The sequence below is a fragment of the Oncorhynchus mykiss genome, chromosome 18 (genome assembly GCF_057628025.1).
Source record: "Oncorhynchus mykiss isolate SJ-2025 chromosome 18, ASM5762802v1, whole genome shotgun sequence".
NCBI lineage: Eukaryota > Metazoa > Chordata > Actinopteri > Salmoniformes > Salmonidae > Oncorhynchus > Oncorhynchus mykiss.
In genome coordinates, this window is record NC_143039.1 from 76,537,359 (window position 1) to 76,681,537 (window position 144,179).

The window sequence follows — 144,179 nt, forward strand, 5'->3', positions numbered from 1 at the left end:
TCAGGTTGTGTTGTTTCCGTGTTGTGTTGCTGTCATGTTGTGTTGCTGTCATGTTGTGTTGATGTCAGGTTGTGTTGCTGTCAGGTTGTGTTGCTGTCATGTTGTGTTGCTGTCATGTTGTGTTGATGTCAGGTTGTGTTGCTGTCAGGTTGTGTTGCTGTCATGTTGTGTTGCTGTCAGGTTGTGTTGCTTCCATGTTGTGTTGCTGTCATGTTGTGTTGCTTCCATGTTGTGTTGCTGTCATGTTGTGTTGCTGTCAGGTTGTGTTGCTTTCATGTTGTGCTTCTACCATGTTGTGTTGCTTCCATGTTGTTGTCATGTTGTGTTGCTACCATGTTGTGTTGCTTCCATGTTGTTGTCATGTTGTGTTGCTACCATGTTGTGTTGCTGTCATGTTGTGTTGCTACCATGTTGTTGTCATGTTGTGTTGCTACCATGTTGTGTTGCAACCATGTTGTGTTGCTGTCATGTTGTGTTGCTGTCAGGTTGTGTTGCTTCCATGTTGTTGTCATGTTGTGCTTCTACCATGTTGTGTTGCTTCCATGTTGTTGTCATGTAGTGTTGCTACCATGTTGTTGTCATGTTGTGTTGCTACCATGTTGTCATGTTGTGTTGCTGTCATGTTGTGTTGCTTCCATGTTGTTGTCGCTACCATGTTGTTGTCATGTTGCTACCATGTTGTGTTGCTTCCATGTTGTGTTGCTACCATGTTGTTGTCATGTTGTTTTGCTACCATGTTGTTGTCATGTTGTGTTGCTACCATGTTGTTGTCATGTTGTGTTGCTTCCATGTTGTTGTCATGTTGTGTTGCTACCATGTTGTTGTTGGGTTGTGTTGCTACCATGTTGTGTTGCTACCATGTTGTTGTCATGTTGTGTTGCTACCATGTTGTGTTGCTACCATGTGTTGCTACCATATTGTTAGCATGTTGTGTTGCTGCCATGCTATGTTGTCGTGCTTCTACACCTGCATTGCTTGCTGTTTGGGGTTTTAGGCTGGGTTTCTGTACAGCACTTTGAGATATCAGCTGATGTACGAAGGGCTTTATAAATAAATTTGATTTGATTTGATGTCTTAGGTCTCTCTCTTTGTAGCGTTGACTCTATTGTTGTGATGTGTGTTTTGTCCTATATTTATATTGTATTTTCTATGTTTAATCCCAGACCCCCCGTCCCATCAGGAGGCCTTTTGCCTTTTGGTAGGCCGTCATTGTAAATAAGAATTTGTTCTTAACTGATTTGCCTAGTTAAATAAAGGTTAAATAAAAATGTAATAAAATCCTCAGCTGTGTGAGTAGGTATCATATTGAAAGCCTTCTATATTACCATGTTGCAGAACACATTACTATGTTAGGATAGAGGTGAAGTTGTGTGTGTACTGCCCTATATTATAAACAGAGATGTCTGGCACTGAAACAGTTAACCACTGCAGAAGGGGAGGTGCTCAGCTCCTCCCACTGTTGGTCATTTGCATATCTGACTGGTAAGCTTCCATTCCCTTCTCTTTGTTACCGGGGGCCAGCACTGGCGGGAAAAAAAGAGCCAGGCAGAGTGTTCAGTAGCTCATTACAGTAACTCCCTCACACACACACACACACACACACCTTATGGGGAGGACACACAGTTCGCTAAGCTCTCTTTTTGGCAGAGACAGACAGATTAGACAGATGAGTAACAACACAGCAAGCAAGCAGTAGGGACCAAATGGAGGGGGAGGTAGGGACCAAAGGGAGGGGGGGTAGGGACCAAAGGGAGGGGGGGTAGGGACCAAAGGGAGGGGGGGTAGGGACCAAAGGGAGGGGGGGGTAGGGACCAAAGGGAGGGGGGGGTAGGGACCAAAGGGAGGGGGGGGTAGGGACCAAAGGGAGGGGGGGTAGGGACCAAAAGGAGGGGGGGTAGGGACCAAAAGGAGGGGGGGTAGGGACCAAAGGGAGGGGGGGGTAGGGACCAAAGGGAGGGGGGGGTAGGGACCAAAGGGGGGGGGTAGGGACCAAAGGGAGGGGGTAGGGTACAGATTTGTTAGTAACTCAAAAGAACACAGTTGAAACACTAGAGCCACGTGGAATGCTGTCCGAGGTAAGAGATCCCCTTGTCGACATTTCTCCACTCTGTTTTACCGTAGTCTGTTTCCTTCATCGGTTGAGCAGTGAGTGAGAGGAGCTTGTACGGAGGAAGACGGGGTGTGCAGGGAGGACAGAGGGAAAGGAGGAGAGGGGAGAGACAAAAGAGCAAGAGACAGACACACAGGTGGTTTGGTAGGTATGAATACATAGACAGACCAAGAGCAGATCGAACGAAAAGGCACACCGTTCTGTTCTTTCATTGTGCCGACCTCTCTCTCTCTGTGTGTGTGTGTGTGTGTGCGTGTGTGTGTGTGTGTGTGTGTGTGTGCGTGTGTGTGTGCGCGCATCCTTGGAAACGGTTCAGTGGAAAAAAACAGGAAGTCAAAGAGCAGAGAGGGAGAAGAGAGAGGGGGGAGGGGCAGGAAATGTCTTTATTCTATTGGATGTTTATTGTTAAATGTTTATTGTTATTATCTACTTTACTTGCCTTGGACATGTTAACATATGTTTCCCATGATAATAAAGCCCTTAAAATGGAAATTTAATTGAAAGAGAGAAAGAGAGCGAGGGGGGGGGGGGGGGGGGGGCAGAGAGAGAGAGAGAGAGGGGGGGGGGGGGGCAGAGAGAGAGAGAGAGGGGGGGGGCAGAGAGAGAGAGGTGGGGGGGGGGGGGGCAGAGAGAGAGAGAGAGGGGGGGGGGCAGAGAGAGAGAGGTGGGGGGGGGGGGGGGGCAGAGAGAGAGAGAGAGGGGGGGGGCAGAGAGAGAGAGGTGGGGGGGGGGGGGGGGGGCAGAGAGAGAGAGGTGGGGGGGGGGGGGGGGCAGAGAGAGAGAGAGAAATACCATTGTTCCATCACAGCAGCTAGATGTGTGACCTGTTGCCACAAGAAAAGGGCAACCAGTGAAGAACAAACACCATTGTAAGTACAACCCATATTTATTTGTTTTTATTTTCCCTTTTGTACTTTAACTATTTGCACATAATATGACATTTGTAATGTCTCTAATTCTTTTGTGACTTCTGTGAGTGTAATGTTTACTGTTCATTTTTATTGTTTATTTCACTTTTGTATATTATCTACCTCACTTGCTTTGGCAATGTTAACATGTGTTTCTCATGCCAATAAAGCCCCACAGTGTGCCATCACCCACAGTGTGCCATCACCCACAGTGTGCCATCACCCATGCCAATAAAGCCCTTAAAATGGAAATTGAAAATTAATCGAGAGAGATCATCAAATCAAATGTATTTATAAAGCCCTTCGTACATCAGCTGATATCTCAAAGTGCTGTACAGAAACCCTCAGCCTAAAACCCCAAACAGCAAGCAATGCAGGTGTAGAAGCACGAGAGAGAAAGGGGGGAGGGGCAGAGAGAGAAAGGGGGGGCAGGGAGGGAAAGGGGGGGCAGAGAGAGAAAGGGGGGGCATAGAGAGAAAGGGGGGGCATAGAGAGAAAGGGGGGGGGCAGAGAGAGAAGGGGGGGGCAGAGAGAGAAAGGGGGGGCATAGAGAGAAAGGGGGGTGGCAGAAAGAGAAAGGGGGGTGGCAGAAAGAGAAAGGGGGGTGGCAGAAAGAGAAAGGGGGGTGGCAGAAAGAGAAAGGGGGGTGGCAGAAAGAGAAAGGGGGGTGGCAGAAAGAGAAAGGGGGGTGGCAGAAAGAGAAAGGGGGGTGGCAGAAAGAGAAAGGGGGGTGGCAGAAAGAGAAAGGGGGGTGGCAGAGAGAGAAAGGGGGGTGGCAGAGAGAGAAAGGGGGGTGGCAGAGAGAGAAAGGGGGGTGGCAGAGAGAGAAAGGGGGGTGGCAGAGAGAGAAAGGGGGGTGGCAGAGAGAGAAAGGGGGGTGGCAGAGAGAGAGAGTACTAGAGAACAACCTAAATGCCAGAACTGGACAAGAACCTGACACCCTCAGCACACAGGGGGACAAACACCTGCCTGGAGGTGACAGCATTCCCTCCCCCATATGCCCCCCCTAGGCACAACTATGACAACATAACCAACGAAAACAGGTCACAACTCCTGCAGCTCTGTCGCACGCTGGGTATGCACATAGTTAACGGTAGGCTTCGAGGGGACTCCTACGGTAGGTACACCTATAGCTCATCTCTTGGCAGTAGTACTGTAGACTACTTTATCACTGACCTCAACCCAGAGTCTCTCAGAGCGTTCACAGTCAGCCCACTGACATCCCTATCAGATTACAGCAAAATCGTAGTCTACCTGAACAGAGCAATACTCAATCATGAGGCATCAAAGCCAAAGGAACTGAGTAACATTAAGAAATGCTATAGATGGAAGGAATGTAGTGTGGAAACCTACCAAAAAACAATTAGGCAACAACAAATTCAATCCCTTTTAGACAATTTCCTGGGTAAAACTTTCCACTGTAATAGTGAAGGTGTAAACTTGGCAGTAGAAAATCTTAACAGTATATTTGACCTCTCAGCTTCACTATCAAATCTAAAAATCTCAAATAGAAAACCGAAGAAAATGAACAACAATGACAAATGGTTTGATGAAGAATGCAAAAATCTAAGAAAGAAATTGAGAAACCTGTCCAACCAAAAACATAGAGACCCAGAAAACCTGAGTCTACGCCTTCACTATGGTGAATCACTAAAACAATACAGAAATACACTACGGAAAAAGAAGGAACAGCACGTCAGAAATCAGCTCAATGCAATTGAAGAATCCATAGACTCTAACCACTTCTGGGAAAATTGGAAAACACTAAACAACAACACGAAGAATTATCTATCCAAAATAGAGATGTATGGGTAACCACTTCTACAATTTCTTTGGCTATATAACAAAGAATAACGAGCAAAACCATATACATGATCAAATACAGATCTTAGAATCAACTATTAAAGACTACCAGAACCCACTGGATTCTCCAATTACATTGAATGAGTTACAGGACAAAATAAAAACCCTCCAACCCAAAAAGGCCTGTGGTGTTGATGGTATCCTCAATGAAATGATCAAATATACAGACAACAAATTACAATTGGCTATACTTAAACATCTACCCCCAATATTTGGCACCAAGGACTGATCACACCCAATCCACGAAAGTGCAGACAAATTTGATAGACCAATAACTACCGTGGGATATGCGTCAACAGTAACCTTGGGAAAATCCTCTGCATTATTATTAACAGCAGACTTGTACATTTCCTCAGTGAAAACAATGTACTGAGCAAATGTCAAATTGGCTTTTTACCAAATTATCATACGTCAGACCACGTATTCACCCTGCACACTCTAAATGGCAAACGAACGCCAAGTCTTCCCATGATTTGTTGATATTAAATAAGCGTTTGACTCAATTTGGCATGAGGGTCTGCCATACAAACTGATGGAAAGTGGTGTTTGGGGTAAAACATACAACATTATAAAATCCATGTACACAAACAACAAGTGTGTTGTTAAAATTGGCAAAAAACACATTTTTTCACACAGGGTCATGGGGTGAGACAGGGATGCAGCTTAAGCCCCACCCTCTTCAACATATATATCAACGAATTGGCGCGGGCACTAGAAAAGTCTGCAGCACCCGGCCTCCCCCTGCTAGAATCCGAAGTCAAATGTCTACTGTTTGCTGATGATCTGGTGCTTCTGTCACCAACCAAGGAGGGCCTACAGCAGCACCTAGATCTTATGCACAGATTCTGTCAGACCTGGGCTCTGACAGTAAATCTCAGTAAGACCAAAATAAGGGTGTTCCACAACGGATCCAGTTGCCAGGACCACAAATACAAATTCCATCTAGACACTGTTGCACTAGAGAACACAAAAAAACTACACATACCTCGGCCTAAACATCAGCGCCACAGGTAACTTCCACAAAGCTGTGAACGATCTGAGAGACAAGGCAAGAAGGGCATTCTATGCCATCAAAAGGAACAAAGTTTGACATACCAGTTAGCATCCGGCAAAAAATACTTGAATCAGTTACCCAGAATGCATTTCCCTTTATCGTTGTGAGGTCTGGGGTCCGCTCACCAACCATGGGACAAACACCAAATTGAGACTCTGCACGCAGAATCCTGCAAAAACATCCTCTGTGTACAACGTAGAACACCAAATAATGCCTGCAGAGCAGAATTAGGCCGATACCCACTAATTATCAAAATACAGAAAAGAGCCGTTAAATTCTATAACCACCTAAAAGGAAGTGATTCACAAACCTTCCATAAAAAAGCCATCACCTACAGAGAGATGAACCTGGAGAAGCGTCCCCTAAGCAAGCTGGTCCTGGGGCTCTGTTCATAAACACAAACAGACCCCACAGAGCACCAGGACAGCAGCACAATTAGACCCAACCTAATTATGAGGAAAAAAAAAGTTAATTACTTGACACATTAGAAAGAATAAAAAAAATAACTGAGCAAACTAGAATGCTATTTGCCCCTGAACAGAGAGTACACAGCGGCAGAATACCTGACCACTGTGACTGACCCAAACTTAAGGAAAGCTTCAACTATGTACAGACTCAGTGAGCATAGCCTTGCTATTGAGAAAGGCCGCTGAAGACAGACATGGCTCTCAAGAGAAGACAAGCTATGTGCTCACTGCCCACAAAATGAGGTGGAAACTGAGCTGCCCTTCCTAACAACCTGTCCAACGTATGACCATATTAGAGACACATATTTCCCTCAGATTACACAGACCCACAACGAATTAGAAAACAAACCCAATGTTGATAAACTCCCATATCTACTGGGTGAAAGAGAGAGGGGGGGAGGGGGCACAGAGAGATGGGGAGGGGGCAGAGAGAGAAAGGGGGCAGAGAGAGAGAGGGGCAGAGAGAGAGAGAGAGGAGAGAGAGAGAGAGAGAGAGAGAGAGAGAGAGAGAGAGAGAGAGAGAGAGAGAGAGAGAGAGAGAGAGAGAGAGAGAGAGAGAGAGAGAGAGAGAGAGAGAGAGAGAGAGAGAGAGAGAGAGGGCAGAGAGAGAGGGGGCAGAGAGAGAGGGAGGGGGCAGCGAGAGGAGGAAGGGCAGACCACATCTTAAACAACATCTCCCTAAAGGCTTTTCACATATCAGCTCTTTCTTTCTATCGTGTCCCTCCTCCTCGCTCTCCCTCCCTCCCTCACTTTCCTTCAAGTCTGTGACTGCAGGACACAGACACCGAGAGACACAGAACACTAGCCAACAGCTAATGTAAACTCATTTAACCCTGATCCCCTTGTACAGTCACATAGCATCAATGAACCAGCATGTATAAAATAGCTCTAACACCCATAAAAGGCAAACATCCTATTTTCACAAACACACAAAGCAAAGAACAAAGGCTTTCTCCTCAAACAGACATTGATGTGAACTCACACTGTGTGTGTGTGTGTGTGTCTGTGTGTCTGTGTGTGTGTGTGTGTCTGTGTGTCTGTGTGTGTGTTCTCCTGGCTACATGAGATAAATCAGGTGCCTACTATGTGTTACTTCCAAAATAATGAACAGGTGTAGATTACACACACACACACGTCTCTGGCCAGTGCTATGATAATGTAATCAGGAACATGCAAAATAAGAGACGTGTTCAATGATTAATCACACACAAACACCATGCTTTCTGTAGAAGTATAACATTGACCTTGTGGTGTGATGAGTGTGTCTCCTAACCAGCAACAGCCTGGCCTCGACTCCTCCAGCTGATTCTGCTCCAACCTACACTAATACTGGCCTGGACTCCTCCAGCTGATTCTGATACAACCTACACTAATACTGGCCTGGACTCCTCCAGCTGATTCTGATACAACCTACACTAATACTAGCCTGGACTCCTCCAGCTGATTCTGATTCAACCTACACTAATACTGGCCTGGACTCCTCCAGCTGATTCTGATACAACCTACACTAATACTGGCCTGGACTCCTCCAGCTGATTCTGCTCCAACCTACACTAATACTGGCCTGGACTCCTCCAGCTGATTCTGATACAACCTACACTAATACTGGCCTGGACTCCTCCAGCTGATTCTGCTCCAACCTACACTAATACTGGCCTGGACTCCTCCAGCTGATTCTGATACAACCTACACTAATACTAGCCTGGACTCCTCCAGCTGATTCTGATACAACCTACACTAATACTAGCTTGGACTCCTCCAGCTGATTCTGATACAACCTACACTAATACTAGCCTGGACTCCTCCAGCTGATTCTGATACAACCTACACTAATACTAGCCTGGACTCCTCCAGCTGATTCTGATACAACCTACACTAATACTGGCCTGGACTCCTCCAGCTGATTCTGATACAACCTACACTAATACTAGCCTGGACTCCTCCAGCTGATTCTGATACAACCTACACTAATACTAGCCTGGACTCATGTAGCTGATTCTGCTCCAACCTACACTAATACTGGCCTGGACTCCTCCAGCGGATTCTGCTCCAACCTACACTAATACTGGCCTGGACTCATCCAGCTGATTCTGATACAACCTACACTAATACTGGCCTGGACTCCTCCAGCTGATTCTGATACAACCTACACTAATACTGGCCTGGACTCCTCCAGCTGATTCTGATACAACCTACACTAATACTAGCCTGGACTCCTCCAGCTGATTCTGATACAACCTACACTAATACTGGCCTGGACTCCTCCAGCTGATTCTGATACAACCTACACTAATACTGGCCTGGACTCCTCCAGCTGATTCTGATACAACCTACACTAATACTAGCCTGGACTCCTCCAGCTGATTCTGCTCCAACCTACACTAATACTGGCCTGGACTCCTCCAGCGGATTCTGCTCCAACCTACACTAATACTGGCCTGGACTCATCCAGCTGATTCTGATACAACCTACACTAATACTGGCCTGGACTCCTCCAGCTGATTCTGATACAACCTACACTAATACTAGCCTGGACTCATCTAGCTGATTCTGATACAACCTACACTAATACTAGCCTGGACTCCTCCAGCTGATTCTGATACAACCTACACTAATACTAGCCTGGACTCCTCCAGCTGATTCTGATACAACCTACACTAATAATGGCCTGGACTCCTCCAGCGGATTCTGATATAACCTACACTAATACTGGCCTGGACTCCTCCAGCTGATTTTGATATAACCTACACTAATACTAGCCTGGACTCCTCCAGCTGATTCTGATATAACCTACACTAATACTAGCCTGGACTCCTCCAGCTGATTCTGATATAACCTACACTAATACTAGCCTGGACTCCTCCAGCTGATTCTGCTCCAACCTACACTAATACTAGCCTGGACTCATGTAGCTGATTCTGATACAACCTACACTAATACTAGCCTGGACTCCTCCAGCTGATTCTGATACAACCTACACTAATACTAGCCTGGACTCATGTAGCTGATTCTGCTCCAACCTACACTAATACTGGCCTGGACTCCTCCAGCGGATTCTGCTCCAACCTACACTAATACTGGCTTGGACTCCTCCAGCTGATTCTGATACAACCTACACTAATAATGGCCTGGACTCCTCCAGCTGATTCTGATACAACCTACACTAATACTGGCCTGGACTCCTCCAGCTGATTCTGATATAACCTACACTAATACTAGCCTGGACTCCTCCAGCTGATTCTGATACAACCTACACTAATACTGGCCTGGACTCCTCCAGCTGATTCTGATACAACCTACACTAATACTGGCTTGGACTCCTCCAGCTGATTCTGATACAACCTACACTAATAATGGCCTGGACTCCTCCAGCTGATTCTGATACACCCTACACTAATACTGGCCTGGACTCCTCCAGCTGATTCTGATATAACCTACACTAATACTAGCCTGGACTCCTCCAGCTGATTCTGATACAACCTACACTAATACTAGCCTGGACTCCTCCAGCTGATTCTGATACAACCTACACTAATAATGGCCTGGACTCCTCCAGCTGATTCTGATACACCCTACACTAATACTGGCCTGGACTCCTCCAGCTGATTCTGATACAACCTACACTAATAATGGCCTGGACTCCTCCAGCGGATTCTGATATAACCTACACTAATACTGGCCTGGACTCCTCCAGCTGATTCTGATACAACCTACACTAATACTGGCTTGGACTCCTTCAGCTGATTCAACCTACACTAATACTGGCCTGGACTCCTCCAGCTGATTCTGATATAACCTACACTAATACTAGCCTGGACTCCTCCAGCTGATTCTGATATAACCTACACTAATACTGGCTTGGACTGGTTGAACGGCCAGACGGAAGCCACTCCTCAGTAAAAAGGCATATGACAGCCTACTTGGAGTTTGCCAAAAGGCACCTAAAGACTCAGACCATAAGAAGCAAGATTCTCTGGTCTGATGAAACCCAAGATCGACTCTGGAGGAAATCTGGCACCATCCCTACGGTGAAGCGTGGTGGTGGCAGCATCATGCTGTGGGGATGTTTTTCAGCGGCAGGGACTGGAAGACTTGTCGGGATCGAGGCAAAGACGAACGGAGCAAAGTATAGATCGATCCTCGACGAAAACCTGCTCTAGAGTGTTCAGGACCGCAGACTGGGGCAAAAGTTCACCTTCCAAGGGGTCTGAATACTTTCCAAATGCACTGTATGTATTTTCATTTGTTTTGTCTACACTGTTTGGATTTAAGAGACCGAAGAAAAAAAAATAATGCTTTAGGCAGCCCGCCCAAAGATTACAATGCAATAAAAATCCCTGGGCTTAATCCTGGTCTCTTTACCCGTATACTAACTAGCTGTATAACATAGGATTAACTGCAGATACCAGACCAGTCTAATCTCTAGTAATCCTGTTGCACTAAACACAGCTCCTTCTGGTCCCCTGGCTAGACGAAACACACACACACAGCTAATCACACCGAATAGGGCCATGTTCAAGCACACACACACACACACACTCTTTAAAATGCAGCATTGCTAAATTATACCTATACCTTTAGAAATAGCCATCGCCGAAGATTTAAATAATGGAGATCTGTCTATTTTTACAATACGCAATCATTTCAGGACTCAGTGAGCACTAGGCCAAACACACACAAGAAGAGATCAAGTTCTGACCCCAGATAGGATCCTGTAGAATAGTCTGGATCAGTGAAACAGTTAAACAGAGCGCTAACAGCAGCTAACAGCTAACCATCTGTCTAGAGCTAACAGCTAACCATCTGTCTAGAGCTAACAGCTAACCATCTATCCAGAGCTAACAGCTAACCATCTATCCAGAGCTAACAGCTAACCATCTATACAGAGCTAACAGCTAACCATCTATACAGAGCTAACAGCTAACCATCTATACAGAGCTAACAGCTAACCATCTATCCAGAGCTAACAGCTAACCATCTATCCAGAGCTAACAGCTAACCATCTATCCAGAGCTAACAGCTAACCATCTATCCAGAGCTAACAGCTAACCATCTATCCAGAGCTAACAATCTATCCAGAGCTAACCGCTAACCATCTATCCAGAGCTAACCGCTAACCATCTATCCAGAGCTAACAGCTAACAATCTATCCAGAGCTAACCGCTAACCATCTATCCAGAGCTAACCATCTGTCACAGTACTGTATTATTAGCATACATAACAGTTACCTATCTGCCAAAGCAATATATTATTCTTAAATTTTACCAGGCAGGTCAATAAAGATCAAATTCATACTTACAATGACGGCCTGGCAAGAGGTGTCCTCTTTGGGGTTTAAAAGGGGTTTAAAAAAACAACACAGACAGAGGACACTTGGCCACAGATACGCCAGCAGACTGTGGGAACAAAGCACATCAAGAGAAACATCGCTACACTATATAGTTATCTCTATGGCAACAAGAAACAACGTGGCACAAACAATGTCAAGGGCAGACAACCCCCTTCGGGGGTCCTTTAACAGAATGTGACTTGAAGATCAGGTGTTTTACGAAGAGGATGAGGTTTTGGTACCTCTGTTACGGACAGACCTCTCCCCCTATCTTTATAACCATTGAATCTATGTTTTGACTAGAGGTCGACCCGGCACGGCCGGTTAAGTAGGTCCGATTTCAAGTTTCCATAACAAATCGGTAATCTGCATTTTTGGACGCCGATTATGGCAGATTACATCGCACTCCACGACGAGACTGCGTGGCAGGCTGACCACCTGTTACTCCACGAGGAGACTGCGTGGCAGGCTGACCACCTGTTACTCCACGAGGAGACTGCGTGGCAGGCTGACCACCTGTTACTCCACGAGGAGACTGCGTGGCAGGCTGACCACCTGTTACTCCACGAGGAGACTGCGTGGCAGGCTGACCACCTGTTACTCCACGAGGAGACTGCGTGGCAGGCTGACCACCTGTTACTCCACGAGGAGACTGCGTGGCAGGCTGACCACCTGTTACTCCACGAGGAGACTGCGTGGCAGGCTGACCACCTGTTACTCCACGAGGAGACTGCGTGGCAGGCTGACCACCTGTTACTCCACGAGGAGACTGCGTGGCAGGCTGACCACCTGTTACTCCACGAGGAGACTGCGTGGCAGGCTGACCACCTGTTACTCCACGAGGAGACTGCGTGGCAGGCTGACCACCTGTTACTCCACGAGGAGACTGAGTGGCAGGCTGACCACCTGTTACTCCACGAAGAGACTGCGTGGCAGGCTGACCACCTGTTACTCCACGAGGAGACTGCGTGGCAGGCTGACCACCTGTTACTCCACGAGGAGACTGCGTGGCAGGCTGACCACCTGTTACTCCACGAGGAGACTGCGTGGCAGGCTGACCACCTGTTACGCGAGTGCAGCAAGGAGCCAAGCTAAGTTGCTAGCTAGCGTTAAACGCATCTTATAAAAACAAATCAATCTTAGCATAATCACTAGTTAACTACACATGGTTGATGATATTACTAGGTTAACTAGCATGTCCTGCGTTGCATATAATCAATGCTGTGCCTGTTAATTTATCATCGAAAAACAACCTACTTCGCCAAACGGGGGATAATTTAGATTTAACAAAAACGCACATCTCCGGTAGAGGCTGAGGGTTGGTATCTCAGGTAGAGGCTGAGGGTTGGTATCTCAGGTAGAGGCTGAGGGTTGGTATCTCAGGTTAGAGAGGAGGGTTTTTTGTAAATGAGTATCAACCAGTGGATTTTGCGTCGAGTATGAAGAGCTATGGTCCAGACCTGGCTTCAAATACTATTTGAAATCATATCTAAAATACTTTAGCTGGGCTCGATTGAGCTTAACACAATGGAAACAACAGAATAGCCATAAAACCCCCAACCCCGTCCATCTGGCACTCCAGGGAGGCTAAAGCAAACACTTAAACATTTTTGGAAATATTTCAAATACTATTAAAACCCAGGTCTGGCAAACAGCTAACCTGTTAATATCGTTCACATTACTTTATTAGGGGGGAGAGATGGATGTAAAGGAGGAAGGTGAATTAGGGGGAGAGATGTATGTAAAGGAGGAAGGTGAATTAGGGGGGAGAGATGGATGTAAAGGAGGAAGGTGAATTAGGGGGAGAGATGTATGTAAAGGAGGAAGGTGAATTAGGGGGGAGAGATGGATGTAAAGGAGGAAGGTGAATTAGGGGGGAGAGATGGATGTAAAGGAGGAAGGTGAATTAGGGGGAGAGATGTATGTAAAGGAGGAAGGTGAATTAGGGGGGAGAGATGGATGTAAAGGAGGAAGGTGAATTAGGGGGATAGATGGATGTAAAGGAGGAAGGTGAATTAGGGGGGAGAGATGGATGTAAAGGAGGAAGGTGAATTAGGGGGAGAGAGATGGATGTAAAGGAGGAAGGTGAATTAGGGGGGAGAGATGGATGTAAAGGAGGAAGGTGAATTAGGGGTAGAGATGGATGTAAAGGAGGAAGGTGAATTAGGGGTAGAGATGGATGTAAAGGAGGAAGGTGAATTAGGGGGGAGAGATGGATGTAAAGGAGGAAGGTGAATTAGGGGGGAGAGATGGATGTAAAGGAGGAAGGTGAATTAGGGGGGAGAGATGGATGTAAAGGAGGAAGGTGAATTAGGGGGAGAGAGATGGATGTAAAGGAGGAAGGTGAATTAGGGGGGAGAGATGGATGTAAAGGAGGAAGGTGAATTAGGGGTAGAGATGGATGTAAAGGAGGAAGGTGAATTAGGGGGGAGAGATGGATGTAAAGGAGGAAGGTGAATTAGGGGGGAGAGATGGATGTAAAGGAGGAAGGTGAATTAGGGGGGAGAGATGGATGTAAAGGAGGAAGGTGAATTAGGGGGAGAGATGGATGTAAAGGAGGAAGGTGAATTAGGGGGGAGAGATGGATGTAAAGGAGGAAGGTGAATTAGGGGGGAGAGATGGATGTAAAGGAGGAAGGTGAATTAGGGGGAGAGATGGATGTAAAGGAGGAAGGTGAATTAGGGGGGAGAGATGGATGTAAAGGAGGAAGGTGAATTAGGGGTAGAGATGGATGTAAAGCAGGAAGGTGAATTAGGGGGAGAGAGATGGCTGTAAAGGAGGAAGGTGAATTAGGGGGGAGAGATGGATGTAAAGGAGGAAGGTGAATTAGGGGGAGAGAGATGGATGTAAAGGAGGAAGGTGAATTAGGGGGGAGAGATGGATGTAAAGGAGGAAGGTGAATTAGGGGGGAGAGATGGATGTAAAGGAGGAAGGTGAATTAGGGGTAGAGATGGATGTAAAGGAGGAAGGTGAATTAGGGGGGAGAGATGGATGTAAAGGAGGAAGGTGAATTAGGGGGGAGAGATGGATGTAAAGGAGGAAGGTGAATTAGGGGGGAGAGATGGATGTAAAGGAGGAAGGTGAATTAGGGGGGAGAGATGGATGTAAAGGAGGAAGGTGAATTAGGGGTAGAGATGGATGTAAAGGAGGAAGGTGAATTAGGGGGAGAGATGGATGTAAAGGAGGAAGGTGAATTAGGGGGAGAGATGGATGTAAAGGAGGAAGGTGAATTAGGGGTAGAGATGGATGTAAAGGAGGAAGGTGAATTAGGGGTAGAGATGGATGTAAAGGAGGAAGGTGAATTAGGGGAAGCTACGTAGAGTGTTGCAGAATATAAACATGTAGGGGACAGCACACCCACACTGATATGTTTTGGGGTACGCACAATGTGGGTCTTAGTTTGCTGTGTTTGTATAGAAAACAAGCCCAGTCATAACCACTGTGTGTGTGTGTGTGTGTGTGTACACGTGGGACAGTTGTGGTTATGGTCTCCTTTTCAAACATCTGTGTTATTCTTTAAGCACATCTTTGGTACAGCTAGACGAGAACAGTCAGTCACCTGTATATATGTGTGTGTGTGTGTGTGTGTGTGTGTGAGTGAGAAACAGTGAGAGAGTGAGTGAGAGAGTGAGTGAGAAACAGTGAGAGAGTGAGTGAGAGACAGAGAGAGAGAGTGTGGAGAGAGTGAGAGACAGTGAGACAGAGAGAGAGGGTGAGAGAGCGAGACAGAGAGACAGTGAGAGAGAGTGAGAGACAGTGAGAGAGAGACAGAGAGAGAGAGACAGTGAGCGAGAGACAGTGAGAGAGAGACAGTGAGAGAGAGAGAGTGAGAGAGTGAGTGTGGAGATCACAGAAGGCACTGCACCGCTAAAGTGCTAATTAGCCTTTTGAACGACCAGGGTGACCTAGTGCTAACTTTCCTGCTTCATCTCTCCCTCGGGGTGTGTGTGTGTGTGTGTGTGTGTGTGTGTGTGTGTAGTTTATGTCACTGAACTGTAAAAGCGTTGTTGTGTTGATGTGTGGCATAATTCAGGATGGTGCAAAGAGTGCCAATAAGAACACCCACACACTGCAGTTACACACACACTGCAGTAAGCTTACACGCCCACCCAAACACTGCAGTTACACACACACACTGCAGTTACACACACACACTGCAGTAAGCTAACACGCCCACCCACACACTGCAGTTACACACACACACTGCAGTTACACACACACACTGCAGTTACACACACACACACACACTGCAGTAAACTAACACGCCCACCCACACACTGCAGTTACACACACACACTGCAGTTACACACACACTGCAGTAAGCTAACACGCCCACCCAAACACTGCAGTTACACACACACACTGCAGTTACACACACACACACTGCAGTAAGCTAACACGCCCACCCACACACTGCAGTCACACACACACACTGCAGTTACACACACACACACTGCAGTAAGCTAACACGCCCACCCACACACTGCAGTCACACACACACACTGCAGTAAGCTAACACGCCCACCCACACACTGCAGTTACACACACACACACACTGCAGTTACACACACACACTGCAGTTACACACACACACACACACACACACACACACACACACACACTGCAGTAAGCTAACACGCCCACCCACACACTGCAGTTACACACACACTGCAGTTACACACACACACTGCAGTTACACACACACACACACTGAAGTAAGCTAACACGCCCACCCACACACTGCAGTTACACACATACACACACTGCAGTTACACACACACACTGCAGTAAGCTAACACGCCCACCCACACACTGCAGTTACACACACACACTGCAGTTACACACACACACTGCAGTTACACACACACACACTTGCTAGCTAACACACACACACACCTGCTAGCTAACACACACACACACCTGCTAGCTAACACACACACACACCTGCTAGCTAACACACACACACACCTGCTAGCTAACACACACACACACACACACACACCACACCCCTGCTAGCTAACATACACACACAGACCCCTGCTAGCTAACACACACACACCCCTGCTAGCTAACACACACACATACACACACCCCTGCTAGCTAACACACACACACCTGCTAGCTAACACACACACACACACACACACACCTGCTAGCTAACACACACACACACACCCCCCTGCTAGCTAACACACACACACCCCTGCTAGCTAACACACAGACACACACCTGCTAGCTAACACACAGACACACCCCTGCTAGCTAACACACACACACACACACCCCTGCTAGCTAACACACACACACACCCCTGCTAGCTAACACACACACACACACACCCCTGCTAGCTAACACACACACACACACACCCCTGCTAGCTAACACAAACACACACACACACCCCTGCTAGCTAACACACACACACACACCCCTGCTAGCTAACACACACACACACCCCTGCTAGCTAACACACACACACACCCCTGCTAGCTAACACACACACACACCCCTGCTAGCTAACACACACACACACCCCTGCTAGCTAACACACACACACACCCCTGCTAGCTAACACACACACACACCCCTGCTAGCTAACACACACACACCCCTGCTAGCTAACACACACACACCCCTGCTAGCTAACACACACACACACCTGCTAGCTAACACACACACCTGCTAGCTAACACACACACCTGCTAGCTAACACACACACCTGCTAGCTAACACACACACACACACACACCTGCTAGCTAACACACACACACACACACCTGCTAGCTAACAGACACACACACACCTGCTAGCTAACAGACACACACACACGCACACACACACACCTGCTAGCTAACAGACACACACACACGCACACACACACACCTGCTAGCTAACAGACACACACACACACACCTGCTAGCTAACAGACACACACACACCTGCTAGCTAACAGACACACACACACACCTGCTAGCTAACAGACACACACACACACCTGCTAGCTAACAGACACACACACACACCTGCTAGCTAACAGACACACACACACGCACCTGCTAGCTAACAGACACACACACACACACACCTGCTAGCTAACAGACACACACACACACACACACACCTGCTAGCTAACAGACACACACACACACACACACACACACCTGCTAGCTAACAGACACACACACACACACACACACACACCTGCTAGCTAACAGACACACACACACACACACCTGCTAGCTAACAGACACACACACACACCTGCTAGCTAACAGACACACACACACACCTGCTAGCTAACAGACACACACACACACCTGCTAGCTAACAGACACACACACACCTGCTAGCTAACAGACACACACACACACACACCTGCTAGCTAACAGACACACACACACCTGGGCACCACCAGTACAGAGCTTGCTCAGGAATGGCAGCAGGCAGGTGTGAGTGCATCTGCACGCACAGTGAGGCGAAGACTTTTGGAGGATGGCCTGGTGTCAAGAAGGGCAGCAAAGAAACCACTTCTCTCTAGGAAAAACATCAGGGACAGACTGATATTCTGCAAAAGGTACAGGGATCGGACTGCTGAGGACTGGGGTAAAGTCATTTTCTCTGATGAACCCCCTTGAGCGCTACCATCAGTCCTGTGTCATGCCAACAGTAAAGCATCCTGAGACCATTCATGATATTTTGGGTCCATGGCCAGGAAACTCCCCAGACCTTAATCCCATTGAGAGCCAATGAAAACCAATCAATCCTCAAGAGGTGGGTGGACAAACAAAAACCCACAAATTCTGACAAACTCCAAGCATTATGCAAGAATCGTCTGCCACTTATGAAATGCTTGTAATTATACTTCAGTATTCCATAGTAACATCTGACAAAAATATCTAAAGACACTGAAGCAGCAAACTTTGTGGAAATTAATATTTGTGTCATTCTCAAAACTTTTGGCCACGACTGTAGTTAGCTAGCAGAGACAACACACAGCTGATAGATTACTGAGTAGTTAGCTAACAGAGACACAGACAACACACAGCTGATGGAGAGAAAGAGGGAGATGTAGAGAGAGAGAGAGAGAGAGATGTAGAGAGAGAGAGAGAGAGAGATGTAGAGAGAGAGAGAGAGATGTAGAGAGAGAGAGATGTAGAGAGAGAGAGATGTAGAGAGAGAGAGATGTAGAAAGAGAGAGATGTAGAGAGAGAGAGATGTAGAGAGGGAGAGATGTAGAGAGAGAGATGTAGAGAGAGAGAGAGAGATGTAGAGAGAGAGAGAGATGTAGAGAGAGAGAGAGATGTAGAGAGAGAGAGATGTAGAGAGAGAGAGAGATGTAGAGAGAGAGAGAGATGTAGAGAGAGAGAGAGATGTAGAGAGAGAGATGTAGAGAGAGAGAGAGAGATGTAGAGAGGGAGAGAGATGTAGAGAGGGAGAGAGATGTAGAGAGAGAGAGAGAGATGTAGAGAGAGAGAGAGATGTAGAGAGAGAGAGAGAGATGTAGAGAGAGAGAGAGATGTAGAGAGAGAGATGTAGAGAGAGAGATGTAGAGAGAGAGATGTAGGGAGAGAGATGTAGGAAGAGAGAGAGAGAGATGTAGAGAGAGAGAGAGAGATGTAGAGAGAGAGAGAGAGATGTAGAGAGAGAGAGAGATGTAGAGAGAGAGAGAGATGTAGAGAGAGAGAGAGATGTAGAGAGAGAGAGATGTAGAGAGAGAGAGAGATGTAGAGAGAGAGAGAGATGTAGAGAGAGAGAGAGATGTAGAGAGAGAGAGAGATGTAGGGAGAGAGATGTAGGGAGAGAGATGTAGGGAGAGAGATGTAGGGAGAGAGATGTAGGGAGAGAGATGTAGGGAGAGAGATGTAGGGAGAGAGATGTAGGGAGAGAGATGTAGGGAGAGAGATGTAGGGAGAGAGATGTAGGGAGAGAGATGTAGGGAGAGAGATGTAGGGAGAGAGATGTAGGGAGAGAGATGTAGGGAGAGAGATGTAGGGAGAGAGATGTAGGGAGAGAGATGTAGGGAGAGAGATGTAGGGAGAGAGATGTAGGGAGAGAGATGTAGGGAGAGAGATGTAGGGAGAGAGATGTAGGGAGAGAGATGTAGGGAGAGAGATGTAGGGAGAGAGATGTAGAGAGAGAGAGATGTAGAGAGAGAGATGTAGAGAGAGAGATGTAGAGAGAGAGAGAGAGAGAGAGAGAGAGATGTAGAGAGAGAGATGTAGAGAGAGAGATGTAGAGAGGGAGAGAGGGAGAGAGAGAGATGTAGAGAGAGAGATGTAGAGAGAGAGAGATGTAGAGAGAGAGATGTAGAGAGAGAGAGAGAGAGAGAGAGAGATGTAGAGAGAGAGATGTAGAGAGAGGGAGAGAGAGAGAGAGAGAGGGAGAGAGAGAGATGTAGAGAGAGAGATGTAGAGAGGGAGAGAGGGAGAGAGAGAGATGTAGAGAGAGAGATGTAGGGAGAGAGAGAGATGTAGAGAGAGAGATGTAGGGAGAGAGAGAGAGAGAGAGAGAGATGTAGAGAGAGAGATGTAGAGAGAGAGAGAGAGAGAGATGTAGAGAGAGAGAGAGATGTAGAGAGAGAGAGAGGGAGAGAGAGAGATGTAGAGAGAGAGATGTAGGGAGAGAGAGATGTAGAGAGAGAGATGAGAGAGAGAGAGAGAGAGAGAGAGAAGGGGCCAGTGACCTTTGCTATCAGTGTAGATCTGACCCAGATACACACAATCCCTACCAGTTATTATGTCTAGATGTATATTTAGCATTGGGATGAGGTCAGTGACTGAGGTTATGGATAAACTACTGAATACTGGAGAGTATGGAGAAAACTACAGGGATGGTTGAAAAGAGAGAGAGGGATAGTGGAGAGTGTAAGAAGAGGGGGTGATGGAATATTTTTTTTTTTTAAACATGAGGAGATATAAATAAACAAAGAGAAAGAGAAAAATGGAAACATTGGGAGAATGACAGGAAACGTCAGGGGAGAGGGAAAGAGACCGAGAGAGAGAGAGAGAGAGGGAAAGAGACCGAGAGAGAGAGAGAGAGAGAGGGAAAGAGACCGAGAGAGAGAGAGAGAGAGGGAAAGAGACCGAGAGAGAGAGAGAGAGAGGGAAAGAGACCGAGAGAGAGAGAGAGAGGGAAAGAGACCGAGAGAGAGAGAGAGAGAGGGAAAGAGACCGAGAGAGAGAGAGAGAGGGAAAGTGCACCTTGTGCTGGGGACAATAAAAGGCCACTAAAATGTGCAGTTTTGTCACAACACAATGCCACAGATGGGAGCAATTGGCAATTGGCGTGGTGACTGCAGGAATGTCCACAAGAGCCGTTACCAGGTTATTGAATGTTCAGTTCTCTACCATAAGCCGCTTCCAACATCGTTTTAGAGGATTTTACAGTTCATCCAACCGGCCCCACGTGTTCGGAGTCGTGTAGGCGAGCGGTTGGCTGAGGTCAACGTTGTGAACAGAGTGTCCCATGGTGATGGTGGGGTTATGGTATGGGAAACGGACACAATTGCATTTTATCGATGCCAAATTGAACACACAGAGATAGTGACGAGATCCCGAGGACCATTATCGTGCCCATTCATCCACTGCCATCACCTCATGTTTCACAGCACGATAAAGCACGGCCCCACGTCGCAAGGATCTGTGGCCAATTTCTGGGAGTTGAAAATGTCCCCCGTTCTTTCATGGCCTGTATACTCACCAGACATGGCACCCATTGATCATGTTTAGGATGCTCTGGGATCGACAGCGTGTTCCAGTTTCCGCCAATATCCAGCACCTTTTCATAGCCATTGAAGAGCGGGACGACATTACACAGGCCACAATCAACAGCCTGATCAACTCTATGTGAAGAACATGTGTCGCTCGAGGCAAATGATGGTCACACCAGAAACTGACTGGTTTTCTGATCCGCGTCCTTACTTCTGCACGTCTGTATTCCCAGGGATATGAAATCCATAGATTAGGACCCAATGAACTTCATTTCAATCTGACTGATTTCCATTTTTGATCTGTAACTCAGTAAAAATGGTTGCCATTGTTGCGTTGATAGTTTTGGTTCTGCATAGTAACACAGTGGCTAGAATCAGTGAAAACACAGTACTTTAAACTCCTAAGATGTCCCACTGAAGGTACAAATCCCACTGAAGGTACAAATCCCACTGAAGGTACAAATCCCACTGAAGGTACAAATCCCACTTCGCTCATAAAAACTATTAAATGATGTCATGTTTGTCTGGTCATTCAAACACAACTGAAGTCATATTAAAAAAAAAAATGTATCTTTAATTATAATAATTACAATGCAGACACATGTACATCTCGTTACAAACACAGCAGTTGCCATAGAGTGTGTTTACTGGACAGGTTACCTGACGAGGACAGAGACGGTTGGGGGTCTTATTGAACCCTGCTGTAGAACATCAACTGTCATTCCATTTGAGAGTTCTGTCACAATTCAACTTCACTTCAGAATCCAAGGAACCAAAACCGACCAAATCCATGAGCTTGGAGTCAAACAACGATGAAGTCATAGACAGGAGTGATGATGTCATAGCGGTGATGTCGTCAAGAGACCGACTTCTCCCCGGTCTCTGTGTTGTCCTCAGATAATCCATTATTTTTTATTTACTTTTTAAGTGTCTTTGACTGTTCCGTTTTATCTTTCTGATTTAACAGGAGTCAATCCGACAAGCTGAGGCCAAAAAGACTGACTTCTGTCCCATCAGCAATACTGATCATAGGGTCTTATAGTGAAGCATACCTCCTCTCCTATAGAACTGGGGCTTCTTTCTCAGTAGAACTGGTACCTGGGGACTCTGGTTCTCCACAGGCCTCAGCTGAGCCAGGGGCTAGAGTAGTGGAGTTACCCAAGGTAGGGCCATCTGTAGTAGAGGTGGGAGGTGGAGTAGTCCCCTGGGGCTGGTGGCTGGCTGGTTCAGGTTCGGGCTCGCACTTCCTCCTTTTCCTCACATGATAGTGGTGTTTTTTAGACTTGAGATGGGCTGGAGACAACAACAGAGAAAGACAGACAGGTTTCAATTCCATGAACATAAAAGTCACTCTAAAGACATTGAGTGCGGACTCACGAGGAATGCCTGTATGTCTCAGAAACACAGACAAGTCGTAGTTGTTCCTATTGTATACAGTCATGCCAACCCACAACGTTGGTAGAACGTTGCCGTAACGCTTGCCCACCTGTCCACTCCAGATCTCCAATGATCACCTTGTCACACAGCTCACAGGTGTGACGGCTTCGCTTGTTCCTCTTCCCCGCCCCCTCCACTCTCATTGGCTCAACGGTAGGTCGCTCCCCCTGGGGGCGGAGTTAAAGAAGAGGAAGTGAGCAAAATCAAATCAAACTTTATTTTAAGCTCTTTCAGCCATCTCAACAAACATTACAGAACATTTGACAGAAGAAGCAAAACAAATCAGGACTAAAGACTGAAAGACTGTATCCACCTTAGTAAGACTATCCAGTATGAGAAGGGCTGGGCTTAGGACAGTCTCCTCCCACTGTGACACGTCAGTCACATCCAGACCATACACCGCAGGGACGTTGTCCCCTGGTCCTGAAGACAGAGACAAAGAGACAGACTCAGAGGGTCTCATGGTGCTGCTGGACTGGACAGACACATGAAGCCTGTTGAGACGTTGTCCCCTGGTCCTGACGAGAGAGACATCGGTTGTGATCGGATTCTATACCCTTCTACATGAAGTGCACACTACCCCTGAATGATTCAAAAGCATCACCTGGCCCCCGACGACAGAGAGGGAGAGACATGTCTTGCCTGCTACTATGCTAAAGGGAGTTTCTGCCTTATTTCTCCTTCTAAATCATTGATGAGACTGAACTGCTACAGAAAGAGGGGGAGGCAATGTGGTTTCATTGAGTGTCAATCACATGAGCTCAGTTTCCATCTCTAAATGTACTAGCACAATACAGTCTGCATGCCACTGCAGCTCTGACCGGATGCCATTGTGGCTCTACTTTATTGCAGTTCAGTGGTGGTGTGAGTGAGTGCAGCAGCCACACCCTAGAGCTGTGTCAATCTGCTGACTCACACTGGCTCCATAATAGAACTCTCTCTCTCTCCCTCCATCTCTATCTGTCGAGCAGTGAAAGCCATAACCCATTACTGAATACTCTCCAGCTCCTTACAAAATTGAATGGATAGAAGATACACAGAGATACCTAGCGCGTAGCAGAGACCGATGCCTAGCGCGTAGCAGAGACCGATGCCTAGCGCGTAGCAGAGACCGATGCCTAGCGCGTAGCAGAGACCGATGCCTAGCGCGTAGCAGAGACCGATGCCTAGCGCGTAGCAGAGACCGATGCCTAGCGTAGCAGAGACCGATGCCTAGCGCGTAGCAGAGACCGATGCCTAGCGCGTAGCAGAGACCGATGCCTAGCGCGTAGCAGAGACAGATGCCTAGCGCGTAGCAGAGACAGATGCCTAGCGCGTAGCAGAGACAGATGCCTAGCGCGTAGCAGAGACAGATGCCTAGCGCGTAGCAGAGACAGATGCGTAGCAGAGACAGATGCCTAGCGCGTAGCAGAGACAGATGCCTAGCGCGTAGCAGAGACAGATGCCTAGCGCGTAGCAGAGACAGATGCGTAGCAGAGACAGATGCCTAGCGCGAGTAGAGACAGATGCCTAGCGCGAGTAGAGACAGATGCCTAGCGCGTAGCAGAGACAGATGCCTAGCGCGTAGCAGAGACAGATGCGTAGCAGAGACAGATGCCTAGCGCGAGTAGAGACAGATGCCTAGCGCGAGTAGAGACAGATGCCTAGCGCGAGCAGAGACCGATGCCTAGCGCGTAGCAGAGACAGATGCCTAGCGCGTAGCAGAGACAGATGCCTAGCGCGTAGCAGAGACAGATGCCTAGCGCGTAGCAGAGACAGATGCCTAGCGCGTAGCAGAGACAGATGCCTAGCGCGTAGCAGAGACAGATGCTAGCAGAGACAGATGCCTAGCGCGTAGCAGAGACAGATGCCTAGCGCGTAGCAGAGACAGAGGCGTAGCAGAGACAGATGCCTAGCGCGAGTAGAGACAGATGCCTAGCGCGAGTAGAGACAGATGCCTAGTGCCTAGCAGAGACAGATGCCTAGCGCTAGCAGAGACAGATGCCTAGCGCTAGCAGAGACAGATGCCTAGCGCGAGCAGAGACAGATGCCTAGCGCGTAGCAGAGACAGATGCCTAGCGCGTAGCAGAGACAGATGCCTAGCGCGAGCAGAGACAGATGCCTAGCGCCTAGCAGAGACAGATGCCTAGCGCGTAGCAGAGACAGATGCCTAGCGCGTAGCAGAGACAGATGCCTAGCGCGTAGCAGAGACAGATGCCTAGCGCGAGCAGAGACAGATGCCTAGCGCGTAGCAGAGACAGATGCCTAGCGCGTAGCAGAGACAGATGCCTAGCGCGAGCAGAGACAGATACCTAGCAGAGACAGATGCCTAGCGCGTAGCAGAGACAGATGCCTAGCGCGTAGCAGAGACAGATGCCTAGCGCGTAGCAGAGACAGATGCCTAGCGCGTAGCAGAGACAGATGCCTAGCGCGTAGCAGAGACAGATGCCTAGCGCGTAGCAGAGACAGATGCCTAGCGCGTAGCAGAGACAGATGCCTAGCGCGTAGCAGAGACAGATGCCTAGCGCGTAGCAGAGACAGATGCCTAGCGCGTAGCAGAGACAGATGCCTAGCGCGTAGCAGAGACAGATGCCTAGCGCGTAGCAGAGACAGATGCCTAGCGCGTAGCAGAGACCGATACCTAGCGCGTAGCAGAGACCGATACCTAGCGCTAGCAGAGACAGATACCTAGCGCGTAGCAGAGACCGATACCTAGCGCTAGCAGAGACAGATGCCTAGCGCGTAGCAGAGACCGATGCCTAGCGCGTAGCAGAGACCGATGCCTAGCGCGTAGCAGAGACCGATGCCTAGCGCGTAGCAGAGACCGATGCCTAGCGCGTAGCAGAGACCGATGCCTAGCGCGTAGCAGAGACCGATGCCTAGCGCGTAGCAGAGACCGATGCCTAGCGCGTAGCAGAGACCGATGCCTAGCGCGTAGCAGAGACCGATGCCTAGCGCGTAGCAGAGACCGATGCCTAGCGCGTAGCAGAGACCGATGCCTAGCGCGTAGCAGAGACCGATGCCTAGCGCGTAGCAGAGACCGATGCCTAGCGCGTAGCAGAGACCGATGCCTAGCGCGTAGCAGAGACCGATGCCTAGCGCGTAGCAGAGACCGATGCCTAGCGCGTAGCAGAGACCGATGCCTAGCGCGTAGCAGAGACCGATGCCTAGCGCGTAGCAGAGACAGATGCCTAGCGCGTAGCAGAGACAGATGCCTAGCGCGTAGCAGAGACAGATGCCTAGCGCGTAGCAGAGACAGATGCCAAGCGCGTAGCAGAGACAGATGCCTAGCGCGTAGCAGAGACAGATGCCTAGCGCGTAGCAGAGACAGATGCCTAGCGCGTAGCAGAGACAGATGCCTGGCGCGTAGCAGAGACAGATGCCTAGCGCGTAGCAGAGACAGATGCCTAGCGCGTAGCAGAGACAGATGCCTGGCGCGTAGCAGAGACAGATGCCTGGCTCGTAGCAGAGACAGATGCCTGTGGGGGGGGGGGGTGATCACCTTAACCTTAATTATGGTTTAATCGCCCACACACACCTACGGTTTCTGGTGGAAAAGACAGTCAAACTACCTTTACATGATATATATTGTCATTGTTTTCTGTCAGACTGGGAGAGTCCCTCTATATCATAAAAAAAAAAATCTAATCAATCCATTTTAAGTCCTCATATAAAGGATGTTTTTAATAGAGGTCATCAACATTTACCTAACTGCATTCCTTTACAACGAAAGCAATCGTCCATTCAACAAGCAGTGTTTGTGGAACAACAATGGTGGACATACCTTTTCATAACCAATACCTCCTTTCTTTAGTGACCTACTGCCCGCCCCCCCCCCCCCCCCCACCCCCGCGTCGTTCTGACCAGTCACTGTTCAAATTCAAAACATCAACTGCCACTGTGCAACTATTGAACACGTCACGTTATGTGATACCATAACAACTTGTGTTATGGGAGAAGCAAACGGTTACCTTATCACGACCAAAACGTCTCTCTCTTCTCGATTGAACTACTCTACGAGGCGTCTCCTATGCCCACACCTGTCTCTAAACAATGTGTTCGCTGACAGGGTGACGCTGTAGCTCACTTCCCTGCTTGCCAACTGTTAAAAAAAATCAGACTCAGGTTTGCCTTTAGAGACGGTTTGTGTTGGGTTTAAAGTTGCTGTTTATGTTGCTCTCGCAACAGAACAGACAGCAGGTGGGAGGAGCAGAGCACCTGGGATATGTACAGCACACCCTATGTAGTTGTATTGTACTCTCTCTCTCTCTCTCTCTGGTTGCCAGATGACTGTTTTACAATCTTCCTGAAATCTTACTCTGCCTGACTGCTGTGAAAGGGGGATGAGGGAGGGAGGGACAAAGAGAGGGGTACCTTACCCTGTGGCACACACACTATCACCCTCCACGTCTGTCTCAGAGGGGTATCAGTTCCACTCCAACACAAGGGACGTATCAAAGACTGAACCACATCTGACAGCTGCTGTGTGTGTGTGTGTGTGTGTGTGTGTGTCCTTGTTTGGTGACTTAAGTGGTTTGTTTGCGTGTGCGTGTGTGGAGAAACAGTAGCACACCTGTTACAACAAATGGCCCAGAGTCATCTGTCTCTCACGTGTGTGTGGTGTGTGTGAGTAAGAGAAAGAAGAGGAGGGAGGACGAGAGGGGGCTGAAGTTAGGAGGGAGGAAGAGAGGGGGCTGAAGGTAGAAGAGGAGGGAGGAAGAGAGGGGGCTGAAGGTAGAAGAGGAGGGAGGAAGAGAGGGGGCTGAAGGTAGAAGAGGGGGGAGGAAGAGAGGGGGCTGAAGGTAGAAGAGGAAGGAGGAAGAGAGGGGGCTGAAGGTAGAAGAGGAGGGAGGAAGAGGGGGCTGAAGGTAGAAGAGGAAGGAGGAAGAGAGGGGGCTGAAGGTAGGAGGGAGGAAGAGGGGGCTGAAGGTAGAAGAGGAGGGAGGAAGAGAGGAGGGAGGAAGAGAGGGGGCTGAAGGAAGGAGGGAGGAAGAGAGGAGGGAGGACGAGAGGAGGGAGGAAGAGGGGGCTGAAGGTAGAAGAGGAGGGAGGACGAGAGGGGGCTGAAGGTAGAAGAGGAGGGAGGACGAGAGGGGGCTGAAGGTAGAAGAGGAGGGAGGACGAGAGGGGGCTGAAGGTAGAAGAGGAGGGAGGAAGAGAGGGCTGAAGGTAGAAGAGGAGGGAGGAAGAGAGAGGGCTGAAGGTAGAAGAGGAGGGAGGAAGAGAGGGGGCTGAAGGTAGAAGAGGAGGGAGGAAGAGAGAGGGCTGAAGGTAGAAGGTGAGGGAGGAAGAGAGGGGGCTGAAGGTAGAAGAGGAGGGAGGAAGAGAGGGGGCTGAAGGTAGAAGAGGAGGGAGGAAGAGAGGGGGCTGAAGGTAGAAGAGGGAAATATATAAAAGAGGGAAGAGGAAGATGAGTGACAAGGACATCAGGAAGAAGATAAGGAACGAGGAAAGAAACAAGAGAGAGTGATATTTAAAGGCAGGAGAAAGAGGGTGAGAACTAAGCTTGTCCCTGGTTAAACCCTAACTGAGACCTGGTCTGACCTGGGTTAACCTGGGGTCTGTGTAGCCAGGCACTAAAATAGAACTTGGTTGTATTTGTGGCGCTTGACGCGCTGCCAGTCCCGCCTCTCCAATCTCATTGGTTTTTAGGAGCACATACCCACGTGGTGATTGGAAGATGAACTGAGGTCCACACTCCAGTCCAGTTGGTGGTGGTAATGCACCTTAAAGTTGGTTGCCAACCACCATATAAAGTCCAAAGAAGAAGAAGAAGCCTGAAGGAGGAGAGATTACTAGAAACAAACTAACCCTTTTATGTGTGGATTATTGTCAGAGTAGAGGACCTTGTGCATTTCAGGTAAAATAACAACCCAACGTTTATATCCCAGGACAGATTAGTTAGCAACAGCTAGCTAGCTAAATTGCCATAAATGTTAAATGCTTTTCGACCTGTCCCAAATTAATATAGTTGGTTCAGAGTTTTTTTTATATATTTCAACCTGCGTGTCCTGATTTCTTCTGGAGTGGGTGGACGAAATTCAACATGTGCGTGATGGCGCATGCAAACACTCTGGTAAACATCATGGTTGGCCAACACTGGCCTTGAGTGAACCCACTAACCCTAATGGAGCTGTTCATCGACCATCCTCACCAAATCGACTCTATAGACGTCATCGATCACTTCATGAATAAAGTACCCATCTATCTATTAGGGATATAACGATTCACCGGTTCCCAGATGTTTAAAGATACGAGTGCGTCGGTCAGTGGGACCCCAAAACCGATCCAAAACGTAGCACGCGCATAAGCCCGAAAATAGATTTACAACATTTACAAATTGCCGGTTCACAATTTTTTCTTTGGGCGGGGGGGGGCTGAAATTATTTTCTTTCCATCTTCCCCCAAAAAGTAAAAAATATCTCTCATTGTCTTTTGTATCAGTAGCTTGTTCAAACTGCGCACCGTGCACAGCTTCACACGCTGACCAATGAGAGGCCTATTCCTGATCTGGCACATATTCACATCACCTTCAGCATTCAAACGTTAGTCAAATGGCTCGCACAATTTTAGGCTGTGTTACACTTAACTAAAACACAAACGTAATAAAATATTGTTCAAATTTGTTTACATCCCTGCTAGTGAGCATTTTATCCTTTGTCAAGATAATCCATCCACCTGACAGGTGTGGCATATCAAGAAGCTGATTAAACAGCATGATCACTACACAGGTGCACCTTGTGCTGGGGACATTAAAAGGCCACTTTAAAATGTACCGTTTAGTCACAACAACACAATGCCACAGATGTCTCAAGTTGAGGGAGCGTGCAATTGGCGCGCTGACTGCAGGAATGTGCAGCAGAGCTGTTGCCATAGAATTGAATGTTCATTTCTCTACTACAAGCCTCCTCCAATGTCGTTTTAGAGAATTTGGCAGTACAGCCAACCGGTCTCACAGCAGTAGACCACATGTAACCACACCATCCCAGGACCTCCACAACCACAGACCACGTGTAACCACGCCAGCCCAGGACCTCCACAACCACAGACCACGTGTAACCACACCAGCCCAGGACCTCCACATCAGGCTTCTTCCCCTGCGGGAAGTCTGAGACCAACCATCGGGACAGCTGATGAAACTGTAGTTTTGCACAAACAAAGAATTTCTGTACAAACGGTCAGAAACCATCTCAGGGAAGCTCATCTGCGTGCTCGTCGTCCACACCAGGGTCTTGACCTGGCTGCAGTTTGGTGTCGTAACCGAATTCAGTGAGCAAATGTTCACCTTCGACGGTCACTGGCACGCCGGAAGTGTGCTCTTCACAGACGAATGCCGGTTTCAACTACAGATGCCAGACAGCGTATATGGCGTTGTGTGGGGGCGAGCAGTCTGCCGATGTCAACGTTGTGAACAGAGTGCCCCATTGGCGGCGGTGGTGTTATGGTATTGGGGCAGGCATAAGCTACAGACAACAAACACAATTGTAATTTAATCAAGGTCCATTTGAATGCACAGAGATACCGTGACGAGATCCTGAGGCCCATTGTCGTGCCATTCATCCGCCGCCATCACCTCATGTTTCAGCGTGATAATGCACGTCTCCAATGTCGCAAGGATCTGGACACAATTCCTGGAAGCTGAACATGTTCTTCCATGGCCTGCATCCTCACCAGACATGTCAACCCATTGATCATGTTTGGGATGCTCTGGATTGACTCGTATGACAGCATGTTCCAGTTCCCGCCGATATCCAGAAACTTCCGACAGCCATTGGAGAGGACCGTTGAGCTACAGTTCCCGCCAATATCCAGCAACGTCGTGACAACAATACACAGGCCACAATCAAGTGTGATCAACTCTATGTGAAGGAGATGTGTAATGCTGCGTGAGGCTAAATGGTGGTCAGACCGCAGAACTGGTTCTGATCCACTCCTAAGGTATCTGAGACCAACAGGTGCATATCTGTATTCCCAGTCAAACGAAATCCATAGATTCGGGCCTATAATTCATTCATTTCAATTGACAGATTTTCTTGTATGAACTTTTAAACTCAATAAAAAAAATAAAAAGTTGAATTTGTTGCATGTTGCGTTTATATTTTTGTTCAGTGTAGTTGAGTAAAGTTGTAAACTTGTAGTGTTTTAAGAGCTGTTTGTTTCCATTCATCAAATTCGCACGTAGGAGGTGACGTTACCAGGGAAACATATAGACACAGGGGTGAAAGTAATCTAATGATTCCATCTAATGACTCCATCTAATGACTCCATCTAATGACTCCATCTAATGACTCCATCTAATGACTCCATCTAATGACTCCATCTAATGACTCCATCTAATGACTCCATCTAATGACTCCATCTAATGACTCCAACTAATGACTCCATCTAATGACTCCATCTAATGACTCCATCTAATGACTCCATCTAATGATTCCATCTAATGATTCCAACTAATGATTCCATCTAATGATTCCATCTAAATGACTCCAACTAATGACTCCAACTAATGACTCCATCTAATGACTCCATCTAATGACTCCATCTAATGACTCCATCTAATGACTCCATCTAATGACTCCATCTAATGACTCCAGATAAAGTTGTCACCAGTGACGCTAAAAGAACTCGGTGAAGGGGATTGGACATTGAGAAAGGAAGCTAACTCTACATAAGCCTATCAGAAACCAGCCTAGCACTCTAGTAAACATAATGACTTCCTTTGGGGGATCAGTAGTAACTTCGTGTTCATCCACCATCATCATCATCATTAAAAATGACTGACGTCTTGTTGACGGATGAATCCGGATAGTCAGGGAGCTTAGAAAAATGAGATTTAATTAAGAGAGGTTGCTGACTGGATCAAAGCAGCCTAACACACCGGGCAGGCCAGCACATCCACAGTATCTCCTGACCTCAGTGGAGGTGTCGTAGCGTTGACTATCGTTAAAATGTGAAGATCGTATATTATCAAATCAATTCTGTATAATATATCATTATAATATTAATAATACCATAATTTATGTATAATTATTCAACGAATCACAGAAGAGTAATTACCCCGGAAGTCGGTGGGCATCACGGAAACATGTTTATGGTGTCAATTTCCCAAATATAACTCTTCAGATATTTTCACATCTTATCGATTACGGTCTTCTATTAATGTGATATTACCTCAGTCATATTCTGAATGTCGCAAACCCTTGGATATCTGTACGAACCCCTAGCATAGATCATGAATCAGCGATATACAAATTGTATACACACAATAGCAAAATACACACAATAGCTCATAGAATTGGTTACGGAGAGAGGGACAGAGAGAGGGACGGAGAGAGGGACGGACTGAGGGACAGACTGAGGGACAGACTGAGGGACAGACTGAGGGACAGACTGAGGGACAGACTGAGGGACAGACTGAGGGACAGACTGAGGGACAGACTGAGGGACAGACTGAGGGACAGACTGAGGGACAGACTGAGGGACAGACTGAGGGACAGACTGAGGGACGGAGAGAGGGACGGAGAGAGGGACAGACTGAGGGACGGAGAGAGGGACAGACTGAGGGACGGAGAGAGGGACAGACTGAGGGACGGAGAGATAGAAAAGTCCCTAGTTGATGAAACCGATATTACGGCTTGGTAGACAAAGGAAAGGGGCGGGGACAGGAAAAGAGCGGGAAACTCAGAGAGGATTCACTAGAATACAGTTGATAACGACACTCGCAAAATGCTAATACTTTTAACATGAACAGCCGCCGATTCGAAAATAAAATTTCAATTTTCATATTTACGAGTGTAAGTGCCTTTGTTGTCCCGTCTCCGCGATCCGTCTCCGGTCCGTCTCCTGGATAGATTGTTGACAGAAAGTCTCTGGTTTGTCCGCCAGAGATTAAAGTCTTTCGTAGTTTTGTAGCTTGTTATAATGGACACGTCAGCGTTACCATTTGGTCATTCAACCGGCTGCGTTTACCAGACTAAAGTCCTTAGAAAGCTGCAGCCTGAATCATTCTTCTTACGTTTGTAGATTTCTTAGTCAATGTGGGAATGATCTCCACGTTTTCTGGTCTTGTCCTTTGGTCAACTTGTAGTTTATAACCACTTCACACACACACGCGTCAACCAGCATATTTTGGTCTCTAGAGTGATAGCCATTCCAATGTGGGGACCTCGTCCCGCCCGTTATCTTGACTCTAGTTTGTAGATTTCTTAACCATTCGAGATATCCGGCTTACCGTGGTGGTCTCTTTGGCATAAAATGTAAATTGTCACGAGTGGTTTTATACTCTGTGGAAGAAGGGCGTTTCCATGACGCCTGATGTAATGTCTGGGCTCACGGGGGTGTGGCCACTGAACTGTTAAAACTTTATATCTAAACAAGTATCTCATTTAGAAGGCCAACATCACATCACATTACATCTTCTCAGAAATAGTTTCATATTCAATCATATATTTTATACAACCATCAGATGCAAACCACACAATTGAGAAGTGGAACCAAAGACACAGTAACGTTCCTGTCCTTCATAAGACCAAGACAAACTCGACATGACTTTCCTTAAACCTCTCTGGGACGGTAGCGTCCCACCTGGCCAAAAGCCAAAGAAAATGCAGAGCTCCAAAATCAAATAAATGACTATAAAAACCAACCATGTAAGATACCAAATTAAAGCTACACTTGTTGTGAATCCAGCCAACATGTCAGATTTCAAAAAAGGCTATCTGAGGATAGCACCATAGTAAACAAAGAGAGAGGAGCATATTTCAACCCTGCAGGCACGACACAAAACGCAGAAATAAAGATATAATTCATGCCATATCTTTGACAATCTTCTTCTGTTGGCACTCCAATATGTCCCATAAACATCACAAATTGTCATTTTGTTCGATTAGTTCCATCGATATATATCCAAAATGTCCATTTATTTGGCATGTTTGATCCAGAAAAACACAGGTTCCAACTTGCGCAACGTCGCTACAAAATATCTCACAAGTTACCTGTAAACTTTGCCAAAACATTTCAAACTACTTTTGTAATACAACTTTAGGTATTTTTTTATGTAAATAATCGATAAAATTGAAGATGATCTGTGTTCAATACAGGAGGAAAACAAACTGTAGCTAGCTTTCTGGTCACGCGCCTCTATCTAACAGTACACTTCAAGTTACCCTCATTCTGGATGGCCGTACTTCTTCATTACACAAAGGAATAACCTCAACTAATTTCTAAAGACTGGTGACATCCAATGGAAGCGGTAGGAACTGCAAGAAGGTCCCTTAGAAATCTGGATTCCCAATGAAAGCTCATTGAAGAGAGAGTGACTTCAAAAATCTGAATGGTTTGTCCTCGGGGTTTCACCTGCTAAATAAGTTCTGTTATACTCAGAGACATGATTCAAACAGTTTTAGAAACTTCAGAGTGTTTTCTATTCAAATCTACTACTAATAAGCATATCTTATCTTCCGGGGATGAGTAGCAGGCAGTTGAATTTGGGCATGCTTTTCATCCAAAATTCCGAATGCTGCCCACTATCCTAGAGAAGTTTTAAGTGTCCACGGACCATTCCCACATTCTCAAAAATATAAATATTGTTTAATTCTCCAATTTTGGGGATTAGGAAATATGGCAATAAGAATGTCTTTGTTCCCCATAGGTGTCCTCCCTCAATACCCCATGGCAGTAAAGAGAGAGTTTCTACCAGGAATTTATGACCGTTGTAAAACCTGGGGTGGGAGAGAGAGTGAGACGGGGGGGGGGGGCACGATATACACCCAAAAAGGGCCACGTCATGACAGAGGATTTAATTCTTTAAGAAAACAGCCCTAATGTTGGAAACAAACATCATTATGTTGTCATCGAGTCACATTTACGTATTTTCCAAGCTACAGCACACAATATTTTACATACAATAGGTTTTTAAAGCGGTCTAAGGCACTGCGACTGAGTGCTAGATGCGGCACTACAGACCCTGGTTCGATTCCAGGCTGATTCACAACCGGCTGTGATTGGAAGTCCCACAGCGGCGGAGCACAATTGGCCCAGCTTCGTCCGCGTTAGGGTTCGGGGCCGGGGCAGGCTTCGTCCGCGTTCGGGGCCGGGGCAGGCTTCGTCCGCGTTCGGGGCCGGGGCAGGCTTCGTCCGCGTTCGGGGCCGGGGCAGGCTTCGTCCGCGTTCGGGGCCGGGGCAGGCTTCGTCCGCGTTCGGGGCCGGGGCAGGCTTCGTCCGCGTTCGGGGCCGGGGCAGGCTTCGTCCGCGTTCGGGGCCGGGGCAGGCTTCGTCCGCGTTCGGGGCCGGGGCAGGCTTCGTCCGCGTTCGGGGCCGGGGCAGGCTTCGTCCGCGTTCGGGGCCGGGGCAGGCTTCGTCCGCGTTCGGGGCCGGGGCAGGCTTCGTCCGCGTTCGGGGCCGGGGCAGGCTTCGTCCGCGTTCGGGGCCGGGGCAGGCTTCGTCCGCGTTCGGGGCCGGGGCAGGCTTCGTCCGCGTTCGGGGCCGGGGCAGGCTTCGTCCGCGTTCGGGGCCGGGGCAGGCTTCGTCCGCGTTCGGGGCCGGGGCAGGCTTCGTCCGCGTTCGGGGCCGGGGCAGGCTTCGTCCGCGTTCGGGGCCGGGGCAGGCTTCGTCCGCGTTCGGGGCCGGGGTAGGCTTCGTCCGCGTTCGGGGCCGGGGTAGGCTTCGTCCGCGTTCGGGGCCGGGGTAGGCTTCGTCCGCGTTCGGGGCCGGGGTAGGCTTCGTCCGCGTTCGGGGCCGGGGTAGGCTTCGTCCGCGTTCGGGGCCGGGGTAGGCTTCGTCCGCGTTCGGGGCCGGGGTAGGCTTCGTCCGCGTTCGGGGCCGGGGTAGGCTTCGTCCGCGTTCGGGGCCGGGGTAGGCTTCGTCCGCGTTCGGGGCCGGGGTAGGCTTCGTCCGCGTTAGGGGCCGGGGTAGGCTTCGTCCGCGTTAGGGGCCGGGGTAGGCTTCGTCCGCGTTAGGGGCCGGGGTAGGCTTCGTCCGCGTTAGGGGCCGGGGTAGGCTTCGTCCGCGTTAGGGGCCGGGGTAGGCTTCGTCCGCGTTAGGGGCCGGGGTAGGCTTCGTCCGCGTTAGGGTTTTTGGCCGGGGTAGGCTTCGTCCGCGTTAGGGTTTTTGGCCGGGGTAGGCTTCGTCCGCGTTAGGGTTTTTGGCCGGGGTAGGCTTCGTCCGCGTTAGGGTTTTTGGCCGGGGTAGGCTTCGTCCGCGTTAGGGTTTGGCCGGGGTAGGCTTCGTCCGCGTTAGGGTTTGGCCGGGGTAGGCTTCGTCCGCATTAGGGTTTGGCCGGGGTAGGCTTCGTCCGCGTTAGGCTTCGTCCGGGGTAGGGTTTGGCCGGGTTAGGGTTTGGCCGGGTTAGGGTTTGGCCGGGTTAGGGTTTGGCCGGGGTAGGCCGTCATTGTAAAATAAGAATTTCTTCTTAGCTGACTTGTCTAGTTAAAATAAAAGGTTAAATATAATAGTAACGAAAGGACAAAGAGAGTCTGCATTCTGTTTGCCATGGACCAAAAAAATATTGCGATACTGGAATAGTTACAGCCTTAGTAGATAACCAAGCTAGTCTAACACTCTGGGAAGTATCATGATTGGCCAACATCGTCTGGCCCTCAGCGGAGGCCTTCATTACCGATGTTGATTGACCATCGTCACGGAGACGAAAGCTTGGAACTAAGCACCAAGGCAAAGATAAGCAGATAAGCCAGACAAGCAGACACCCAGGCAATGTGGACACACACACACACACCGTCTCTCACACAAATAGTCGCTCTCACGCAGACAGTCTCTTTCACTCTCACACACAGCCTCACATAGTCACACAGTCTCTCTCACAGACACACACTCTCACGCAACGAACACACAGTCTATCCATCTGGCGCAGGCCACTGAGGTCAGACAGAGAGGTGAGGAGGTTTAAGCCACTTCTGTCCTAACAGGATTAGGACTGGAGGAAGACGAGGGTGGAGGAAGAGACAAGCGGTGGAGACAGGTGGGGGATCAAGGATCAAGGCTAAGGGGTTAGTGCAGGTCAGAAGTGCTTCAGGCTGTCTGGCAGCCCAATCCCCCACTCAAACCCTAGACCCTACCCCCTTAGGTCCAATCCCTGAGGCATTTCACGTACATCGAATGAATGGATGCCCAACCCTACCCAAATAGGAGCCTAGACACTTCAAGTAACCCCTACAACCACGTCTGGAAAGGTTACAGGTCAAATCTCTCCTCTCCTCTCCTCTCCTCAATAGGGGGTGTGCTGTTGGGAGTGTTTCATTGGCTGTGTGTGATTGTGTGTCGGCTGTCAGAGCAGTTTACCGATCGATGTAGCTGTACACAGCCCATCTGTAAATAGCCGATCCAACCTACCTCATCCTATATTTGTTTTTTTTCTGCTCTTTTGCAAACCAGTATTTCAACTTGCACATCCTCATCTGCACGTGTATCACTCCAGTGTTAATCTGCTAAATAGTCATTACTTTGCTACTATGGCCTATTTATTGCCTTACTTTATTTGAATCCACTGTATATAAACTTTTCTATTGTGTTATCGACTTTGTTTATCCCACGTGTAACTCTGAGTTGTTGTTTTTGTCTCACTGCTTTGCTTTATCTTGGCCAGGTCGCAGTTGTAAATGAGAACTTGTTCTCAACTGGCCTCCCTGGTTAAATAAAAAGGTGAAATAAAACGGAGAGAGGGACAGACTGAGGGACGGAGAGAGGGGCGGAGAGAGGGGCGGAGAGAGGGGCGGAGAGAGGGGCGGAGAGAGGGGCGGAGAGAGGGACTCACTCTTGAGGAAGCGATTACGGACCCATTTGTTCTGTTTCCTGGCGTACCGTCTCGTAGCCATCTTCAGATTCTCTACACCTGAGAGAGAAAGAGATTCAGCCCATTAAATCTCATACACACACACACACACACACACACACACACACAGGCTTCCGTTAGCTGGTAATAGCCGGTATTTGCCCCAAACCCCCAAAATGAAAAGCTGATAAATAATACTAAATTCCATTACAAAAAGAAAAGCTTTTCAGCCTGTTGACTGAGGTAAATACCAGTGAGAGCCGAGGACACGGCGCCAACAGCTGTTGACTGAGGTAAATACCAGTGTCTGTAGTGAGAGCCGAGGACACGGCACCAACAGCTGTTGACTGAGGTAAATACCAGTGAGAGCCGAGGACACGGCGCCAACAGCTGTTGACTGAGGTAAATACCAGTGTCTGTAGTGAGAGCCGAGGACACGGCACCAACAGCTGTTGACTGAGGTAAATACCAGTGAGAGCCGAGGACACGGCGCCAACAGCTGTTGGCTGAGGTAAATACCAGTGTCTGTAGTGAGAGCCGAGGACACGGCACCAACAGCTGTTGACTGAGGTAAATACCAGTGAGAGCCGAGGACACGGCGCCAACAGCTGTTGACTGAGGTAAATACCAGTGTCTGTAGTGAGAGCCGAGGACACGGCACCAACAGCTGTTGACTGAGGTAAATACCAGTGAGAGCCGAGGACACGGCGCCAACAGCTGTTGACTGAGGTAAATACCAGTGAGAGCCGAGGACACGGCGCCAACAGCTGTTGACTGAGGTAAATACCAGTGTCTGTAGTGAGAGCCGAGGACACGGCGCCAACAGCTGTTGACTGAGGTAAATACCAGTGAGAGCCGAGGACACGGCGCCAACAGCTGTTGACTGAGGTAAATACCAGTGAGAGCCGAGGACACGGCGCCAACAGCTGTTGACTGAGGTAAATACCAGTGAGAGCCGAGGACACGGTGCCAACAGCTGTTGACTGAGGTAAATACCAGTGAGAGCCGAGGACACGGCGCCAACAGCTGTTGACTGAGGTAAATACCAGTGAGAGCCGAGGAGACGGCGCCAACAGCTGTTGGCTGAGGTAAATACCAGTGTCTGTAGTGAGAGCCGAGGACACGGCGCCAACAGCTGTTGACTGAGGTAAATACCAGTGAGAGCCGAGGACACGGCGCCCACAGCTGTTGACTGAGGTAAATACCAGTGTCCGTAGTGAGAGCCGAGGACACGGCGCCAACAGCTGTTGACTGAGGTAAATACCAGTGAGAGCCGAGGACACGGCGCCAACAGCTGTTGACTGAGGTAAATACCAGTGAGAGCCGAGGACACGGCGCCAACAGCTGTTGACTGAGGTAAATACCAGTGAGAGCCGAGGACACGGCGCCAACAGCTGTTGACTGAGGTAAATACCAGTGAGAGCCGAGGACACGGCGCCAACAGCTGTTGGCTGAGGTAAATACCAGTGAGAGCCGAGGACACGGCGCCAACAGCTGTTGACTGAGGTAAATACCAGTGAGAGCCGAGGACACGGCGCCAACAGCTGTTGACTGAGGTAAATACCAGTGAGAGCCGAGGACACGGCGCCAACAGCTGTTGACTGAGGTAAATACCAGTGAGAGCCGAGGACACGGCGCCAACAGCTGTTTGTAGCCGCTGGAGTGAAACGTGGTTGAATACGACCAGTCATTGCCCAACAATTCTGAATCAAATCACATGTAAAAAAAATAATAATAAAAAATAAATTAAAATATGCCCACTATTAAAAAGAGCAGCTATTGTTATTTCCCCAACTGCTAATTGAAGCGCACTTCCCATTCCCCCTTCAAGTGTATAGGCAACTCGGCAGGCCTCATCACATCCCATACAACGTTGACTAGGCAGGCCTCATCACGTCCCACACAACGTTAACTAGGCAGGCCTCATCAGGCCTCATCACGTCCCACACAACGTTGACTAGGCAGGCCTCATCAGGCCTCATCACGTCCCACACAACGTTGACTAGGCAGGCATCATCAGGCCTCATCACGTCCCACACAACGTTAACTAGGCAGGCCTCATCACGTCCCACACAACGTTAACTAGGCAGGCCTCATCACGTCCCACACAACGTTAACTAGGCAGGCCTCATCAGGCCTCATCACGTCCCACACAACATTGACTAGGCAGGCATCATCAGGCCTCATCACGTCCCACACAACGTTAACTAGGCAGGCCTCAGCACGTCCCACACAACGTTAACTAGGCAGGCCCTCATCACGTCCCACACAACGTTAACTAGGCAGGCCTCATCAGGCCTCATCACGTCCCACACAACGTTGACTAGGCAGGCATCGTCAGGCCTCATCACGTCCCACACAACGTTGACTAGGCAGGCCTCATCACGTCCCACACAACGTTAACTAGGCAGGCCTCATCAGGCCTCATCACGTCCCACACAACGTTGACTAGGCAGGCCTCATCAGGCCTCATCACGTCCCACACAACGTTAACTAGGCAGGCCTCAGAATGTCCCACACAACATTGCAATGTGCTGGAGGTAGTAGACATTTTGAAAACACATAATTGCTTGAAACCTGAACTTTTTACTACATGTTATGAAGCATGTTTTTCTACACTATTCAGAATGTGATGAGGAGATTGAATATTCATAATTTATGCAAATAATATAACTCAGAGTAGGCCGATCAGATTTCTTCCTCTATCTTTCTTTGAATAATGTTGGCCTTTTATAAATCACATTTCATGCAATTCTACAACACTTTATACGACTAAAGACATTAGCTAAAGACATATTTATTTAAATATGACACAAATGACAGGCTAGCCTACTCGGCTGACATTAGCAGATCAATAAAACGATGTCCGATCCCATATGTGAGCCCTACGAGAACACAAATACAACATGACCTCCGTCTGACCTGGAGGAAGTGTCCCCGACCCAATGATGAGACAGTGAGGATGCAGACTCAGCAGGGAGTCTTTCTCATCGTCTTCTCTTTACAGTAAATTTGCTTTCGAAAACAGTTTCTCCGTGCTTGTATTTTTAAATATTGCGATATGTCTGGATGGATCGTTCTGCTTTTCACTGACAGTTGCAACTCTACAAATCGTCTCCTTGGTATTTGCAGCGAGCGCTGCCCAAATTGCCGGTCCTTCTGACTGAAGGCTATGCGATTTAAAACAAACCACAGTTTAGAGCTAAATGATCCTCTAAAATGATCCTCTGTGGTCAACTCAATGATTTTATTTATTTCTGAATAAACATGAGTAAGCTAATGAGGCTATATAATTTTGGAAATTTAATTCAATTTACTTTGGAAAAAGCTTTCCATAACCTTATGGACACGCAGCCTATGTCATCTAATATCTACAAATTGCTCAACAGAATTCGGTAAGAACGATGTTGCATCCTAGGTGAATGTTCTGTTAAAATTAATTATTAAAAAAACTAAAAAGTGATTTCTGTCATAGTGAGAAACGTGGCTGGACGCCCTAATCAGATTAGGGAATAAATGTTCATGGGTCTGGTCAATTTATGGTACATTTAAATTCTTCCGGTCAAATGAATGGCACCACATCTTCCTAACCTAAATCCTGGTACGCAAACACACACCTTGGTTCCGGAGTGTCTCTCAAACACACACACACACCTTGGTTCCGGAGTGTCTCTCAAACACACACACACACCTTGGTTCCGGAGTGTCTCTCAAACACACACACACACACCTTGGTTCCGGAGTGTCTCTCAAACACACACACACACACCTTGGTTCCGGAGTGTCTCTCAAACACACACACACCTTGGTTCCGGAGTGTCTCTCAAACACACACACACACACTGGTTCTGGAGTGTCTCTCAAACACACACACACACCTTGGTACCGGAGTGTCTCTCAAACACACACACACCTTGGTTCCGGAGTGTCTCTCAAACACACACACACCTGGGTTCCGGAGTGTCTCTCAAACACACACACACACCTTGGTTCCGGAGTGTCTCTCAAACACACACACACACACCTTGGTTCCGGAGTGTCTCTCAAACACACACACACACACCTTGGTTCCGGAGTGTCTCTCAAACACACACACACACCTTGGTTCCGGAGTGTCTCTCAAACACACACACACACCTTGGTTCCGGAGTGTCTCTCAAACACACACACACCTTGGTTACGGAGTGTCTCTCAAACACACAAACACCTTGGTTACAGAGTGTCTCTCAAACACACACCTTGGTTCCAGAGTGTCTCTCAAACACACACCTTGGTTCCGGAGTGTCTCTCAAACACACACCTTGGTTCCGGAGTGTCTCTCAAACACACACACACACACCTTGGTTCCGGAGTGTCTCTCAAACACACACACACACCTTGGTTCCGGAGTGTCTCTCGGACCTCCTGTGTCGTCTCATCAGGACATGTCAGGTACTCATGGAACTCCTTAAAACCTATAGACTGGAATATACCATGCTGGTAGTCCTGACTGAGACAGAGAGAGAGGAGGAGAGAGAGAGAGAGAGGAGGAGAGAGGAGAGAGAGAAGGAGAAAGGAGGAGAGAGAGAGAGAAGGAGGAGATAAGGAGACACTGAGCAAGGGGGTGACAGAGAGAGAGGGAGGAAGTGGTGAACAGTAGTAACATATGATTATAGCAGTATCATTACATATATAATTGTCATCAAGTCCTCCAAAAATAACAAGTGTCACACAGTCTTGAGCTAGACTAGACAACCAGGGGCAATGTCTTCATCTCTCTAATCCATCACACGCTCTCTGAAACCTCCCTCCTTCCCTATCACTCTACATATCACTCCACAGTAGGGGTCAGGCCGGGAGACACAGAGAGACAGGAGACAGACGGACACAGAGTCTCATGATGCTGCTGGACAGAGACGTGAAGCCTGCTGAGACGTTGTCCCCTGGTCCTGACGAGAGAGACATTGGTTGTGATCGGATTCTATACCCTTCTACATGAAGTGTACACTTGTACACTACCCCTGAATTATTCAAAAGCATCACCTGGCCCCCGACGACAGAGAGGGAGAGACATGTCTTGCCTGTGTGACCTGCTACTATGCTAAAGGGAGTTTCTGCCTTATTTCTCCTTCTAAATCATTGATGAGAGTGAACAAGAGCATGCTACAGAAAGAGGGGGAGGCAATGTGGTTTCATTGAGTGTCAATCATATGAGCTCAGTTTCCATCTCTAAATGTACTAGCACAATACAGTCTGCATTCCACTGCAGCTCTGACCGGATGCCATTGTGGCTCTACGTTATTGCAGTTCAGTGGTGGTGTGAGTGAGTGCAGCAGCCACACCCTAGAGCTGTGTCAATCTGCTGACTCACACTGGCTCCATAACAGAACTCTCTCCCTAACCCCCCCCCCCTCTCTCTCCCTAACTGCCCTCCCCCTCGAGAGAGATGATGTGCATCAGTAGAGGGCAAGAGAGAGAAGAATGGAAGGGATATGGAGATAGAAAAGAGAGGACACTTGAGGGGAAGTAAAGAAGAGAGAAGAGAGCGGGGGGGGGGGGGGGGGGGGGGTCTTTGTACGAGGATTGACCTTGCAGATTGGTGACCGCAGTCAAAGGTGGGGGGGTTGCTGAAGGAGGGAGTCAGTGGGTAGAGCAGCATCCTAAGGAAAAATGCCATCAATTCCCTGTGACCTAAGAGTCTCACACAATCAATGGTCAAATCAATAAGTGGCTGAAACAGCCTTACGCAGCGTTATCTGACCCCGTGGCAACAGGACCCAGCATTATCTGACCCCATGGCAACACGACCCAGCGTCATCTGACCCCGTGGCAACACGACCCAGCGTCATCTGACCCCGTGGCAACACGACCCAGCGTCATCTGACCCCGTGGCAACACGACCCAGCATTATCTGACCCCATGGCAACACGACCCAGCATTATCTGACCCCATGGCAACACGACCCAGCGTAATCTGACCCCGTGGCAACACGACAAAAGCGTCATCTGACCCCGTGGCAACAAGACCCAGCTTTATCTGACCCCGTGGCAACACGACCACACCCACCTCTGGTCCTGAATCTTCTGCTGGTTGAATCTCAGGTGGAAATCTCTGAGCTCGTCTATCAGGCCTGTCAACAGCATCTGATCCACACGCCGGTCCAAGCGCGCATCTATGGCTAAAGACAGACAGGGGGAGTCGTTGTTTGAAGGGTAGCGCATCCAAATTAGACACTTAAAACATATTGGTTTCCTAACCCTGTAAGCAACCCAAGCTATGATTTTGGCCACTGTCTACAAATGCTTATTAACTTATTAGCGTTTGTGTCCAAAAACCCAATGCAAGTGAATATCCCCCCCATCTTAGCATATTTTGCACTTTGGTGTCCTGATCATCTGAAAGTAACTTTACTGAGCTAAGAAAACAATATGAGACACTTTGGGGAAAGGGGGGGGGGGTTCCTTACCCTCCATGTCAGCATGTAACCAGAAGATACAGGGGTCTGGGTACCTCAGTGGCCCCCCCAGCACATCTCCCCCCTCCTGCCCTCTCTGCTCCTCCAACCAATGGCTGTGAGGCACGCCTGTTTCCGCATGCACCTGTAGGCTCCTAGAGGTGTCAATCAAAACAGGACACAGTGAGAGTACCGCCCTCTTTCACAGATGAACATAAGAGGACATAGAAATACAAAACAAAATGGAGGGGGGAAAAAACAACAGATTTCTTGACATTAGATGTGATGGGTCGGGGCTGTTGTCTACTCTGTCAGATGATGAGAGGGGTTGGGGCAAATGTGATGGGTTGGGGCTGGTGTCTACTCTGCCAGATGATGTGACGGGTTGGGGCTGGTGTCTACCCTGTGTCATTAGATGATGTGATAGGTCGGGGCTGGTGTCTACCCTGTGCCATTAAATGACATGATGGGTCAGGCAGGTGTCTATTCCGCTTCATTAGATGATGTGATAGGTCGGGGCTGGTGTCTACCCTGTGCCATTAAATGACATGATGGGTCAGGCAGGTGTCTATTCCGCTTCATTAGATGATGTGATGGGTCGAGGCAGATGTCTACTCTGACTCATCAGATGATGTGATGGGTTGGGGCAGGCGTGACGGGTTGGGGCTGATGTCTAGTCTGAGTCATCAGATGATGTGATGGGTTGGGGCAGGCGTGACGGGTTGGGGCTGATGTCTAGTCTGAGTCATCAGATGATGTGATGGGTTGGGGCAGGTGCCTACTGACTCATCAGATGATGTGATGGGTTGGGGCAGGTACCTACTCTGACTCATCAGATGATGTGATGGGTTGGGACAGGTGTGACGGGTTGGGGCTGATGTCTACTCTGAGTCATCAGATGATGTGATGGGTTGGGGCAGGTGTGACGGGTTGGGGCTGATGTCTACTCTGAGTCATCAGATGATGTGATGGGTTGGGGCAGGCATGACGGGTTGGGGCTGATGTCTAGTCTGAGTCATCAGATGATGTGATGGGTTGGGGCAGGTGCCTACTCTGTGCCCAGTAAACTCAGCAACCTCTCAGCTCATTGACAGGATGGTGTTTTATGACACACATACTTACAGAGAGGGGGTACAGTATGTCAGAACAGCCTGTCTAGAACCTGTGAGATTGAGGGTTGGGTCACAGGGTGCTCCTCCTCTGCTGTGTGTGTGTGTGTGTGTGTGTGTGTGTGTGTGTGTGTGTGTGTGTGTGTGTGTGTGACACTGTTCCTCTACTGACAGGAAATGACAGGAGGAAACAGTTTGTGTCGGGTGAAGTTTGTCTCTTCACAGCACACAGTGCACCCAGGCATGAATAAGTGATGTGGAACAGAGTGTCAATAATATACAACCAGTTCCAGCCTACCTGGCTAACACGCAGTACCAGCCCACCCGGCTAACACGCAGTACCAGCCCACCCGGCTAACACGCAGTACCAGCCCACCCGGCTAACACGCAGTACCAGCCCACCCGGCTAACACGCAGTACCAGCCTAACACGCAGTACCAGCCCACCCGGCTAACACGCAGTACCAGCCTACCCGGCTAACACGCAGTACCAGCCCACCCGGCTAACACGCAGTCCCAGCCTACCACGCAGTACCAGCCCACCCGGCTACCACGCAGTACCAGCCTACCCGGCTACCACGCAGTCCCAGCCTACCACGCAGTACCAGCCCACCCGGCTACCACGCAGTACCAGCCCACCCGGCTAACACGCAGTACCAGCCTAACACGCAGTACCAGCCCACCCGGCTACCACGCAGTACCAGCCTACCCGGCTACCACGCAGTACCAGCCCACCCGGCTACCACGCAGAACCAGCCCACCCGGCTAACACGCAGTACCAGCCCACCCGGCTAACACGCAGTACCAGCCCACCTGGCTAACACGTAGTACCAGCCCACCCGGCTAACACGTAGTACCAGCCTACCTGGCGATCTTGCGTGTGTCGTGAGGATGTAGCATGGAGGCCATTTCAGGATCGACCTCGGTCAGTCTCCTGTGGAGCTCAGCCCCGCCCAGTTTCTCGAGCTCCACCTTCCTATCAAGAGACCCCCCTTTCTTCCCCTCTCCTTCATTCTCATGCTGAGAGAGAGAACGAGGAGAGCGGAGCAAGAGAGAGAGAGAGAGAGAGAGAGAGAGAGAGAGAGAGAGAGAGAGAGAGCGAGAGAGAACGAGGAGAGAGAGAGAGAACGAGGAGAGCGGAGCAAAAGAGAGAGAGAAAAAGAGAGCGGGGGACAGAAGTAGAGAGAAGTGAAGAGAGCGAATTAGAATAAAGTGAGTTGACATTAAATTGCATCATCAGGTGCTCTTCACATTATCTTCCCACATTATCTTCCCACATTATCTTCCCACATTATCTTCCCACATTATCTTCCCATATTTTGAAGGGAGAAAGAGCGAAATGGTGGGGGAGAAGTCACGGGGAGGTTACTTCTTACCCCTGTATACCCAGTTAGGGGTGTGGGGGGGGGTGTGGCTCTTACCCCTTCATCCATCAGTACTCTCCACAGCAAAGACTGATGTAGGGGTGAGGAGTGTGGCTCTTACCCCTTCATCCATCAGTACTCTCCACAGCAGTGATTCTATGTAGTAGTTAGTTCCTCCTACTATGACAGGCAGCTTCTCTCTGCTGTACACGTCTTCTATGTGAGCTGGTTAAGGAAACACTGATTTACCCTAATAAATAACACACACACTTTAAATAAGAATATAATGTCTCTAAACACTTCATTAATGTGGGATACTACCACTTCATGTGGATACTACCACGATAAATAAATAAAATAACTTTCTCACTCATCATTAAAACGCACAAATAGCATACCCCCCCAAGACATGCTAACCTCTCACCATTACAATAACAGGGGAGGTTAGCATTTTATATCATACCACCAAGACATGCTAACTTCTCACCATTACAATAACAGGGGAGGTTAGCATTTTATAACATACCACCAAGACATGCTAACTTCTCACCATTACAATAACAGGGGAGGTTAGCATTTTATATCATACCACCAAGACATGCTAACTTCTCACCATTACAATAACAGGGGAGGTTAGCATTTTATATCATACCCAACAAGACATGCTAACTTCTCACCATTACAATAACAGGGGAGGTTAGCATTTTATATCATAACCCCAAGACATGCTAAACTCTCACCATTACAATAAAAGTGGAGGTTAGCATTTTATATCATACCCAACAAGACATGCTAACCTCTCACCATTACAATAACAGGGGAGGTTAGCATTTTATATCATACCCAACAAGACATGCTAACTTCTCACCATTACAATAACAGGGGAGGTTAGCATTTTATATCATAACCCCAAGACATGCTAAACTCTCACCATTACAATAAAAGTGGAGGTTAGCATTTTATATCATACCCAACAAGACATGCTAACCTCTCACCATTACAATAACAGGGGAGGTTAGCATTTTTTTTTTGTGGGGGGTGGGGGTTGATTTATAGGTGCCAGGCACAACGGTTTGAATGTGTCAAGAACTGCAACGCTGCTGTTTTTTTAATACCCAACAGTTTCCTGTGTGTATAAAGAACGGTCCACCACCCAAAGAACATCCAGCCAACGTGCCACACCTGTGGGAAGCATTGGAGTCAACATGGTTAAATTTGGGACATGTTACGAATAAAATTTTATTATGAAGGCAAACGTGTGTTTGGGGGGGGTATATGAACTACATATATTGATTTAAAAGTATACAAGGCAAGTGATCAGAGAGCTGATGATAGGCTCATAGGAAGTCCCTCCCCTCTCTCTCTCCCTCTCTCTCTCTAGGGATAATTAGATATCTTGTCTGAGCAGTTAAGGCCCATCAGCTATCACCACTCCCCTCCCCCTCGCACACACACAGACAGTCACCACTCTGAAATCCGTAAGGAGTGAGAGAGAGATGGTGAGAAGAGGAAATAAAGGAGGGAGAATATGAGCCTGTGGGAGAGAAAGAGAGACAGATGGATGGAAAGTAGGAGGGCTGAAGAGAAAGGAGGGGAGGAAAAGGGGGGTGAGAGAGAAAGGAACAGAGATCGGGGGAGGGAGGGAGCGAGGGACAATCAGGAAATGATGCTAGAGAGATGCAAAGAGAGAGAGAGAGAGATGCAGAGAGAGAGAGAGATGCAGAGAGAGAGAGAGACGCAGAGAGAAAGAGAGAGAGACGCAGAGAGAAAGAGAGAGAGACGCAGAGAGAAAGAGAGAGAGACGCAGAGAGAAAGAACGAGACACAGAGACGCAGAGAGAGAGAAAACGAGACGCAGAGAGAGAGAGAGAGAGACGCAGAGAGAGAGAGAGAGAAAGAGAGACGCAGAGAGAGAAAGAGCGACGCAGAGAGAGAGAAAGAGCGACGCAGAGAGAGAAAGAGCGACGCAGAGAGAGAGAGAAAGAGACGCAGAGAGCGAGAGAGAGAGAGAGAGAGATGCAGAGAGACAGAGATGCAGAGAGAGAGATGCAGAGAGAGCGATGCAGAGAGAGAGACAGAGAAAGATGCTATGTGAGCAGCATGTTTAACGGAGAGAATGGACCGGTCATGATACTATGTTATTCTCCTCTCTCTCTCCTTTACTCTCCATTCCTCTACACCTCTTCTCACTTCCTCACTCTTCCATTCCATTCTAAACATCCAACTTTCTCTTTACATCTATTTTAACTACCTCTCTCTCCTTCTCACCTTCTTTCACTCCCTCTATTAGATCTGTCCGTCTCTCCCTCCCCCCTCCGTCCCTCCCTCCGTCCCTCCCGCCCCCCCGTCCGTCTCTCCCTCCCCCCCGTCCGTCTCTCCCTCCGCCCTCCCTCCGTCTCTCCCTCCCTCCTCCTGTCCGTAACTCCCTCCCTCCCCCGTCTCTCACTCCCCCGTCCGTCTCTCCCTCCCCATCTCTCTTTCCCCCCCATCTCTCTTTCCCCCCACCATCTCTTTCTCTCCCCCCTCCCCACTCTGTCTCTCCCTCCCTCAGTCTCCCCCCCCCACTCCGTCTCTCCCTCCCCCACTCCGTCTACCCCTCCCTCCCTCCATCTCTCCCACCCACCCCCCATCGCTCCCCCCCCCCCCGTCTCTCTTTCTCTCTCCCTCCCCACTCAGTCTCTCCCTCCCTACTCCGTCTTCCCCTCCCTCCCCTCCGAGCCTCGCGTCTCTCTTCCCCTCACGTCGCTCTCCCCCCCCGCGTCTTTCTCCCCCGCGTCTCTCTTTCTCCCTCCCTCCCCCGTCTCTCCCTCCCTCCCTCCATCTCTCCCACCCACCCCCCATCGCTCCCCCCCCCCCCGTCTTTCTCTCTCCCTCCCCACTCAGTCTCCCTCCCTACTCCGTCTTCCCCTCCCTCCCAGTCCGTCTCTCCCCCCCCTCTCTCTTTCTCTCCCTCCCCACTCCGTCTCTCCCTCCCTCCCCCGTCCGTCTCTCCCTCACTACTCCGTCTTCCCCTCCCTCACCCCTCAGTCTCTCCCTCCCTCCCTCCCTCTCCGTCTCTCCCTCCTCCGTCTCTTTCTCCCGTCCGTCCATCTCTCTTCCCCCCCCCTCCGTCTCTCTTTCTCCCCAACCGTCTCTCTTCCTACCTCCCTTCCTACCTCCCCACTCCGTCTCTCCCCCCCGTCTGTCCCCCCAGCCCTCCCAGTCTCTCCCTCCCTCCCCGTCTCTCCCTCCCTCCCTCCCCGTCTCTCCCTCCCTCACTCTCCGTCTCTCCCTCCCTCTACGTCTCTCCCTCCCTCTCCGTCTCTCTTTCTCCCCCCCCGTCTCTCTTTCTCCCCCCCCCGTCTCTCTTTCTCCCCAACCGTCTCTCTTCCTCCCCAACCGTCTCTCTTCCTACCTCCCCACTCAGTCTCTCTCTACCCCCCCCCTCGCGTCTCTCTCTACCCCCCCTCGCGTCTCTCTCTACCCCCCCTCGCGTCTCTCTCTCCCCCCCCTCGCATCTCTCCCCCCCCCCCCCGCATCTCTCCCCCCCGGTCTCTCTTTCCCCCCCCCCACCCCCTCGGGTCTCTGTTCTCTGTCGTGGATGATGTTCTCTGTCGTGGATGATGTTGCTGTCTGGTTGAGCACCGGTACACACTACCAAGTGTGATATTTTTTCAGATGTTGCCCTCCTGGAGTTACACAGTAATAGTTTGATAGTTTAATTTGACACGTCGTAAAATTATTAAATGAACTATTAATGAACTATTAATGAATTTGCACGTCACTACTATCAGTAGCACTGTACAAAGCTGTACAACAACAAAAAAGTCTGCAAACACCGGCCACGAACGATGTGTTTACAATACCGTGTTGGTAATAAAAGCATTATTTGTTCGACCACAACTTCTGGGGTAGCTAGCTTTAGCTTGGTACCTAGCTAGCTTTAGCTTGGTCTCTAGCTAGCTTTAGCTTGGTGCCTAGCTAGCTTTAGCTTGGTGCCTAGCTAGCTTTAGCTTGGTGCCTAGCTAGCTTTAGTTTGGTGCCTAGCTAGCTTTAGCTTGGTGCCTAGCTAGCTTTAGCTTGGTGCCTAGCTAGCTTTAGCTTGGTACCTAGCTAGCACCAATACAACCAGCCTGAAAACAACGACCAGTAGAAACTGCAGTCATTTTCATTATTCTTCGCAATGGTTTAGGAATCCTTGTGAGTAAGTATTAGTTAGGTAGGTAGGTAGCCACTTGTTGTTTGCCTACTGAAATATAATTTTATTTCATGAAAATAAATAGCTAGCCAGCTACTTAACCCTGTTGCCCAAAGCTAACGTTATAAGCAGCCAGCTAGCTTCATCTGGCTCGTGAGGCTCGACCAGACCGGGTTATGTGTTGTGAAGCTAGCCACAATAAGGATTAGGCACAATAGTGGAATTTGCGGTTTGCCTTCAAAATAAAAGTACCTCTTCGAAAGTGATGCAGAAGGTTACAATTGGTGGAATCGTGACATATTTAGACTAGATAATGTTAAACGAGGTTGGAATGTGGAGCAATGAAATGGGGTATCAGTCTAGTCAGTGACACCCACAGAACACAACTATGAAAAGTTGTCGCGTTGTAGCTCTTATCGCGGGACTGTGACTGTGTGAAATCACCTCCCCAGTCAGCCTATTGTGTGTATTGATATTCATATTTCACTGTACAGCTTTACCTAAGGATTGGGGGATCAATGAAATGGGATATCAGTCTACTCAATACCTAAGATATTTTTCCCCCAAAGTCCTCAGAGTTATCGGACTCCAAAAAATCCACGCCTACCCCTGCTAAACCCGGACGACGCCGGGCCAATTGTGCAGCTCCCAATCACGGCCAGATGTGATACAGCCTGGATTCGAACCAGGGACGGTGGTGACGCCTCTTGCGCTGAGATGTTGAGTCCGTGTGTGTTTTAACTATTCAACTGTACTAGAATGAACTAAAAAAGCCACTAAAATGTGAAATATTGGTTACCGGTATTGGTATCAGTTAGCTAGCTGTTGCTAACTAATTTGTCCTGGGATATAAACATTGAGTTGTTATTTTACCGGAAATGCACAAGCATTACCACCACCAACTGGACAAGAGCGTGGACCTCAGTTCATCTTCCAATCACCACGTGGGTATGTGCTCCTATAAACCAATGAGATTGGAGAGGCGGGACTGGCAGCGCGTCAAGCGCCACGAATACAACCAAGTTCTATTTTAGCGCCTGGCTACGCAGACGCTCGTTGACGTGCGCGAGCGTGGTGGTCCACATGTCTCACCCATACAGGAAGTACATTCATAAAGGATATGAGAGCCAGGGCCTTGTTCCTGAAGTCTCACCCATACAGGAAGTACATTCATAAAGGATATGAGAGCCAGGGCCTTGTTCCTGAGTCTCACCCATACAGGAAGTACATTCATAAAGGATATGAGAGCCAGGGCCTTGTTCCTGAAGTCTCACCCATACAGGAAGTACATTCATAAAGGATATGAGAGCCAGGGCCTTGTTCCTGAAGTCTCACCCATACAGGAAGTACATTCATAAAGGATATGAGAGCCAGGGCCTTGTTCCTGAAGTCTCACCCATACAGGAAGTACATTCATAAAGGATATGAGAGCCAGGGCCTTGTTCCTGAGTCTCACCCATACAGGAAGTACATTCATAAAGGATATGAGAGCCAGGGCCTTGTTCCTGAGTCTCACCCATACAGGAAGTACATTCATAAAGGATATGAGAGCCAGGGCCTTGTTCCTGAGTCTCACCCATACAGGAAGTACATTCATAAAGGATATGAGAGCCAGGGCCTTGTTCCTGAGTCTCACCCATACAGGAAGTACATTCATAAAGGATATGAGAGCCAGGGCCTTGTTCCTGAAGTCTACCACAGTGTAGCTGCTGACCAAGGGATCCACGAAGCTGATCATGTGATGACTGCACTGGGCACGCTCCTCAGCCGTCACCTTATTGGTTATGATGTCCAGCCCACGATACACCTGAGGAAGAGAGAGAGAGAGAACCAATCAGATGTCGAGATCGACAAGGCAGAGAAGTTGTCCATGAAATGTGCTTCAGAGACCAATCGAACTGCAATTAACGCAAAACAATGTAGAGTGAGAAACAGTAGCCAATAACAGAACAGCCACTGAGCTAAACAGACCCACGGACACTGCCACAGTTGGATAACAGAACAGCCACTAAGCTAAACAGACCCACGGACACTGCCACAGTTGGATAACAGAACAGCCACTAAGCTAAACAGACCCACGGACACTGCCACAGTTGGATAACAGAACAGCCACTAAGCTAAACAGACCCACGGACACTGCCACAGTTGGATAACAGAACAGCCACTGAGCTAAGCAGACCCACAGACACTGCCACAGTTGGATAACAGAACAGCCACTGAGCTAAGCAGACCCACAGACACTGCCACAGTTGGATAACAGAACAGCCACTAAGCTAAACAGACCCACAGACACTGCCACAGTTGGATAACAGAACAGCCACTGAGCTAAGCAGACCCACAGACACTGCCACAGTTGGATAACAGAACAGCCACTAAGCTAAACAGACCCACGGACACTGCCACAGTTGGATAACAGAACAGCCACTGAGCTAAGCAGACCCACAGACACTGCCACAGTTGGATAACAGAACAGCCACTAAGCTAAATAGACCCACAGACACTGCCACAGTTGGATAACAGAACAGCCACGGAGCTAAGCAGACCCACGGACACTGTCAGCGTTGGATATTAGAATGTGACAACTGAGTGTCAACGTCTCGGAGGAGTCTCTCTAACCTGAATGCTAAGATGCTCCTAAATGGTCTCATGTACTGTAGTCTCTCTCTTCAGGCTCCCACCACATTCATGTACTGTAGTCTCTCTCTTCAGGCTCCCTACACATTCATGTGCTGTAGTCTCTCTCTTCAGGCTCCCTACACACTCATGTACTGTAGTCTCTCTCTTCAGGCTCCCTACACATTCATGTACTGTAGTCTCTCTCTTCAGGCTCCCTACACACTCATGTACTGTAGTCTCTCTCTTCAGGCTCCCTACACATTCATGTGCTGTAGTCTCTCTCTTCAGGCTCCCTACACACTCATGTACTGTAGTCTCTCTCTTCAGGCTACCTACATTTAGCCTAAATTGAGTGAGGGGGGGACATTGACATAACAGAAGGCAGGCACACCATCAGTAATGAGAACATAACGCTCCCTAAAATTACCAGACAGTGTACCACTTCCTCTCACACACACACAACAAAGTGAAGGAACGATCAACGTGTTCTCCTAGTTGTCAGTGCGTGTACCCATCTCCCTCTGTGCCTGTCAGCGTAACAGGAAACACGGTCCGCTGGGGGGGGGGGGGGGGGGGGGGGCTGCTCCTTTAAAGCATACGTGGTGTCAAACTCATTCCACGGTTTTTACTTTCAATTAAGACCTAGATGAGCAGGTGAGGCAAGTTCCTTACTAATTAGTGACCTCATCAACCAGGTAAAAAGGGAGGAGTGAGAACAAGCAGACAGGATCCTCCGTGGAGTTGGACTCGTGTTCTGAGGAATGTTCCGCGGAGCTAAGAGGATGGGATAGATATCAAAACATTTATATCAGAAATGAAGAGCTAACGCGGCTGAACGGATAGATAACAGCGACAGACCTTAACGAAAAACGCTAATCGAAACCAATTAGTACAAAAAAGTGCTTTGGCAGGGTAATCATCATACCCTGCTAGGAGAGGAGACACGAGACAGAGGAGAGGAGACACGAGACAGAGGAGAGGAGACACGAGACAGAGGAGAGGAGACACGAGACAGAGGAGAGGAGACACGAGACAGAGGAGACACGAGACAGAGGAGACAAGAGACACGAGACAGGGGAGACAGGAGACACGAGACAGAGGAGACACGAGACACAGGAGACACGAGACAGAGGAGAGGAGACACGAGACAGAGGAGAGGAGACACGAGACAGAGGAGAGGAGACACGAGACAGAGGAGACAGGAGACACGAGACAGAGGAGACAGGAGACACGAGACAGAGGAGACACGAGACAGAGGAGAGGAGACACGAGACAGAGGAGACACGAGACACGAGACAGAGGAGACACGAGACACAGGAGACACGAGACAGAGGAGAGGAGACACGAGACAGAGGAGAGGAGACACGAGACAGAGGAGAGGAGACACGAGACAGAGGAGAGGAGACACGAGACAGAGGAGAGGAGAGGAGACACGAGACAGAGGAGAGGAGACACGAGACAGAGGAGAGGAGAGGAGACACGAGACAGAGGAGACACGAGACAGAGGAGAGGAGACACGAGACAGAGGAGAGGAGACACGAGACAGAGGAGACAGGAGACACGAGACAGAGGAGACACGAGACAGAGGAGACACGAGACAGAGGAGAGGAGACACGAGACAGAGGAGACACGAGACACGAGACAGAGGAGACACGAGACACAGGAGACACGAGACAGAGGAGAGGAGACACGAGACAGAGGAGAGGAGACACGAGACAGAGGAGAGGAGACACGAGACAGAGGAGAGGAGACACGAGACAGAGGAGACACGAGACACGAGACAGAGGAGACACGAGACAGAGGAGACACGAGACAGAGGAGAGGAGACACGAGACAGAGGAGAGGAGACACGAGACAGAGGAGAGGAGACACGAGACAGAGGAGAGGAGACACGAGACAGAGGAGAGGAGACACGAGACAGAGGAGAGGAGACACGAGACAGAGGAGAGGAGACACGAGACAGAGGAGAGGAGACACGAGACAGAGGAGAGGAGACAGAGGAGAGGAGACACGAGACAGAGGAGACGAGACACGAGACAGAGGAGACACGAGACACGAGACAGAGGAGACACGAGACACAGGAGACACGAGACACAGGAGACACGAGACAGAGGAGAGGAGACACGAGACAGAGGAGAGGAGACACGAGACAGAGGAGAGGAGACACGAGACAGAGGAGAGGAGACACGAGACAGAGGAGAGGAGACACGAGACAGAGGAGAGGAGAGGAGACACGAGACAGAGGAGAGGAGAGGAGACACGAGACAGAGGAGAGGAGAGGAGACACGAGACAGAGGAGACACGAGACAGAGGAGAGGAGAGGAGACACGAGACAGAGGAGAGGAGAGGAGACACGAGACAGAGGAGAGGAGAGACAGAGGAGAGGAGAGGAGACACGAGACAGAGGAGAGGAGAGGAGACACGAGACAGAGGAGAGGAGAGGAGACACGAGACAGAGGAGAGGAGAGGAGACACGAGACAGAGGAGAGGAGAGGAGACACGAGACAGAGGAGAGGAGAGGAGACACGAGACAGAGGAGAGGAGAGGAGACAGAGGAGAGGAGAGGAGACACGAGACAGAGGAGAGGAGAGGAGACACGAGACAGAGGAGAGGAGAGGAGACACGAGACAGAGGAGAGGAGAGGAGACACGAGACAGAGGAGAGGAGAGGAGACACGAGACAGAGGAGAGGAGAGGAGACACGAGACAGAGGAGAGGAGACACGAGACAGAGGAGAGGAGAGGAGACACGAGACAGAGGAGAGGAGAGGAGACACGAGACAGAGGAGAGGAGAGGAGACAGAGGAGAGGAGACACGAGACAGAGGAGAGGAGAGGAGACAGAGGAGAGGAGACAGAGGAGAGGAGACAGAGGAGAGGAGACACGAGACAGAGGAGAGGAGACACGAGACAGAGGAGAGGAGACACGAGACAGAGGAGAGGAGACACGAGACAGAGGAGAGGAGACACGAGACAGAGGAGAGGAGACACGAGACAGAGGAGAGGAGACACGAGACAGAGGAGAGGAGACACGAGACAGAGGAGAGGAGACACGAGACAGAGGAGAGGAGACACGAGACAGAGGAGAGGAGACACGAGACAGAGGAGAGGAGACACGAGACAGAGGAGAGGAGACACGAGACAGAGGAGAGGAGACACGAGACAGAGGAGAGGAGACACGAGACAGAGGAGAGGAGACACGAGACAGAGGAGAGGAGACACGAGACAGAGGAGAGGAGACACGAGACAGCGGAGAGGAGACACGAGACAGGAGTGGATAGAGAGGAGAAAGAAGTGTAAGACAGGGAACAGAGAAGAGGAGTGAGACAGGAGACAGAAGAGGACAGGAAAGAATGGAGGAAGTGGAGACCGAGGACACGAGAACCAAACAGAAAGCAAAAAGGAGTGAGAGAATAATAGTGGAGACAGAGGGGACAGGAGAGGAGACAGAGGAGACAGGAGAGGAGACAGAGAAGAGACAGTAGACATGAGACAGAGGAGTGGATAGAGAGGAGAGGAGAGGAGGCAGAGGAGTGGAGACCGGGCGAGAGGGAGGGCGAGTGTCAGGGTAATGTGGCTCTAATTCGGAGTCGCGATCCTCAGCGGCTCCCTGATTGAGAGGGGTTTGGTCCTCAAAGCAGGGAGAACACACACACACACACACACTCTCTAGCTATTCAAAAGAGCTCGTACCAGCCTCCTCCAGATACGCTCCAACCCTCTCACTCTTTGGGCACATTCATCTTCACTCTACTTCCTAGTCGTGTCCCTTTAGCTTTCCTCTCCCCCCCCCCTCCCTCCCTCCCTCCCTCCATTCCTCCCCTCCTCCTCTACTGTTTCTCTCTCCTCCCTCCATTCCTCCCCTCCTCCTTGACTGTTTCTCTCCCCTCCCTCCATTCCTCCCCTCCTCCTCCACTGTTTCTCTCCCCTCCCTCCCTCCCCTCCTCCACCACCACTGTTTCTCTCCCCTCCCTCCCTCGACTGTTTCTCTCCCCTCCCTCCATTCCTCCCCTCCTCCACCACTGTTTCTCTCCCCTCCCACCCTCCCTCCCTCGACTGTTTCTCTCCCCTCCCTCCATTCCTCCCCTCCTCCACCACTGTTTCTCTACCCTCCCTCCCTCGACTGTTTCTCTCCCCTCCCTCCATTCCTCCCTTCCTACTCCACTGTTTCTCCCTCCCTCCATTCCTCCCCTCCTCGACTGTTTCTCTCCCCTCCTCCTCGACTGTTTCTCTCGCCTCCCTCCCTCCATTCCTCCCCTCCTCGACTGTTTCTCTCCCCTCCCTCCCCTCCACTGTTTCTCTCCTCCCTCCATTCCTCCCCTCCTCGACTGTTTCTCTCCTCCCTCCATTCCTCCCCTCCTCGACTGTTTCTCTCCCCTCCCTCCCTCCATTCCTCCCCTCCTCGACTGTTTCTCTCCCCTCCCTCCCTCCATTCCTCCTCGACTGTTTCTCTCCCCTCCCTCCCTCCCCTCCTCGACTGTTTCTCTCCCCTCCCTCCCCTCCTCCACTGATTCTCTCCCCTCCCTCCCCTCCTCCACTGTTTCTCTCCCCTCCCTCCATCCATTCCTCCTCCACTCCTTCCCATCTCTCCGGCCGGTCTACTGTATCCACCACAGGTTAGCTTTTCTCATCATGAATCTTGTTCTGGAGGCAGCTCTGCAGACTGATCATGAGCTAGCACAGCCACAAAGCTATCAGAAATCATTCAGTTCTGCCTCCAGGACAAGATTATTACCAATCCCACAAGGTATGACACCAAACACCCAGAAAAGGCTACTCTCCTCGATGTTATCCTCACAAATAATCCTGATAGGTATCAGGTCTGGTGTTTTCTGTAATGACCTTAGTGATCACTGTTTTACAGCCTGTGTTCGTAATGGCCTGCTCAGTAAAACGACCTGTCCAGAATTGTCAAAGACGCTTGGTTAAAAAAAAACTTTAATGAGCAAGCCTTCATTCCTGAACCTGCCTCTGTACAAATGTTGTAGAAGAATCGGCTTGATCCCCTCTGTCGAGGACGCTTGGACCTTCTTTTCAGTGGTATTGTTAACAAACACGCCCCCATAAAGAAAATGAGAGTTAAAAACAGGTTCAGCCCCTGGTTCGACCGTGATCTGGCAGAGTTACTCCACCTCAAGAATTGCATTTGGCGTAAGGCTTGGCACACGCATACTCAGGCTGACTGGCTATCGTTCAGGCAAATGAGAAATAAGTGCACTCAGGCACTGGAAGGCCCAAGCTAGTTACTTTAAGGAGCAGTTCTCTCTCTGTGGGTCTAACCCCAAGAAGTTCTGGAAAACGGTTAAAGACCTGGAGAATAAACCCTCCTCCTCACAGCTGCCCATGTCCCTTAATGTTGATGATGTGGTTGTTACTGACAAGAAGCACATGTCTGAGCACTTTAAATCACCACTTCATTAAGTCAGGATTCCTATTTGACTCAGCCATGCCTCCTTGCCCGTCCAACATTTCCTCATCTCCCACCCCTTCTAATGCGACTACCACCGATGCTTCTCCCTCTTTTTCCCCTGCCCAGCTACAAAGTTTCTCCCTGCAGGCAGTCACTGAGTCTGGGGTGCTGAAGGAGCTCCTGAAACTTGACCCCAAAAAAACATCTGGGTCAGAAGGTTTAGACCCTTTCTTCTTTAAGGTTGCTGCCCCTATCATCGCCAAGCCTCTCTCTGACCTTTTTAACCTGTCTCTCCTCTCTGGGGAGGTTCCCATTGCTTAGAAGGCAGCCACGGTTCATCCTTTATTTAAAGGGATAGATCAAGCTGATCCTAAATGTTATAGGCCTATTTCTACTTTGCCCTGTTTATCAAGTGTTGGAAAAACGTGACAATAATCAACTGACTGGCTTTCTTGATGTCTATAGTATTCTCTCTGGTAAGAAATCTGGTTCCCGCTCAGGATATGGGTGTGTAACCTTGATTCTAAGCAATGTTGTCCTTTCTTGTGGGCCAGCTAAAGACTATTGGTGTCTCTGAAGGATCTTTGGCCTGGTTTGCTAACTACCTATCTCAAAGAGTGCAGTGTATAAAGTCAGAAAATCTGCTGTCTCAGCCACTGCATGTCACCAAGGGAGTACCCCAAGGCTCAATCCTAGGCCCCACGCTCATGTCAATTTACATCAACATAGCTTCCTACTGCCTGAGCTCTCTCATCCATTTACATGCAGATACAGTCTTATACTGAGCTGGCACTTCCCCAGATTTTGTGTTAAATGCTCTACAACAAAGCTTTCTTAGTGTCCAACAAGCTTTCTCTGCCCTTAACCTTGTTCTGAACACCTCCAAAACAAAGGTAATGTGGTTTGGTTAAGAAGAATGTCCCTCTCCCCACAGGTGTGATTACTACCTCTAAGGGTTTAGAGTTTGAGGTAGTCACCTCATACAAGTACTTGGGAGTATGGCTAGACGGTGCACTGTCCTTCTCTCAGCACATATCAAATTTGCAGGCTAAATTTAAATCTAGACTTGGGTTTCCCGTATCGTAATCGCTCCTCTTTCACCCCAGCTGCCAAACGAACCCTGATTCAGATGACCCTCCTACCCATGCTAGATTACGGAGAAGTAATTTATAGATCGGCGGGAAAGGTTGCTCTGGAGCGGCTAGATGATGTTCTTTACCATTCAGCCGTCAGATTTTCCACCAATGCTCCTTATAGGACACATCACTGCACTCTATACTGTTTTTTTAAAAATGTTATTTCACCTTTATTTAACCAGGTCGGCTAGTTGAGAACAAGTTGTCATTTACAATTGCGACCTGGCCAAGATAAAGCAAAGCAGTTTGACAAAAAGGGATAAAACAAACGTAGTCATTAACACAATAGAAAAAGTCTATATACAGTGTGTGCAAATGTAGTAAGATTAGGGAGGTAAGGCAATAAATAGGCCATAGAGGCAAAATAATTACAAATCTGCATTAACACTGGAGTGATTGATGTGCAGAAGATGAATATGCAAGTAGAGATACTGGGGTGCAAAGGAGCAAAAAATAAATAACAATATGGGGATGAGGTAGTTGGGTGGGCTATTTACAGATGGGCTATGTACAGGTGCAGTGATCTACGAGCTGCTCTGACAGCTGATGCTTAAAGTTATAGGAGGGAGATAAGACTCCAGCTTCAGTGATTTCTGCAATTCGTTCCAGTCATTGGCAGCAGAGAACTGGAACGAAAGCCGGAGATGGTCACCGTCTACAGAACATGCAAAAAAAATTATAATCCCTGCAAAAGAGAGGGCCAACACTTCAAATCTCTCGAGTCATCTTCGTCACCACCACCACCCAACTACTTTATAGCGAATGCAAGGCAAGTTAACTTTTAGCTCAATGCATGATGTGTGGGTGACTTCAGAATGGGGGAAAAAATGTCATGGTTTGTCTGTCTAACTTGCTAATAGCTTGTCAATAATGTAAACTGAAGCTTTCCGTGTTACCTACTACTGTAAAAACACTACACGTTGATCTGCAGCTGTATGGGTCGTGTGTCTACAGACTCTATTCACCCATTACACACGATAACACGTTGATCTGCTGCTGTATGGGTCGTGTGTCTACAGACTCTATTCACCCATTACACACGATAACACGTTATGGAGTTTAGTCACACAACCAACATATTTTGTTCATTTAAAATCCGGCAGTCGTCGACTTGGTTGTAAAAGAGTTCCAACTGGAGAAACACCAGACCCCCCACACCAGACCCCCCACACCATAGACCCCCCCACACACCATAGACCCCCCCCCACCACACCACAGACCCCCCCACACACCATAGACCCCCCCACACACCATAGACCCCAATAGACCCCCCCACACCATAGACCCACCATAGACCCCCCCACACCATAGACCCACCATAGACCCCCCCACACCATAGACCCCCCCACACCATAGACCCCCCATAGACCCCCCCACACCATAGACCCCCCCCACCATAGACCCCCCCAACCATAGACCCCCCAACACCATAGACCCCCCAACACCATAGACCCCCCCCCCACACCATAGACCCCCCCCCCACACCATAGACCCCCCCCCCACACCATAGACTCCTATATTTATGTCGATTGTTGGGCTCATTTGCAATTACTATCACGGTCTTCGTAAGACTCGTTTGTATTTATGTAAAATGCGCATGGGGTCATTGCATATACTCAAATGCAACACAGAAGATAGACTGTGTGTGTTTGAATAATTATAAAATGTACCACCACCAATAATTCATTTGCTATTCCCTTGTTTACAGAGTGTGTGTGCAGCAGGCAAACCCAGTAAAGCTACTGGTCCCCCGTCATCTACATTTGTGACAGACACTCCAGCAAGAGTTTAAAAAGGCAGGCTCCTTATGGACCCACATCAAAACACGCTCCAGACCTCACTGTAAGCCCTTTCGTATTACATCGCAAAAGGACATGATGCCATTTCACGTTGTTGAGAGGCCCGTCTTTCTGAGGCTGACGAAGGTTGCCGTGCCTCACTAAAAAAATAAAAGTGGCCATCGTGAACATTATTTTCCCGAAGCCTGAAATCCCAAACCTGTACAACCAGGTTAAAGTTGATGTTGGGGGGAAAAGTTTGGCTCAAAAAGCACTTTGGTTTGGCTGCAACTACTGACCTGTGGACCAGCGAAAACAGGCTTCACTATACATTACCTGACCCCAGGCAACTGGAATCAAACTGCCTGGAAAGTTCTCCAACAGTTCTCCCCAGAAGATCACTCAGCTCACAGCAGTGTTTTTTTTTTGTATATACTGGAAGTGTGTGGGGGGGGGGGGGGGGAAATCAACAATGAAGACCAGGTCTGAAAACCACAGAAAACGCAACAAACACGACCAAGGCTTTTGAACAGGTCCCAGATCTGTGGCTTTGGTGCTTCGACCTTCATTTGAACCTGACCATCTCAAAGGCTCTGAAAAATATCAGAGAGTTGACACAGCAGTCAAGGCCTGCCGTCATCTGGTCCAGGGCTTCTCACGGAGCTGGAAGAGAAGGAGAGGACGGAGAGGGAAAAAGCAAGCCGCCCTCAACATTGCCACAGAAGGCTCTGATCCATGATGATGTGGTGACCCGGTGGGGGGCTCTAAACACACAAGATGCTTGAGTGTTTAATCAGAGAACAGCAGCCAGTCTGTGTGACACTGGCTTTGAGAACGAGGAACGTGGAATCTGATGCCCCAATGATGTCGACGATAGTGTCATGGAGCAACTGTGCCAGCTCCTTGAACCTCTGAGCATTTCCAGCTTACTTTTAAAATACCGTGACAATACTGATAACCGTGATCATTTTGGTCACTGTCATCGGGATATGAAATGTTCATACCATTCCATCTCTAGAATGTACCATGTTTTGAGCTGCTACCATGTTGTGTTGTTACCGTGATGCTGTCTTGGGTCTCTATGTAGTGTTGCGTTGTCTCTATGTAGTGTTGCGTTGTCTCTATGTAGTGTTCTCTCTATATAGTGTAGTGTTCTCTTTATATAGTGTAGTGTTCTCTCTATATAGTGTAGTGTTGACTGTGTAGTGTAGTGTTGACTGTGTAGTGTTGACTGTGTAGTGTTGCGTTGTCTCTATGTAGTGTAGCGTTGTCTCTATGTAGTGTTGTGTTCTCTCTATGTAGTGTTGTGTTGTTACCGTGATGCTGTCTTGGGTCCCTCTGTGTAGTGTTGTCTGTGTCTGTGTAGTGTGGTGTTGTCTCTCTATAAATATATATATAAATATAAATAAACCTTTTGACGTCCTACCACAATGATCCTGTGGGGACGTGGGTAAATCATAAATCAAAATAAATCAAATATAAGACAAAACACACAACCAAGAATGACAACACCATGGTAACAACACTACATGGAGAGAGACAACACCATGGTAACAACACTACATAGAGAGAGACAACACCATGGTAACAACACTACATAGAGAGAGACAACACCATGGTAACAACACTACATAGAGAGAGACAACACCATGGTAACAACACTACATAGAGAGAGACAACACCATGGTAACAACACTACATAGAGAGAGACAACACCATGGTAACAACACTACATAGAGAGAGACAACACCATGGTAACAACACTACATAGAGAGAGACAACACCATGGTAACAACACTACATAGAGAGAGACAACACCATGGTAACAACACTACATAGAGAGAGACAACACCATGGTAACAACACTACATAGAGAGAGACAACACCATGGTAACAACACTACATAGAGAGAGACAACACCATGGTAACAACACTACATAGAGAGAGACAACACCATGGTAACAACACTACATAGAGAGAGACAACACCATGGTAACAACACTACATAGAGAGAGACAACACCATGGTAACAACACTACATGGAGAGAGACAACACCATGGTAACAACACTACATGGAGAGAGACAACACCATGGTAACAACACTACATGGAGAGAGACAACACCATGGTAACAACACTACATGGAGAGAGACAACACCATGGTAACAACACTACATGGAGAGAGACAACACCATGGTAACAACACTACATGGAGAGAGACAACACCATGGTAACAACACTACATGGAGAGAGACAACACCATGGTAACAACACTACATGGAGAGAGACAACACCATGGTAACAACACTACATGGAGAGAGACAACACCATGGTAACAACACTACATGGAGAGAGACAACACCATGGTAACAACACTACATGGAGAGAGACAACACCATGGTAACAACACTACATGGAGAGAGACAACACCATGGTAACAACACTACATAGAGAGAGACAACACCATGGTAACAACACTACATAGAGAGACAACACCAAAACACTAATAAATATATATATATATATATAAATATATATATATATATAAATATATATATATATATAAATATATATATATATATATATATATATATATATATATATATATATATATATATATATATATATATATATATATATATATATATATATATATATATATATATATATATATATATATATATATATATATATATATATATATATAACTCATCCCAATAAACATGAACCTGCTTTTCCACCCAGCTCTCTCCTTAATTTGAACTAGTCTAGTCTGTTCTATTGTATTCTATTCTGTGGTGGTGGGTTTGTATCTTCAGCTACTGAATAAGACCAGCCTAATCCCCAACAGCTGCCTGTGTGTGTGTGTGTGTGTGTGTGTGTGTGTGTGTGTGTGTGTGTGTGTGTGTGTGTGTGTGTGTGTGTGTGTGTGTGTGTGTGTGTGTGTGTTCAAGTCCTTCTGATTGAATCTCTATTAAATGAGGACAACTAGTCCCAGGAGAGACAGCCAATAAGACAGGGAGAAGGAGAGAGGAAAGGAGGAGAGGAAGAACGAGGGAAAGGTTGTAAGTAGACCGAGCAGGGATCTATTAGTGGTGCGTTTGACATATTTGAGATAACAGATTGGGCTCCATAACTAAATAAAGCCCTCACCACTATCTAATTTGTCTTGTTATGTTTTGATAGGGTGATCCTCTCAAGGGCAAATAGGAGTTTTTGGCGGGGCACTTAAAGAGGAGGCAGCATTGGAACAATGGTTTATGGGACCTAATTTCTTACTTGGGCAATCGGCAGTTGGAAGGTGTGCTTTAGGACACTAAAGGCATCCCTGATATGATAGTATCAGGGACAACAGTCCCAGGGGGGGCAGACACATGGAAGACAACTTAGAGACGTCTACAGTATGTTTAACATATACTGTATATACATAAGTATGTGAACGGCTATTTCAGCCAAACCTGTTGCGAAAAGGTGTATAAAATTGAGCACACAGCCATGCAATCTCCATAGACAAACACTGGCAGTAAATTGGCCTTACTGAAGAACTCAGTGACTTTCAACGTGCCACCTATCCAACAAGTCAGTTGGTCAAATGTGCGCCCTGCTCGGCCGCTCAACAAGGAAGTGTTGAGCCACTGCTCCAAAATCGGCATAAAAAAAAAGCCAGACTACATTTTGCAACTGCACATGGGGACAAATGTCATACTTTTTGGAGAAATGTCCTCTGATCTGATGAAACAAAAATGAACATCATTATGTTTGGAGGAAAAAGGGGGAGGCTTGCAAGCCGAAGAACACCATCCCAACCGTGAAGCACGGGGGTGGCAGCATCATGTTGTGGGGGTGCTTTGCTGCAGGAGGGACTGGTGCACTTCACAAAATAGATGGCATCATGAGGGAGAAAAATTATGTAGATATATTGAAGCAACATCAAGACATCAGTCAGGAAGTTAAAGCTTGGTCACAAATGAGTCTTCCAAATGGACAATGACCCCAAGCATACTTCCAAAGTTGTGGCAAAATGGCTTAAGGACAACAAAGTCAAGTTATTGGAGTGACCATCACAAAGCCCTGAACTCAATCCTAAAGAAATATTGTGGGCAGAATTGAAAAAGCTTGTGCGAGCAAGGAGGCCTACAAAACTGACTCAGTTACACCAGCTCTGTCAGGGGGAATGGGACGAAATTCACCCAACTTATTGTGGGAAGCTTGTGGAAGGCTACTCAAAATGCTTGGCCCAAGTTAAACAATTTAAAGACAATGCTACCAAATACTAATTGAGTGTATGTAAACTTCTGACCCACTGGGAATGTGAAGAAAGAAATAGAAGCTGAAATAAATCACTCTCTACAATTATTCTGACATTTCACATTCTTAAAAGAAAGTTGTGATCCTAACTGACCTAAGACAGGGAATTGTTACAAGGATTCAAATGTCAGGAATTGTGACTGAGTTTAAATGCATTTAGCTTTTTCCCACTTCAACTGTAGGTATGCACGTGAGCTTTGCCATCGGTTTTGTACATCGGGGGTTAAAACTAGACATCGGCCGATACCGACGCATTTTTTAGCTAATAATCGGATGATTACGATATGTTCACCGATATATCGTGCATCCCAGGCTGTAATGTAACAAAATGTGGGAAAAGTCAAGGGGTCGGAAAACTTCCCGAAGGCACTGTAAATGGAGGAGGCTTAATCAATTGATTACGTTCTTGTATCCTTTGTGCCAATAAAACGTTTGGAGTGGAACATTAAACAAAGATGGTAATTTAATCCAAGCTGACTGGGTGACACCCTGTTTTTAACCAAGACAAATTCATTTAGAACAGACTTTTTTCCTGCATAACATAGGTAGAGCAGATCCCCCTTAGTGTATGATCAAGCGATTCAATAGTCATCTTTAAAAAACTAAAGTAATTTAGGTCAAAAAGAGTTCATTATTAACAAAGAGGAAATGACAGTACAGACAGATAGGTTGCTAGATCGAATCTCCGAGCTGACAAGGAAAATAATCTGTCGTTCTGCCCCCTGAACTAGGCAGTTAACCGACTGTTCCCTGGTGGGCCGTCATTGTAAATAACCATTTGTTCTTAACCTTTTTGGGATAGGCAAAATAAAAAGATGGCGGAGCCGCAAAAGTTCTTCTGTGCAAAAGGTGTTTATTTACAAGTGATTCCGGAACAAAAAACAACAGTACTGCCATCAACGTCTACCTTATGGGACAGCTTAAAAACAATGCTGCCCCATCCACAGCTCAATCCAAAAAAATGCCCTCCTTAGAGACTGGAGAGAGGCTCCTTTTGTAGGGCTAGCCCCTCCCCTCAGAACAATTAACCCTAATTAATTAATCAATTAACAATACAAACCTACATTTTCCATGAACTAAACATACTAAAGGATATACATTGCAACACGGTTTTAAACAATATCACAACATAACATTTACAACATTACATCACTACTGACAATATCTTTCAATATGCCCATATGCATTAATGAGCCATTTGGGACAGGCACTATAAAGCCAACCCAATTCCCTTAGCTCGGGTCCTTTTCCAGCATACCCGGAAGCTACAGAGATGGAGAGAGAGGAACAGAACAAACAAACAATGCGCTCATCCACAACATTGATAAGTATAATAATTATTGTATCTCTCAAATATGAACATTGACAAGTGTGAAATGCCTGCACCAAGACAGAAGTTAATTTGTGTGTCGACCCACATTGTTAACTTATGGTATAATGGCGCAGGGAGGAGTGATGAATATGTGTGTGCGTTAAAGAACCAAATGCTGCCCGCGGCCAGTGACGGACTTCTACGTCACACGTGCCCAGAGTGAACTGCCGCCTACTCTGTCCCAGATGCTAATATATATATAGTATTATTAGTATTGGATAGAAAACACTGAAGTTTCTAAAACTGTTTGAATGATGTCTGAGTAAAACAGAACTCATATGGCAGGTGAAAACTTGAGAAAAATCTTCCACCAGGAAGTGGAACATCTGAGGTTTCTAGTTTTTCAAAGCTTGGCGAATACGAATACAGTGTCTATGGAGTCAAGTTGCACTTCCTACGGCTTCCACTAGATGCCAATCGTCTTTAGAAACTGGTTTGAGGAGTCTACTATAAAGGAGGGTCTCATGAGACCTGTTTGAGTCAGTGGTCTGGCAGAGTGTCTCAGGCTTGTGACGCGCGCTCCCGACAGAGTTAGCTCTCGTTCCAGTGCTTTTCTTCAGACATAGGAATTCTCCGGTTGGAAGCTTATTGATGTTTTATGTTAAAAACATCCTAAAGATTGATTCCATACATCATTTGACTTGTTTCTACGGACTGTAACGTAACTTTGAGTTATTGTCTGGAGGAAATGCTCGCGTCTCAGGAAGATGGATTACTGGGCTAAACACGCTAACAACAAGTGGCTATTTGGACATAAATGAACTTTATGAAACAAATCAGTCATTTATTGTCGAACTGGGATTCCTGGGAGTGCCTTCTGATGAAGATCAACAAAGGTAAGTGAATATTTATGGTGTTATTTCTAACTTCTGTTGACTCCAAAATGGCGGAGATTTCTCTGGATGTAATGGGCTCTGAGCACCGTTCTCAGATTATGCTTTTTCCGTAAAGTTTTTTTTTTTTTTTTTTTAATCTGACACAGCGGTTGCATTAAGGAGAAGTCTATCTTTAATTCTGCAAATAACACTTGCATCTTTTATCAATGTTTATTATGAGCATTTCTGAAAAATCACCAGATGTTTTGAAATCTAAACATTACTGCAGGTAACACACCAATGTAAACTGAGATTTTTGGATATAAATATGCACATTATCAAACAAAACATACATGTATTGTGTAACATGAAGTCCTATGAGTGCCATCTGATGAAGATCAAAGGTTAGTGATTAATCTCTATTTCTGCTTTTTGTGACTCCTCTCTTTGGCTGGAAAATGGCTGTGGTTTTTTTGACTTGGCTCAAACCTATCATAATCATATGGTGTGCTTTTGCTGTAAAGCCTTTTTGAAATCAGACACGATGGGTAGATTAACAAGATGTTTATCTTTCATTTGCTGTACTGTGTGACAGTTACATATTTCTAAAAAAATATTATTCAATTTTTCGTGCTGACTTTTCAGCGGAATGTGGTCGAGGGGTTCCGCTAGCGGAATGTGGTCGAGGGGTTCCGCTAGCGGAATGTGGTCGAGGGGTTCCGCTAGCGGAATGTGGTCGAGGGGTTCCGCTAGCGGAATGTGGTCGAGGGGTTCCGCTAGCGGAATGTGGTCGAGGGTTTCCGCTAGCGGAATGTGGTCGAGGGTTTCCGCTAGCGGAATGTGGTCGAGGGTTTCCGCTAGCGGAATGTGGTCGAGGGTTTCCGCTAGCGGAATGTGGTCGAGGGTTTCCGCTAGCGGAATGTGGTCGAGGGTTTCCGCTAGCGGAATGTGGTCGAGGGGTTCCGCTAGCGGAATGTGGTCGAGGGGTTCCGCTAGCGGAATGTGGTCGAGGGGTTCCGCTAGCGGAACGCGGTCGAGGGGTTCCGCTAGCGGAACGCCTGCGCTAGGACAGTTAACTGACTTGCCTCGTTAAATAAAAGGTAAAAGAAAAAATGAATTTGGGAAGAAAAAATATTTTTTTAAATAAAGCATATTGGATGGAAAATTCTGAAATATGCACCAAATTATTTTTGTATCTTAGAAATGCTCCCAAAATAATTTGACAGAAACTTGTTACAAATGACAGAGTCATCGATGATTCAACAGCTTATATTTTAAAAAGAGGAAACGCATTAAGTTCTCTGTTCAGCCTCATCCATTTCCCATAACTCAAGTTACCTGTAAGGATTCCCTTACTAATAATAGTGTTAAATGAACAGCTGTACAAAAAGACTGTTGCAAAATGAATTAACAAAAAGGTATTATTCATCCTAAATCAGACATGGTTTTACATGGACGATATCTTGAGATCATACAAGACAATAGAACACTTTTTAAAAGGTGGGCGGAACGGATGGACAGACCGATGTATGGAAGAGGAGATAACAGAGAGAGAGAAAGGAAAGAGAGAAAAGTCAAAGATGGAGTCCTGTGTGCTCAGAGTTTGTGTGTTTCTCAGAGTGTGTGTGTGTACACACCCACCTGCTTTCCTAGCAAGCCTGTCTCAGTGAGTTAAGTATATATAAAAAGAGAGAGAGACAGAGCGAGAGAGCGAGAGAGCGAGAGAGCGAGAGAGAGAGAGAGAGAGAGAGAGAGAGAGAGAGAGAGAGAGAGAGAGAGAGAGCGAGAGAGCGAGAGAGCGAGAGAGAGAGAGAGAGAGAGAGCGAGCGAGAGAGAGCGAGCGAGAGCGAGAGAGAGCGAGAGCGAGAGAGAGCGAGAGAGAGCGAGAGAGAGAGCGAGAGAGAGCGAGAGAGAGCGATTTCACACCATGCCATAGCTTGTCATGTTGAGACTGGCCTACTAATATTGCTTTCAGTTATTATTATCATTAATATTTGGCTGTTGTTAATGTTAATTCCATTTCCAGCACCACCGTATTATCAATGTAAGTAATTTAACAATGCATTTCAAAACGGGCTTGTTTCGGACCTACGCTTGTCGTCCGCATTCCCACCTTTGGGACAACAACGACTGTCATTGTTTGGGGCCGAGACGTGAGCGTCTCATCTTTTTATACAGATCTCTGATTACACTTGAGCTAGCCTATAAATAATGACATTGTGTAGCCTAGTCTGGCTAGTTCTCGGTAATTAACTATTTAGCAGTATTAAAATGTCACCTCGCTCTCTCTCTCTCTCTCAGGGGACCGATGCATTCTGACACAGAGCATATAACCTATGCCAATATTCACGGACAAGATGAACGCAAATTACGCAAGAGTCCAAAAAAATGTATCGTCTGATCATTCTGGATCCAATTTTAACATGTTGCACATCAAAACATCCATAATGGATTTCCTGACCATGGTAGAGGAAATAGCTCCCGTCTCACTTAGTCAGCCTAGGGTCATAACGGGAAGTAGGCCTAACTACCGGTGTCTATAAAACGCCCAGTTCTAGACAGAGACTACATGTTCTGTCGGATTCTCTGAGTGGTAATAGTTAAAATGTGATTAAGGTTTCTTACATCGCACACACAAAAAAACATTTTCAAATCACATTGGGACAAGTGACTTGAGCTTTTAGACAACAGAAAAGATCAGTCCCACCTGCCCGAGGGACCAGTGACAACAGAAAAGATCAGTCCCACCTGCCCGAGGGACCAGTGACAACAGAAAAGATCAGTCCCACTTGCCCGAGGGACCAGTGACAACAGAAAAGATCAGTCCCACCTGCCCGAGGGACCAGTGACAACAGAAAAGATCAGTCCCACCTGCCCGAGGGACCAGTGACAACAGAAAAGATCAGTCCCACCTGCCCGAGGGACCAGTGACAACAGAAAAGATCAGTCCCACCTGCCCGAGGGACCAGTGACAACAGAAAAGATCAGTCCCACCTGCCCGAGGGACCAGTGACAACAGAAAAGATCAGTCCCGCCTACCCGACGGACCAGTGGCAACAGAAAAGATCAGTCCCACCTGCCCGAGGGACCAGTGACAACAGAAAAGATCAGTCCCACCTGCCCGACAGACCAGTGACAACAGAAAAGAAGAAGCAAATGTTGAGCCTTTTAATTGAAGTCATTTCACTTGTCATGTCAATAACGTGAACAGAGAGAGGCTAAGATCACTGCCCCCAAAGTGTGGCTGGGGTTAGGCTCAACAAAGCCGGGTTGGGGTTAGGCTCTACAAAGCGTGGCTGGGGTTAGGCTCTACAAAGCGTGGCTGGGGTTAGGCTCTACAAAGCGTGGCTGGGGTTAGGCTCTACAAAGCATGGCTGGGGTTAGGCTCTACAAAGCGTGGCTGGGGTTAGGCTCTACAAAGCGTGGCTGGGGTTAGGCTCTACAAAGCGTGGCTGGGGTTAGGCTCTACAAAGCGTGGCTGGGGTTAGGCTCTACAAAGCGTGGCTGGGGTTAGGCTCTACAAAGCGTGGCTGGGGTTAGGCTCTACAAAGCGTGGCTGGGGTTAGGCTCTACAAAGCGTGGCTGGGGTTAGGCTCTACAAAGCGTGGCTGGGGTTAGGCTCTACAAAGCGTGGCTGGGGTTAGGCTCAACCCAGACCAGTATGTGTCCAGACAATGAGCTCAGTGTTCAGACTTTGTATACTAAAGCCTCCCGACTCCCCACACACACAGGGGGAAAGAAAAAAAGAGAGCGAGGCGGGAAGAGAAAGAGACTGAGGGTTGCAGAGACAGAGACAGAAGGCATTCCCTCTCCAATATGCCCCCCTAGAAACAACTGACTAAAACAACCAACAAAGAATGGGTCACAACTCCTGCAGCTCTGTCACAAATTGGTTCTGAACATAGGAGTCCCCTCGAAGCCTACCGTTGACTGTGTTAGGTACACCCTATAGCTCATCTCTTGGCAGTAGTACTGTAGACTACTTCATCACTGACCTCAACCCAGAGTCTCTCAGAGCGTTCACAGTCAGTCCACTGACATCCCTATCAGATCACATGCAAAATCACGGTGTACCTGAACAGAGCAATACTCTATTTTTTGTATATATTTTTTTTTTTTTACACCTAGGCAAGTCTTTTAAGAACAAATTCTTATTTTCAATGACGGCCTATTTTCAATGACTAGTGGGTTAACTGGTCTAGGAACAGTGGGTTAACTGCCTGTTCAGGGGGCAGAACGACAGATTTGTACCTTGTCAGCTCGGGGGTTTGAACTTCCAACCTTCCGGTTACTAGTCCAACACTAACCACTAGGCTACCCTGCCGCCTCTCATGAGGCATCAAAGACAAAAGGAAATGCACAATATTAGGCAGAAGGAAAGTAGTGTAGAAACCGACCAAAAAACAATCAGGCAACAATAAATAAAATCCCTTTAAGACAACTTCCTGGACAAACTAATAGTGACGGAGGAAACTTGGCAGTAGAGAGCCTCAACAGTATATTTGACCTTTCAACTTCCTTATCAAATCTAACAATTTCAAGCATATACAACCTAAGAAAATTAAAACAACAATGACACATGATTTGATGAAGAATGAAAAAATCTACAAAAGAAATTGAGAAACCTGTTCAACCGAAAAAACATAGAGACCCAGAAAACCTGAGTCTACGCCTTCACCATGGTGAATATTTCTCTATACCATTTTGTATTTCATATACCTTTGACTATTGGATGTTCTTATAGGCACTATAGGATTGCCAGCCTAATCCCGGGAGGCTTGAAGTCATAAACAGCGCTGTGCTTCAAGCATTGCTAAGAGCTGCTGGCAAGCGCAGGAATGTGCTGTTTGAATGAATGCTTACGAGCCTGCTGGTGCCTACCGCCGCTCAGTCAGACTGCGCTATCAAGTATCAAATCATAGATTTAATTATAATAAAAACACAGAAATACAAGCCTTAGGTCATTCATATGGTCAAACCCAGAAACTATAATATCGAAAACAAAACGTTTATTCTTTCAGTGAAAAACGGAACCATTTGACTGAATCGTGAATTCCTGAAACACAGGACTACCTTGTTCCACCGGCGTCCGTCTCTAGTGCTGATTGGCTGACAGCAGTGGTATATCAGACCGTATACCACGGCTATGACAAAACATTTATTTTGACTCTTCTAATTATGTTGCTGATCAGCTTTATAAAAGCAATAAGGCACCTCGGGGGTTTGTGGTATATGGCCAATATACCACGGCTAATGGATGTACCCAGGCACTCCGTATTGCATAAGAACAACCCTTAGCCGTGGTATAATGGCCATATAGCGCACCCCCCCCCCCCCCCCCCCCCCTCATGCCTTATTGCTTAATTATACAACATCACGCACACACATGAGAACACACAAACACAGACAGCAAAGCAGTCTGATAGGGAGAAAGGCTGTTTAATAATCAGTGAATAATATCGGCTCCATTTTCAATGAACTCGAGAGGGGAGAGAGACTGGGTCCCGTGGGAGAGCCAGGGGAGAGAGGCTGGGTCCCGTGGGAGAGCCAGGGGAGAGAGACTGGGTCCCGTGGGAGAGCCAGGGGAGAGAGACTGGGTCCCGTGGGAGAGCCAGGGGAGAGAGACTGGGTCCCGTGGGAGAGCCAGGGGAGAGAGACTGGGTCCCGTGGGAGAGCCAGGGGAGAGAGACTGGGTCCCGTGGGAGAGCCAGGGGAGAGAGACTGGGTCCCGTGGGAGAGCCAAGGGAGAGAGACTGGGTCCCGTGGGAGAGCCAAGGGAGAGAGACTGGGTCCCGTGGGAGAGCCAGGGGAGAGAGACTGGGTCCCGTGGGAGAGCCAGGGGAGAGATACTGGGTCCCGTGGGAGAGCCAGGAGAGAGAGACTGGGTCCTGTGGGAGAGCCAGGGGAGAGAGAGACTGGGTCCTGTGGGAGAGCCAGGGGAGAGAGAGACTGGGTCCTGTGGGAGAGCCAGGGGAGAGAGACTGGGTCCTGTGGGAGAGCCAAGGGAGAGAGACTGGGTCCTGTGGGAGACAACGGGAGTGGCAGACTGTGGGAACCAATTCTCCCCTTGGAACAATAAAAACTCCCATCTAGTCACACACACACACACAACCATTCACCCCCCCCCCCCCCCCCCCCCATTCACACACACACACAACCATTCACCCACCGGCAGCTAGGCCTAGATAGAGGACAGATCCAGGCTTCTCTACTTAGACTGTCTCTCTCTCTCTCTCTCTCTCTTTCACAGACAGACCCTGTCTCTCACATGACCGCAACTAGGTCAGTGTGTTTCTGCTGTACGAGGTAGTCTATTCTCTCTACCACACACACAGAGAGGGCCAGTCACTGGGCCAGCTGCAGCCTGTTTCCTGCCACTGGGCCAGCCTGTTTCCTGCCACTGGGCCAGTTGCAGCGTGTTTCCTGTCACTGGGCCAGCGTGTTTCCTGTCACTGGGGCAGCCTGTTTCCTGCCACTGGGGTAGCCTGTTTCCTGCCACTGGGGTAGCCTGTTTCCTGCCACTGGGGTAGCCTGTTTCCTGCCACTGGGGCAGCCTGTTTCCTGCCACTGGGCCAGCCTGTTTCCTGCCACTGGGCCAGTTGCAGCGTGTTTCCTGTCACTGGGCCAGCGTGTTTCCTGTCACTGGGCCAGCGTGTTTCCTGCCACTGGGGTAGCCTGTTTCCTGCCACTGGGGTAGCCTGTTTCCTGCCACTGGGGTAGCCTGTTTCCTGCCACTGGGGTAGCCTGTTTCCTGCCACTGGGGTAGCCTGTTTCCTGCCACTGGGGTAGCCTGTTTCCTGCCACTGGGGTAGCCTGTTTCCTGCCACTGGGGTAGCCTGTTTCCTGCCACTGGGGTAGCCTGTTTCCTGCCACTGGGCCAGTTGCAGCCTGTTTCCTGTCGGGTGTGATAGTAGACCCAGTAGATTACAGTAACCCAGTTATTACAGTAACCTAGTTATTACAGTAACCCAGTTAGCTGTACCAGGTGACCTCAGCTGCTGGAACACTGACAACTCCCTACGGACCAACACATTCTCAAGGACACAAGGAGCGTGTGTGTGTGAAGGGGGGGGGAGAAGAGAGAGAGAGACAGAGACACAGAGACACAGAGACACAGAGACACAGAGAGAGAGAGGGCAACCAGTGAAGAACAAACACCATTGTAAATACAACCCATATTTATGCTTATTTATTTTATATTGTGTCCTTTAACCATTTGTACATTGTTAAAACACTGTATATATATATATATATATATATAATATGACATTTGTAATGTCTTTACTGTTTTGAAACCTCTGTATGTGTAATGTTTACTGTTCATTTTTGTTGTTTTTCACTTTATATATTCACTTTGTTTATTATCTACCTCACTTGCATTGGCAATGTTAACACATGTTTCCCATGCCAATAAAGCCCTTGAATTGAATTGAATTGAATTGAGAGAGAGAGAGCGAGAGCGAGTGTGTGTGTGTGTGTGTGTGTGTGCGAGAGAGTGTAGGGGGGAGAGAGTGACAGAGATTGATCAGAATCAAAATGAGAAACTCCCAGGGAATCCACATCTCTGGATTCCACATCATCTGTGTACCTTCTCATACAAAACACAAACTGTTGTGTGTGTGTGTGTGTGTGTGTGTGTGTGTGTGTGTGTGAGAGAGAGACACTGTGTGACAACAAAACTCCCACGCACCCTGCACCGCTTTCACATACACACCGCCCCCGAACCCGCCCACCTAGAGTTCTCAGGCTCTGTTGCCGTGGTAACCGGGGGTCACACAGAAGGTGGCTGGTGAGAGTCTGGGTCACACACGGACAGAGGGGGGGGGGGGGCCACAACGCTACATCTCAATCACAGGGAGAATGCACCCAGAATGAGAGAGAGAGAGAGGGTAGTGGTGCTTCAAGAGGGTAGCCAGAAGATGGATTGTTCAGAGTGACATTCATTCGTTTCATTATAGAATGGATGTTTCGGTGGTTGTCGTTCTTCACGTTCAATGATACTGAATTCCTAGTTGCAGACTAGTAATTAATATCAAAGACTTGTTCTTATTCTGTCGGTATCGATAGTCTAAGAGTTTAACCACGTGGTATGGTTTTAAAAGATTTAGCAATGGTCTGCAACCTTTGTCCCCTCGTAATGGAGGGGACAAAGGGTGATCATTTCTCAAAGTTGGGTTTTATTCGGAATGGTAGAAAAGGGCCTGTCCCAGGATGCCTGACCCTAAGTGGGCTCCGGGGTAGTCCTCTGATTTAGTTCAACTCAAAAGGGAATTGGAGTTTCCTTCATTAAACAGTCCAAATTCACATTGTAAAATTGTGTAAACAGTATCATCCTCACGCATTAATCTTATACAACAATTAGATGTAAACCTCATACCTGAGGCTATTATATAAACAGCATTATGGTAAAGTGGCCACACCGTCTCCCGTGAGCTTCCCCCAAGTTGTAACAAACGGTCCAGTTCGTAGCTGGATTCTTCACCGATCTTTTATACCTTCTCCGGAACATGAACGTTGTTTGGACCTCGAGTTCTGTGAGGTGGAAGAAATTCCTTTGTTCTCCATGAAAATGTACTCTGCCTCTTATACTGTGTGGCCATGAGGCAGGGTCTTCTCCTCAGGAATTTACGACCTCTCTCTGACCACAGCAGCCTGTGTGTAGGAGGCAAGGAGAGGGGGATGGGGCTTGCAGTACCCAAAGAGGGCAACGTCATGACACCTCTTTTGTCCCACCTCCCACACATGCGGTGACCTCACCCAGCATAACTAGTGTGTCCAGAGATGCAACCTCTCTTATCGTCACTCGATGCCTAGGTTTACCTCCACTGTACCCGCACCCTACCCGTCTGAACATTATGCCCTGAATCTATCCTACCACGCCCAGAAATCTGCTCCTTTTATTCTCTGTCCCCAATGCACTAGACGAACAGTTTTGATAGCCTTTAGCCGTACCCTCATCCTACACCTCCTCATTTGTTCCTCTGGCGATGTAGAGGTTAACCCAGGCCCTGCGTGTCCCCAGGCGCTCTCATTTGTTGACTTCTGCAACCGTAAGAGCCTTGGGTTCATGCATGTTATTAACATCAGAATCTTTCTTCCTAAGTTTGTTTCACTCACTGCTTTAGCACACTCCGCCAACCCTGATGTCCTTGCCGTGTCTGAATCCTGGCTTAGGAAGGCCACCAAAAATTCTGAGATTTCCATCCCCAACTATAACATTTTCCATCAAGATAGAACTGCCAAAGGGGGAGGAGTTGCAATCTACCACAGAGATAAGTATGACAGAACTCTACAAGCTTCTAATTTTAAAAATTACTCTCCAGAAATAAATCTCTCACTGTTGCCGCCTGCTACCGACCCGCCTCAGCTCCCAGCTGTGCCCTGGACACCATTTGTGAACTGATCGCCCCCCGTCTAGCTTCAGAGTTTGTTCTGTTAGGTTACCTAAACTGGGATACGCTTAACACCCCAGCGGTCCTACAATCTAAACTAGATGCCCTCAATCTCACACAAATGATCAAGGAACCCACCAGGTACAACCCTAAATCCATAAACATGGGCACCCTCAGATATTTTCCTGCTGTTTTCAATCAGGATCTCAGCGATCACTGCCCCATTGCCTGCATCCGCTGTCAAACGACCACCCCTCATCACTGGCAAGCGCTCCTTAAAACACTTCTGCGAGCAGGCCTTTCTAATCGACCTGGCCCGGGTATCCTGGAAGGATATCAACCTCATCCCATCAGTAGAGGATACCTGGTCGTTCTTTAACTCCTTATGGTATAGAGGACGCTTGCGTCCCACTTGGGATTTTTTGGGGGGGGGGGAAATGCAGCACAGCAAATTCAAATAATGATATAAAAATCAAACATTCATTAAATCACACATGTAAGACACTCAATTAAAGCTACACTCGTTGTGAATCCAGCCAACAGGTCAGATTTCTAAAAGCTTTTCGGCAAAAGCATAAGAAGCAAAACATTTCAAAAGTTGCCTATAAACTTTGCCAAAATATTTCAAACTACTTTTGTAATACAACTTTAAGTATTTTAAAATGTTAATAATCGATCAAATTGTAAACAGGGCTATCTGTGTTCAATACAGCAAGTAAACAAACCATGCTCCTTTTTACATCTTGCGCAACTCAATAGTGTAACGTTGTTCCAGGATGTGCTTCTTCTTCGTTGCACAAATGAATAACCTCAACCAAATTCCAAAGACTGGTGACATCCAGTGGAAGCGGTAGGAACTGAAAACATGAAATATCCCTGGGCAAAGACAAGTCAGGGAACAGTCAGAGGCAAAAAATATTAATAATTCTCAACAGTTAGTCCTCTGGGTTTTGCCTGCTACATAAGTTCTGTTGTACTCACAGACTTGATTCAAACAGTTTTAGAAACTTCAGTGTTTTTCTATCCAAATATACTAATAATATGCATATCTTATATTCCTGGCATGAGTAGCAGGAAGTTGAAATTGGGCACGCTATTTATCCAAAAGTGAAAATGCTGCCCCCTATACCTTAATTTAAAATGTATTTCCTCACCATCTTAAATAAAGATGCCCCTTTCAAAAAATTTTAGAACAAGGAATAGATATAGCCCTTGGTTCACTACCGACCTGACTGCCCTTGACCAGCACAAAAACATCCTGTGGCGGACTGCACTAGCGTCGAATAGTCCCCACGATATGCAACTGTTCAGGGAAGTCAGGAACCAATACACGCAGTCAGTTAGGAAAGCAAAGGCTAGCTTTTTCAAACAGAAATTTGCATCCTGTAGCTTTAACTCCAAAAAGTTTGACACTGTAAAGTCCATGGAGAATAAGAGCCCCTCCCAGCTGCCCACTGCACTGAGGCTAGGAAACACTGCCACCACCGATAAATCCACGATAATCAAGAATTTCAATAAGCATTTCTCTACGGCTGGTCATGCTTTCCTCCTGGCTACCCCAACCCCGGCCAACAGCTTCTACTTCAACCAAATCCAGATAGCAGATGTTCTGAAAGAGCTGCAAAACCTGGTCCCGTACAAATCAGTTGGGCTAGACAAACTGGACCCTCTCTTTCTAAAATTGTCCACCTCCATTGTTGCAACCCCTATTACCAGTCTGTTCAACCTCTTTCGTATCGTCCAAGATCCCTAAAGAGTTGAAAGCTGACGTGGTCATCCCCCTCTTCAAAAGGGGGAGACACTAGACCCAAACTGTTACAGACCTATATCCATTCTTCCCTGCCTTTCTAAAGTCTTCGAAAGCCAAGTTATCAAACAGATCACTGACCAATTCGAATCCCACCGTATATTCTCAACTGTGCGATCCGGTTCACGAGCTGGTCACAGGGTCACCTCAGCTACCCTCAAAGGTACTAAACGATATCATAACCACCATTGATAAGACAGTACTGTGCAGCCGTCTTCATCGACCTGTCCAAGGCTTTTGACTCTGTCAATCACTGCATTCTTATCAGCAGACTCAACAGTCTTGGTTTCTCAAATGACTGCCTCGCCTGGTTCACCAACTACTTTTCAGATAGAGTTCAGTGTGTCAAATCAGAGGGCATGTTGTCCGGTCCTCTGGCAGTCTCTATGGGGGTACCACGGGGTTCAATTCTCGGGCTGAGGCTTTTCTCAGTATATGTCAACGATGTTGTTCTTGCTGCGGGTGATTCCCTAATCCACCTCTACGCAGACAACACCATTCTGTATACATCTGGCCCATCTTTGGACACTGTCTTAAACCTCCAAACGAGCTTCAATGCCATACAACACTCCTTCCGTGGCCTCCAACTGCTCTTAAAACGCTGGAAAAACTAAATTCATGCTTTTCAACTGATCGCTGCCCGCACACACCCGCCTAGCATCACTACTCTGGACAGTTCTGTCTTAGAATATGTGGAGAACTACAAATACCTAGGTGTCTGGCTAGACTGTAAACTCTTCTCCCAGACTCATATTAAACATTTCCAATCCAAAATTAAATCTACAATTGGCTTCCTATTTCACAACAAAGCCTCCTTCACTCACGCTGCCAAAAACACCCTCATAAAACTGACTATCCTGTCGATCCTTGACTTCAGCGATGTCATCGACAAAATAGCCTCTAACGCTCTACTCAGCAAATTGGATGCAGTTTATCACAGTGCCATCCGTTTTGTCACTAAAGCACCTTATACCACCCACCACTGCGACCTGTATGCTCTAGTCGGCTGGCCCTCGCTACATATTCGTCGCCAGACCCGCTGGCTCCAGGTCATCTATAAGTCCATGCTAGGTAAAGCTCTGCCTTATCTCCAGCAGGTGTATCTCATCATCCCCAAAGCCAACACATACTTTGGCCGCCTTTCTTTCCAGTTCTCTGCTGCCAATGACTGGATCAAATTGCAAAAAATATATATATATGTTTTGACCTAAAAATAATTAAATACAAAATAAAAATTGCTTAAATTGGAGACATATCTCTAACTTTAAGCATCAGCTATCTGAGCATCTTACCGATCGCTGCAGCTGTACACAGCCCATCTGTAAATAGCCCATCCAATCTACCTACCTCATCCCCATATTGTTTTTAATTTACTTTTTTGCACACCAGTATTTCTACTTGCACATCATCATCTGCACATCTATCACTCCAGTGTTAATCTGTTAAATTGTAATTACTTTGCTACTATGGCTTATTTATTGCAATACCTCCTCACTCCATTTGAACACACTGTATATAAACTTTTCTATTGTGTTATTGACTGTACGTTTGTTAATCCCATGTGTAACTCTGTTGTTTTTGTCGCACTGCTTTGCTTTATCTTGTCCAGGTCGCAGTTGTAAATGAGAACTGGTTCTCAACTGGCCTCAGCTGGTTAAATAAAGGAGAAATAAACATGTATAAAAATACCTTTGCTAACAGTCAAGTTAAAACTCGCCCAAGCCAGTTCACAGAATGTTCCATTTAAATAAAATGTATTTATTCAATACTACATTTAGCTAACATGATATAGTTAATCCAGAGATTCTTGAAGACAGCTTGGCTGTCGAAACGTTGGTAGTGACATTTTTTCATCTGAGCTCCTAGAGTGTGCAGCTCTCTTATTTTCAAATCCAGATATTCTTACCTTTGCCTCGATTTGCCAGTCACGGCCAGATCATCACTGCATTTCTAGTTCTTTATGATAGCCATATTAGCATTTCATTTATTACCCGTTTGACCTCTAGGTTTATAGGTATTATGACTCGTACAGTGGTACTCTATTGGAATCTGCTGGCTAGTCGATGGGGCAAACTGGAGGGGGGCGAGGTTGGCATGCGTCCCTGCAACAGCAACCAAACCGATAACGAAATTGCACAAAATAAAACGCAGTATCAATTGGATACGTGTTCAACTTCCACCTTCTGTTAAATAAATCCAACGCCTCTGCAAGGCAAACGCCGCGTTCCTTTGGAAATGAACCTACTTCTGGTGTGCCAAATTGCAAATATACGATTGGTGTGACTGAGGCGCGATATCCTTCCAATTCTCACTCATAGATACAGTACCAAGCTATTTAGACACCCATGTGAATTCAGGCAAAATACCCACAGCAGGTTGGGTACTGAACTTTGACGGTTGCTAACTAACGTTAACTTCAAAAACACGCAAACTAAGAAACACGTTTGGACAGCGAATTGGCAGCATTTATAAGGTAAGTCAGTTACGAAATAGGCCTGAAATCTGATAAAAGTAGTTCACTAGAAATAAACCTCGTTCTCTCCAAATGCCCTATATGCGAATCCTACCACACAGTATGCCACATCCACGGCGCTTGTGTCCTCTTACCTGCATGGAATCGGCACTGATTATCTCTCCCTGACGTCGTTTACCAATTTCAATCGCCAGTTTAGACTTCCCAGTACCGGTTGCTCCTAAAATCACGACTAACGGTGGTACAATACTCTTTTTCAGAGCACACTGCAAGCCTCGCACGGGCGCCGCCATGTTGCTTTTACCGTCGTTCCCAGCTGATCAGACACGCGCCTTAGAACTGAGACCGGATATGAGGCGGGCTCTGTAACTAGGCAACGGCAAGAGGTTCCCATGGCACCGGCTTTGATAAAAAAAAAAAAAAAAAGAAGTCGAGTGAAGACGGAAGGTATTTTGGTCCACAAGACTATAGAAAAATAGTACACTAACCTAAATATGTATCTCACCGTTTATAATAGCCTGCATCCAAAAAACATATTAGGCTGTTATGTGGACAAAGACGACACTACATTTGTATCATTGTAGTGTCGTTTATATACCAATAATAATAGGCTGTATTTTCTGTTCTTGATTTACTTTACTAAAGGGGAGGGCTTCTCCCAGCAAATCGATCTTGTAAGGGTTACTATAGAAACTGGGGGGAGTAGAGCCATAGTAACTTTAGATACGTGTTGCTATGGCAATGAGGCCGAGATGTTTCCATGGAGAAGGCCGTTGAAGAGTGGGAGTAGTTTTCACTGCTTACTTGCACAGGTGTTGATTTTAAAGTACAAGGACACACCTCTCCTCTGGAAATAGTTTGTTATCCCCTCAACCCTGCAAAGTGAAGCAGTCAGCCCAGTGCCCTACTAACAGTCACGCTTACTTCAGGAAAAAACTAGCAAGAAAAATAGGTCTTCCCACAAGTCTGAGCCTGTGCTCCCCAATTAAGATGCCACCAACTTCCTGTGGTGTGAATGATTCCAGAACATTCATGTGATATTGTCGTTGTCAGCATATATGAACAAAAAAAACAGGCTAGACAAAAAGAGAAGAGACTGAGGTGATGTTTTGAATTTATTACATTGGTCTGATTCTCCCTGTACATATAGGCTCGAGGTACTGAAAACAAAGTGCTTGAGAAAAGGCTGCCTGCCACCATATTAGAATTCCCAGAGTGAAGTGTAGTATGGCCCACTGCCAAAATGACTGTGTCTAACACACAGAGACCAGTGACAAATTAAAACTACAATGGGCTACAGCCAATCCTGAGGCGGCGCTAATAGACCTTGCGTTACAAGAGATAAATACAGGCTACTGGTGGTATGTGCTGAAAGAACAGATGAAGAAAGTAGTGAAAGTGAAGAGATACTCTAGTTTTGCTCTCCCTTCCTACTCTCTCTCTCTCTCTCTCTCTCTTCCAACTGCCCTTTCCCCTACTATCTCACCCTCTCCATCGTTCTGCTCTACGCTCGCCCTCGCTACTCTGTGGGAGGCAGAGGGAGTAATCCAAGCTTTCAGGGTTAACATTAGTAGCAGCTCACCTTCTGAAACCAGGCTGCCCATATCCACAACGCATCTGAGAGTAGGAGTGCTGATCTAGGATCTGTCCATTTCTAATCTTATTATTATTGTTTTATCTATATGCCAAAACTGATCCTAGATCAGCGCTCCTACCGAGGTAATCCTGAGATCTCTCTCTCTCTCGGTAACAAGGATGATGACAGGCCACTGAGTAGGTTATATTAAAAATACATCATCAAGTCTGTTACACTACAGGATGAGTGCTCATCTCCTACGGCACCCTATTCCCTACATTGTACAATATTTTTTTTTGTACCAGGGCCCATAGAGTTCTTGGGGGGTTGCACTATAAATGGATTAGGGCCCATAGGGTTCTTGGGGGGGGTGCACTATAAATGGATTAGGGCCCATAGGGTTCTAGTCAGTAGTGGATTACTATATAGGGAACCATTTGGCACACAACCATAGTTTCAGAGCTTCTCTGTTGCTATGGCTTCAACTAATCACCCCCAGAGTTAACTAACGTGCTGTGATACAGCTGGCGGGAGGGGCTGAGACAGTGGGTTCACTGGGGTTGAGGGAGGGAGTGAGGATAGGGCTGAGACAGTGGGTTCACTAGGGGGGAGGGAGGGGCTGAGACAGTGGGTTCAATAAGGGTGAGGGAGGGAGGATAGGGCTGAGACAGTGGGTTCACTAGGGGTGAGGGAGGGAGGAGCTGAGACAGTGGGTACACTAGGGGTGAGGGAGGGAGGGGCTGAGACAGTGGGTTCCCTGGGGGTGAGGGAGGGAGGGGCTGAGACAGTGGGTTCCGTGGGGGGGGGAGTGGAGGGAGGGGCTGAGACAGTGGGTTCCCTGGGGGGGTGGGGGGGGCTGAGACAGTGGGTTCCCTGGGGGGGGGGGGGGCTGAGACAGTGGGTTCCCTGGGGGTGAGGGAGGGAGGAGCTGAGACAGTGGGTACACTGGGGGTGAGGGAGGGAGGGGCTGAGACAGTGGGTTCACGTCAGGCTACGCACCGACCGGCCAAGGCCTTTAAAGAACTACATCCTCTTAGGTGCCCTATTGTGAGATTTTAGAAAGTGCTGGCTAGACAGTGATTAGTTTGAGCAGGGAAGGGTGAGAGAGAGTGGGGGGGGAGGTAGAGAGTGAGGGGCTGCACATAACAGCCATACCAACCACGTCAGCTCACAACAACAACAAAAAAAAAACACTGTAGGAAAATATAGTACAAAACTCTGACCTTTTGTACAAATCAACAAAAAACTAAATTAGAACTGTAAAGAAAAACGGGCATTGAGAACAGCGTCACAAAGTGTGATCAAAGTAACGTTTCAATCGTGTTATTATTTGAATGTTTATTTACTTCACCTTTTTACTAACAAAAAAAATAATAATAAGCATTTTGATATGTGAGTTAAGCCAGTGACAGGAAAGAAAATAGAATGAAATCTGAAAGCTCTGGTTTTGGTTCATTAGGGACTCTCTAGAAGGATACTCGTATGTAACACACAGAAGGAGACATGCAAACACACACACACACACACACACACACACAAAACACAGGCTGATCTGAACACAATGCACAATCGATGGATCCACTCATATACCACCATACAGTCTTAGACAATAACAGGAAATAAGGTTGGCAAATATTATAGGGGCAACGTTAACATGGGACAAGCAGATGTTCCATTTCCTGTCCGTTTCAAATGAACTGCCATTGTTTGCAATGGCTAACATTTTGATCATTAGAAAAAAAAATCCATTAGTCGCTGACTGGTTTCAAAATGGCACTGAAAGTATAAAGATTTTGTGGAGTTTCAGAGTTGATCAAAATGTATTTGGTTTTGGATTCTTTTTCCAAGATGTTCTCATGTCAACATCAACTCCAGCTGAGCCGTTGTTGCTGTAGCGAGGGATAATCTTCTTTACACAAGCATACAATCAAATCTCACACCGCCTACGTGGCATGATAACTTCTCATGACTTAACATTAACATATTTACATACTTTATTAATTTGGTAGATATAACAGAGAGATAAAATGCCAGCCCAGAACCCCCCCCCCCCCCCCCCGCCCCAAATAACAAAACTATGATCACGTGACATCAGGTTACTGTCCTTCCTGACGAGATGATTGCTCTGTCAATCACTCTGAAGCAAATGTGCAAAACAACAGAACCATAACACCACATTATAACCCACTTCCCCACCCCACAAAGTGACCGTTCGTGTCTTTGCTCCTTAATCTCATCCTGTGTGTGTGTGTGTGTGTGTGTGTGTGTGTGTGTGTGTGTGTGTGTGTGTGTGTGTGTGTGTGTCTGGGAGTTCACAACCCCATCCCAACACTAAACCCACTATGTTCTTTCCCTTGATCGTTGTTGCCCTTGCAGATCTTCAACCGCTTTCCTACGAATAGGGGCAAAGGGATCCATTTGGGATTGGGCCAACGAGAGCAAGAAAATCCTCTCAAATCCGTCCCTGGTTTTGATTCAGTCCTGGTTTATAATATAGGGTTCAGATCTGTCCCTGGTTTTGACTCAGTCCTGGTTTAATAATATAGGGGTCAGATCTGTCCCTGGTTTTGACTCAGTCCTGGTTTAATAATATAGGCTTGAGATCCGTCCCTGGTTTTGACTCAGTCCTGGTTTAATAATATAGGCTTGAGATCCGTCCCTGGTTTTGACTCAGTCCTGGTTTAATAATATAGGGTTGAGATCTGTCCCTGGTCTTGAATCAGTCCTGGTTAATAATATAGGATTCAGCAAAGCATACTACTTGGGCTTCTCTCCCTGCCGGCCTGCCAGTTAATGAGAGTCCTGGTTTCTGTCGACTAGAGGTCGCTGCCAGTCAGTATGCCAGTCAGTTCAGGGATGTTGTTTGAGCTTTGCCAGCCTGCCAGTCAGTCAGTGAGTTCAGGGGCATTGTTTGAGCTGTGCCAACCTGCGGAGTAGCTGCTGTTGCCTGGCCTTCAGCTGACGTTTCTCCTGTGCCCGCTGGCGCTCGCTAGAGTGCAGCTGCGCCAGGTACTCAGTGGCACGTGTCAGGATGGCCACCTTGGGTGTCTTGGGGCACTCTGCCAAGCCAGGGATGTTGTCCCGCAGCGCCAGGAAACGAGAGCGCAGGTCATTGCGCCGTTTACGTTCCAGGAAGTTGTGAGTCTTGCGTTTGTCCGTGTCCTCACAGTCAGAGGACTGGGGGCTGCAGGGGTGGGAGCAGGACTTCAAGGAGGAGAGGTGGTGGTGGGAGGAGGAGGATGGAGAGTTCGAGGGGGAGGAGGCAAGGATGAGCGTGTTGGCGTCAGGTGACTCCGAACCGGCCGTTGCCACTGCGACGTGAGGTGGTTTGCTCTCAGGGTTCTGATTGGTTGAGGCGGGGCCGGGGTGTGGCTTGGGGTGAGATGAGTTTGAGAAGTTATGAGAAGAGTTTAGGGGCTCGTGTCGGACTCTCTTCCTGGGGGGCTCGGGATGTTTGTGTGCGTCCGGAGAAGGCGCTGCGTAGTTATGCTGCTGTTGGTGGATAGAGATGTGGAAGTGTTTCATACACGGGTCCACAGGGTCCGCTCCGACCGTGATGGTCACCGGCGTCCGCCCGTTCAGCCCGCCGTTGGCCAGCCGCCGGGGCTTGTACTGCTTGTGTTCCACAGTCACCACATCAATCTCCTCTTCGTCCTCATCATCATCACTAGATTCATCATCTGGAGAAGCAATAGAGAAGTTTAGTGACCAGAGCAAAAAAAAAAAAAAAAAATCAAAGAAACTTCTGAAACGAAGATAATCAACTACTATGACGAAGATAATCAACTACTATGAGCATGACGTTTATTCACGTGATCCTTTATAAAAATCACTTTATTTACCCATTTATGTTCACAATAAACACAAACAGGAAATCAAAATATTTAAAAAAAACAGTTTAAAATAGTATAAAATGAACTTGGGAGGGTTTAGTCATTTGACAAGACTACCAATTGGATACCAAGAAATTGGGGAGGGAAAAGAAAGTGTGTGTGGGGGGGGGGTCAATGTTTCAGTGTTTTAGAATGAGTTTCTTATTAGGCTATACACACACACTAACCGTTCAAAAGGTCAAAAGGTCGGGGTCACTTAGAAATCTCCTTGTTTTTGAAAGAGAAGCACATTTTTTTTTGTCTATTAAAATAACAACAAATTGATCAGAAATACAGTGTAGCCATTGTTAATGTTGTAAATGACTATTGTAGCTGGAAAACGGCAGATGTTTTATGGAATATCTACATAGGCGTACAGAGGCCCATTATCAGCAACCATCACTCCTGTGTTCCAATGGCACGTTGTGTCAGCTAATCCAAGTTTACCATTTTAAAAAGGCTAATTGATCATTAGAAAACCCTTTTGCAATTATGTTAGCACAGCGGAAAACTGTTGTTTTGATTAAAGAAGCAGTTGAGTATCTGGAGCATCAGCATTTGTGGGTTCGATTACAGGCACAAAATGTCCAGAAACAAAGACCTTTCTCCTGAAACTCGTCAGTCTATTCTTGTTCTTAAAAATGAAGGCTCTTCCATACAAGAAATTGCCAAGAAACTGAAGATCTCGTACAACGCTGTGTACTACTCCCTTCACAGAACAGATCTAGGATCTGGATCTAACTGGATCTAACCAGAATAGAAAGAGGAGTGGGAGGCCCCGGTGCACAACTGAGCAAGAGGACAAGTACATTAGAGTGTCTAGTTTGAGAAACAGACGCCTCACAAGTCCTCAACTGGCAGCCACATTAAATAGTACCCACAAAAGACCAGTCTCAACGTCAACAGTGAAGAGGCAACTCCGGGATGCTGGCCTTCTAGGCAGAGTTGCAAAGAAAAAGCCATATCTCAGACTGGCCAAGAAAAATAAAGGATTAAGATGGGCAAGGACAAAAGAACACAGACACTGGACAGAGGAAGATTGGTAAAAAGTGTTATGGTCAGACAAATCTAAGTTTGAGGTGTTCGGATCACAAAGAAAAACATTTGTGAGACGCAGAAAAAAATGAAAAGATGTTGGAGGAGTGAGTGCTAGACGCCGTCTGTCAAGCATGGTGGAGGCAATGTGATGGTCTGGGGGTGCTTTTGTGGTGGTAAAGGGGAGATTTGTACAGGGTAAAAGGGATCTTGATGAAGGAAGTCGATCACTCCATTTTGCAATGCCATGCCATACCTGGTGGACGGCGCTTAAATTGGAGCCAATTTCCTCCTACAACAGGACAACGACCCAAAGCACAGCTCCAAACTATGGAAGAACTATTTAGGGAAGAAGCAGTCAGCTTGCATTCTGTCTATAATGGAGTAGCCAGCACAGTCACCAGATCTCAACCCTATTGAGCTGTTGTGGGAGCAGCTTGACCGTATGGTACGTAAGAAGTGCTCATCAAGCCAATCCAACTTGTGGGAGGTGCTTCAGGAAGCATGGTGTGAAATCTCTTCAGATTACCTCAACAAATTGACAACTAGAATGCCAAAGGTCTGCAAGGCTGTAATTGCTGCAAATGGAGGATTCTTTGACAAAAGCAAAGTTTGGAAGACACAATTATTATTTAAATTAAAAAGTATTATTTATAAACTTGTCAACATTTTGACAATATTTCCTATTCATTTTGCAACTCATTTCAGGTATGTTTTCATGGAAAACAAGGACATTTCTAAGTGACCCCCAAACTTTTGAAAGGTAGTATCCATTTATTTTCCCCCCTCAGACCTGCAAATTACGATGAACGTTTTCATGCAATGCTTGTCCTGTAAAGAAGATCCTTTCACCCCCTACTCTTGTCCACGGTGACCCCACAACTTTCTGGCCCGTAACTTTCTGTGCTCGATCAAAACTCCTGTGTTGCCATGTCATAGTTACAGGACGAAGAACAACTTTGTAAAACTGCCTATCCAAGGCTCTGGTCTGTCCTAGAAGTGAGGGGGGAAAAAAATGGTAGACATGTTGTTCTGCTATCCAAAATAATAATTAAAACAAAGTGGATGTAGGGAGAGTCACTTTTTTTTAAAGCGTTCAGGGAGGGGTTAGGTAAATTATATATCTGGCTGAAGGGAGGGTAATCCATTTTCATTTCAGAGAGGTCTGATGTTCCCCTTATTATAAATTAAGTCCCTTGTGTACTTTATTTCAGGGAAAGTGTGTACCGGTAAGCTTGCTGATGGCCTCCTGAGTGGCACAGTGGTATAAGGCACTGCACCGCTGTGCCACTAGAGATTCTGGGTTCGAGTCCGGGCTCTGTCGCAGCCATGAGACCCATGGTGCGGCGCACAATTGTCCCAGCGGTGTCTGGGTTAGGGGAGGGTTTTGCCAGCAGGGATGTCCTTGTCCCATCGTGCACTAGTGACTCCTGTGGTGCAGGCCGTGCACTCAGTGCAGTGCACCGCAGTGCACTCCGACACCGTAGGTGCGGCTGGCTTCTGGGTTAAGCGGGCATCGTGTCAAGAAGCAGTTTGTTGGGATTCGGAGGACGCACGCCTCTCGAGTCCGTACGGGAGCTGCAGCGACGAGTAGAGACTAACTACCAAGTGGATACAACGAAATTGGGGGGAATAATAAAAAATTAAAAGCTTGCATCTGTATCCACACACTGTGGCTGGCCGTACCCCAGAGTTCTGGGTAAAAGCTTCTGGAACAGTGAACTCCAAGCAACCTTTCACACACTCTCCCTCTCCCTCACACTCTCCCTCTCCCTCTTCTAAACGTCATATCACACAGGTCTGAAATCTGTGTCAAAGTCTTGCCTACCACTAAAACTGCATACTGGGTACTACTAAAACTGGGTACTACTCGTACTACTTATACTGGGTACTACTAATACTGGGTACTGCTCGTACTACTTATACTGGGTACTACTAATACTGGGTACACTAATACTGGGTACTACTAATACTGGGTACTACATACTGGGTACTACTAATACTGGGTACTATTTTGAATTTACTGTTCAGTAAACTCTAATCTACCCCATACTAGGCTCATTCATGATAAGGCGTCATCTGATGCACAATTGAGTCGATTCCCGCCATTGGTTCATTTTGGTACAAGGCGTCGCCATTATCTGATTATCAGCTGTTGTCAAACACAAGTGGGTCTTGTGTCTCTTCCTCAATTCTACGAGATGAAAAGCCCCAAATTAGTATGACATCCTATGACCCGAAATGGGCATGACACACGATCAGTGCCTACCTCATGCCCAGTGGAAAGTCCCCCTCTCAGGTTATTCATTTCAGTCACGTGGTGGGAGGAGGAGGGGGGGGGGGGGGGGGGGAGACAGAATGATATGTGGCTAGTGTTCTCACATTCTGAGTAATAACAAGGGACCTCAGTCTCCGAGCAAAATCACTGGTTTTATCAGAGTTTCCTCCCCCCCCCACAATCATTCAATTTGCAACAAGGCCGAGCATTGAAGCCACGTGCTGTGACCAGTTCACTACAGCCATTCACTATACAAAGAATAATCTTTGGAGATATTCTTTGGTTGTAACAACTTCGGCTATTCCAATATGTAGAAATATATCATAGCCTTGTGTCTAAATGTGGATGTTTAACACTGGGCCTACATTTAACATCATATACATCTAATTTCGGCTCCAACTCGCTGACCAGACTCCAGGGAGCCAGTGGTAGTAGTACTAATGCTCTCTGGTTGTTTCCCAAATGGAACCCTAGTCCCTATATAGTGCACTACTTTAGACCTGAGCCCTATGGAACCCTATTCCCTATAGGGGATAGGGTTCCATAGGGCTCTGGTCTAAAGTAGAGCACTTTATAGTGAATAGGGTTCTGGTCTAAAGTAGTGCACTATTTAGGGAATATGGCTCCGGTCTAAAGTAGTGCACTATATATAGGGGATAGGGTTCCATAGGGCTCTGGTCTAAAGTAGTGCACTATATAGGGAATAGGGTTCCATAGGGTTCTGGTCTAAAGTAGTGCACTATATAGGGAATAGGGTTCCATAGGGCTCTGGTCTAAAGTAGTGCACTATATTGGGAATAGGGTTCCATAGGGTTCTGGTCTAAAGTAGTGCACTATTTAGGGAATATGGCTCCGGTCTAAAGTAGTGCACTATATATAGGGGATAGGGTTCCATAGGGCTCTGGTCTAAAGTAGTGCACTATATATAGGGGATAGGGTTCCATAGGGCTCTGGTCAAAAGTAGTGCACTATATAGGGAATAGGGTTCCATAGGGCTCTGGTCAAAAGTAGTGCACTATATATAGGGGATAGGGTTCCATAGGGCTCTGGTCAAAAGTAGTGCACTATATATAGGGACTAAGTATGCCGTTTGGTATGCACTCTGCGTGTAAATTCCTTCCCTGTGGATGATCTGCTCTTGAAGAGGTAATTACTAGAAGATGTTTTTTGTGTGTGTGTGTGTGTTTTAATGATTTCAAATGGGCATTTTACAAAGAGAGAGGACGAGGGGCCTTATAGGCTATAGAGCATTGTAGCCAGATAAGAGGTACGGACAGATTGGTTCCCAGGTATCTGTCTGTCAACCAACTACTACATTTCTGAGGTCTATTCTACAGTTTCATTGGCCACTTTTGGTAAGGAAATATAACTCCTTTGTAAAAACACAATTTTCCATTAAACAAAATGTTCCTTCTTAATTTAAAAATAAATAAATACATGTAAACAGTTTTGTGCTGAAAGTGTATGCTCACCTGCACAGTTGAACCATGAATACCGAGCTTTCAGGCACCCAATAGATTGAGACCACATTTCTGACTTGAAGATGCACTATGCATAAATCACTCTGCTATTTCCTGGTTGCTAAAATGGTTTAGTTAGCCTAATTTCAGTTTGTGACAAAAACAAGGAAGTATAGTGTAGAGAATCATTATTACCATCTAAACCGATGTGAAAATATATTTTCCACAACCAAAAATATTGTATTTTCAGCTGTTTTGAAGCCGGTGTACAAAACCAAGCGTTAAAGAAACTAAACTAACCTTGGAACGCATAGAAATAGCACACATAGAACAGATCTACCTGCTTCTTAAACTTCCTTACAATGAGAATAACATATCTATAACACATTTATGTGAATTTGGTTCTAAAAAGTTACATGTTGCAGCTTTAAAGGAAAATAAAGAAATTTGCATATCATGAAACATAGTCACACATAGCAAGAGGTGGAGGCAGGTAGTCGAGTGGTTAGAGGCAGGTAGCCTAGTGGTTAGAGGCAGGTAGCCGAGTGGTTAGAGGCAGGTAGTCTAGTGGTTAGAGGCAGGTAGCCTAGTGGTTAGAGAAAGGTAGCCTAGTGGTTAGAGGCAGGTAGCCGAGTGGTTAGAGGCAGGTAGCCGAGTGGTTAGAGGCAGGTAGCCGAGTGGTTAGAGGCAGGTAGCCGAGTGGTTAGAGGCAGGTAGCCGAGTGGTTAGAGGCAGGTAGCCGAGTGGTTAGAGGCAGGTAGCCGAGTGGTTAGAGGCAGGTAGCCGAGTGGTTAGAGGCAGGTAGCCGAGTGGTTAGAGGCAGGTAGCCTAGTGGTTAGAGGCAGGTAGCCTAGTGGTTAGAGGCAGGTAGCCTAGTGGTTAGAGGCAGGTAGCCTAGTGGTTAGAGGCAGGTAGCCTAGTGGTTAGAGGCAGGTAGCCTAGTGGTTAGAGCGTTGGACTAATAACCAAAAGTTTGCTGGATCGTATCCCCGAGCTGACAAGGTAAAAATCTGTTGTTCTGCCCCCTGAACAAGGCAGTTAACCCACTGTTCCCCGGTAGGCTGTCATTGTAAAATAATAATTTTCTCAAAAACAAAACAGCCTAGCTAACTTTAGCCACCTAACTAAAATTCACATCATATTTGCAAATTTGTAACATATTGTGCTTTTTGCAAATTCGTAACATATACGAATTGTCATTCATAACATATATGAAATGGGTGATGGAAATTCACAAATGAATACATATCACACGAAACATAACATATCATACTAAATGGAGTGTTGCAAATTTACGTACAAAATAATATGAAATGCTCTGAGACCAGGTTGTTGCTTATTGGCCAGTATGTTAACTATAGCAAATTGACAGCATCCAGAGTCCCAGACTCACGACAGTAAAAGGACCTTCATATAGTCAGTTTACAGACCAACGTTGAACTTGTAACTTACCTGATGAGTCTGTGGGGGATTCCGAACCGGAGGACACCGCAGGTTTCTTGAACGGTCCCCCGGTCAGGGGGAAGGTGAGAACAGCAGCCGGGTCCACGCAATCCGTTGCCAAGCTACTGAGAACCTGAGCGTCCATGGGTATCGTCACACACTGCGCCCTCCCGGTGGTGTTGATGCCAGCTGGTTTGGTCGGCCCCGACCCGGGACAGGAAGCATATCGTTCCCCGACAACTTTCTCCAGCTGTTTGCTCGCGGAGAAGCTGCTCCACATGCAGTCCTGAATGATAATGGAGCTCAGGTTCCCCAAAGCCTCGTCGGCAGAACTGAATTTACACGGCACATCCTGGTCGTCCTCTTGACCCAAAAACTGGGACACCCACTCGAGTTTGTCCCCCAGGGAAGGGCAGATCATCCCGACCCCGGCTGCCCCCTCTAAAGTCCGGATAGGGGACATGGGCGGGGTCGGTACTAGCTCGAATTTCTTCCATATGTCCTCGCTGGGCGCAGTGGATTTAAAGAAATCCTCATCCGGATCGTGGTCGTCGTAGAAGTAATGTTGATAGCGGTCGTACTCCATCTCCCAGCCTGACTCATAGTGAGGGGCGGTGGTGGAGTTTATGCCCGGCATCTAGAGGTCAGGGCAGGCGTGGGAGCGCACTCTTCACTTATCTCCGTTATCAATAGCCTTACTGGGGACACAAGAGAGAGAGAGAAAGGGGAGAGAGTACTGGGAATCAGCCTAGCACGTTGCACTTGTGATTAACACATTATTATGTTATGATACAACTATTGTGTCTGGCGATTTCACATCTGTCAATATCTAGTGTGTGTGTGTGTGTGTGTGTGGGGGGGGGGGGGGGGGGGGGGGGATCCTTCTCAATTAAGGAAATGTGGGTTATCACGATTTATCATTAAAAACACTGTCCTTGTATAGATTTCTAATTGTATAGAACATGTCAAGTAACTTATGCATCCTTGAAAAGTGTTGAAATGGCTATTTGGTTCTAGATTCAGTAATTATATCGGAACCAATAACCCCGTGAATACCCTCTAACTACACTGAAGGAAAAAAAAAATAACAAGCTACAACAACCTCGCAAATGATTGTTACCACCATCGCCTCGCAACAGTGAACACAGAACTAAAGAACTCCGTGTCCCAACATAGTTACGTTACCGAATACAACGTTGCCAACTACACCGGTGAAATACATTCACCCTCTCCAACATCATCCACTCTGTTTATTTTGGGGGGCTACTAGCATAAAAAAACATAACCCCCCCCCCCTCCCTTTACATTTGTGGCCAAATCGAAAAATTCCCAAATGGCGCAATAAAAAAAGTTTGAAAACGTCTTCAGAGCAACACTCACCGTTTTTACGGTAGACGACCACCCGTTCTCACAAAGCATTGAAAAGAAAGAGAGGAAATACACTCCAATCCCACTGGTAAATCTTAGCCTAAATAAATGACCCACAGGCGTATTTACAACCCAAACTTCCCGAAACACTTCGATGGAGGCTGTCTTCTATTAGTAGGCGTTAGTCTACAAATACAAGTCTTCAGTTTAGGCAAGGAAAAATAAAGATGTTCTCCTTTATGCGTTGGTGAAATCTAAGGAGCGTCTTGCGTCTTCTTCGTTAATTCCTATAATGAGTAGCCCGAACAACACCGCGAAACTGGAGCCTCTTGCAGTAAACTACTCTCGCTATAATTAGCTGTTGCTTCCAGTTGAAAGCTCACCAAAACGGTATTAGAAAGTAGACTAGTAGGTTTAAACCTCCCACAAACCGTGACTTGGATAGGATAGAGTTGGCTATGGATACAAACCGACTGCTGCGCTATATCACGGGAAGAAGGAGAGGCTGGGATTTACATAAGAGGCGGACGACAGTAAGGAGGCTCCACCTACCGGTTAAAGGGACAGAATCATTTCCAAGGAGTCCTTTTTTCCAAGACCGTTAAAAATGCCTAACGGGACCCGATTAGACAACAGGTAGTTCGTTATAAGACAGACATTATTCTAACCATGACATGTGCAGCATTTCATTTAAACAAGGGTAGGGCTTTGCATATGTTGCAATAATACAAGTGTGTGTGTGTGTGTGTGTGTGTGTGTGTGTGTGTGTGTGTGTGTGTGTGTGTGTATGTGTGTGTGTGTGTGTGTGTGTGTGTGTGTGTGTGTGTGTGTGTGTGTGTGTGTGTGTGTGTGTGTGTGTGTGTGTATTGTGCTGGACATATGGCTGTGGTGTCTGATGTCCTAAACTGCATCCTATATCTATGTGATCATTATCAACCTTGTGATGTGAAAGACCCCCCACTGTCTCTCAGTCGATAGCGAAGCAAAGCCAGCGCTCTGCTAGGCCAAGTACATCTGATCAACAGCTGCTGACGGACAAACACACACACACACAGCTGGTGTCGACTCACAGACAGACAGAAACACACATGCATGGGGAAACAGGCAGATACTGCTACTTCTCTACACCTAAAATCATACTTGGTAGGCTATTGTGGAATGTGAATCAGTAATGAGTGTATTATATACGGAACAACAATATAAACTCAACACACACATATATATATATATAACATATTATATGAACTAAAGACAATGATATATCTACTGGCTCTATCTCCTCTCAGTCAGTCCATTATCTACTGGCTCTATCCCCTTCTCAGTCAGTCCATTATCTACTGGCTCTATCCCCTTCTCAGTCAGTCCATTATCTACTGGCTCTATCCCCTCTCTGTCAGCCCATTATCTACTGGCTCTATCCCCTTCTCAGTCAGCCCATTATCTACTGGCTCTATCCCCTCTCAGTCAGTCCATTATCTACTGGCTCTATCCCCTCTCAGTCAGTCCATTATCTACTGGCTCTATCCCCTTCTCAGTCAGCCCATTATCTACTGGCTCTATCCCCTTCTCAGTCAGCCCATTATCTACTGGCTCTATCCCCTCTCAGTCAGTCCATTATCTACTGGCTCTATCCCCTCTCAGTCAGTCCATTATCTACTGGCTCTATCCCCTCTCAGTCAGTCCATTATCTACTGGCTCTATCCCCTTCTCAGTCAGTCCATTATCTACTGGCTCTATCCCCTCTCTGTCAGTCCATTATCTACTGGCTCTATCCCCTTCTCAGTCAGTCCATTATCTACTGGCTCTATCCCCTCTCAGTCAGTCCATTATCTACTGGCTCTATCCCCTTCTCAGTCAGTCCATTATCTACTGGCTCTATCCCCTCTCAGTGAGTCCATTATCTACTGGCTCTATCTCCTTCTCAGTCAGTCCATTATCTACTGGCTCTATCCCCTCTCAGTCAGCCCATTATCTACTGGCTCTATCCCCTCTCAGTCAGCCCATTATCTACTGGCTCTATCCCCTCTCTGTCAGTCCATTATCTACTGGCTCTATCCCCTCTCAGTCAGTCCATTATCTACTGGCTCTATCCCCTCTCTGTCAGCCCATTATCTACTGGCTCTATCCCCTCTCAGTCAGCCCATTATCTACTGGCTCTATCCCCTCTCTGTCAGCCCATTAGCTACTGGCTCTATCCCCTTCTCAGTCAGTCCATTATCTACTGGCTCTATTCCCCAGTCAGTCAGTCCATTAACTACTGGCTCTATCCCCTCTCAGTCAGCCCATTATCTACTGGCTCTATCCCCTCTCTGTCAGTCCATTATCTACTGGCTCTATCCCCTCTCTGTCAGCCCATTATCTACTGGCTCTATTCCCCAGTCAGTCAGTCCATTAACTACTGGCTCTATCCCCTCTCAGTCAGTCCATTATCTACTGGCTCTATCCCCTCTCAGTCAGCCCATTATCTACTGGCTCTATCCCCTCTCAGTCAGTCCATTATCTACTGGCTCTATCCCCTTCTCAGTCAGTCCATTATCTACTGGCTCTATTCCCCAGTCAGTCAGTCCATTAACTACTGGCTCTATCCCCTCTCAGTCAGCCCATTATCTACTGGCTCTATCCCCTCTCTGTCAGTCCATTATCTACTGGCTCTATCCCCTCTCTGTCAGCCCATTAGCTACTGGCTCTATCCCCTTCTCAGTCAGTCCATTATCTACTGGCTCTATTCCCCAGTCAGTCAGTCCATTAACTACTGGCTCTATCCCCTCTCAGTCAGCCCATTATCTACTGGCTCTATCCCCTCTCTGTCAGTCCATTATCTACTGGCTCTATCCCCTCTCTGTCAGCCCATTATCTACTGGCTCTATCCCCTCTCAGTCAGTCCATTATCTACTGGCTCTATCCCCTTCTCAGTCAGTCCATTATCTACTGGCTCTATTCCCCAGTCAGTCAGTCCATTAACTACTGGCTCTATCCCCTCTCAGTCAGCCCATTATCTACTGGCTCTATCCCCTCTCTGTCAGCCCATTATCTACTGGCTCTATCCCCTCTCTGTCAGCCCATTATCTACTGGCTCTATCCCCTCTCTGTCAGCCCATTATCTACTGGCTCTATCCCCTCTCTGTCAGCCCATTATCTACTGGCTCTATCCCCTCTCTGTCAGCCCATTATCTACTGGCTCTATCCCCTCTCTGTCAGCCCATTATCTACTGGCTCTATCCCCTTCTCAGTCAGTCCATTACCTACTGGCTCTATCCCCTTCTCAGTCAGTCCATTATCTACTGGCTCTATCCCTTCTCAGTCAGTCCATTATCTACTGGCTCTATCCCCTCTCAGTCAGTCCATTATCTACTGGCTCTATCCCCTCTCAGTCAGTCCATTATCTACTGGCTCTATCCCCTCTCTGTCAGCCCATTATCTACTGGCTCTATCCCCTCTCTGTCAGCCCATTATCTACTGGCTCTATCCCCTCTCTGTCAGCCCATTATCTACTGGCTCTATCCCCTCTCTGTCAGCCCATTATCTACTGGCTCTATCCCCTCTCTGTCAGCCCATTATCTACTGGCTCTATCCCCTCTCTGTCAGCCCATTATCTACTGGCTCTATCCCCTTCTCAGTCAGTCCATTATCTACTGGCTCTATCCCCTCTCTGTCAGCCCATTATCTACTGGCTCTATCCCCTCTCTGTCAGCCCATTATCTACTGGCTCTATCCCCTCTCTGTCAGCCCATTAGCTACTGGCTCTATCCCCTTCTCAGTCAGTCCATTATCTACTGGCTCTATTCCCCAGTCAGTCAGTCCATTAACTACTGGCTCTATCCCCTCTCAGTCAGTCCATTATCTACTGGCTCTATCCCCTCTCAGTCAGTCCATTATCTACTGGCTCTATCCCCTTCTCAGTCAGTCCATTATCTACTGGCTCTATCCCCTTCTCAGTCAGTCCATTATCTACTGGCTCTATCCCCTTCTCAGTCAGTCCATTATCTACTGGCTCTATCCCCTTCTCAGTCAGTCCATTATCTACTGGCTCTATCCCCTCTCAGTCAGCCCATTATCTACTGGCTCTATCCCCTTCTCAGTCAGTCCATTATCTACTGGCTCTATCCCCTTCTCAGTGAGTCCATTATCTACTGGCTCTATCCCCTCTCAGTCAGTCCATTATCTACTGGCTCTATCCCCTTCTCAGTCAGTCCATTATCTACTGGCTCTATCCCCTTCTCAGTGAGTCCATTATCTACTGGCTCTATCCCCTTCTCAGTCAGTCCATTATCTACTGGCTCTATCCCCTTCTCAGTCAGTCCATTATCTACTGGCTCTATCCCCTTCTCAGTCAGTCCATTATCTACTGGCTCTATCCCCTTCTCAGTGAGTCCATTATCTACTGGCTCTATCCCCTCTCAGTCAGCCCATTATCTACTGGCTCTATCCCCTCTCAGTGAGCCCATTAGCTACTGGCTCTATCCCCTCTCAGTCAGTCCATTATCTACTGGCTCTATCCCCTCTCTGTCAGCCCATTATCTACTGGCTCTATCCCCTCTCAGTCAGTCCATTATCTACTGGCTCTATCCCCTTCTCAGTCAGTCCATTATCTACTGGCTCTATCTCCTCTCAGTCAGCCCATTATCTACTGGCTCTATCCCCTTCTCAGTCAGTCCATTATCTACTGGCTCTATCCCCTCTCAGTGAGCCCATTAGCTACTGGCTCTATCCCCTCTCAGTGAGTCCATTATCTACTGGCTCTATCCCCTCTCAGTCAGCCCATTAGCGACTGGCTCTATCCCCTTCTCAGTGAGTCCATTATCTACTGGCTCTATCCCATCTCTGTGAGTCCATTATCTACTGGCTCTATCCCCTCTCAGTGAGTCCATTATCTACTGGCTCTATCCCCTTCTCAGTCAGTCCATTATCTACTGGCTCTATCCCCTCTCAGTGAGCCCATTAGCTACTGGCTCTATCCCCTCTCAGTGAGTCCATTATCTACTGGCTCTATCCCCTTCTCAGTCAGTCCATTATCTACTGGCTCTATCCCCTTCTCAGTGAGTCCATTATCTACTGGCTCTATCCCCTCTCAGTCAGCCCATTATCTACTGGCTCTATCCCCTCTCAGTGAGCCCATTAGCTACTGGCTCTATCCCCTCTCAGTCAGTCCATTATCTACTGGCTCTATCCCCTCTCAGTGATACCATTAGCTACTGGCTCTATCCCCTCTCAGTCAGTCCATTATCTACTGGCTCTATCCCCTTCTCAGTCAGTCCATTATCTACTGGCTCTATCTCCTCTCAGTCAGCCCATTATCTACTGGCTCTATCCCCTTCTCAGTCAGTCCATTATCTACTGGCTCTATCCCCTCTCAGTGAGCCCATTAGCTACTGGCTCTATCCCCTCTCAGTGAGTCCATTATCTACTGGCTCTATCCCCTCTCAGTCAGCCCATTAGCGACTGGCTCTATCCCCTTCTCAGTCAGTCCATTATCTACTGGCTCTATCCCCTTCTCAGTCAGTCCATTATCTACTGGCTCTATCCCCTCTCAGTGAGCCCATTAGCTACTGGCTCTATCCCCTCTCAGTGAGTCCATTATCTACTGGCTCTATCCCCTTCTCAGTCAGTCCATTATCTACTGGCTCTATCCCCTCTCAGTGAGCCCATTAGCTACTGGCTCTATCCCCTCTCAGTCAGTCCATTATCTACTGGCTCTATCCCCTCTCAGTCAGCCCATTATCTACTGGCTCTATCCCCTCTCAGTGAGCCCATTAGCTACTGGCTCTATCCCCTCTCAGTCAGTCCATTATCTACTGGCTCTATCCCCTCTCAGTGAGCCCATTAGCTACTGGCTCTATCCCCTCTCAGTCAGTCCATTATCTACTGGCTCTATCCCCTTCTCAGTCAGTCCATTATCTACTGGCTCTATCTCCTCTCAGTCAGCCCATTATCTACTGGCTCTATCCCCTTCTCAGTCAGTCCATTATCTACTGGCTCTATCCCCTCTCAGTGAGCCCATTAGCTACTGGCTCTATCCCCTCTCAGTGAGTCCATTATCTACTGGCTCTATCCCCTCTCAGTCAGCCCATTAGCGACTGGCTCTATCCCCTTCTCAGTCAGTCCATTATCTACTGGCTCTATCCCCTTCTCAGTCAGTCCATTATCTACTGGCTCTATCCCCTCTCAGTGAGCCCATTAGCTACTGGCTCTATCCCCTCTCAGTGAGTCCATTATCTACTGGCTCTATCCCCTTCTCAGTCAGTCCATTATCTACTGGCTCTATCCCCTTCTCAGTCAGTCCATTATCTACTGGCTCTATCCCCTCTCAGTGAGCCCATTAGCTACTGGCTCTATCCCCTTCTCAGTCAGTCCATTATCTACTGGCTCTATCCCCTTCTCAGTCAGTCCATTATCTACTGGCTCTATCCCCTCTCAGTCAGCACATTATCTACTGGCTCTATCCCCTTCTCAGTCAGTCCATTATCTACTGGCTCTATCCCCTCTCAGTCAGTCCATTATCTACTGGCTCTATCCCCTCTCAGTGAGTCCATTATCTACTGGCTCTATCCCCTCTCAGTCAGTCCATTATCTACTGGCTCTATCCCCTCTCAGTCAGTCCATTATCTACTGGCTCTATCCCCTCTCAGTCAGTCCATTATCTACTGGCTCTATCCCCTCTCAGTCAGTCCATTATCTACTGGCTCTATCCCCTCTCAGTCAGTCCATTATCTACTGGCTCTATCCCCTCTCAGTCAGTCCATTATCTACTGGCTCTATCCCCTTCTCAGTCAGTCCATTATCTACTGGCTCTATCCCCTTCTCAGTCAGTCCATTATCTACTGGCTCTATCCCCTCTCAGTCAGCACATTATCTACTGGCTCTTTCCCCCCTCAGTCAGCCCATTAGCTACTGGCTCTATCTCCTCTCAGTCAGCATATTATCTACTGGCTCTATCCCCCCTCAGTCAGCCCATTGTCTACTGGCTCTACCCCCCCGGGCAGTCCATTGTCAACTGGCTCTATTCATCCCCCAAACCCTCATTTCCCTCCTCCTATCACCGATTATTCCCCTTTGTCAACCTCTCCATCCCTTTTCCTTCACCCAAATCTCTGAGATGTTGAGCTGACAGGAAACAGAGAGACTTAAGGCTTACCTCTCCTATTCCCCTGAGGGACTTACAATAGAGAGTTATCTCTCCTATTCCCCTGAGGGACTTACATACAATAGATAAAGACAGACTTATTGCTGAATACCTGAAAAGAGTGATGCTACATCTCTCTCTCTCTCTCTCTCTCTCTCTCTCTCTCTCTCTTCTCTCTGTCTCTCTCTGTCTCTGTCTCTGTCTCTCTCTCTCTCTCTCTCTCTCTCTCTCTCTCTCTCTCTCTCTCTCTCTCTCTGTCTCTCTCCTCTCTCTCCTCTCTCTCTCTCTTTAAGTTGTTTAATTTGGGTCAAATGTTTCAGGTAGCCTTCCACAAGCTTCCCACAATAAGTTGGGTTAATATTGGCCCATTCCTCCTGACAGAGCTGGTGTAACTGAGTCAGGTTTGTTGGCCTCCTTACTCGCACACACTTTTTCAGTTCTGCCCACACATTTTTAATAGGATTGAGGTCAGGGCTTTGTGATGGCCACTCCAACACCTTGACTGTTATCGTTAAGCCATTTTGCCACAACTTTGGAAGTATGCTTGGGGTCATTGTCCATTTGGAAGACCCATTTGTGACCAAGCTTTAACTTCCTGACTGATGTCTTGAGATGTTGCTTCAATATATCACATAATTTTTCTCCCTCATGATGCCATCTATTTTGTGAAGTGCACCAGTCCCTCCTGCAGCAAAGCACCCCCTCAACATGATGCTGCCACCCCGTGCTTCACGGTTAGGATGGTGTTCTTCGGCTTGCAAGTCTCCCCCTTTTTCATCCAAACATAATGATGTTCATTATGGCCAAGCAGTTCTATTTTTGTTTCATCACACCAGAGGACTTTTCTCCAAAAAGTATGATCTTTGTCCCCATGTGCAGTTGCAAACTGTAAGTCTGGCTTTTTCTATGGCGGTTTTTGGAGAAGTGGCTTCTTCCTTGTTGAGTGGCCTTTCAGGTTATGCCTATATAGGACTCGTTTTACTGTGGATATAGATACTTTTGTACCTGTTTCCTCCAGCATCTTGACAAGGTCCTTTAGTTGTTGTTCTGGGATTGATTTGAACTTTAAGCACCAAAGTACGTTCATCTCTAGGAGACAGAACGCGTCTCCTTCCAGAGCGGTATGACGGCTGCGTGGTCCCATGGTGTTTATACTTGTGTACTATTGTTTGTACAGATGAACATGGTACCTTCAGGCGTTTGAAAATTGCTCCCAATCATGAACCAGACTTGTGGAGGTCTACAATATTTAGGTCTTGGCTGATTTCTTTTGATTTTCCAATGATGTCAAGCAAAAGGCCTGAGTTTGAAGGTAGGCCTTGAAATACATCTGCAGGTACACCTCCAATTGCCTCAAATGATGTCACTTAGCCTATCAGAAGCTTCTAAAGCCATGACATCATTTTCTGGAATTTTCCAAGCTGTTTAAAGGCACAGTCAACTTAGTGTATGTAAACTTCTGACCCTTATATTGTGATACAGTGAATTATAAGTGAAATAATCTGTCTGTAAACAATTTGTTGGAAAAATTACTTGTGTCATGCACAAAGTAGATGTCCTAACCAACTTGCCAAAACTATAGTTTGTTAACAGATTCGTGGAGTGGATGAAAAACGAGTTTTAATGATCCTGAAATTGGAACATTAGACTTCAACTGTATGTATGCCAAAGCAAGTGAAGTAGACAATAAACTATAGCAAACAATTCAAACAATTCAAAATGAACAGTAAACATTACTCTAAAAAAGTTCCAAAGAAGATAAAGACATTTCAAATAGCAAATTTATGTCTCTTCTCTCTCTCTCTCTCTCTCTCTCTCTCTCTCTCTCTCTCTCCTCTCTCTCTCTCTCTCTCTCTCTCTCTCCTCTCTCTCTCTCTCTCTCTCTCTCTCTCTCTCTCTCTCTCTCCTCTCTCTCTCTCTCTCTCTCTCTCTCTCTCTCTCTCTCTCTCTCTCTCTCTCTCTCTCTCTCTCTCTCTCTCTCTCTCTCTTTTGCTGAGGAAATGTACGAGTCTGCTGTTAATGATAATGCAGAGGATTTTTCCCAAGATTGCTGTTGATGCATATCCCAAGGTAGTTATTGAGGTCAAATTTGTCTCCACTTTTGTGGATTGGGTGTGATCAGTCCTTGGTTCCAAATATTGGGGTAGATGAATTTGTGGTCTATATATTTGATCATTTAATTTAGGATACCATCAACACCACAGGCCTTTTTGGGTTGGAGGGTTTTTATTTTGTCCTGTAACTCATTCAATGTAATTGGAGAATCCAGTGGGTTTCTGGTAGTCTGTAATAGTTGATTCTAAGATTACTATTTGATCCTGTATATGTTTTTTCTCTTTATTCTTTGTTATAGAGCCAAAAAGATTGGAGAAGTGGTTTATCCATACTTCTCTGTTTTTTTTATAGATAACTCTTTGTTTTCCATTTTTCCTCAGAAGTGGGTAGATTATATACTTTAATTACATTGAGCTGATTTTTGATGAGCTTTTCCTTCTTTTTCCATAGTTTTTCTGTATTGTTTTAGTGATTCACCATAGACTCAGGTTTTCTGGGTATTTGTAGAGATTCACCATAGTGAAGGCGCAGACTAAGGTTTTCTGGGTATTTGTAGTGATTCACCATAGACTCAGGTTTTCTGGGTATTTGTAGTGATTCACCATAGTGAAGGCGCAGACTCAGGTTTTCTGGGTATTTGTAGAGATTCATCATAGTGAAGGCGCAGACTAAGGTTTTCTGGGTATTTGTAGAGATTCATCACAGTGAAGGCGCAGACTAAGGTTTTCTGGGTATTTGTAGTGATTCACCATAGTGAAGGCGTAGACTCAGGTTTTCTAGGCCTTCTAGGTTTCCTACTGCCAACTGTACACCTTCACTGTTACAGTGAACCATTTTGTCCAGGATATCGTCTAGAAGGGATTGAATTGTCACGGATTCCCCCGGTACTACTGCTCATTCCGTTCACCTGGCCTTCTAGAGGTCTACATCACCTGGCCTTCTAGAGGTCTACGTCACCTGGCCTTCTAGAGGTCTACATCACCTGGCCTTCTAGAGGTCTACATCACCTGGCCTTCTAGGGGTCTAGAGGTCTACATCACCTGGCATTCTAGAGGTCTACATCACCTGGCCTTCTAGAGGTCTACATCACCTGGCCTTCTAGAGGTCTAGTCACCTGACCTTCTAGAGGTCTATGTCACCTGGCCTTCTAGAGGTCTATGTCACCTGGCCTTCTAGAGGTCTACATCACCTGGCCTTCTAGAGGTCTACATCACCTGGCCTTCTAGAGGTCTACATCACCTGGCCTTCTAGAGGTCTACGTCACCTGGCCTTCTAGAGGTCTACATCACCTGGCCTTCTAGAGGTCTACATCACCTGGCCTTCTAGAGGTCTACATCACCTGGCCTTCTAGAGGTCTACATCACCTGGCCTTCTAGGGGTCTAGAGGTCTACACACCTGGCCTTCTAGAGGTCTACATCACCTGGCCTTCTAGGGGTCTAGAGGTCTATGTCACCTGGCCTTCTAGAGGTCTATGTCACCTGGCCTTCTAGAGGTCTACGTCACCTGGCCTTCTAGAGGTCTACATCACCTGGCCTTCTAGGTGTCACTGAACGGGATTCATTATCATCAACCCTGAACTGCCTTGTCTGATAACACACACCTGGTTCCCATTTCCCCCCTGATTTAGTATGTGTTATATATGTGCCCTCTGTTCCCTGCTGTCGGTTATTGTTACCATGTCCTCTGGTCTTGTGAGTACCTGTGCTGTTGTATCGGCCATGCTACACGTTATAGTACACTTGTTTGACGGGTCTTATCCTTGTATTATTTAGAGGTTTTACACCTCGCTCTTTTGTTTGGGTGGAGAAAATACCCCCCCCCTATTACATATTATTTATTATTATTATTATTATTTATCTATTACGTATTCCTGCGCTAGTCTCTGAGTGCCTAACATCCTTAAATTCCATCCCTAGACACCTACATTGACTATTTACTGCAGAAATGTCAGTCTAGTGACCCAGATGATGATGATGATGCTGTTGTGAAAGAAGAGGGAGATGTAATATTGTAGACAGACGTGCCTTTGTGCTTTGTGGTCCACTGGAACAATCCAAGTCAGAACTCACTATCGTTTCAGATACATTTACCAAGGAGAGACAGAACACAGAATGATTCCCCTGACGGAGAGCTGTTAACAGATGAAGCTGAGTTAGCTACATCCGCGGATAACGTGTCCACACACACGCACACTCACACACCACACACACACACACACACACACACCACACACACGCACACACACACACACACAGCGCACGCGCACACGCACACGCACACACACACGCACACACACACACACACCACACACACGCACACACACACACACACACACACACACACACACACACACGCACACACACACACACACACGCGCACACGCACACGCACACACACACACACACACTGGGTTGGGATCGAAAGGTTTGTTACAATTTTGGGTATCTGGAGTCAGCACCTTCTTATGTTTGGGTCGTGGTAAATGATTGGCAGGCCTTAGCACCAATCAAGATTCAACCTGGTGGGACCTTCCCTAAAGATGTTGAAAGAGAGATGAGAGATGTTCAAAGAGAAAGAACTATGTTCCTCTAATTAAAAAAGCACCAACATTAGACTCCGCCTCCTCTCTAAATGTTTTTTGTCACCAATTAAGTCTATAAAATCTCTCACTGTCAACGCCATCAAGGATGGTTCACTTGGTTTCTCTCTTCAAAAAATAATGATCTGAATAACAAATAAGAGTTATTTGAATGGAATCTAATGATTGGCCGAGTGATTTGCATTAGTGCATCTGAAAAGGATTGTTTTTTGACGTGTTTTGGTATTCACAGCATCAGCGACAATACAAGGAACAGAGATGGTAATGAAACAACTGCTGGGTCTACCCCGGCTCCTGGCTGAGCTGTGTGTGTGTGTGTGTGTGTGTGTGTGTGTGTGTGTGAGTGTGTGAAAGAGAGAGAGATAAGAACTGGCAGAGGGAGGGGTCCACCTTGCGTCATAAATGTGGTTAATGAGAGTTAATTGCTCTTTGAAAAGCAAGAGTGTCGGCCATTGAAAGCGGGGAAGATGCACAAACGTAGAGCCACAGTTTGTCAAAATAGACCGTGTCTAGAACGCTAAGATGACGAGGAGGGTTTATTTATCTGCAGCAGAGAGGTACTGTGTGTTCGCAAAGACCAGCTGGGTACTGAGAACACTGTAACTCTCATGCTGTCTCCTTGAGACGTGATATCTCTTCAGCTCTGACTGTCAGTGTGGGGGAACAGCTCTGACTGTCCAGTGTGGGGAACAGCTCTGACTGTCAGTGTGGGGGAACAGCTCTGACTGTCAGTGTGGGGAACAGCTCTAACTGTCAGTCTGGGGAACAGACTCTGACTCAGTCTGGGGAACAGCTCTGACTCAGTCTGGGGAACAGCTCTGACTCAGTCTGGGGAACAGCTCTGACTGTCAGCGTGTCAGCCCTGTCTCTCTCTGTCTCTCTCTGTCTCTGTCTCTCTCTCTCTGTGTCTCTCTCTGTCTCTCTCTGTGTCTCTCTGTCTCTGTGTCTCTGTGTCTCTCTCTCTCTGTCTCTGTGTCTCTCTGTCTCTCTCTGTCTATCTCTATGTCTCTGTGTCTCTGTCTCTCTGGCTCTTCTTCTATTCTCCTACAGGCCTCGTCTATCTCCTTTTTATCTTGTATGTTGTGAGTGAACAATGGTTTCAAAATGGTGCAAACTTTATCAATAGCTTCAAATCATTCCCCCTCAAACTAAGAGCCTGAGTACTCATCATCATCATCAGCAGCCCGTTTACATATTCACACAGTGTAGCAATCACAGTCAAACACACACACACACACACCACACACACACACACACACACACACACACACACACACACACACACACACACACACACACACACACACACACACACACACACACACTGCTGGATGTCAGGTTATTTAGAGAGACCCCCCACCCCTCTGCCATTTCCTACCCCCATCAGAGATGTATCAGGGACAGACAGAAATGAGAGGGGCATTCTTACTTACTTTAGAGGGAGGTGAGAGGGACACTAGTTCTATTGTAATGCTACTATAGAGGGGGAAGGGGGGAGGAGGATGATAGAGGGAGGGGGTGCAGGGGGGTGATTGGTGATCTGTACAGCCATTCTGAGAGAGAGAGAGAGAGAGAGAGTAACAAAAAACAGAGCAAACTAGAATGCTATTTGGCCCTAAACAGAGAGTACACAGCGGCAGGAATACCTGACCACTGTGACTGACCCAAAATTAAGGAAAGCTTTGACTATGTACAGACTCAGTGAGCATAGCCTTGCTATTGAGAAAGGCCGCCGTAGGCAGACATGGCTCTCAAGAGAAGACAGGCTATGTGGCTCACTGCCCACAAAACGAGGTGGAAACTGAGCTGCACTTCCTAACCTCCTGCCCAATGTATGACCATATTAGAGAGACATATTTCCCTCAGATTACAGAGATCCACAAAGAATTCGAAAACAAATCCAATTTTGAAAACTCCCATATCTACTGGGTGAAATTCCACAGTGTGCCATCACAGCAGCAAGATTTGTGACCTGTTGCCACGAGAAAAAGGGCAACCAGTGAAGAACACACACCATTGTAAATACAACCCATATTTATGCTTATCTATTTTATCTTGTGTCCTTTAACCATTTGTACATTGTTAAAAACACTGTATATATATATATAATATGACATTTGTAATGTCTTTACTGTTTGAAACCTCTGTATGTGTAATGTTTACTGTTAATTTTTGTTGTTTTTCACTTTATATATTCACTTTGTATGTCGTCTACCTCACTTGCTTTGGCAATGTTAACACGTTTCCCATGCCAATAAAGCCCTTGAATTGAATTGAATTGAATTGAGAGAGCGAGAGAGAGAGAGAGAGGGGATTAGAATTAACAAAAAAACAGAGCAAACTAGAATGCTATTTAGCCAAAAACAGAGAGTACACAGCGGTGGAATACCTGTCCACTGTGACTGACCCAAAATTAAGGAAAGCTTTGACTATGTACAGACTCAGTGAACATAGCCTTGCTATTGAGAAAGGCCGCCGTAGGCAGACATGGCTCTCAAGAGAAGACAGGCTATGTGCTCACTGCCCACAAAATGAGGTGGAAACTGAGCTGCACATCCTAACCTCCTGCCCAATGTATGACCATATTAGAGAGACATACAGTGCCTTGCGAAAGTATTCGGCCCCCTTGAACTTTGCCACCTTTTGCCACATTTCAGGCTTCAAACATAAATATAAAACTGTATTTTTTTGTGAAGAATCCAACAACAAGTGGGACACATCATGAAGTGGAACGACATTTATTGGATATTTCAAACTTTTTTAACAAATCAAAAACTGAAAAATTGGGCGTGCAAAATTATTCAGCCCCCTAAAGTTAATACTTTGTAGCGCCACCTTTGCTGCGATTACAGCTGCAAGTCGCGTGGGGTATGTCTCTATCAGTTTTGCACATCGAGAGACTGAAATCTTTTCCCATTCCTCCTTGCAAAACAGCTCGAGCTCAGTGAGGTTGGATGGAGAGCAGTTTGTGAACAGCAGTTTTCAGTTTTTTCCACAGATTCTCGATTGGATTCAGGTCTGGACTTTGACTTGGCCATTCTAAGACCTGGATATGTTTATTTTTGAACCATTCCATTGTAGATTTTGCTTTATGTTTTGGATCATTGTCTTGTTGGAAGACAAATCTCCGTCCCAGTCTCAGGTCTTTTGCAGACTCCATCAGGTTTTCTTCCAGAATGGTCCTGTATTTGGCTCCATCCATCTTCCCATCAATTTTAACCATCTTCCCTGTCCCTGCTGAAGAAAAGCAGGCCCAAACCATGATGCTGCCACCACCATGTTTGACAGTGGGGATGGTGTGTTCAGTGTGATGAGCTGTGTTGCTTTTACGCCAAACATAACGTTTTGCATTGTTGCCAAAAAGTTCAATTTTGGTTTCATCTGACCAGAGCACCTTCTTCCACATGTTTGGTGTGTCTCCCAGGTGGCTTGTGGCAAACTTTAAACAACACTTTTTATGGATATCTTTAAGAAATGGCTTTCTTCTTGCCACTCTTCCATAAAGGCCAGATTTGTGCAATATACGACTGATTGTTGTCCTATGGACAGAGTCTCCCACCTCAGCTGTAGATCTCTGCAGTTCATCCAGAGTGATCATGGGCCTCTTGGCTGCATCTCTGATCAGTCTTCTCCTTGTATGAGCTGAAAGTTTAGAGGGACGGCCAGGTCTTGGTAGATTTGCAGTGGTCTGATACTCCTTCCATTTCAATATTATCGCTTGCACAGTGCTCCTTGGGATGTTTAAAGCTTGGGAAATCTTTTTGTATCCAAATCCGGCTTTAAACTTCTTCACAACAGTATCTCGGACCTTCCTTGTTCTTCATGATGCTCTCTCTGCGCTTTTAACGGACCTCTGAGACTATCACAGTGCAGGTGCATTTATACGGAGACTTGATTACACACAGGTGGATTGTATTTATCATCATTAGTCATTTAGGTCAACATTGGATCATTCAGAGATCCTCACTGAACTTCTGGAGAGAGTTTGCTGCACTGAAAGTAAAGGGGCTGAATCATTTTGCACGCCCAATTTTTAGTTTTTGATTTGTTAAAAAAGTTTGAAATATCCAATAAATGTCGTTCCACTTCATGATTGTGTCCCACTTGTTGTTGATTCTTCACAAAAAAATACAGTTTTATATCTTTATGTTTGAAGCCTGAAATGTGGCAAAAGGCCGCAAAGTTCAAGGGGGCCGAATACTTTCGCAAGGCACTGTATTTCCCTCAAATTACACAGACCCACAAAGAACTCGAAAACAAACCCAATTCTTATAAACTCCCATATCTATTGGGTGAAATACCACAGTGTGACATCACAGCAGCAAGATGTGTGACCTGTTGCCACAAGAAAAGGGCAACCAGTGAAGAACAAACCTCATTGTAAATACAACCCATATTTATGTTTATTTATTTTCCCTTTTGTACTTTAACTATTTGCACGTCATTACAACATGGTATATACTGTGGACATAATATGAGGTATATACTGTAGACATAATATGAGGTATATACTGTAGACATAATATGAGGTATATACTGTAGACATAATATGAGGTATATACTGTAGACATAATATGAGGTATATACTGTAGACATAATATGAGGTATATCCTAGACATAATATGAGGTATATACTGTAGACATAATATGAGGTATATACTGTAGACATAATATGAGATATATACTGTAGACATAATATGAGATATATACTGTAGACATAATATGAGATATATACTGTAGACATAATATGAGATATATACTGTAGACATAATATGAGGTATATACTGTATACATAATATGAGATATATACTGTAGACATAATATGAGATATATACTGTAGACATAATATGAGGTATATACTGTCAACATAATATGAGATATATACTGTAGACATAATATGAGATATATACTGTAGACATAATATGAGGTATATACTGTAGACATAATATGAGGTATATACTGTAGACATAATATGAGGTATATACTGTAGACATAATATGAGATATATATTGTAGACATAATATGAGGTATATACTGTAGACATAATATGAGGTATATACTGTAGACATAATATGAGGTATATACTGTAGACATAATATGAGGTATATACTGTAGACATAATATGAGGTATATACTGTATACATAATATGAGATATATACTGTAGACATAATATGAGGTATATACTGTAGACATAATATGAGATATATACTGTAGACATAATATGAGGTATATACTGTAGACATAATATGAGGTATATACTGTATACATAATATGAGATATATACTGTAGACATAATATGAGATATATACTGTAGACATAATATGAGGTATATACTGTAGACATAATATGAGATATATACTGTAGACATAATATGAGGTATATAATGTAGACATAATATGAGGTATATACTGTAGACATAATATGAGGTATATACTGTCAACATAATATGAGGTACCTACTGTAGACATAATATGAGATATATACTGTAGACATAATATGAGGTATATACTGTAGAGACATAATATGAGATGTGAAATGTCTTTCTTCTTTTGGAACCTTTGTGAGATTAATGTTTACTGTTTATTTTTTGTTTGTTTATTTCACTTTTGTTGAATATCTATTTCACTTGTTTCCCATGCCAACCCTTAAATTAGCGAGAGAGAGAGAGAGAGAGAGAGAGAGAGAGAGAGAGAGAGAGAGAGAGAGAGAGAGAGAGAGAGAGAGAGAGAGATCTCACATTAGAGTAGAAGTGACATGAAGCCAAAGTTTGATGGAGTGGAGCTGTTCCCCAGAGAGAAGCTCTGATACTGGGCTGTGATTCCTCCTGTGTCAGCCTCTTCCCTCCTGGCCCTGGAGGGTGATCAACATGTGTCACCATTGAGCAGTGGTCAGTGATGGATGTCTTGCTTCTCACACAAACACACTGGTCAGAGAGACAGACACCTCAGTTCACTGAAACATCAATCATTTACAGCTCATTACCTGTCAAGGAGGGAGGGAGGGAGAGGGGGGTGAGATCCCTATTACGCTCCTCTACCCTTCTGCCATCCCAAGAACCTCCAACCCTCCTTCCCTCCCCCAGCCTGTCCCAATCCCCCCCCCCCTCCTCCCAGCCTGCCCCATGCTGCTCTACCCCTTCCCCCCACCCTCCTTCCCTCCCCCAGCCTGTCCCAATCCCCCCCTCTCCTCCCAGCCTGCCCCATGCTGCTCTACCCCTTCCCCACCCTCAGCCTTACACTACATCATGAAACCTTCTCAGCTCTCTGTGTTCATGATGCACTGACTCCCTGACCAACAGGAAGCAACGTGTGGATCTGGGAAAACCTCTTTCAGACTCTTTATCCCTCAGGGTGAGGGTGGAGTGGAGGAAGGGGGTGAAGGAAAGAGGGTGGAGGAGTGGAGGAAAGAGGGTGAGGGTGGAGAGGAAGAGGGGTGGTGGAAGTGAGAGGAGAAAGAGAGGTGGTGGAGGAGTGAGAAAAGGGGGTGAGGGAGGGAGGTGGAGGGAGAGAGGGGGTTGAGCAGAGGAGTGGAGGAAAGAGGGTGAGGGAGGAGTGGAGGAAAGAGGGTGAGGGAGGAGTGGAGGAAAGGGGGTGAGGGAGGAGTGGAGGAAAGAGGGGTGGTGTAGGAGTGGAGGAAAGGGGGTGAGGGAGGAGTGGAGGAAAGAGGGTGAGGGAGGAGTGGAGAGAAAGAGGGTGAGGGAGGAGTGGAGGACAGAGGGGTGGTGGAGGAAAGAGGGTTAGGGAGGAGTGGAGAGAAAGAGGGTGAGGGTGGAGTGGAGGAAAGAGGGTGGTGGAGGAGTGGAGGAAAGAGCGTGAGGGAGGAGTGGAGGACAGAGGGGTGGTGGAGGAAAGAGGGTGAGGGAGGAGTGGAGGAAAGGGGTTGAGGGTGGAGTGAAGAGGGGTGGTGGAGGGAGGGTGGAGGAAAGGGGGTGAGGGTGGAGTGGAGGAAAGAGGGTGAGGGAGGAGTGGAGGAAAGAGGGTGAGGGAGGGGTGGAGGAAAGGGGGTGAGGGAGGAGTGGAGGAAAGAGGGGTGGAGGAGGAGTGGAGGAAAGAGGGGTGAGGGAGGAGTGGAGAAGAAGAGGGTGAGGGAGGAGTGGAGGAAAGAGGGGTGGTGGAGGAAAGAGGGTGAGGGTGGAGTGGAGGAAAGGGGGTGAGGGTGGAGTGGATGAAAGAGGGGTGGTGGAGGAGTGGGTGGGAGAGAGGGGTGAGGGAGGATGAGGAGGAAAGAGGGTGAGGGAGGAGTGAAGAGGGGTGGTGGAGGAGTGGAGGAAAGAGGGTAAGGGTGGAGTGGAGGAAAGAGGGTGAGGGAGGAGTGGTGGAAAGGGGTTGAGGGTGGAGTGGAGGAAAGAGGATGAGGGTGGAGTGGAGGAAAGAGGGTGCGGGAGGAGTGGAGAAAAGGGGGTGAGGGAGGAGTGGAGGAAAGAAGGGTGGTGGAGGAGTGGAGGAAAGAGGGGTGAGGGAGGAGTGGAGGAAAGAGGGTGAGAGAGGAGTGGAGGAAAGAGGGGTGGTTGAGGAAAGATGGTGATGGTGGAGTGGAGGAAAGAGGGTGAGGGAGGAGTGGAGGAAAGGGGTTGAGGGTGGAGTGGAGGAAAGAGGGTGAGGGTGGAGTGGAGGAAAGAGGGTGAGGGAGGAGTGGAGGAAGAGGGGTGGTGGAGGAGTGGAGGAAAGGGGGTTAGGGTGGAGTGGAGGAAAGAGGGTGAGGGAGGAGTGGAGGAAAGAGGGGTGGTGGAGGAGTAGAGGAAAGGGGGTGAGGGAGGAGTGGAGGAAAGAAGTGTGGTGGGGGAGTGGAGGAAAGAGGGGTGAGGGAGGAGTGGAGGAAAGAGGGTGAGAGAGGAGTGGAGGAAAGAGGGGTGGTTAAGGAGAAGATGGTGGAGTGGAGGAAAGAGGGTGAGGGAGGAGTGGAGGAAAGGGGTTGAGGGTGGAGTGGAGGAAAGAGGGTGAGGGTGGAGTGGAGGAAAGAGGGTGAGGGAGGAGTGGAGGAAAGAGGGGTGGTGGAGGGGTCGGAGGAAAGGGGGTTAGGGTGGAGTGGAGGAAAGAGGGTGAGGGAGGAGTGGAGGAAAGGGGGTGAGGGAGGAGTGGAGGAAAGAGGGGTGGTGGAGGAGTGGAGGAAATAGGGGTGGTGGAGGAGTGGAGGAAAGGGGGTGAGAGAGGAGTGAAGGAAAGCGGGTGAGGGAGGAGTGGAGGAAAGGGGGTGAGGGAGGAGTGGAGGAAAGAGGATGAATGAGGAGTGGAGGAAAGGGGGTGAGGGAGGAGTGGAGGAAAGGGGGTGAGGGAGGAGTGGTGGAAAGGGGAGATGCGGAGGTGAGGGAGGTGTGAGGAGGAAAGGGGGTGAGGGAGGAGTGGAGGAAGAGGGGGTGGTGGAGGAGTGGAGGAAAGAGGGTGGTGGAGGAGTGGAGGAAAGGGGGTTAGGGTGGAGTGGAGGAAAGAGGGTGAGGGAGGAGTGGAGGAAAGAGGGGTGGTGGAGGAGTAGAGGAAAGGGGGTGAGGGAGGAGTGGAGGAAAGAAGTGTGGTGGGGGAGTGGAGGAAAGAGGGGTGAGGGAGGAGTGAGGAGGAAAGAGGGTGAGAGAGGAGTGGAGGAAAGAGGGGTGGTTGAGGAAAGATGGTGATGGTGGAGTGGAGGAAAGAGGGTGAGGGAGGAGTGGAGGAAAGGGGTTAAGGGTGGAGTGGAGGAAAGAGGGTGAGGGTGGAGTGGAGGAAAGAGGGTGAGGGAGGAGTGGAGGAAAGAGGTGTGGTGGAGGAGTGGAGGAAAGGGGGTTAGGGTGGAGTGGAGGAAAGAGGGTGAGGGAGGAGTGGAGGAAAGAGGGGTGGTGGAGGAGTAGAGGAAAGGGGGTGAGGGAGGAGTGGAGGAAAGAGGGGTGGTGGAGGGTGGAAATAGGGGTGGTGGAGGAGTGGAGGAAAGGGGGTGAGAGAGGAGTGAAGGAAAGCGGGTGAGGGAGGAGTGGAGGAAAGGAGGTGAGGGAGGAGTGGAGGAAAGAGGATGAATGAGGAGTGGAGGAAAGGGGGTGAGGGAGGAGTGGAGGAAAGGGGGTGAGGGAGGAGTGGTGGAAAGGGGAGATGTGGAGGTGAGGGAGGTGTGGAGGAAAGGGGGTGAGGGAGGAGTGGAGGAAAGAGGGGGTGGTGGAGGAGTGGAGGAAAGAGGGTGGTGGAGGAGTGGAGGGAAAGAGGGGTGGTGGAGGATGGAGGAAAGAGGCGCAGGAGGGAGGAGGTAGGAAAGAGGGTGGTGGAGGAGTGGAGGAAAGAGGGGTGGTGGAGGAGTGGAGAAGTGGAGGAAAAGGGGTGAGGGAGGGGTGGAGGAAAGAAGTGTGGTGGGGAGGTGGAGGAAAGAGGGTGAGGGAGGAGTGGAGGAAAGGGGGCTGGTGGAGGAGTGAAGGAAAGGGGATGAGGGAGGAGTGGAGGAAAGAGGGGTGGTGGAGGAGTGGAGGAAAGAGGGTGAGGGTGGAGTGGAGGAAAGAGGGTGAGGGAGGAGTGGAGGAAAGAGGGGTGGTGGAGGAGTGGAGGAAAGGGGGTGAGGGAGGAGAGGAGGAAAGAGGGGTGGTGGAGGAGTGGAGGAAAGAGAGGTGGTGGAGGAGTGGAGAAAAGGGGGTGAGGGAGGAGTGGAGGAAAGAGGGGTGGACGAGGAGTGGAGAGAAAGAGGGTGAGGGAGGAGTGGAGGAAAGAGGGTGAGGGAGGAGTGGAGGAAAGGGATTGAGGGAGGGTGGAAAGAGGGGTGGTGGAGGAAAGAGGGGTGGTGGAGGAGTGGAGGAAAGGGGGTGAGGGAGGAGTGGAGGAAAGAAGGTGAGGGAGGAGTGGAGGACAGAGGGGTGGTGGAGGAAAGAGGGTGAGGGAGGAGTGGAGGAAAGAGGGTGAGGGTGGAGTGGAGGAAAGAGGGTGGTGGAGGAGTGGAGGAAAGAGGGTGAGGGAGGAGTGGAGGACAGAGGGGTGGTGGAGGAAAGAGGGTGAGGGAGGAGTGGAGGAAAGGGGGTGAGGGAGGAGTGGAGGAAAGGGGTTGAGGGTGGAGTGGAGGAAGGAGGGAGGTGGAGGAGTGGAGGAAAGGGGGTGGGTGGAGTGAGGAAAGAGGGTGAGGGAGGAGTGGAGGAAAGAGGGTGAGGGTGGAGTGGAGGAAAGAGGGTGGTAGAGGAGTGGAGGAAAGGGGGTGAGGGTGGAGTGGAGGAAAGAGGGTGAGGGAGGAGTGGAGGAAGAGGGTGAGGGAGGAGTGGAGGAAAGAGGGTGAGGGTGGAGTGAGAGGGAAAGAGGGTGGTAGAGGAGTGGAGGAAAGAGTGTGAGGGAGGAGTGGAGGAAAGAGGGGTGGTGGAGGAGTGGAGGAAAGAGGGTGAGGGAGGGGTGGAGGAAAGGGGTTGAGGGAGGAGTGGAGGAAAGAGGGGTGGAGGAGGAGTGGAGGAAAGAGGGTGAGGGAGGAGTGGAGGAAAGAGGGTGAGGGAGGAGTGGAGGAAAGAGGGGTGGTGGAGGAGTGGAGGAAAGAGAGGTGGTGGAGAGAGTGGAGAAAAGGGGGTGAGGGAGGAGTGGAGGAAAGAGGGGTGGACGAGGAGTGGAGGAAAGAGGGTGAGGGAGGAGTGGAGGAAAGAGGGTGAGGGAGGAGTGGAGGAAAGGGATTGAGGGAGGAGTGGAGGAAAGAGGGGTGGTGGAGGAAAGAGGGGTGGTGGAGGAGTGGAGGAAAGGGGGTGAGGGAGGAGTGGAGGAAAGAAGGTGAGGGAGGAGTGGAGGACAGAGGGGTGGTGGAGGAAAGAGGGTGAGGGAGGAGTGGAGGAAAGAGGGTGAGGGTGGAGTGGAGGAAAGAGGGTGGTGGAGGAGTGGAGGAAAGAGGGTGAGGGAGGAGTGGAGGACAGAGGGGTGGTGGAGGAAAGAGGTTGAGGGAGGAGTGGAGGAAAAGGGGTGAGGGAGGAGTGGAGGAAAGGGGTTGAGGGTGGAGTGAGAGAAGGGGGGGTGGAGGAGTGGAGGAAAGGGGGTGAGGGTGGAGTGGAGGAAAGAGGGTGAGGGAGGAGTGGAGGAAAGAGGGTGAGGGTGGAGTGGAGGAAAGAGGGTGGTGGAGGAGTGGAGGAAAGAGGGGTGGTGGAGGAGTGGAGGAAAGTGGGTGAGGGTGGAGTGGAGGAAAGAGGGAGGTAGAGGAGTGGAGGAAAGAGTGTGAGGGAGGAGTGGAGGAAAAGGGGTGAGGGAGGGGTGGAGGGAAAGGGGTGAGGGAGGAGTGGAGGAAAGAGGGGTGGAGGAGGAGTGGAGGAGGAAAGAGGGTGAGGGAGGAGTGGAGGAAAGAGGGTGAGGGAGGAGTGGAGGAAAGAGGGGTGGTGGAGGAGTGGAGGAAAGAGGGTGAGGGTGGAGTGGAGGAAAGAGGGTGAGGGAGGAGTGGAGGAAAGGGGGGTGGTGGAGGAGTGGAGAATTGGAGGAAAAGGGGTGAGGGAAGGGTGGAGGAAAGAAGTGTGGTGGGGGAGTGGAGGAAAGAGGGGTGAGGGAGGAGTGGAGGAAAGAGGGTGAGAGAGGAGTGGAGGAAAGAGGGGTGGTGGAGGAGTGGAGGAAAGGGGGGTGGTGGAGGAGTGGAGGAAAGGGGGTTAGGGTGGAGTGGAGGAAAGAGGGTGAGGGAGGAGTGGAGGAAAGAGGGGTGGTGGAGGAGTAGAGGAAAGGGGGTGAGGGAGGAGTGGAGGAAGAGGGGTGGTGGAGGAGTGGAGGAAAGGGGGTGAGGGAGGAGTGAAGGAAAGAGGGTGGTGGGGGGTGTGGAGGAAATAGGGGTGGTGGAGGAGTGGAGGAAAGGGGGTGAGAGAGGAGTGTAGGAAAGAGGGTGAGGGAGGAGTGGAGGAAAGGGGATGAGGGAGGAGTGGAGGGAGAAGAGGATGAATGAGGAGTGGAGGAAAGGGAGTAGGGGAGGAGTGGAGGAAAGGGGGTGAGGGAGGAGTGGTGGAAAGGGGAATGTGGGGGGGTGAGGGAGGTGTGGAGGAAAGGGGGTGAGGGAGGAGTGGAGGAAAAGAGAGGGTGGTGGAGGAGTGGAGGAAAGAGGGTGGTGGAGGAGTGGAGGAAAGAGGGGTGGTGGAGGATGGAGGAAAGGGGGTGAGGGAGGCGTCAAGAGGGTGGTGGAGGAGTGGAGGAAAGAGGGGTGGTGGAGGAGTGGAGAAGTGGAGGAAAAGGGCTGAGGGAGGGGTGGAGGAAAGAAGTGTGGTGGGGGAGTGGAGGAAAGAGGGTGAGGGAGGAGTGGAGGAAAGGGGGTGAGGGAGGAGTGGAGGAAAGGGGGGTGGTGGAGGAGTGAAGGAAAGGGGGTTAGGGAGGAGTGGAGGAAAGAGGGGTGGTGGAGGAGTGGAGGAAAGAGGATGAGGGTGGAGTGGAGGAAAGGGGGTGAGGGAGGAGAGGAGGAAAGAGGGGTGGTGGAGTGGAGGAAAGAGAGGTAATGGAGGAGTGGAGAAAAGGGGGTGAGGGAGGAGTGGAGGAAGGAGGTAGCGAGGAGTGGAGGAAAGAGGGTGAGGGAGGAGTGGAGGAAAGAGGGTGAGGAAGGAGTGGAGGAAAGGGGGTGAGGGAGGAGTGGAGGAAGAGGGGTGGTGGAGAGAAGAGGGGTGTTGGAGGAGTGGAGGAAAGGGGGTGAGGGAGGAGTGGAGGAAAGAGGGTGAGGGAGGAGTGGAGGAGAGAGGGGTGGTGGAGGAAAGAGGGTGAGGGAGGAGTGGAGGAAAGAGGGTGAGGGTGGAGTGGAGGAAAGAGGGTGGTGGAGGAGTGGAGGAAAGAGGGTGAGGGAGGAGTGGAGGACAAGAGGGGTGGTGGAGAGAAAGAGGGTGAGGGAGGAGTGGAGGAAAGGGGGTGAGGGAGGAGTGGAGGAAAGGGGTTGAGGGTGGAGTGAGGAGGAGGAAAGAGGGGTGGTGGAGGAGTGGGGGAAAGGGGGTGAGGGTGGAGTGGAGGAAAGAGGGTGAGGGAGGAGTGGAGGAAAGAGGGTGAGGGTGGAGTGGAGGAAAGAGGGTGGTGGAGGAGTGGAGGAAAGAGTGGTGGTGGAGGAGTGGAGGAAAGAGGGTGAGGGTGGAGTGGAGGAAAGAGGGTGGTAGAGGAGTGGAGGAAAGAGTGTGAGGGAGGAGTGGAGGAAAGAGAGGTGGTGAAAGGTGGAGGAAAGAGGGTGAGGGAGGGGTGGAGGAAAGGGGGTGAGGGAGGAGTGGAGGAAAGAGGGGTGGTGGAGGAAAGAGGGGTGGTGGAGGAGTGGAGGGAAAGGGGGTGAGGGAGGAGTGGAGGAAAGAAGGTGAGGGAGGAGTGGAGGGAGAGCAGAGGGGTGGTGGAGGAAAGAGGGTGAGGGAGGAGTGGAGGAAAGAGGGTGAGGGTGGAGTGGAGGAAAGAGGGTGGTGGAGGAGTGGAGGAAAGAGGGTGAGGGAGGAGTGGAGGACAGAGGGGTGGTGGAGGAAAGAGGGTGAGGGAGGAGTGGAGGAAAGGGGGTGAGGGAGGAGTGGAGGAAAGGGGTTGAGGGTGGAGTGGAGGAAGAGGGGGGTGGAGGAGTGGAGGAAAGGGGGTGAGGGTGGAGTGAAAGGGGTGAGGGAGGAGTGAGAAGGGGTGAGGGTGGAGTGGAGGAAGAAGAGGGTGGTAGAGGAGTGGAGGAAAGGGGGTGAGGGTGGAGTGGAGGAAAGAGGGTGAGGGAGGAGTGGAGGAAAGAGGGTGAGGGAGGAGTGGAGGAAGAGGGTGAGGGTGGAGTGGAGGAAAGAGGGTGGTAGAGGAGTGGAGGAAAGAGTGTGAGGGAGGAGTGGAGGAAGGAGAGTGGTGGAGGAGTGGAGGAAAGAGGGTGAGGGAGGGGTGGAGGAAAGGGGTTGAGGGAGGAGTGGAGGAAAGAGGGGTGGAGGAGGAGTGGAGGAAAGAGGGTGAGGGAGGAGTGGAGGAAAGAGGGTGAGGGAGGAGTGGAGGAAAGAGGGGTGGTGGAGGAGTGGAGGAAAGAGAGGTGGTGGAGGAGTGGAGAAAAGGGGGTGAGGGAGGAGTGGAGGAAAGAGGGGTGGACGAGGGAGTGGAGGGAGGAAAGAGGGTGAGGGAGGAGTGGAGGAAAGAGGGTGAGGGAGGAGTGGAGGAAAGGGATTGAGGGAGGAGTGGAGGAAAGAGGGGTGGTGGAGGAAAGAGGGGTGGTGGAGGAGTGGAGGAAAGGGGGTGAGGGAGGAGTGGAGGAAAGAAGGTGAGGGAGGAGTGGAGGACAGAGGGGTGGTGGAGGAAAGAGGGTGAGGGAGGAGTGGAGGTGACAGAGGGGTGGTGGAGGAAAGAGGTTGAGGGAGGAGTGGAGGAAAAGGGGTGAGGGAGGAGTGGAGGAAAGGGGTTGAGGGTGGAGTGGAGGAAAGAGGGGGGGTGGAGGAGTGGAGGAAAGGGGGTGAGGGTGGAGTGGAGGAAAGAGGGTGAGGGAGGAGTGGAGGAAAGAGGGTGAGGGTGGAGTGGAGGAAAGAGGGTGGTGGAGGAGTGGAGGAAAGAGGGGTGGTGGAGGAGTGGAGGAAAGTGGGTGAGGGTGGAGTGGAGGAAAGAGGGAGGTAGAGGAGTGGAGGAAAGAGTGTGAGGGAGGAGTGGAGGAAAGAGGGTGAGGGAGGGGTGGAGGAAAGGGGGTGAGGGAGGAGTGGAGGAAAGAGGGGTGGAGGAGGAGTGGAGGAAAGAGGGTGAGGGAGGAGTGGAGGAAAGAGGGTGAGGGAGGAGTGGAGGAAAGAGGGGTGGTGGAGGAGTGGAGGAAAGAGGGTGAGGGTGGAGTGGAGGAAAGAGGGTGAGGGAGGAGTGGAGGAAAGGGGGGTGGTGGAGGAGTGGAGAATTGGAGGAAAAGGGGTGAGGGAAGGGTGGAGGAAAGAAGTGTGGTGGGGGAGTGGAGGAAAGAGGGGTGAGGGAGGAGTGGAGGAAAGAGGGTGAGAGAGGAGTGGAGGAAAGAGGGGTGGTGGAGGAGTGGAGGAAAGGGGGGTGGTGGAGGAGTGGAGGAAAGGGGGTTAGGGTGGAGTGGAGGAAAGAGGGTGAGGGAGGAGTGGAGGAAAGAGGGGTGGTGGAGGAGTAGAGGAAAGGGGGTGAGGGAGGAGTGGAGGAAAGAGGGGTGGTGGAGGAGTGGAGGAAAGGGGGTGAGGGAGGAGTGAAGGAAAGAGGGGTGGTGGAGGAGTGGAGGAAATAGGGGTGGTGGAGGAGTGGAGGAAAGGGGGTGAGAGAGGAGTGTAGGAAAGAGGGTGAGGGAGGAGTGGAGGAAAGGGGATGAGGGAGGAGTGGAGGAAAGAGGATGAATGAGGAGTGGAGGAAAGGGGGTGAGGGAGGAGTGGAGGAAAGGGGGTGAGGAGGAGTGGTGGAAAGGGGAGATGTGGAGGTGAGGGAGGTGTGGAGGAAAGGGGGTGAGGGAGGAGTGGAGGAAAGAGAGGGTGGTGGAGGAGTGGAGGAAAGAGGGTGGTGGAGGAGTGGAGGAAAGAGGGGTGGTGGAGGAGTGGAGGAAAGGGGGTGAGGGAGGCGTGGAGGAAAGAGGGTGGTGGAGGAGTGGAGGAAAGAGGGGTGGTGGAGGAGTGGAGAAGTGGAGGAAAAGGGGTGAGGGAGGGGTGGAGGAAAGAAGTGTGGTGGGGGAGTGGAGGAAAGAGGGTGAGGGAGGAGTGGAGGAAAGGGGGTGAGGGAGGAGTGGAGGAAAGGGGGGTGGTGGAGGAGTGAAGGAAAGGGGGTTAGGGAGGAGTGGAGGAAAGAGGGGTGGTGGAGGAGTGGAGGAAAGAGGATGAGGGTGGAGTGGAGGAAAGGGGGTGAGGGAGGAGAGGAGGAAAGAGGGGTGGTGGAGGAGTGGAGGAAAGAGAGGTAATGGAGGAGTGGAGAAAAGGGGGTGAGGGAGGAGTGGAGGAAAGAGGGGTGGACGAGGAGTGGAGGAAAGAGGGTGAGGGAGGAGTGGAGGAAAGAGGGTGAGGAAGGAGTGGAGGAAAGGGGGTGAGGGAGGAGTGGAGGAAAGAGGGGTGGTGGAGGAAAGAGGGGTGTTGGAGGAGTGGAGGAAAGGGGGTGAGGGAGGAGTGGAGGAAAGAGGGTGAGGGAGGAGTGGAGGAGAGAGGGTGGTGGAGGAAAGAGGGTGAGGGAGGAGTGGAGGAAAGAGGGTGAGGGTGGAGTGGAGGAAAGAGGGTGGTGGAGGAGTGGAGGAAAGAGGGTGAGGGAGGAGTGGAGGACAGAGGGGTGGTGGAGGAAAGAGGGTGAGGGAGGAGTGGAGGAAAGGGGGTGAGGGAGGAGTGGAGGAAAGGGGTTGAGGGTGGAGTGGAGGAAAGAGGGGTGGTGGAGGAGTGGGGGAAAGGGGGTGAGGGTGGAGTGGAGGAAAGAGGGTGAGGGAGGAGTGGAGGAAAGAGGGTGAGGGTGGAGTGGAGGAAAGAGGGTGGTGGAGGAGTGGAGGAAAGAGTGGTGGTGGAGGAGTGGAGGAAAGAGGGTGAGGGTGGAGTGGAGGAAAGAGGGTGGTAGAGGAGTGGAGGAAAGAGTGTGAGGGAGGAGTGGAGGAAAGAGAGGTGGTGGAAGAGTGGAGGAAAGAGGGTGAGGGAGGGGTGGAGGAAAGGGGGTGAGGGAGGAGTGGAGGAAAGAGGGGTGGAGGAGGAGTGGAGGAAAGAGGGGTGAGGGAGGAGTGGAGGAAAGAGGGTGAGGGAGGAGTGGAGGAAAGAGGGGTGGTGGAGGAGTGGAGGAAAGAGGGTAAGGGTGGAGTGGAGGAAAGAGGGTGGTGGAGGAGTGGAGGTAGCGGGGGTGGTGGAGGAGTGGAGGAAAGAGGGTGAGGGTGGAGTGGAGGAAAGAGGGTGGTAGAGGAGTGGAGGAAAGAGTGTGAGGGAGGAGTGGAGGAAAGAGGGGTGGTGGAAGAGTGGAGGAAAGAGGGTAAGGGTGGAGTGGAGGAAAGAGGGCGAGGGAGGAGTGAAGGAAAGGGGTTGAGGGTGGAGTGGAGGAAAGAGGATGAGGGTGGAGTGGAGGAAAGAGGGTGAGGGAGGAGTGGAGGAAAGGGGGTGAGGGAGGAGTGGAGGAAAGAAGGGTGGTGGAGGAGTGGAGGGAAAAGGGGGTGGTGGAGGAGTGGAGAAAAGAGGGGTGGTGGAGGAGTGGAGGAAACAGGGGTGAGGGAGGAGTGGAGGAAAGAGGGGTGGTGGAGGAGTGGAGGAAAGAGGGGAGGTGGTGGGGTGGAGCAAAGGGGGTGAGGGAGGAGTGGAGGAAATGGGGTGAGGGAGGAGTGGAGGAAAGAGGATGAATGAGGAGTGGAGGAAAGGGGGTGAGGGAGGAGTGGAGGAAAGGGGGTGAGGGAGGAGTGGAGGAAAGGGGAGAAGTGGAGGTGAGGGAGGTGTGGAGGAAAGGGGGATGAGGGAGGAGTTGAGGAAAGAGGGAGTGGTGGAGGAGTGGAGGAAAGAGGGTGGTGGAGGAGTGGAGGAAAGAGGGTGAGGGTGGAGTGGAGGAAAGAGGGTGAGGGAGTAGTGGAGGAAAGGGGGGTGGTGGAGGAGTGGAGAAGTGGAGGAAAAGGGGTGAGGGAAGGGTGGAGGAAAGAAGTGTGGTGGGGGAGTGGAGGAAAGAGGGGTGAGGGAGGAGTGGAGGAAAGAGGGTGAGAGAGGAGTGGAGGAAAGAGGGGTGGTGGAGGAGTGGAGGAAAGAGGGTGAGGGTGGAGTGGAGGAAAGAGGGTGAGGGTGGAGTGGAGGAAAGAGGGTGAGGGAGGAGTGGAGGAAAGAGGGGTGGTGGAGGAGTGGAGGAAAGGGGGTTAGGGTGGAGTGGAGGAAAGAGGGTGAGGGAGGAGTGGAGGAAAGAGGGGTGGTGGAGGAGTAGAGGAAAGGGGGGAGGGAGGAGTGGAGGAAAGACGGGTGGTGGAGGAGTGGAGGAAAGGGGGTGAGGGAGGAGTGGAGGAAATAGGGGTGGTGGAGGAGTGGAGGAAAGGGGGTGAGAGAGGAGTGAAGGAAAGAGGGTGAGGGAGGAGTGGAGGAAAGGGGGTGAGGGAGGAGTCGAGGAAAGAGGATGAATGAGGAGTGGAGGAAAGGGGGTGAGGGAGGAGTGGAGGAAAGGGGGTGAGGGAGGAGTGGTGGAAAGGGGAGATGTGGAGGTGAGGGAGGTGTGGAGGAAAGGGGGTGAGGGAGGAGTGGAGGAAAGAGGGGGTGGTGGAGGAGTGGAGGAAAGAGGGTGGTGGAGGAAAGAGGGGTGGTGGAGGAGTGGAGGAAAGGGGGTGAGGGAGGAGTGGAGGAAAGAGGGTGGTGGAGGAGTGGAGGAAAGAGGGGTGTTGGAGGAGTGGAGAAGTGGAGGAAAAGGGGTGAGGGAGGGGTGGAGGAAAGAGGGGTGGAGGAGGAGTGGAGGAAAGGGGGTGACGGAGGAGTGGAGGAAAGGGGGGTGGTGGAGGAGTGAAGGAAAGGGGGTGAGGGAGGAGTGGAGGAAAGAGGGGTGGTGGAGGAGTGGAGGAAAGAGGGTGAGGGTGGAGTGGAGGAAAGAGGGTGAGGGAGGAGTGGAGGAAAGAGGGGTGGTGGAGGAGTGGAGGAAAGGGGGTGAGGGAGAAGTGGAGGAAAGAGGGGTGGTGGAGGAGTGAATGAAAGGGGTGAGGGTGGAGTGGAGGAAAGGGGGTGAGGGAGGAGTGGAGGAAAGGGTGTGAGGGAGGAGTGGGGGAAAGAGGGGTGGTGGAGGAGTGGAGGAAAGAGGGGTGAGGGTGGAGGAGTGGAGGATTGGGGGTGAGAGAGGAGTGGAGGAAAGAGGGTGAGGGAGGAGTGGAGGAAAGGGGGTGAGGGAGGAGTGGAGGAAAGGGGGTGAAGGAGGAGTGGAGGAAAGAGGATGAATGAGGAGTGGAATGAAAGGGGGTGAGGGAGGAGTGGAGGAAAGGGGGTGAGGGAGGAGTGGAGGAAACGGGAAAAGTGGAGGTGAGGGAGGTGTGGAGGAAAGGGGGTGAAGGGGGAGTGGAGGAAAGAGAGGGTGGTGGAGGAGTGGAGGAAAGAGGGTGGTGGAGGAGTGGAGGAAAGAGGGGTGGTGGAGGAGTGAAGGAATGGGGTTGAGGGAGGAGTGGAGGAAAGGGTGTGAAGGGGGAGTGGAGGAAAGAGAGGGTGGTGGAGGAGTGGAGGAAAGAGGGTGGTGGAGAAGTGGAGGAAAGAGGGTGAGGGAGGAGTGGAGGAAAGGGGGTGAGGGAGGAGTGGAGGAAAGGGGGTTGTGGAGGAGTGAAGGAAGGGGGGTGAGGGAGGAGTGGAGGAAAGAGGGGTGGTGGAGGAGTGGAGAAGTGGAGGAAAAGGGGTGGGGGAGGAGTGGAGGAAAGAGGGGTGGAGGAAAGAGGTGTGGTGGGGGAGTGGAGGAAAGAGGGTGAGGGAGGAGTGGAGGAAAGGGGGTGAGGGAGGAGTGGAGAAAAGAGGATGAATGAGGAGTGGAGGAAAGGGGGTGAGGGAGGAGTGGAGGAAAGGGGGTGAGGGAAGAGTGGAGGAAAGGGGAGATGTGTAGGTGAGGGAGGTGTGGAGGAAAGGGGGTGAGGGAGGAGTGGAGGAAAGAGGGGTGGTGGAGGAGTGGAGGAAAGAGGGTGGTGGAGGAGTGGAGGAAAGAGGGTGGTGGAGGAGTGGAGGAAAGAGGGGTGGTGGAGGAGTGGAGGAAAGGGGGAGAGGGAGGAGTGGAGGAAAGGGGGTGAGGGAGGAGTGGAGGAAAGGGGATGAGGGAGAAGTGGAGGAAAGAGGGGTGGTGGAGGAGTGGAGGGAAGAGGCGTGGTGGAGGAGTGGAGAAGTGGAGGAAAAGGGGTGGGGGAGGAGTGGAGGAAAGAGGGGTGGAGGAAAGAGGGGTGGTGGAGGAGTGGGGGAAAGGGGGTGAGAAAGGGGAGCGGTAGGAGTGGAGGAAAGGGGAGAATTGGAGGTGAGGTAGGTGTGGAGGAAAGGGGGTGAGGGAGGAGTGGAGGAAAGAGGGGTGATGGAGGAATGGAGGAGAGGAAGGGGAGCGGTAGGTGTGGAGAAAGGAAGGGGAGTGGTATGAGTGGAGACAGGAAGGGGAGTGGTAGGAGTGGAGACAGGAAGGGGAGTGGTAGGAGTGGAGGAAAGGGGAGAATTGGAGGTGAGGTAGGTGTGGAGGAAAGGGGGTGAGGGAGGAGTGGAGGAAAGAGGGTGAGGGAAGAGTGGAGGAAAGGGGAGATGTGTAGGTGAGGGAGGTGTGGAGGAAAGGGGGTGAGGGAGGAGTGGAGGAAAGAGGGGTGGTGGAGGAGTGGAGGAAAGAGGGTGGTGGAGGAGTGGAGGAAAGAGGGGTGGTGGAGGAGTGAAGGAATGGGGGTGAGGGAGGAGTGGAGGAAAGGGGGTGAAGGGGGAGTGGAGGAAAGAGAGGGTGGTGGAGGAGTGGAGGAAAGAGGGTGGTGGAGAAGTGGAGGAAAGAGTGTGAGGGAGGAGTGGAGGAAAGGGGGTGAGGGAGGAGTGGAGGAAAGGGGGTGAAGGAGGAGTGGAGGAAAGAGGATGAATGAGGAGTGGAATGAAAGGGGGTGAGGGAGGAGTGGAGGAAAGGGGGTGAGGGAGGAGTGGAGGAAACGGGAGAAGTGGAGGTGAGGGAGGTGTGGAGGAAAGGGGGTGAAGGGGGAGTGGAGGAAAGAGAGGGTGGTGGAGGAGTGGAGGAAAGAGGGTGGTGGAGGAGTGGAGGAAAGAGGGGTGGTGGAGGAGTGAAGGAATGGGGGTGAGGGAGGAGTGGAGGAAAGGGGGTGAAGGGGGAGTGGAGGAAAGAGAGGGTGGTGGAGGAGTGGAGGAAAGAGGGTGGTGGAGAAGTGGAGGAAAGAGGGTGAGGGAGGAGTGGAGGAAAGGGGGTGAGGGAGTAGTGGAGGAAAGGGGGTTGTGGAGGAGTGAAGGAAGGGGGGTGAGGGAGGAGTGGAGGAAAGAGGGGTAGTGGAGGAGTGGAGGAAAGAGGGGTGGTGGAGGAGTGGAGAAGTGGAGGAAAAGGGGTGGGGGAGGAGTGGAGGAAAGAGGGGTGGAGGAAAGAGGTGTGGTGGGGGAGTGGAGGAAAGAGGGTGAGGGAGGAGTGGAGGAAAGGGGGTGAGGGAGGAGTGGAGAAAAGAGGATGAATGAGGAGTGGAGGAAAGGGGGTGAGGGAGGAGTGGAGGAAAGAGGGGTAGTGGAGGAGTGGAGGAAAGAGGGGTGGTGGAGGAGTGGAGAAGTGGAGGAAAAGGGGTGGGGGAGGAGTGGAGGAAAGAGGGGTGGAGGAAAGAGGTGTGGTGGGGGAGTGGAGGAAAGAGGGTGAGGGAGGAGTGGAGGAAAGGGGGTGAGGGAGGAGTGGAGAAAAGAGGATGAATGAGGAGTGGAGGAAAGGGGGTGAGGGAGGAGTGGAGGAAAGGGGGTGAGGGAAGAGTGGAGGAAAGGGGAGATGTGTAGGTGAGGGAGGTGTGGAGGAAAGGGGGGTGAGGGAGGAGTGGAGGAAAGAGGGGTGGTGGAGGAGTGGTAGGAGTGGAGACAGGAAGGGGAGCGGTAGGAGTGGAGACAGGAAGGGGAGCGGTAGGAGTGGAGACAGGAAGGGGAGCGGTAGGAGTGGAGACAGGAAGGGGAGCGGTAGGAGTGGAGACAGGAAGGGAGCGGTAGGAGTGGAGACAGGAAGGGGAGTGGTAGGAGTGGAGACAGGAAGGGGAGTGGTAGGAGTGGAGACAGGAAGGGGAGTGGTAGGAGTGGAGAAAGAAAGGGGAGTGGAGTAGTGGACAAGCCTAACAGTTTACTGTACAAGATGTTAAAACAGAGTATAGTAAATCAACACTTATCAATACAGCATTATGACTCCCCTGGCTCTGGTACAGAGTCAAGGTGGAGACTATATACAGGGGGTACCGGTACAGAGTCAATGTGGAGGCTATATACAGGGTGTTACGGTACAGAGTCAATGTGGAGGCTATATACAGGGTATTACGGTACAGAGTCAATGTGGAGGCTATATACAGGGTGTTACGGTACAGAGTCAATGTGGAGACTATATACAGGGGGTACCGGTACAGAGTCAATGTGGAGGCTATATACAGGGTATTACGGTACAGAGTCAATGTGGAGGCTATATACAGGGTGTTACGGTACAGAGTCAATGTGGAGGCTATATACAGGGTGTTACGGTACAGAGTCAATGTGGAGGCTATATTCAGGGTGTTACGGTACAGAGTTAATGTGGAGACTATATACAGGGGGTACCAGTACAGAGTCAATGTGGAGGCTATATACAGGGGGGGTACCGGTACAGAGTCAATATGGAGGCTATATACAGGGGGGTACCGGTACAGAGTCAATATGGAGGCTATATACAGGGGGTACCGGTACAGAGTCAATGTGGAGGCTATATACAGGGGGGGTACCGGTACAGAGTCAATGTGGAGGCTATATACAGGGTGTTACGGTACAGAGTCAATGTGGAGGCTATATACAGGGGGTACCGGTACAGAGTCAATATGGAGGCTATATACAGGGGGGTACCGGTACAGAGTCAATATGGAGGCTATATACAGGGGGTACCGGTACAGAGTCAATGTGCAGGTAGTCGAGGTAATTGAGGTAATATGTACATCTAGGTGGAGGTAGAGTTAGTGACTATGTATAGATAATAAACAGAGAGTAGCAGCAGTGTTAAAGAGGAGTCTGGGTAGCCATTTGATTAGCTGTTCAGGAGTCTTATGGCTTGGGGGTAGAATCTGTTTAGAAGCCTCTTGGTCCTAGACTTGGCGCCCCGGTACCGCTTGCCGTGCGGTAGCAGAGAGAACAGTCTATAACTGGATGGGAGGCTGGAGTCTATGACAATTTTTAGGGCCTTCCTCTGACACCGCCTGGTATAGAGGTCCTAGATGGCAGGAAGTTTGGACCCAGTGATGTACTGGGCCGTACACACTACCTTCTGTAGTGCCTTGGACCCAGTGATGTACTGGGCCGTACACACTACCCTCTGTAGTGCCTTGGACCCAGTGATGTACTGGGCCGTACACACTACCCTCTGTAGTGCCTTGGACCCAGTGATGTACTGGGCCATACACACTACCCTCTGTAGTGCCTTGGACCCAGTGATGTACTGGGCCGTACACACTACCCTCTGTAGTGCTGTTAGCCAGCCTGCCAGCATAGTGGAGTCTGCCACTAGCACAGTCAGTGTAGTCAGCTCAGCTATCACCATTGAGACCGTGTCTGTGCCTCGACCTAGGTTGGGCAAAACTAAACATGGCGGTGTTCGCCTTAGAAATCTCACTAGGATAAAGACCACCTCCATTCCTGTCATTATTGAAAGAGATCATGATACCTCACATCTCAAAATAGGGCTACTTAATGTTAGATCCCTTACTTCAAAGGCAATTATAGTCAATGAACTAATCACTGATCATAATCTTGATGTGATTGGCCTGACTGAAACATGGCTTAAGCCTGATGAATTTACTGTGTTAAATGAGGCCTCACCTCCTGGCTACACTAGTGACCATATCCCCCGTGCATCCCGCAAAGGCGGAGGTGTTGCTAACATTTACGATAGCAAATTTCAATTTACAAAAAAAAAAATGACGTTTTCGTCTTTTGAGCTTCTAGTCATGAAATCTATGCAGCCTACTCAATCACTTTTTATAGCTACTGTTTACAGGCCTCCTGGGCCATATACAGCGTTCCTCACTGAGTTCCCTGAATTCCTATCGGACCTTGCAGTCATAGCGGATAATATTCTAATCTTTGGTGACTTTAATATTCACATGGAAAAGTCCACAGACCCACTCCAAAAGGCTTTCGGAGCCATCATCGACTCAGTGGGTTTTGTCCAACATGTCTCTGGACCCACTCACTGTCACAGTCATACGCTGGACCTAGTTTTGTCCCATGGAATAAATGTTGTGGATCTTAATGTTTTTCCTCATAATCCTGGACTATCGGACCACCATTTTATTACGTTTGCAATTGCAACAAATAATCTGCTCAGACCCCAACCAAGGATCATCAAAAGTCGTGCTATAAATTCACAGACAACACAAAGATTCCTTGATGTCCTTCCAGACTCCTTCTGCCTACCCAAGGACGCCAGAGGACAAAAATCAGTTAACCACCTAACTGAGGAACTCAACTTAACCTTGCGCAATACCCTAGATGCAGTTGCACCCCTAAAAACTAAAAACATTTCTCATAAGAAACTAGCTCCCTGGTACACAGAAAATACCCGAGCTCTGAAGCAAGCTTCCAGAAAATTGGAACGGAAATGGCGCCACACCAAACTGGAAGTCTTCCGATTAGCTTGGAAAGACAGTACTGTGCAGTACCGAAGAGCCCTTACTGCTGCTCGATCATCCTATTTTTCTAACTTAATTGAGGAAAATAAGAACAATCCGAAATTCCTTTTTGATACTGTCGCAAAGCTAACTAAAAAGCAGCATTCCCCAAGAGAGGATGACTTTCACTTTAGCAGTGATAAATTCATGAACTTCTTTGAGGAAAAGATTATGATTATTAGAAAGCAAATTACGGACTCTTCCTTAAATCTGCGTATTCCTTCAAAGCTCAGTTGTCCTGAGTCTGCACAACTCTGCCAGGACCTAGGATCAAGAGAGACACTCAAGTGTTTTAGTACTATATCTCTTGACACAATGATGAAAATAATCATGGCCTCTAAACCTTCAAGCTGCATACTGGACCCTATTCCAACTAAACTACTGAAAGAGCTGCTTCCTGTGCTTGGCCCTACTATGTTGAACATAATAAACGGCTCTCTATCCACCGGATGTGTACCAAACTCATTAAAAGTGGCAGTAATAAAGCCTCTCTTGAAAAAGCCAAACCTTGACCCAGAAAATATAAAAAACTATCGGCCTATATCGAATCTTCCATTCCTCTCAAAAATTTTAGAAAAGGCTGTTGCGCAACAACTCACTGCCTTCCTGAAGACAAACAATGTATACGAAATGCTTCAGTCTGGTTTTAGACCCCATCATAGCACTGAGACGGCACTTGTGAAGGTGGTAAATGACATTTTAATGGCATCGGACCGAGGCTCTGCATCTGTCCTCGTGCTCCTAGACCTTAGTGCTGCTTTTGATACCATCGATCACCACATTCTTTTGGAGAGATTGGAAACCCAAATTGGTCTACACGGACAAGTTCTGGCCTGGTTTAGATCTTATCTGTCGGAAAGATATCAGTTTGTCTCTGTGAATGGTCTGTCCTCTGACAAATCAACTGTAAATTTCGGTGTTCCTCAAGGTTCCGTTTTAGGACCACTTTTGTTTTCACTATATATTTTACCTCTTGGGGATGTTATTCGAAAACATAATGTTAACTTTCACTGCTATGCAGATGACACACAGCTGTACATTTCAATTAAACATGGTGAAGCCCCAAAATTGCCCTTGCTAGAAGAATGTGTTTCAGACATAAGGAAGTGGATGGCTGCAAACTTTCTACTTTTAAACTCGGACAAAACAGAGATGCTTGTTCTAGGTCCCAAGAAACAAAGAGATCTTCTGTTGAATCTGACAATTAATCTTAATGGTTGTACAGTCGTCTCAAATAAAACTGTGAAGGACCTCGGCGTTACTCTGGACCCTGATCTCTCTTTTGAAGAACATATCAAGACCATTTCAAGGACAGCTTTTTTCCATCTACGAAACATTGCAAAAATCAGGAACTTTCTGTCCAAAAATGATGCAGAAAAATTAATCCATGCTTTTGTCACTTCCAGGTTAGACTACTGCAATGCTCTACTTTCCGGCTACCCGGATAAAGCACTAAATAAACTTCAGTTAGTGCTAAATACGGCTGCTAGAATCCTGACTAGAACCAAAAAATTTGATCATATTACTCCAGTGCTAGCCTCTCTACACTGGCTTCCTGTCAAAGCAAGGGCTGATTTCAAGGATTTACTGCTAACCTACAAAGCATTACATGGGCTTGCTCCTATCTATCTCTCTGATTTGGTCCTGCCGTACATACCTACACGTACGCTACGGTCACAAGACGCAGGCCTCCTAATTGTCCCTAGAATTTTTAAGCAAACAGCTGGAGGCAGGGCTTTCTCCTATAGAGCTCCATTTTTATGGAACGGTCTGCCTACCCATGTCAGAGACGCAAACTCGGTCTCAACCTTTAAGTCTCTACTGAAGACTCATCTCTTCAGTGGGTCATATGATTGAGTGTAGTCTGGCCCAGGAGTGGGAGGGTGAACGGAAAGGCTCTGGAGCAACGAACCACCCTTGCTGTCTCTGCCTGGCCGGTTCCCCTCTTTCCACTGGGATTCTCTGCCTCTAACCCTATTACAGGGGCTGAGTCACTGGCTTTACTGGGGCTCTCTCATGCCGTCCCTGGAGGAGGTGCGTCACCTGAGTGGGTTGAGTCACTGATGTGGTCATCCTGTCTGGGTTGGCGCCCCCCCCCCCCCTTAAGTTGTGCCGTGGCGGAGGTCTTTGTGGGCTATACTCAGCCTTGTCTCAGGATGGTAAGTTGGTGGTTGAAGATATCCCTCTAGTGGTGTGGGGGCTGTGCTTTGGCAAAGTGGGTGGGGTTATATCCTTCCTGTTTGGCCCTGTCCGGGGGTGTCCTCGGAGTGGGCCACAGTGTCTCCTGACCCCTCCTGTCTCAGCCTCCAGTATTTATGCTGCAGTAGTTTATGTGTCGGGGGGCTAGGGTCAGTTTGTTATATCTGGAGTACTTCTCCTGTCCTATTCGGTGTCCTGTGTGAATCTAAGTGTGCGTTCTCTAATTCTCTCCTTCTCTCTTTCTCTCTCTCGGAGGACCTGAGCCCTAGGACCATGCCCCAGGACTACCTGACATGATGACTCCTTGCTGTCCCCAGTCCACCTGGCTGTGCTGCTGCTCCAGTTTCAACTGTTCTGCCTTATTATTATTCGACCATGCTGATCATTTATGAACATTTGAACATCTTGGCCATGTTCTGTTATAATCTCCACCCGGCACAGCCAGAAGAGGACTGGCCATCCCACATATGCTCTCTCTAATTCTCTCTTTCTTTCTCTCTCTCGGAGGACCTGAGCCCTAGGACCATGCCCCAGGAATACCTGACATGATGACTCCTTGCTGTCCCCAGTCCACCTGACTGTGCTGCTGCTCCAGTTTCAACTATTCTGCCTTATTATTATTCGACCATGCTGGTCATTTATGAACATTTGAACATCTTGACCATGTTTTGTTATAATCTCCACCCGGCACAGCCAGAAGAGGACTGGCCACCCCACATAGCCTGGTTCCTCTCTAGGTTTCTTCCTAGGTTTTGGCCTTTCTAGGGAGTTTTTCCTAGCCACCGTGCTTCTTCACCTGCATTGCTTGCTGTTTGGGGTTTTAGGCTGGGTTTCTGTACAGCACTTTGAGATATCAGCTGATGTACGAAGGGCTATATAAAATAAATTTGATTTGATTTGATTTGATTTGATTTTTGGACCCCGTGATGTACTGGGCCGTACACACTACCCTCTGTAGTGCCTTGGACCCCGTGATGTACTGGGCCATACACACTACCCTCTGTAGTGCCTTGGACCCCGTGATGTACTGGGCCGTACACACTACCCTCTGTAGTGACTTGGACCCAGTGATGTACTGGGCCGTACACACTACCTTCTGTAGTGCCTTGGACCCAGTGATGTACTGGGCCGTACACACTACCCTCTGTAGTGCCTTGGACCCAGTGATGTACTGGGCCGTACACACTACCCTCTGTAGTGCCTTGGACCCCGTGATGTACTGGGCCGTACACACGACCCTCTGTAGTGTCTTGCGGTCAGAGACCGAGCACTTGCCATACCAGGCAGTGATCCAACCAGTCAGGATGCTCTCGTTGTGTTGTGTTGTGTCATGTGTTGTGTGTCGTGTTGTGTTGTGTGTTGTCATGTGTTGTGTGTCGTGTTGTGCGTTGTGTTGTGTGGTGTTGTGTCATGTGTTGTGTGTTGTCATGTGTTGTGTGTTGTCATGTGTTGTGTGTTGTCATGTGTTGTGTGTTGTCACGTGTTGTGTTTTGTGTGTTGTCATGTGTTGTGTGTTGTCATGTGTTGTGTGTTGTCATGTGTTGTGTGTTGTCGTGTGTTGTGTGTTGTGTGTTGTCATGTGTTGTGTGTCGTCATGTGTTGTGTGTTGTGTGTTGTGTGTTGTGTTGTGTTGTCATGTGTGTTGTGTGTTATGTGTTGTGTTGTGTGTTGTGTTGTGTGTTATGTTATGTTGTGTGTAATGTTGTGTTGTGTGTTGTGTGTTATGTTATGTTGTGTGTAATGTTGTGTTGTGTGTTGTGTGTAATGTTGTGTTGTCATGTGTGTTGTGTGTTATGTGTGTTGTGTGTAATGTTGTGTTGTCATGTGTGTTGTGTTGTCATGTGTGTTGTGTGTAATGTTGTGTTGTCATGTGTGTTGTGTGTTGTGTTGTGTGTTATGTTATGTTGTGTGTTATGTTGTGTTGTGTTATAGTGTGTTCTCATTAGAAGAAAGCCTAGGATAAGGTTGTGGTCAGTATGTACCTGATGTCTGTCTTGGACACACACCACACTCAGGTAGTCATCATGTGATCCTTGTGTTGAGTTGTCATGATGTGTTGTGTTGTTTGCTGTGTGTTGTGTGTTGTTGTGTGTTGTGTGTTGTTGTGTGTTGTGTCGTGTGTTTTATGATGTGTTGTGTTGTTTGCTGTGTGTTGTGTCGTGTGTTTTATGATGTGTTGTGTTGTTTTATGATGTGTTGTTTGCTGTGTGTTGTGTTGTCGTGTGATGTGTTGTTTGCTGTGTGTTGTGTTCCTCCAGGGTCGGTAGTCAACAGGTTGGCTGTTGTCCTCCATGCTGCTGCACATAGCATCTTCATAGGAGACAGAGACATCTAGCATCTTCATAGTAGACAGAGACATCTAGCATCTTCATAGGAGACAGAGACATCTAGCATCTTCATAGTAGACAGAGACCTCTAGCATATTCATAGGAGACAGAGACATCTAGCATCTTCATAGGAGACAGAGACATCTAGCATCTTCATAGGAGACAGAGACCTCTAGCATCTTCATAGGAGACAGAGACATCTAGCATCTTCATAGGAGACAGAGACATCTAGCATCTTCATAGGAGACAGAGACCTCTAGCATCTTCATAGGAGACAGAGACCTCTAGCATCTTCATAGGAGACAGAGACATCTAGCATCTTCATAGGAAACAGAGACATCTAGCATCTTCATAGGAGACAGAGACATCTAGCATCTTCATAGGAGACAGAGACATCTAGCATCTTCATAGGAGACAGAGACATCTAGCATCTTCATAGTAGACAGAGACATCTAGCATCTTCATAGTAGACAGAGACATCTAGCATCTTCATAGTAGACAGAGACATCTAGCATCTTCATAGTAGACAGAGACATCTAGCATCTTCATAGGAGACAGAGACATCTAGCATCTTCATAGGAGACAGAGACATCTAGCATCTTCATAGGAGACAGAGACCTCTAGCATCTTCATAGGAGACAGAGACCTCTAGCATCTTCATAGGAGACAGAGACATCTAGCATCTTCATAGGAGACAGAGACATCTAGCATCTTCATAGGAGACAGAGACCTCTAGCATCTTCATAGGAGACAGAGACATCTAGCATCTTCATAGGAGACAGAGACCTCTAGCATCTTCATAGGAGACAGAGACATCTAGCATCTTCATAGGAGACAGAGACATCTAGCATCTTCATAGGAAACAGAGACATCTAGCATCTTCATAGTAGACAGAGACATCTAGCATCTTCATAGGAGACAGAGACATCTAGCATCTTCATAGGAGACAGAGACATCTAGCATCTTCATAGGAGACAGAGACCTCTAGCATCTTCATAGGAGACAGAGACATCTAGCATCTTCATAGGAGACAGAGACATCTAGCATCTTCATAGGAGACAGAGACATCTAGCATCTTCATAGTAGACAGAGACATCTAGCATCTTCATAGGAGAAAGAGACATCTAGCATCTTCATAGGAGACAGAGACATCTAGCATCTTCATAGGAGACAGAGACATCTAGCATCTTCATAGTAGACAGAGACATCTAGCATCTTCATAGTAGACAGAGACATCTAGCATCTTAATAGGAGACAGAGACATCTAGCATCTTCATAGGAGACAGAGACCTCTAGCATCTTCATAGGAGACAGAGACATCCAGCATCTTTATAGGAGACAGAGACATCCAGCATCTTCATAGGAGACAGAGGGAGTATATGCATAGTCAGATTTCGCTGTGTGTGTGTGTGTGTGTGTGTGTTTGTGAGCCCAGCTCAGCCCCGCCCCTCATCCTGGAGGTCAATCAACATGATTGATCTCCTCTTCCACCCCCACATCTCCCTCCCCTTCTGCCAATCTGTCCTCTCACCCCCACTTTGCCCTCTCCTCCCAGATTAGTAAATCAGTCATTTAGACAGGTAGGCGATTGTCCATCACCCCTCCTTCCCCCACACTCCCCTCTCCAAGCTGACCAGAACATTGAAAGGGTGGGGGGGGGGGTGGGGGGGTTGTATACTGAAGTAGTCTGTATTTTATTCCCTCTTCAGGGTCTCTGACGGTGTAGGGTGAAGACGCTGATCTAAGGGGTCAGTTTTATATTTTCCCCGCGTAATGTTCGTTTTTTGGGAGAGGGGAAGCTGATCCTAAAATCTGTACCTGGGGGGGGGGGGGCATTTCTGGATTATAGCTGCGCTGCTCTCAGAAATGGCCCACCTCTGCAGAAGACATCTGTCCAGTGGTGGACAGACACGCCGCTACAGGGTGGTGTGTTGATGGCACACAGACTGATGGGACTGACAGCAGCCGCTAGCCACCTTTAGGAACCAGACCAGATCTGACAGCTGGCCACATGTATCAGTCAGAAACAGCTGTGATTCCAGCTAGTTACAGTTATCTCTACCTACATTATCTCTGTATAAATCTTCTTCCTGTATCTCTCCCCATCTCTACCTACATTATCTCTGTATCCATCTTCGTCCTGTATCTCTCCCCATCTCTACCTACATTATCTCTGTAGCCATCTTCTTCCTGTATCTCTCCCCATCTCTACCTACATTATCTCTGTATCCATCTTCTTCCTGTATCTCTCCCCATCTCTACCTACATTATCTCTGTATCCATCTTCTTCCTGTATCTCTCCCCATCTCTACCTACATTATCTCTGTATCCATCTTCTTCCTGTATCTCTCCCCATCTCTACCTACATTATCTCTGTATCCATCTTCTTCCTGTATCTCTCCCCATCTCTACCTACATTATCTCTGTAGCCATCTTCTTCCTGTATCTCTCCCCATCTCTACCTACATTATCTCTGTATCCATCTTCTTCCTGTATCTCTCCCCATCTCTACCTACATTATCTCTGTATACATCTTCCTGTATCTCTCCCCATCTCTACCTACATTATCTCTGTATCCATCTTCGTCCTGTAGCTCTCCCCATCTCTACCTACATTATCTCTGTATCCATCTTCGTCCTGTATCTCTCCCCATCTCTACCTACATTATCTCTGTATCCATCTTCTTCCTGTATCTCTCCATCTCTACCTACATTATCTCTGTATCCATCTTCTTCCTGTATCTCTCCATCTCTACCTACATTATCTCTGTATCCATCTCTTCCTGTATCTCTCCCCATCTCTACCTACATTATCTCTGTATCCATCTTCTTCCTGTATCTCTCCCTACATTATCTCTGTATCCATCTTCTTCCTGTATCTCTCCCTACATTATCTCTGTATCCATCTTCTTCCTGTATCTCTCCCCATCTCTACCTACATTATCTCTGTATCCATCTCTTCCTGTATCTCTCCCCATCTCTACCTACATTAACTCTGTATCCATCTTCTTCCTGTTTCTCTCCCCAGTCTCTACCTACAGTCAAATCAAATCAAAGTTTATTTGTCACGTGTGCCGAATACAACAGGTGTAGTAGACCTTACAGTGAAATGCTTACTTACAGACTCTAACCAATAGTGCAGAAAATGTATTAGGTGAACAATAGGTAAGTAAAGAAATTAAAACAACAGTGAAAAGACAGGCTACAGTGGGGCAAAAAAGTATTTAGTCAGCCACCAATTGTGCAAGTTCTCCCACTTAAAAAGATGAGAGAGGCCTGTAATTTTCATCATAGGTACACTTCAACTATGACAGACAAAAAAAATAACATTGTAGGATTTTTAATGAATTTATTTGCAAATTATGCTGGAAAATGAGTATTTGGTCAATAATAAACGTTTATCTCAATACTTTGTTATATACCCTTTGTTGGCAATGACAGAGGTCAAACGTTTTCTGTAAGTCTTCACAAGGTTTTCACACGCTGTTGCTGGTATTTTGGCCCATTCCTCCATGCAGATCTCCTCTAGAGCAGTGATGTTTTGGGGCTGTTGCTGGGCAATACGAACTTCCAACTCCCTCCAAAGATTTTCTATGGGGTTGATATCTGGAGACTGGCTTGGCCACTCCAGGACCTTGAAATGCTTCTTACGAAGCCAAACCTTCATTGCCCTGGTGGTGTGTTTGGGATCATTGTCATGCTGAAAGACCAGGCCACGTTTCATCTTCAATGCCCTTGTTGATGGAAGGAGGTTTTCACTCAAAGTCTCACGATACATGGCCCCATTCATTCTTTCCTTTACACGGATCAGTCGTCCTGGTCCCTTTGCAGAAAAACAGCCCCAAAGCATGATGTTTCCACCCCATGCTTCACAGTAGGTATGGTGTTCTTTGGATGCAACTCAGCATTCTTTGTCCTCCAAACACGCCGAGTTGAGTTTTTACCAAAAAGTTATATTTTGGTTTCATCTGACCATATGACATTCTCCCAATCTTCTTCTGGATCATCCAAATGCTCTCTAGCAAACTTCAGAAGGGCCTGGACATGTACTGGCTTAAGCAGGGGGACACGTCTGGCACTGCATGATTTGAGTCCCTGGCGGCGTGGTGTGTTACTGATGGTAGGCTTTGTTACTTTGGTCCCAGCTCTCTGCAGGTCATTCACTAGGTCCCCCCCGTGTGGTTCTGAGATTTTTGCTCACCGTTCTTGTGATCATTTTGATCCCACGGGGTGACATCTTGCGTGGAGCCCCAGATCGAGGGAGATTATCAGTGGTCTTGTATGTCTTCCATTTCCTAATAATTGCTCCCACAGTTGATTTCTTCAAACCAAGCTGCTTACCTATTGCAGATTCAGTCTTCCCAGCCTGGTGCAGGTCTACAATTTTGTTTCTGGTGTCCTTTGACAGCTCTTTGGTCTTGGCCATAGTGGAGTTTGGGGTGTGACTGTTTGAGGTTGTGGACAGGTATGTTTTATACTGATAACAAGTTAAAACAGGTGTCATTAATACAGGTAACGAGTGGAGGACAGAGGAGCCTCTTAAAGAAGAAGTTACAAGTCTGTGAGAGCCAGAAATCTTGCTTGTCTGTAGGTGACCAAATACTTATTTTCCAGCATAATTTGCAAATAAATTCATTAAAAATCCTACAATGTAATTTTCTGGATTTTTTTTCTCATTTTGTCTGTCATAGTTGAAGTGTACCTATGATGAAAATTACAGGCCTCTCTCATCTTTTTAAGTGGGAGAACTTGCACAATTGGTGGCTGACTAAATACTTTTTTGCCCCACTGTATATACAGTAACGAGGCTATAAAAGTAGCGAGGCTACATACAGACTCCAGTGTTACTGTATCCATCTCTTCTCTAATTTTCTCATCTGTCTCTAGGACTCTTCCTCCATGGTTACCGTATCAGATAATTCTGCACGGAAGGCCTTCATAGAAATGTAGCAACTGGCTCTCTGTCAGTCTGATGGTGTAACCATGGCAACCAAATCTGACCAGCACCGTAGAATTATTGCAAAACTGTGGCCACAGAAGATGAAAATGAATGTAGATCGGAAGGTAGCCTGTCTGTGGGAGTCTGCAGGCATTGTCCCATTTATTTATGTTGCTTTTTATCTGCCTAGCAACCCATGAAATATGAAGTGATTTTTAGCTTAAAAGGATCGTCCACTTTTTTTCAATTTTCTCCTAAAATGACATCCCAAAATCTAACTCCCTGAAGCAAGGATGTGTATTTTCTTGGTACCTTTTGAAAGGAAACACTTGTGAAATGAATGTAGGAGAATATAACACATTACATAAGATAATACAAAGAAAAAAAAAAAACATTATTTTTTATTTTTTTTGTACCATCATCTTTGAAATGCAAGAAAAAGGCCATAATGTATTATTCCAGCCCAGGTACAATTTAGATTTGGGCCACTAGATGGCAGCAGTGTATGTGCAAGCATCAGACTGATCCAATGAACCATTGCATTTCTGTTCAAACTTTTGTATCAACATTGCCCAAATGTGCATCATTTGTTAATCAATAATTTTTCAAGTTCATTACTGTGCACTCTCCTCAAACAATAGCATGATATTATTTCACTGTAATAACTACTGTAAATTGGAAAGTGCAGTTAGACAACATTTAAGCTTTCTGCCAATATCAGATATGTCTATGTCCTGGGATATGTTCTTGTTTCTTAGCCTACGTTAGCTCAACAGTCCCGCAGGGGACCCACCAATCCTGAAGAAGTTTTAACTCTCTTCCACTCAGGGTAATGAGTCTCTTTTTGACTCCAAACATTTGTTTGAGTTGCATTATGTTGTTTCCATAGTGAACCCAGCTAGCACATTTGGTTCCTTGGAAGTTGTGGGAACGTAAATGTCTGTTTTCGGTTTCACATTGCTTGTTGGAACAAAGACATATGTTTCTTGACTGGTAAAATGGAACATTTTTTATACGTTCTGAGAACAGAAGTGAACATTTTGCCTTTTGTGAGAAAGTTTATTTTTAGGTTCCAGGGATGTTCTGAGAATGTTTTACTCTGGTTCCAGGGAGGTTCTGAAAATGTTTTACTCTGGTTCCAGGGAGGTTCTGAGAACGTTTTACTATGGTTCCAGGGAGGTTGAGAATGTTTTTACTCTGGTTCCTGGGAGGTTCTGAGAATGTTTTACTCTGGTTCCAGGGATGTTCTTAGAATGTTTTACTCTGGTTCCAGGGAGGTTCTGAGAATGTTTTACTCTGGTTCCAGGGAGGTTCTGAGAATGTTTTACTCTGGTTCCAGGGAGTTTCTGAGAATGTTTTACTCTGGTTCCAGGGAGTTTCTGAGAATGTTTTACTCTGGTTCCAGGGAGGTTCTGAGAATGTTTTACTCTGGTTCCAGGGAGGTTCTGAGAATGTTTTACTCTGGTTCCAGGGAGGTTCTGAGAATGTTTTACTATGGTTCCAGGGAGGTTCTGAGAATGTTTTACTATGGTTCCAGGGAGGTTCTGAGAATGTTTTACTATGGTTCAAGGGAGGTTCTGAGAATGTTTTACACTGGTTCCAGGAGGGAGGTTCTGAGAATGTTTTACTATGGTTCCAGGGAGGTTCTGAGAATGTTTTACTATGGTTCCAGGGAGGTTATGAGAATGTTTTACTCTGGTTCCAGGAGGGAGGTTCTGAGAATGTTTTACTCTGGTTCCAGGGAGGTTCTGAGAACGTTTTACTCTGGTTCCAGGGAGGTTCTGAGAATGTTTTACTATGGTTCCAGGGAGGTTCTGAGAACGTTTTAATATGGTTCCAGGGAGGTTCTGAGAACGTTTTAATATGGTTCCAGGGAGGTTCAGGGAATGTTTTACTCTGGTTCCAGGGAGGTTCTGAGAATGTTTTACTCTGGTTCCAGGGAGGTTCTGAGAATGTTTTACTCTGGTTCCTGGGAGGTTCTGAGAATGTTTTACTCTGGTTCCAGGGAGTTTCTGAGAATGTTTTACTCTGGTTCCAGGGAGGTTCTGAGAATGTTTTACTATGGTTCCAGGGAGGTTCTGAGAATGTTTTACTATGGTTCCAGGGAGGTTCTGAGAATGTTTTAATATGGTTCCAGGGAGGTTCTGAGAATGTTTTACTCTGGTTCCAGGGAGGTTCTGAGAAATTTTTACTCTGGTTCCAGTGAGGTTCTGAGAATGTTTTACTCTGGTTCCAGGGAGGTTCTGAGAACGTTTTACCCTGGTTCCAGGGAGGTTGAGAATGTTTTTACTCTGGTTCCTGGGAGGTTCTGAGAATGTTTTACTCTGGTTCCAGGGATGTTCTGAGAATGTTTTACTCTGGTTCCAGGGAGGTTCTGAGAATGTTTTACTCTGGTTCCAGGGAGGTTCTGAGAATTTTTTACTCTGGTTCCAGGGAGTTTCTGAGAATGTTTTACTCTGGTTCCAGGGAGTTTCTGAGAATGTTTTACTCTGGTTCCAGGGAGGTTCTGAGAATGTTTTACTCTGGTTCCAGGGAGGTTCTGAGAATGTTTTACTCTGGTTCCAGGGAGGTTCTGAGAATGTTTTACTATGGTTCCAGGGAGGTTCTGAGAATGTTTTACTATGGTTCCAGGGAGGTTCTGAGAATGTTTTACTATGGTTCCAGGGAGGTTCTGAGAATGTTTTACTCTGGTTCCAGGAGGGAGGTTCTGAGAATGTTTTACTATGGTTCCAGGGAGGTTCTGAGAATGTTTTACTATGGTTCCAGGGAGGTTCTGAGAATGTTTTACTCTGGTTCCAGGAGGGAGGTTCTGAGAATGTTTTACTCTGGTTCCAGGGAGGTTCTGAGAACGTTTTACTCTGGTTCCAGGGAGGTTCTGAGAATGTTTTACTATGGTTCCAGGGAGGTTCTGAGAACGTTTTAATATGGTTCCAGGGAGGTTCTGAGAACGTTTTAATATGGTTCCAGGGAGGTTCAGAGAATGTTTTACTCTGGTTCCAGGGAGGTTCTGAGAATGTTTTACTCTGGTTCCAGGGAGGTTCTGAGAATGTTTTACTCTGGTTCCTGGGAGGTTCTGAGAATGTTTTACTCTGGTTCCAGGGAGTTTCTGAGAATGTTTTACTCTGGTTCCAGGGAGATTCTGAAAATGTTTTACTATGGTTCCAGGGAGGTTCTGAGAATGTTTTACTATGGTTCCAGGGAGGTTCTGAGAATGTTTTAATATGGTTCCAGGGAGGTTCTGAGAATGTTTTACTCTGGTTCCAGGGAGGTTCTGAGAAATTTTTACTCTGGTTCCAGTGAGGTTCTGAGAATGTTTTACTCTGGTTCCAGGGAGGTTCTGAGAACGTTTTACCCTGGTTCCAGGGAGGTTCTGAGAACGTTTTAATATGGTTCCAGGGAGGTTCTGAGAACGTTTTACTATGGTTCCAGGGAGGTTCTGAGAATGTTTTACTCTGGTTCCAGGGAGGTTCTGAGAACGTTTTACTCTGGTTCCAGGGAGGTTCTGAGAACGTTTTAATATGGTTCCAGGGAGGTTCTGAGAACGTTTTAATATGGTTCCAGGGAGGTTCTGAGAACGTTTTAATATGGTTCCAGGGAGTTTCTGAGAATGTTTTACTCTGGTTCCAGGGAGGTTCTGAGAATGTTTTACTCTGGTTCCAGGGAGTTTCTGAGAATGTTTTACTCTGGTTCCAGGGAGGTTCTGAGAATGTTTTACTCTGGTTCCTGGGAGGTTCTGAGAATGTTTTACTCTGGTTCCAGGGAGGTTCTGAGAATGTTTTACTATGGTTCCAGGGAGGTTCTGAGAATGTTTTACTCTGGTTCCAGGAGGGAGGTTCTGAGAATGTTTTACTATGGTTCCAGGGAGGTTCTGAGAAACGTTTTACTCTGGTTCCAGGAGGGAGGTTCTGAGAATGTTTTACTCTGGTTCCAGGGAGGTTCTGAGAACGTTTTACTCTGGTTCCAGGGAGGTTCTGAGAATGTTTTACTATGGTTCCAG

The 144,179-nt window shown here is 48.1% G+C and overlaps 2 protein-coding genes across 4 annotated transcripts; both read right to left on the bottom strand.

The window, feature by feature from the left end:
* Positions 1 to 21,993: 21,993 nt before the first annotated feature.
* trit1 (tRNA isopentenyltransferase 1) lies at positions 21,994 to 82,172 on the bottom strand. 3 transcript variants are annotated; one of them, XM_090209431.1, is made up of 11 exons: positions 81,961 to 82,172; positions 52,386 to 52,529; positions 46,668 to 46,763; positions 46,048 to 46,202; positions 44,087 to 44,229; positions 43,687 to 43,798; positions 42,018 to 42,130; positions 37,624 to 37,701; positions 23,191 to 23,300; positions 22,927 to 23,044; positions 21,994 to 22,733 (listed from the first exon to the last, which is right to left on the bottom strand). In XM_090209431.1, the coding sequence occupies exons 1-11, from the start codon at positions 82,117 to 82,119 to the stop codon at positions 22,501 to 22,503; spliced, it is 1,461 nt and encodes a 486-aa protein (XP_090065557.1). In that variant the 5' UTR covers positions 82,120 to 82,172; the 3' UTR covers positions 21,994 to 22,500. The 3 variants fall into 3 exon arrangements, with proteins under 3 accessions (XP_090065557.1, XP_090065559.1, XP_090065558.1); XM_090209433.1 differs by lacking the exons at positions 52,386 to 52,529; positions 81,961 to 82,172 and having other exon boundaries at positions 22,955 to 23,044; positions 46,604 to 46,771; XM_090209432.1 differs by lacking the exons at positions 52,386 to 52,529; positions 81,961 to 82,172 and having other exon boundaries at positions 46,604 to 46,771.
* Positions 82,173 to 84,713: 2,541 nt separating this feature from the next.
* Positions 84,714 to 95,364, bottom strand: myclb (MYCL proto-oncogene, bHLH transcription factor b). Its single transcript, XM_021572916.3, has 3 exons — positions 94,871 to 95,364; positions 93,500 to 94,188; positions 84,714 to 87,082 (listed from the first exon to the last, which is right to left on the bottom strand). Exons 2-3 carry the CDS (start codon positions 94,125 to 94,127, stop codon positions 86,301 to 86,303), a joined length of 1,410 nt encoding a protein of 469 aa, XP_021428591.2. The 5' UTR covers positions 94,128 to 94,188; positions 94,871 to 95,364; the 3' UTR covers positions 84,714 to 86,300.
* Positions 95,365 to 144,179: the final 48,815 nt, after the last annotated feature.

Bases quoted from the DNA above. Each gene is read 5' to 3' on its own strand.
- trit1 (XM_090209431.1), bottom strand. From the start codon at position 82,119: ATGGCGGCGCCCGTGCGAGGCTTGCAGTGTGCTCTGAAAAAGAGTATT. The intron at 23,301-37,623 runs GTGAGTCCCTCT...CTCTGTCTTCAG, and splicing joins CCGTAATCGCTTCCTCAAGA to GACCAGGGGACAACGTCCCT. The intron at 23,045-23,190 runs GTGGATACAGTC...CTCCGCCCCCAG, and splicing joins TACTGGATAGTCTTACTAAG to GGGGAGCGACCTACCGTTGA.
- myclb (XM_021572916.3), bottom strand. From the start codon at position 94,127: ATGCCGGGCATAAACTCCACCACCGCCCCTCACTATGAGTCAGGCTGG. The intron at 87,083-93,499 runs GTAAGTTACAAG...TTGCTTCTCCAG, and splicing joins ATCCCCCACAGACTCATCAG to ATGATGAATCTAGTGATGAT.